The sequence below is a fragment of the Hyaena hyaena genome, unplaced genomic scaffold (genome assembly GCF_003009895.1).
Source record: "Hyaena hyaena isolate Hyena2069 unplaced genomic scaffold, ASM300989v1 scaffold_988, whole genome shotgun sequence".
NCBI classification, from domain to species: domain Eukaryota; kingdom Metazoa; phylum Chordata; class Mammalia; order Carnivora; family Hyaenidae; genus Hyaena; species Hyaena hyaena.
The window spans coordinates 9,764-147,870 of record NW_024081611.1 but is presented as its reverse complement, the minus strand read 5'-3'; the positions used below and the strand labels follow the sequence as shown (position 1 = coordinate 147,870).

Below are 138,107 nucleotides of genomic sequence, written 5' to 3'. Positions count from 1 at the left end.
TGACAAGCTGTTTTCAAAATACCCATGAGACCTATGTAAGGCAGGTGACCCCTCCGCGCCGCACACAGAGGAACAGGAATAGAAAAGAGATTGCTTCAGGTCGTGGTGAGTCAGCGCTGGCCAGGAGCGGGGCCCAGAACTGCCCTCAGCTTTTTCTGCATTTCCTTTCCTGTCATTACTGGTTGCTAGGTAACCAGAGTATTTTTCTGTAAACAGAAGCCTCTTCCCTTTGTGCCCGGGGCAGATCCATTCATCGGGCGTGATCCAGGCTGCTGCCCACTGGTCCCCCGTTGCCCCTCTCTCACACCCGGGAAGCCTAGGCAGAAGCTCCCCCTGCCGAGTGTCGCCGGCAGCGCCCCAGATCGGGTGTGCCTTCTCGGACCTGAGCCACAGAGGGGGCAGTTGCACCAAGGAGGCCTCACTTGCCCACTTCATTCCTCAAGCGTGGCTTCGTCTGGAACCAGATGACCAATGAAACGTGCTTGGCTTACAGACAACACACTGGGGTGTTTCTGAGCCAACCTCACCAGGCTAGGTGACGGCTCGTATTCGAGGCCTCTCTCCTTTTTATTGGCCATCTTGAGGCCCTCGGAACCCAGCGAAAGTGGCCACAGATGAGGAATCAGAGGAAGAGTGCTCAGGCCCCCGTCTTGGGCAGAGGAGCAGGAGGGCAGGCAAACGGAGCTGATGGAGCAAGTGGGGAAGACAGTAACTGAATGATGCCCGGTTCCTGAGGCAACGTGACATTCAGAGCAGAAGCACAGCCGCACACTCTTACCCACCAGAGCGTGTCCAGGGGTCCAGGGTGACTGCCAGGTGCCATTTCCCTGGGCCAGCCCCCGCCCTCCCCGTGCCGGCCCTGGTTCTGCCAGGTGGATGGGTCACTCAGATCCAGCCCCACACCTTCTAGAAGGACTCCCCCATCCCCTGCTCTCATCTCCAAGGGCTGCTGGCGTGGCAAACCAGCGCATGCAGAGAAAGGCAGTGACAAAATGTGCCTGCACATACCCTTTTGGGCTGACAGCTAATTGCTGGGTCAGTTTTCATTTCACTTTTTATCATAAAAAACTCAAACATCTACAAATCAACACACAACACACAGTGTAATGAACCTGGTGCAGCCATCACTCGGCTGCACCTTCCCGTGCACTAAAGCCCACACACCCCCAGCCTCCACTCCGTTACTTTACAGGGTTTTCTAGGTTAAAATCTACATGCTGTAAATGCACAAATCTTGACTGTCAACTCTTGACAAACAGTGTTCCATGTGATGCAAGCCCTGTTTTCCTGGAGAACGTGTCCATCCACCTCCCTGGAAGGTTCCTGTCTGTGCCTTGCCCATCAGTTCCTGCCCGCTACACTGATCTGATTTTTTTGTTTTTTAATGTTTATATATTTTTGAGAGAGAGGCAGAGTGTGAGCAGGGGAGGGGCAGACACACACACACACACAGAATCGGAAGCAGGCTCCAGGCTCTGAGCTGTCAGCACAGAGTCCAACACAGGGCCCAAACCCACAAACCGCAGTATCAGGACCTGAGCCAACATCAGACGTTTAACTGACTGAGCCACCCGAGTGCCCCTGATTTTTTGTTTTTTAAAAAACCTTAGATTAGTTTTGTCTGTCCTACCTCATGTACTCTTGGATACAGCTTCTTTCACTCAGCATAATGACTTTGAAATTCACCCAGTGGTTGTATGTTTCAGAGTTCAGCCTCTTAGATTAATCAGTAAGATCTCAGTGGTGTTCCCTATTAGCTTTTTAGCTACATCTTTTGTATGTTTTTTTAAGTGGTTGCTTCAGGGATTACAATCTGCATCTTTAATCCAGCACAGTCCACAGTTTTTCACCCATTCTCCTGATGATGGACGTTTGGGTTATTTCACTTTGGGGCTGTTGTGAATAAACTTGCTGGGAGCCTGTGTGTGCAGGGTCTCTTCTAGATGTGTTTCCATATTTCCTGGATGGTCACCTCGGAGGGGCATCCTGGGCTCAAGGGTGGGTTTAACTTCCTAGAAAACTGTCCAACCTTTTTTCCAACATGATTGTATCATTTTACGTTCCCACCAGTGTGTGAGAGTTACAATATCTCCCTGTGGTCCCAACATTGGTTGTTGTCGGAATTTATGTTAGCCATTCTAGTGTGTGTTTAGTGGTATCTCATTGTGGTTTTAATCTGCATTTCCCTGGTGACTAGCAATGTTGAGCACTATTTCATGTACTTTGTGGGCATCTGGGTATCTTTGTGAAGTGCCTTTTAAAGTCTTTTGCCCATTAGATTGTCTTCTTATCGTTGAATTATTGGAGCTTTTTACATATTATAGATAAAAGCCCTTTGTCAGATACATGTTTTGCAAAGATTTTCTCCCAGACTGTGGCTTACTGATTTGTGTTATTGCAGTCTTTTAATCAACAGGAGTTTTAAACTCTTACAAATCTTAGTTTTTCAGTTATACTTATTACTTTCTGCATTCTATCTAAAAAAATTTTGCCTATGCCCTTATGTTTTCTCTTAGAAGCTGTATAGTTTTGGCTTTTATGTATAAGTCTATGATCTAATTTAAAATCATTTTTGTGTGAGGTATTGGATAGGGATTGAAATTCACTTGTTTTATTCTTCCCATATGGATGTATAATTTGCTCAAACAACTTTCCTTTCTCTGTTGAACTGCTTTGTCACCTTTGTCAATAATAATTTGAGGAGGGAAGGAGCTAGAACTTCATTAGGAAAAAAAAAATTGAAAATGTATGTATGAGTTATTAGTTTCATATTGCTGGATTTTATGTATTAGTATTTTGTATGATTTTTCTGTATGTGTTCATGAGAGATATTGGTCTAAATACTTCTCTTGTAATGTCTTTATCAACTTTTGGTATCAGTTATCTTTTAATTTAAATTCATGTTAGTTAACATATAGTGTACTATATATTCTACTCGGTTTCAGGAGTAGAATTTAGTGATTCGTCACTTACACGTGATTCCCAGTGCTCATTACAAGTGCCCTCCTTAATGTCCATCCCCCATTCAGCCCATCCCCCCACCCACCTCATCAATATGAGGGTTTTGATGACCTCCTAAAATGAACAAAGTATTCCTTTCTTTATTTTCTGGTGGAATTGGTGTATTAAATTTTTTTCAGTGTTTTATAGCATTTAACAGTGAAACTCTCTGGGCCTGAAGTTTTCTTTGTAAGGAGGATTTCAATAACATATCCAGTCTCTTAGATATGACATTCACATTTTCTATTTCATCTTGTGTCAGTTTTGGTATGGTGTGTTTTTTAAAAACATATCATTTGATCTAAGTTGGTGAATTTATTGGCTGAAGTTGTTCATAATAGTTCCTTATCATTTTGGCTTCTATAAGATTTATAATGATATATCTCATTTTGCTTTTGATATTGGCAATTTGGGATTTTTTTTCCTTATCAATCTTTTATAGGGAGTTGGCAATCTTTTCTCTAAGACTTTATCTTTTTTAGGGCAGTTTTAGGTTCACAGCAAAACTGAGAGGAAGGTGCAGAGATCTCCCGTGTCCTCTCTGCCCTCACACACTTACAGCCTTTATCAGCACCCCCACCAGAGTGGTGTGTTTGTTGAGGAAACCGGCAGTGACACATCATTATCACCCAAAGTCCATGGCTGACATTAAGGTCACTCCTGATGTGCTACATCCTGTGGGTTTGGACAGATGTATGATGACAAGTGTCCACCATGGTAGCATCACATAGACTAGTTTCTCAGCCCCCAAAATCCTCTGTGCTCCCCTAATCATCCCTTCTTTCCCTTAAACCTGTGGCATCCACTGATCTTTTTACCATCTCCATAGTTTCTCCTTTTCCAGCATTGTCATCTAGTTGGAATCATACAGCACATATGTATTTACTTTCACTTAATAGCATGAATTTATGTTTCCGCCATGTCTTTTCATGGCTTTATAGCTCATTTCTTTTTGGGAGAAATTTCACTTTTGGAGAAATTGTGGTTCTGTTCAATTTCTCCGTGGTTTGCGGAGTTTTATTTCATTATTTTTGACTTTATTGTTTCCTTTTTTCTACTAAAGTTTGGTTTGCTTGTCTTTTTGTAGCTTCCTAAGGCCGGAAACTTAAATGATTGATTTTTAAACCATCCTTTCTAACTTAATTATAAACCATCCTTTCTAACTTAAGTTTATAAAGCTAAACATTTCACTTTAAGCACTGCTTTAAATGTATCCCACAAATGTTGATATGTGAAGCTTTCATTATCATTCAGTTCAAAATATTTTCTAATTTTTCTTATGGTTTATTCTTTAATCTGTGTGTTATTTTAGAGGTATATTTTAAAATTCCAAAATATTTAGCATTTTTCTAGATATCTTACTGAGCTCTAATTTATTCTCTTGTTGTCAAAATACATATATTTGCTTTATGGCCCAGAATATGACCTATCTCAGTGACTATTCCTTGTACATTTGAAAAGAATGTTCAGGTTTGCTTTGTTGTGTTATATAAATGTCAATTAGTTCCCTGTGGTTGATTGTGTCACCCAGATATTCTGTATCCTTACTGGTATTTTTGTTTGGTTTCTATCAAAAGAGACAGATATTTCCACTCCAGATCTCCACCATGACTATTTATATATTTTTTCATTGAAGTCTATTAATATTTTCTTTGTGTAGTTTGAAGCCATACTACTAACTGCATATATCTTTATAATGATTATGTCATCCTGATAAATTAGTTGATAATTTTATCAGGATGAAATGTTGCTCATTATCTCTAGTAATATTCCTTGTCTTGAAGTCAGTTTTGTCTCATTACAGCCACTCCAGCCCTCTTAAGATTAGAGTTTGCATGGTATGTCTTTTTCCATTTGATTACTTTCCACCTTTGTGTGCCTTTGTATTTAAAGAGGATTTCTTCTGGCAGTTCTGGGTGCTCAGTCAGTTAAGTATCCTGCCCTTGGTTTCCACTCAGGACATGATCTCACAGTTTATGCGTTTGTGCCCCACATCGGGCTCCACACTGTGAGTGTCAAGCCTCCTTGGGATTCTCGCTCTCTCCTTTTCTCTGCATTGCCCCCCCCCCAAAAAATAAATAAATAAACTTTAAAGAGGATTTGTTTGGGGTGCCTGGGTGGCTCGGTCGGTTAAGCATCCGACTTCGGCTCAGGTCATGATCTCACAGTTTGTGGGTTTGAGTCCTGCATTGGTCTCTGTGCTGACAGCTCAGAGCCTGGAGCCTGCTTCACATACTTTGTCCCCTTCTCTCTCTGCCCCTCCCCGTCTCATGCTTTGTCTTTCTCTCTCAAAAATAAACATTAAAAAAAATTAAAGCGGATTTCTTTTAAAAAGGCAACTTATCATGGGATCTTGTTTTTTTATCCAGGCTGACCATTTCTGTCTTTTCATTCAAGCATTTAATATATTTACATTTAATGTAATTATTAATATACCTGAATTTAGGAAAGCCATTTTGCTATTTATTTTATCTCCTTTTTGTTCCTGTGTTCTTCATTTTCTGTCTTCTTTGAGGACAAATATGTTTAGAATTTCATTTGCTTCTTCATTAGTTTTTAAGCTACATTTTTTGGAATTTTTTCAGAGATTACATTAGGGAATGGATGATGCATCTTTAATTTATCACAAACAAGATTACTACATGATGTAAAATACAAGAACCTTGCATGTCTAACTCCATTTACCCCTCCCCATTCCTCTGTGCTATTATTGTTGTATAGATTACCTCTACATATGTCATAAAAACACACAGTAGAGTGTTATAATATTTTTATTAAATAGATTTATTTTAATTTTTTTTAATGTTTTATTTATTTCTAGGAGAGAGGGAGAGAGAGACAGCGTGAGCAGGGGAGGGTCAGAGAGAGAGGGAGTCACAGACTCTGAAACAGGCTCTAGGCTCTGAGCTGGCAGTCAGCACAGAGCCCGATGCGGGGCTTGAACCCACGAACCGCGAGATCATGACCTAAGCGAAAGTCGGACGCTTAACCGACTAAGCCACCCAGGTGCCCCTAAATAGATTTATTTTAAAGAAATTAAGAGAAGAAGGGGTGCCTGGGTGGATCGGTCAGTTAAGCATTGGACTTCAGCTCAGGTCATGATCTCACAGTTCATGAGTTCAAGCCCTGCTTCGGGCTCTGTGCTGATAGCTCGGAGCCTGGAGCCTGCTTCCAATTTTGGGTCTCCTTCTCTCTCTTCCCCTCCCTAGCTCATGCTGTGTGTCTCTGTCTCTCTGTCTCTGTCTCTCTCTCTCTCAAAATTAAATAAACATCAAAAACTTAAAAAAAAGAAATTGAGAGAAATAAAGGAAAAAAATACATTCTCTTGTAATTGCCCACATATTTATAATTTCAAGTGATCTTTATTTATTGCAGATCCAAGTTTACCATCTGATGTTACTTTCTTTCATCCTGAAGAACTTGCTTTTGTGTTTCTCATAATGTAGGCAGCAAAATTTCTCAGGTTTTCTTTATCCTAAAATGTCTTTATTTCACCTTTCTTTTAAGAATAGTTTTGCTGGATATAGAATTCTAGGTTGGCAGGTTTTCCCCTCCACCTTAAATATGTCATCCCACTGTCTTCTGGTCACTGTTGTTACTAATGGGAATTTGCTTACTATCCACACTATTGTTACTTTTCATATCATGTGTAGTTTTTCTCTGACTGCCTTCAAGATTTTCATTTTCTTTTTTTCTTTTAGCAGTTCAACCATAACACATCTAAGTCAGTTTTCTTTGTATTTATGATTCTTGGGCTTTGTTGAGCTTCTTGGATCTATAAGTTGACATCTTTTTTAAAAAATTTTTAATGTTTATTTTGGAAAGAGAGAGACAGAGTGCAAGTGGTGGGAGGGGCAGAGAGAGAAGGAGACACAGAATCTGAAGCAGGCTCCACCTCCAAGCTGTCAGCACAGATCCCGACGCGGGGCTCAAACCCATGAGCCGTGAGATCATGACCTGAACCACAGTCAGTTGCTTATCTGACTGAGACACCCAGGTGCCCGTCTGTACGTTGATGCCTTGATATCTTTTACCAAATTTAAGAGATGTTTGGCCATTCTTCAAATACACACTTTTTTCTTCTCCCATTCTCTCCTTCTCTTCTGTGACTTCAGTCACATATATGTTGGACCACATGTTCTGTTCATTTTTCCTCAGTTGTTTTCTCTCTCGGTTCTTCAGACTGGGTTCCATTGATCTATCTTCCAGTTCACTGACTCTTCTGTCTGCCATTTCCAATCAGCTGTTAGGTTTATTCAGTGAAATTTCCATTTTAGTTATCATACTTTTCAGCTCCAGAATTTCTACTTTTTTTTTTTTTTATAGTTTTATAGTTTGCCTTTCTCCATGGAAATTCCTGTATGTTCATTTATTGTGCATATAACTTCCTTCAAGTTCTTGGCCATGTTTTTAGCAGCTACTTTGTCTGTATCACCTGGATTATTTTGATTTGGCTATAATTGACTCTTCCCTTTTTTTCTTGAGTCACAATTTCCTGTTTCTTCTCATAGCTCATGATCTTTATTGGGTCCTGAACCCCATGAATGCTATGTTGTAGAATTTCTGGATTCTGCTGTGTCCCCTTGCTAGTGTTTAACTTCGCTGGACTTGAACCCTGCCTCTCATGCAAATATATCTTTTTCAGCAGCTGAAATTTCCTCTTAGTTTGTCCATCTTTGAGCTGCTGGTTTTTCTCCAAAACCCCTGGTGTCTTTCCGACACAAGTGTGGTTTAGTCAATTCATCAAAGATTTGGGTAGGCTCTAGGCAGATCTGGGGACTCGGCCCTTTTGTGGCTCTCTGTCTTCCAGGATTTTCCCCTAACATTCTGAACTCTCTCCTCTGACACTTCCAGACAACCAGACAGCTGCTTTCTGCCACCAAACATTCATGGACTGGGGCGTGCCCCCGGCAAAACTCCAGAATCATGAGTCTGACTGTGGCAGAGGTCTTTCAAGGATGGGCTCCCCAGCAGTGTCTGCTTGCTTTGGTCACCCCCCTCCCAGTGCCTTTATAGAGAGTGTGTGTGTGTGTGTGTGTGTGTTGTGTGCATTGTATGTTTTAATATTCTGCCCAGATTTTGTAATTGTTTTCTGCAGGAGGCTCAGTCTAACTAAATCTGCTGCACCATTGCTGAAAGCCAGCACTGTCGCATGCCTTTTTGAAAATATTTTTTAAAAAACTTTAACTTTGACACGTTGAGAGCCCTTGAATAATGGACCTGAATTTTTTAAAAAGTTCAGGAAAGTGGATCAGCTTATATGCAATATACGACCTTGGCTATCTTAGACTGGGAAGGGAGGGTCTCATGCCATCTGCAAACAGGCATATTGTGTGTCACTATATTGGAGCAGCCAGGCTGACCCACATGGTGTCTGTCAGTCTGTCTGTCTGTCTAACACTAACATGAAGGGATGTGTTCACAGGGAGTAGAACGGTCAGTCCCCAAAGGTCATTACATTTCCCAGAATAGGCTACTCATCCTCAAAGCAACCAGGCAGATTGTGGGGGCGCCTGGGTGGCTCAGTCAGTTAAGCGTCCAACTTCAGCTCAGGTCATGATCTCATGGTTTGTGGGTTCAAGCCCCATGTCGGGCTCTGTGCTGACAGCTCAGAGCCTGCAGCCTGCTTCAGATTCTGTGTCTCCCTCTCTCTCTACCCCTCCCCCACTCATGCTCTGTCTCCATCTCTCTCTCAAAATATGAATGAACATTTAAAAAATTATAATATAAAACAACCAGGTAGATTGCAAATGTTCTGAAACTTTATGTAGGTGCTCCCTATATATAATTTTGTGCAGTTCAGTATGGGCTATAATAGTAAGGAGGCACTAAGGTCTTCATTCCCTGAGTTGTGCGTGGCACCGCCGACCTGCACAGAAGCCGTTCCTCAGAGGCTTTTGTCCCAGCTGTGCTCCTTGTCATCGTGCGGACCCTTGCATGAGTCTCCCGGGGCTGCCGTGCTAAGTACCGCAGACTGGGGGGCTTGAAACACCGGAGATTTATTGTTTCTGAGTCCTGGAGACCAGAAGGTGCCGGGGGGCTGTGCTCCCTCAGAGAGGACCCTTCCTGCCTCCTCTGGTCTCTGGTGGCCCCGGCCATCCTTGGCTTCCTAGGCTTGTGGCCGCATCCCTCCATCTCCACCTCCATCACCACGTGGCCTTCCTCCCTGTGTGACATATTCTGTCCATTATAAGAGCCTGTCCTTGGATTTCGGACCCACCCTCATCCAGCATGACCTCATCTTTTTTTTTTTTTTTAATATTTTTATTTATTTCTAGGAGAGAGAGAGAGAGAGACAGCGTGAGCAGGGGAGATACAGACTCTGAAATAGGCTCCAGGCTCTGAGCTGGCAGTAAGCACAGAGCCCAACGCGGGGCTCGAATCCACAAACTGCGAGATCATGACCTAAGCGAAAGTCGGACGCTTAACCGACTAAGCCACCCAGGCGCCCCCAGCATGACCTCATCTTGATCCTTACCTTGATTATGTCGCAGACACTGTTTCCATATAAGGTCACATTCAGAGGTCCTGAGTGGAGTCACTATCCAACCCACTACAATCTGTCCCTTATGCCCAAACTCCCCTCTCTCTCTTTTTTTAATGTTTATTTATTTTTGAGAGACAGAGCATGAGCTGGGAGGCACAGAGAGAGAGTGAGACACAGAATCTGAAGTAGCTCCAGGCTCTGAGCTGTCAGCACAGAGCCAGATGTGGGGCCCAAACTCATGACTGCGAGATCATGACCTGAGCTGGAGTCAGACACTCCACCGACTGAGCCACCCAGGCTCCTGTCCTTGTCTTAAGTTTTAAGGGCTGTACCTGGCTTCTGAGATTCCAGGCCTTGGTGATTTTATTTGTGACTTTATAAACTTCTGGAGCTCCATTGTCATTTCAGACCAGATAATATTGCCATCCGTCTTTAAATGCTGGCAGCTTCATCCTCCTAACAAGTTGGGTCATTTCCTATGGCCCCTCTAGTTCTGTCATGTTGATGAGCTGTGGCCACAGGACCTTTGCACTGGTTCCAGGGCCCAGGGCCTCAAGGCTCTGAATCCAGACAGTGTAATTTTTCTACCCACCTTCCAAAAGCACATCACTTCCTCAAACCTAAATGATACGAGCCAAGGACCAGCAACTATAGTTTACAGGCCATTCTGTAACGGCCTTTTATTCGTAAATGAAGTCTTCCTAGTACACAGCCAGGATCACTCGTGTGTGTGTTAGCAATGGCCGCTCCTGTGTCAAGACTGCAAAGAAGTTCCTAGAAGCTGGAACAGGAAAAACTGTGCCCAAAAGTCTCTGGTCCTTTGCAGAAAAAGTTTGGTGACCCTTGGCGTAAACACCATACGCTAAGCAGTATGACAAACAGCACATGGTAAATAGCGCGTTAAACCAGCAAACACATTGGTATGACAGCTTGGCGTGGTACTGAGTGACTTGCATTCTGGAGGCTGTGTTCTGGCCACAGGGAGCCTAGCATGGGCTCGCGGCTGACCTCACCTTCTCACGGACTCCCTGGGTTTTCATACGACTTAGACCTCCTGCCCGTGAACAGGGAGCTGGCCTGTGACTCCGCTTTCTCACTTTGTCGCTAGTGGGTTCTTCCCACCGAGAGCCCAGGTCCAATGACTTCCTGCTCCGACCACTGAAGCTACCCACTTCCTGGCTTCAGAGTGGAACGAAGGGGTGTGTGGCGTGCAGATGACTGATTCAGACTTTGGAGAAAACTGTAAATAAGACCTCAAGTATGCAACTTTCCACAGAATAATTCCGAAGGTCAGTTCTGTCAGGAAGGCAGAGAGTTGGAGACCCAGGAAGTACACGTTGGAAATTCTCACATCTCCTCCTCTGGAAGAGGAAAAGAAAGTAGGGGGTGCCACTCACCACGTGGCTCTGGGGACATCTAGTGGTAAGGACTGAGTCAGGGAAACAAGAAAACACCACAGGCATAGGCCACAGATAACGCTGATCCATCCAGTGACTCTCGTGGTTCCAACGACTTTGGGAGGGGGATGGGCCATGTCATACAATATTCCTCATCAACAAAGGTGGGGTCAGACCAACATTCAACAGCTTTAAAACACAGGCTGCTTACCCTCTTTCTTTAGGCAAATTCTACTAATCTGTTAACAGTTTTTCTATGTATTAAAAAAAAAAGACTTTTTCAACAAATTCTTCACTCGTTCTCAGAGTTGGGAGCCCTCGTGGTGATAGAAGTGTATGGAAAGTTCTGGCAGGTGCGTCCTGGGCACCATGCTGTGCACCCTGCTGCTCCAGCCCCCTCATGAGGCAGAAGTGGGGAGATACCCCCCACCGGGAGCTGTGGGGACGTGCTCAGGACAGGGGTGAGCCGGCCCACAAAGCACCTCCTCTCCGCAGTTTGCATACTTACCAGCTTCTCAGGTGCCGAAGGCAGCTGGTTCTTAAAAAGTGAAGACCATCTGACCTTGAGCATGTTCGTGGAATGATTTCTTTTGTGTGTCATCTGCCACTTTGTTCTGGTTTTAATTGAGTCGTTTTGTATGGAATTTTTTTGAATTTTGTAATGTTTTATTTAATTTTGAGAGAGAGAGAGACCGAGTACAAGTGGGGGAGAGGCAGAGAGAGGAGACAGAATCCAAAGCAGGCTCCAGGCTCTGAGCCATCAGCACAGAGCCCGATGTGGGGCTCCAACTCACGAACCTCGAGATCATGACCTGAGCCAAAGTCGGGCACTTAACCCACTGAGCCACCCAGGCGCCCCTTTGTGTGGAATTTTTAAACTACCTACTTGAAAGATGTATGCATCTGGGCTGCAAAGAAATACACTTTTATGCTCTTCTCGTGGGCGAGGATCTCCAGGAACAGAAGGCAGGACTTCTAGCGAGCCCAAGAGAAAACACTTCTTTCCTCCCACTGGGTATCGTCTTTTTCCTCCCTTGGACAATGTCTGAAGATATTTTGGGCAGGGCGGGGTGGGGAGAGGGCGCTCCTGGCATGTAATGAGTGGAGGTCAGGGATGCCTAGGTCGTGTGAAGGACGATCCGGCCCCAGTGTCCCCAGGTGCCGAGGGGGAGAAAACTTAGCCTAAGAGAACGCACTTGCAGTTTGGGGTACAGTAGCCGCCCCATCTGGCAAGCATCCATCAAGAGCTTGTGATTTGCTGGATGGATGAGTAAACACTTGTATGAGCCCTGGAGAAGACGGTCTGCAGGGCTAACTTTTGGTTTTCTGTTGGGAAAAAATGCTTCCTGCCATCCCCTCCCCACCCCCGCCGCCCTTTCTGTGAGCATTTGTGCCTCTGGTTTCCCTTTCTTCCTTCCCCAGTGTGGCCAGCCAACTTGCACGTGAATTCTGAAGACTGTGGGTAGTTACACTCAGGCCTCCGTGGTTGCAGCCCTGCCCCACTCAACCTCTCTCCGCCTTTCTTTAGAACTGAGCATGCAGAATTCAAAGGGTGGATCCGACTCGCCGGCTTCTGTGGCTCTGTGTCCATCGGCGGGAGCCCAGGCCCCTGTGGCCCAGCCTGTGCCAGCCTCCCCGCAGGTAACAGACCAGCCCGCCCACCGCTCGGGGCTTGGGCTGTTCCGGGAAAGCCAGTGTGGCCGGGGGGACGCATCTGCTTAGGTTTTGGCAAACACTTGAGGCAGCAGAGAGAGGCATCTGTATTTTCCTGAACTGACATTATCCAAGGCTGCTCCTGTTAAAATAGCCACGCCTTCGTTCTGTCCCCTCTGCCCCTCCACATCACGCTGGCTTTTTTGCTAGTTGTTGAAAAGGCCCCACCAAGGACTCAACGATACAAACTCAAAAAGAAACCCAGCTTGGTCTATTCCTAGCTTTTAATGGACGTTTCCTTGTACCTTGGAAATGCCCCTTTTAAACGGGGAGGCCTTATGGATAAGGCAAAAGATCGGTTAAAATTCTCACATTCGAATGGATGTATTCTTTAAAATGTGCGAGGAGAAAACTTCCACGTTAAGGCTCTTGCCTTCTGGATTTCTACCATGGATGGAAACACATCGTAGACCTAAACATAAAGTCAGTGATGTAAGGCCACGCCAAGCTGAAGGCCACGGAAGAGACCGGAAACCCGGAGGCAAGCCCGGAGGCCCGCTGTGGCCATGTGACACCTACCTACGAGTACGAATCCACAAGTCAGAAGTGTGACAGAATTGACGAAGGTAGAAAGGCCCCATCATGGGGCAAAAACTAAAGGGCAGACATTAAAGCAGTTCATTCACTCAGAAAGGACAATCAGACATTTTTAGTTTTCATTTCTTGCAAACAGGCAACCCCAGTGTGAGCCTTGGCAGCCCGCCTCGGGGCACCAAGGGGGTGTCATCAGATTCACTTGTCGCCTAATTGGTCCGTTTCCCTGCCCGCTTGAGCCTGACACAGCAGCCCTGCGCCGCAGACTCCGGCCCGGGCGCCCGCCTTTGTCTGTAGCAGCCACGGGCCCCGCCTCCAGGGTCCCGCCCTGGCCACCACGTCCCTCCCAAGTTCCAGGGCCTCGTCCTTGCCAGCGACGCATCCAGTCCCCGCAGCTACCTACGCGCCCTCCCCCGCCCCACCCCCCCCACCCCCCGCCGCAAGGTGCACTGTCTGCTCCCCACGCAGACTCCCTGCCTCTGAGTTGGGGGGCTCCCTCTCTGGAAAGTTTCAAGCGCTCACGCTCGCGGGCCGCCCTGCCTCCCGTCAACAGTGGGTGCCTCTCTCCTTGCCAGAGAGAGGAACTCCTGCTGCCTGAGCCTCCGCCACGTGCCCCTCACCCTCCGCCTTCCGGCCCGCCCCGTCCAGCACAACTTCCCACCGCGGCGGCACGTGCGGCCGCCAGCCCTGCGGTGCCACGGACGGGAAGGTGGTGTGGACGGCTGTCTGCAGGGTTCTTCCTGTCACCCAGCCTCTCAGACTGCTGTCAAGCACAGCCCACGCCGCCTGCAGACAGACCCCAGGGAGAGGGAGCTGCTGGGCGCAGGTGGAGGCGCGCGCGCGCCCGCGGGTGAATGAGTGTGCGTGTGTGCGCATGCGCGCCCCTCTCCTGTCACTCTCACGTTTCCGCAAGGTGATGGTGGAAGAGGTGGCGGTAGCTCTGGTTATAACCTGTATTTGCCTTAAGGACTAACCTCTGACAAGTCTAAATGTCCTTTTCTCCTTCCCTTTTAGAGAGTGTTGGTCCAGACAGCGGGCTCGGCTCCCAAAGGGGCCCAGATGCAGCCAATCTCCCTCCCCAGGGTCCAGCAGGTGCCACAGCAGGTAACCTCAGCACAGGGAACACGGGACACGGTAGCACATAGTGGTCTGGGGCGCTCTCTGGACGGTGCACCCTTTTCTGCTGCTGCTCTTTCTTTGTCTGATAACTTCAGCTCTGTACCAGAAGGTTCTTTTGGAAGCTATGTTAAAAAAAAAAAAAAATGTTTTCCTGCAGATAGCTTGCAACAAGCCAAGAAAGCTGATGATCTATCATTCATTCAGAAACGCAGCATTTGGGGTGCACTCCAGCACCCCAACAGAGCGCTGGGGTGCTGAGGTAGACGCGCAGACAGAGAGCCAAGTTTCGGGCTTGGAGGAACATGCAACCTCCTAGGGAGGCAATTTTCGTGTCCTCAGTCAAGTGCACGACGCCGGAACCACTTCTTGTGAAATGAGGTTACCTGGCAAATTAGCCTCAAGGCCCGGGCCCACCAGCCATGCACGGCCAGCGTGACCCGCGGTGGCGGAGGGCAGAGCTCTTCTGGAAAAGGCCAGATAGCACATTTTTTGGCCTACTGTCCCACGAAAGCAGCTGTCCGTGAGCCCTAGGGGTGTGGCTGTGTCGCAGTGAAACTTGATTTATGGATCTGGCTGGAGTTGGCTGACCTGTGCCCTGTAATATCCGGAATTAAAATTAGTGCACGTTCCTGCCTGAAAGGAACCATGAGCGTGATTTTGTGACCGCTGACACCAGAGAGCACACCTCTCTCCCCACTGGGCTCCGACTTGAATCTAAGCTGCTGTGTTTAGAGGCATTTGTCCAGCTGCTGCGTCGGTGACGACGGGGCAGGTTTTTGGGGTCATGGGAGAGAAGCGGGGGCTTCCAGCGGGCCCGGCAGGGAACCAGTGGCTGGGTCTCAGCTCCTTGAGGGACTGGAGACCAGGACCAGTGTCATGATTCCAGAAGCTTCCTGTCTGTGGGGCTGGGCCTGCTCCAGTCTTTCTCCCTGAGCAACTTGGACTTGCAGAGTGACTTCTGTGTTTCACCCAGTCCCCTGAGGCCTGGCCCGCCCAGCCTGTTAATCCCTGGAACCTTCTCGTGCTCTTTAACTCCAGCACCACACTGGCTTGTCCTGGGAGGTGGGAACCAGTCCCGTTCTGCCGCCCCAGACGAAGGCTCAGAGGTCACGGTAACACCCAGCCCCTGATTTTCTCACCCCAAAAGTAGGCTGGATTAGGCACCTGCTAAGGTTCCCTCTGTGGAGAGGTTTCCAGGGTCTGTGCACACAGCGCTCTGGGTCTCCGCCACCAGGGCCAGCGTCCCTGCCCGCGGAGGTGAGACCTGCCGTTGTCACAGATGAGGCTGCCCAGGGCCCCCTCTCCGTCCCCCATGCCAGGCATGTCTCTCCTGCCAAGGAGAGGTGGGGTGAGGGGTGTCTGAGGCCCCAAATTGGAAGCGTAGGAGTAAATGTTCACAAAGGGCCACAGGAGACACAGCCAGGCTGAACGGCAAGGGGACTGCTGTGTGTGACACGAGGTATCGCTGTTCATGTTCCAGGTCCAGCCCGTGCAGCACGTGTACCCCCCGCAGGTGCAGTACGTGGAAGGCGGAGACACGGTCTACACCAATGGAGCCTTGTACGTGGGTTTCCTCTCCCCTGGGAAGGGCCTGCCTGGAGGAGAAGCGTGGGCTGTGTCTGGAACCTTCTCTCATGACCACCCCACCTTTTTCCATTTGGGGCCTGCATGCGCCAGCTTCTCCTCCTCCTCCTTTGGGTGATGTCGGAACGGTTAGGACAGTCCGAGGGCATCAGAGCCCAGTGGAGATTTCAGAAATCACAGGCCTTCGTAGTTTTTACTGCCACAAAAGGCAGGCTTTCAACAAAACTGAAATGAAACAAAACCCTAATCCAGCTTTTAAGTCTAGAGATCCAGTCTTCACGATCCAGAAACCGTTTTTATCTCCGCCTTCTCATCCTTGCCTGCGTTCACCTCTGGCTCTGTATGGTGGTGATAAAACGTGATTTTCCATTTGTCAAGGACTTCTAGAATGTTCTGCCTTCCAACTAAGTGGCGCTTAGGGCAGAAAATGACACATTTCTCATGAAATGTGCTTAAAACACAAATTTGCCCATTTACTTTCCATCACCCCGTTTCAGAAGTCTAGGTGTCGGGCCTGAGGGCTGGCGGTTGTGATGGCTGGAGCTGTGTAAGTTTCTGTAGGTCCCCCAGTGTTCCTGGGCTTGACCCTGTGCTGCAGTTAGATAAGTTGTTGCCCAGGGTTGGGGCGGGGCCGGTCGGGGAGAGACTGGAGGGCACATTTCTGGGAGGCAGGCAGCGGGGCCTTGCTGCCCCACGTGGCGGGGGTCGGCAGCTCACGACACATCACTAAGCTTAGTCTCTAACTGGGGTCAGCTCTACACGGGCAATCAGACCTTAAAAATGTGGGCCTCCAGCCTCATGTTAATCATTTAATCCAGATGGTAAAGGAACATCAGGCAAAGCCTTGGTATCGCTTAGAAATTCTTTTAAGTGTGCAATTTCATTTTGCAAACCTTTTTGTTTTGAAAGAATCATAGGCTCTAAAGAAGTTGCAGAATTAGGACCTGGCCTCCCCCCACCCGGGGGTGGGGGTGGGGGGACATCTTCCGGGACTGTAGCACGATGCCAAGAGATTAACTTCGGGAAATACCGTCAGCTAGCTCGCGGCCGCGGTTGCATTTACCGGCCTCCACGCATGCGCACGGGTGTAGGCCATTTTATGCCACGTGTAGATTTCAAGTAACCACAGTAAAATACAGAATTGGTCCCTCTCCGCAAAGGAGCCCCTCCCGCAACCTCTTTATACACTTAGGATTTTTCAGCCATCGTTTTCGAGGAGTCATCCCGTGAACCTTAATATTTTCAGAACTGATCGCTTTGAACTTCGCTCTGTCCTGATCCTTCCCGTCCGAATTACCCCGCGTGCTCGGTGTCCTGGGGCTCCGCCTTAACGTGAAGTCCTCCCGGGCTCCCGCGAGGCTCAGGAGGCACCTCCTCTCTCCCTGACAGACGGACGGCCTACGCCTACAACCCCGAGCCTCAGATGTACGCCGCGAGCAGCACGGCCTCCTACTTCGAGGCCCCGGGCGGCGCCCAGGTGACCGTGGCCGGCTCCTCCCCGCCAGCGGTCCCCTCCCACAGCATGGTGGGCCTCCCCATGGATGTCGGGGGGAGCCCCATGGTCTCCAGCGCGGGAGCCTATCTCATCCACGGGGGGATGGACAGCACCAGACACTCCCTGGCCCACACTTCCCGGTCATCGCCGGCTACGGTATGTACGAGGCTCTCGGGGGCAGCAGGGCACACCCCGAATAGAGTCTCCTCAGCAGCGGGGATGGTGCGTGGAAGGCAGCCTGGGGCGCGGGAGCCCTGCTGCCCTAAGGGCGTGCGATCCGAGGCAAGTCTCCACCCCTTGGAACGGGGTGCCCCGTGGTGAACAGAGAGGGCAAAAGGCCCCTCCTAGGCGGCTGTGGAACTTGCATCCGGGTCCAGCAGCGCCGTGCAGGTGTGACCGCCACCCCTGTGACCGCCGGACTGACCGGCAGAGCAGCTCCCTTGGGAACTGCACCCCCTTGTTGCTGCCACAGTCCTGCCCCAGACTCTCCCAACCTGCTTTACAAACGTGTCTGCTCTCAAAGTCTATTTCCCATGCTTGCTTTTATTTTACTTCATTTGGAAAATTAACACAAAGTAAAACTGACCTTTTTGGGCACTCAGAGTGGTGCCTTCGAGACCCATTCACATTATCACATGAATCCGAACTTGCCACTTCTTTGCTACTGGGAAGGATTCCATTATACCACAGCTCACCTGTCCATTCACCATTTGGGGGTCATTTGGGCAGTTTCCAGTTTGGGGTGATTATGAATAACGCCTCTGTAAGTACTTATGTACAGGTTCTTGTCTGGACATACGTTTCCTTTCTCTGGGTAAATACTTACAAGCAAGATTGCTGGTTCACACGGTAAGTGTATGTTTAATGTGATCGGAAACCACAACAGTTTTCCCAAGTGGTTGTACCATTTTGCGTCCCCCTCCCCGCCGTGACGTATGAGTCCCCGTGCTCCACCTCGTCACCAGCACTTGGTATTGTCGACCATTTTTCATTTTCGACGTTCTCATAAGGTGTGTAGTGGTATCTCACTGTGGTTGTGATTTGCATTTTCTCAATCGCTAATGATGGTAAGCAGCTTTTTGTGTGATTGTTTGCCTTTCGTTATATGCTCTTTGGTGACCTAGCAGTTCATGTCATTTGCCTATTTTTTAGCTGGGTTGTTTGTTTTCTTACTGTTGAGTGTTGAGAGTTTTTTATATGTCCTGGATACAAGTCCCCTGTCAGAGATGTGATTTGCAAATATGTTCTCCCAGTCTTTAGAGTGTCTTTTCATTCCAGATTGGGTTGAGTATTTCCTCCCACTTCACTATTATGTTGGCTGTTTACATAAATTTAGAATTTTCTAAATAAATTTTAGGTCAGTCTGTCTATATCTACAAAAAATTCAGAGTGAGATTTTTATTGTAGATCAAGTTGGGGAGACTTGACGGCTTTACTGTGTTGGGTCTTCCCATCTATGAACATAGTATGTTTTTTCCATTTATTTAGATCTTCTTTGATTTCTTACATCAGCATTTTGTAATTTTTAGCATACAAATTCTGTACATATTTTGTTAGATTTATGCCTAAATAGTGTATGTTTTTGAAGTTATTATAAATGGTATTGATTTTTAATTTCAGTTTCCAACTGTTGGCCTTGCATCCTGCAGCCTCCCTGAACTCACTTGTAAGAGCTGCAAGCGTTTTTTTGTTGTCTGCAAATGGGAACAGTTTTGTTTCTCCCTTTCCCATCTGATGACTTGTACTCCTTTTCCTTGTCTTTTTGCACTAGCTAAGACTTCCAGTACAATGTTGAACACGAGTGGCAAGAGTGGACATCCTTGCTTTGTCCCCAGTCTTAGGGGGGAAATCTTCAGTCTTTGACTGCGAAGTGTGATGTTGGCTCTGGGTTTTCACAGATGCCCTTTTTCAGGTTGGGGAAATTCCCCTCCATCCCTAGTTTTCTGCAAGTCTTTATCATAAATGAATATTACTTTTGTCCAGTGCTTTTTCTTCATTGATAGGACCGTGAGTTTCTTCTTCTGTAGACTCTTCCTGTGACAGATTACGTTGGCTGATTGTCAATTAGAAAATAACTTCCTCTTTTGGTGTGGGGCTAACCTCCCAAAATAGAAAGTGACGTTCTTGCCTCATCCCTGTCCTTTTGGCCCTGATATCCTTTGGGGTCACGGACATCAGAGAGCACCCCCTCCTGAGTCCGTGTCCAGAGTGCTCCCCGGAACCCGGCTCTGTGGACAGGGAGAGAAGTCACTTGTTCCCTACAGGCCCATAGTGCTTGAGTGCTCCTGGTTCACCAGCTTACACCTCGCCTCACTCAGCCCCGTCAGCCCAGCAGGGCCTGGGCGGCCACTTGCAACCACACATGTTCTCCCTTGGAGGACTGGCTGCAGGGACGTGAGTTTGGAGCTGATATTGACAAGAACGCATTCCTCACGGACCACATTAACTGTCACAAACATGACAGGCTGGACGTCAGCAAATTGCATCAGTACATACTAGCAGCACATGCTAGGGTCGCCGGTCACAGACTTACTGAGCAACCATGGCGTCCTGTATGGGCCGCACTGTCCTGTTGCACATCTGTGTGCTGCGCAGACCCCAGGCCACCCGGCCACTGTGGTTCATCATCCGGTGGCTTCAGAAGAATCATGTCTTTAATCCAGTTGGGAATCCATGAATGGGCTGTTTTGACACCCCTCCCCATGCAAGCCCCAGGGAGTGATCATCCCAGAAGACGATTTGGTTCCTGACCCTGCCCGCCTGGTCGTTTATCAACCTGTTTTGGCAAGGGAACATCTCACACATCTGCAGCAGGGTGTGCCGGGCTTTCCAGGAGCCACAGAATTAAATTGAGGCTCTGCGTCCGGCCCTTGGCACCTGCCAGCTTTGTCCATTGGAGTTTGGGGACTTTGAGTTAATTCCAAAAACAGAGCATGGAGCCCTGCATGCCTTGAGAAGAGATTTCAGATTTTCTGTGGTGGATTTTCTTGAGTCTCGATTATTTCATCAGATCCTATAAAACTGACAAGTGAGTTGCCCAAATGGTGAGTTTTTGATGAAACCTTTTAGTACTGCACTTTCATTAACCACACGGGACAGAGGTTCTGCCCTGAGAGCCTTGCCCTGGCCATTTCAGCCCAGGGTTTGCCCTTTGGGTCATGTCAAGGGGAGGCTGGGGGCTCTCGGGCTGCACACAGTAGAGACCCTACCCCCACACCCCCGAACAGCTGCCCTCGGAGGCCCCTCCACCCGCAGGGCTCTCAGGCTGCGGGCAGCCAGGCTGTGCAAACGGGTGGCCCCCATGGGCCACACTATGGGGACTGAAGAAGACAAATGGTCCAGCCAATCTTTACAATAATAAAAATACAGCACTTCTGTCATGGGGGACCCTGCCATTGCAGTATTTCATGGGGGCCTAGGTCTGGCCTAATGAAGGACAAGCCAACCCAGTGGTCAGGTCCCACTTGACCCCATCTGAGTGGCGTCTTTGTGAACTCTTAGCTTCCAGGAGATCAGAGTCATAGCTCAGAGATAGTGGCAGCTCTGAGTACTCAGATCATCAGAGGTCGGATGGTGTGTGCCCTGGCGGCCCGGCTGGGGATTGCCACTCCAGGTCTTCCCGCACATGCTGCACTGAAGCCCGAAGGGTGAGAAGTGACGTCACCTTGGAGAACATGGTAGGTGAGCTCAGGCTGCATTCTGCCCCTGAAAGAGCCGCGTCAGCTTTGTGGCGCCTGCTGCAATTTCACATACACCTAAGACTGCGCCGTGGACCTCCTTCTCTGCCGTCAGAAGGAAACCCTCGAGCGTAGAGTGTGAGAAACCGGAGTGTCAGCAGCCCAGCCCCTTGGGACACTCTGAGTCGTCTTCAAAAGTCCTGAGATCTCGTTTCCAACATGAGAAATGGCAATGTTTAGGGTGCTGGACTAACAGATTCAAGCTCTACAAGGCACACCCCAGAGATGCCACTGGAAATCACAGCAGTTCCTTTACTGGCACTATTGGATACTCCACCCCGCTGTCAACGCCCAGGCGCCTCCCAGCCCCGACCACCAGCACGTGGTTCAGAGAAGCCGAACCCGTGTCTTCCCTCCAGCTCATGCGTGCTGACTGAGGCCCGGCGGATCAGCGAGCGGCGCGCCCATGGCTCCCGGGGCGTAGCCTGGCCTCCCGGCATCATGGCGACCCTTCCAAGTGGCCCACAGGGCTGGTGTGCCACCCACACAGTTGACAGCTCCCGGAGGGTCATCAACCACCAAGACGTCTTCTCTACAGGCGCCAGTGAAGATGCGGAATACCTTGCCGCACGACGACCTCACACACGTAGCAAGCGTTTGCTAGAAGCTTCCTCATCCTCATCATCTGCACATCAGAGCTTTTGTCCAACTGCCAGACCAAAAGCTTTGGGAGCAAGTGCACATTGTTTGATAAAGGGATTTAGCTGAGAGCGCATCCACTTTTTCCTCTGACTAAAAAAATATTTATCACTTTTTTTTCTTTAATAGACTCCTTTTTAAAAATTTTTTTTAATGTTTTAGGGGCGCCTGGGTGGCTCAGTTGGTTGAGCGTCTGACTTCGGCTCGGGTCGGGATCTCACTGTTCGTGGGTTCGACCCCCACATCAGGCTCTGTGCTGACAGCCCAGAGCTTGGAGCCTGTGTCTCCCTCTCTCTCTGACCCTCCCCCACTTATGCTTTGTCTTTCTTTCTCAAAAATAAATAAATATTAAAAAACTTAAAAATTTTTTATGTTTATTTTTACTTATTTATCTTTTTTTGAGAGAGAGACAGAGACAGAGCACGAGCAGGGGAAGGATAGAGAGAGAGACTGACATAGAATCGGAAGCAGCTCCAGGCTCTGAGCTGTCAGCACAGAGCCTGACGCGGGGCTCAAACCCACGAACCGCGAGATCATGACCTGAGCGGAAGTCTGATGCTTAACCAACTGAGCCCCCCAGGCACCTGACTCTTTTTTTTTTTTTTTTTTTTTTTTAAGGGCAGTCTTAGGCTTATAGAAAAATGGAGCGGGAAGTACAAGAATCTGTTAGCCCCACCCCCACCTCCACACACAGTTTCCCTTAGTAGCATTTCGGGTAAGTTTGGTACATTTGTTACCCTTGGCGAGCCCATCTTGACACAGTGTTATTATTAACTGAAGCTCCCGGCTGACATCACGGTTCACGCCTGGTGCTGTGTCTTCTGTGGGTTTAGACAAACATTCAAGGACATCACTTCTGAGTCTGGTTTTGCGCGTTTCCTCGTAAAGGCGCGAGCAGTCTGTGCATTTGCTCAGGAGCTCCGCTTTGAGGCGGATCTGAAGTTGTCGTCTCTGGTCTGCCTCCAGTGACAAAAGTAGACACTGTGAATGTCAGCCTAGAAAGCATTCGTCTGTGCTTATTCTGAAAAGCCTCAATTAATTTACCAGAGAACCCGCTGTTCCTGTGCAGAGTGACACAAACCCACTTGGAATGTCAAGGGCGACTGTGGACAAGTGGGTCGCTGATCTGAAACCCTCTTCCACTGCCCACCCATTTCTCATTTTTCCGGTATTTTCTCTCATGGCTGTATATGCAGAATGACCACAGCATGTGACTCTGGACTGGATCCCGGTCCAGAGAAGGACACGAGTGCAGTCACCGTCCCATTCTAGTGAGCTCTTTCGACTGGCTGAGTGCGGTGAGTGGGGCTTGACTTCTGGGTCTTGGTCCTTGTGCCCAGGTCACGTGAGACACTGACATTTCAGGAAAGGTCTGTGGGAATGTTGGCACTCGTTTTACAATATTTCTGTACGTCTGGGATTATTTCCAAATGAAAAGTTTAAATTTTTTTAAGTTTTTTTATAATGTTTATTTTTGAGAGAGAGATCAAGCACATGAGCAGGGGAGGGGCAGAGAGAGAGGGAGACACAGAATCGGAAGCAGCTCCAGGCTCTGAGCTGTCAGCACAGAGCCCGACGCGGGGCTGGAACCCACGAACCATGAGATCATGATCCGAGCGGAAGTCGGTCACTCAACCGACCTAACCAACCAGGCGCCCCTAAAGTTCATTTGTTTTTGAGAGAGAGTGAGAAGGAGAGCGCCAGCAGGGAAGGGGCAGAGAGAGGGAGGGAGAGAGAGAATCCCAAATGGGGCTCAAACACACAAACCATGAGATCACGACCTGAGCAGAAATCAAGAGTGGTATGCTTAATCGACTAAGCCATCCAGGTGTCCCTATCTTTTTTATTTTTATTTTTTAATGTTTTGTTAAGGTAAAATTTTTATCACATGAGATTAACCATTTAGAATATGGAATTCAGTGGCACTTAGTACACTCACAATACCACGCCACCATCACCTCTATACCCATATCGTTCATAAAAACAGTTTAACAGTAAGGTCTAAAACATCCATAATGTGTAATTCTTGGTAGAATTATGGGGTGGATGGAGCAGCAGACCACAGCCCCGCAGCCAAATCCAGCCAGCTGCCGGGTTTCCTCAATAAAGTTTTATTGGCACACAGCCACACCCATCCCTTCACTTGTCTGTGACTGCATTCCAACTTCCAGGACAGAGTTGAGTAGTTGCGGACAGGGCTGGCCCACAAAACCCAAAATAGTCACTCTCTGGCCCTTTATAGAAAAAGCTTGCCAGCCTTTGATGCATAAGAACTGGCTTAGAAAGGTAATCACAAAAGATTAAGTGATGAACGCAGGTAAGCAGAACTGAATACCTAACACAACCCCCACTGAGAAAAAGAGTCATTAAATGAAAAGTGAATCCGATAAAATGCACCTGAAAAGACCCACACCAGGCTATTAGTAAAGGCTTCTCCTCCCTCGTGGGGGAGTTGGGTGGGGCCAGGGGGAAGGTGAGGCAGGGCTAGATTGGGGTGGGCCAGGCCAGGTGCCCAGGGCACCAAATTCAAGGAGGCACTCACCCCCACGTGCCAGCCTTGCCCTGACACGATCTTGAGAACCAGCGGCTCCTTAAGCTTGTGCCCTGGGCACCCTGTGGCCCCACCGCAGTCCTGGCCCTGAGTAGAGACCGTCTCCGTCATAATCAGAGCATGTATAACATTACTTACAGAGTTTTAAAATGTTTAAGGAGATGGGGCACCTGTGTGGCTCAGTCAGTTAAGCGTCTGACTTCGGCTCAGGTCATGATCTCACAGTTCGTGGGTTCGAGCCCCGCATCGGGCTCTGGGCTGACAGCTCAGAGCCTGGAGCCTGCTTCAGATTCTGTGTCTCCCTCTCTCTCTGACCCTCCCATGCTCATGCTGTCTCTCTCTCTCTCAGAAATAAATTTTTAAAAAAATGTTTAAGGAGCAAAATAAAAATGGACAGATTCAAAATGCCATTTCCTCCAAGGCAGCCTCCCCCTCTCCCCAGGCGATGAGCCCCCAAATTCTCCTCGTGTTCCCACCTGGCCCTTGGCTATGGGCCCTATCCTTCCTGCAGGCAGAATTCTGTGCTTTATATCCCTGCCCTCAAAATTCCAGTGGTGTCTCTTTCTTTTAAACCACTCTCCATTTTCTTTAAAGATTCGAAAGGATTGCTCATAAAACATTTAAACTTTGATCTCCTCCATTCATGGTCACATAACTGGGCTACATTTGGGGATGCAGGGCTAACACATTTCTGCCCTGTCCCCACTCCTGCCCTCCCCGCCCACTTCGAGGGCCTGGAGGCGGGGTCCTGACGTCAGACTTTGGCAGACCCGCCGGCCGTTGCCGGTGTCAGGGGCGACCCCTATCCAGGCAGGTCTTCTTAATGAGATGATTCTGTTATAAGTGGAATGGCCACTTGGGCACCCACTCATGAACCCCCACCCTCCCTCAGGAGGCATGGATAGAGTCCTTAAATCATGTGCTAGGATTGCACATGAGAGGAGCAGAACTTTCTAAACAATTGGCTTATTTTAATATACTTGGGGGCTGTTAAAACTTGACCACTACCTGCTGTTACGTCAGGTTATTTTATCTTTGCTCGCAAATCCTTATGTATTTTCTGTCCTCTTTCCGAAGCATGATAGGTCCTTTCCCCCTGGCATCCTACTGACAATTCCCGTAGCAGAAAAAGATAATGTTAAGGGGCCAATCAAAAGGAGGATGTGATGCATTGCACCGAATCAGAAAGAAAAATTAAGTTGGGGCTCCTGGGTGCCTCAGTCGGTTAAGCGTCTGACTTCAGCTCAGGTCATGATCTCCGGTTCACAGGTTTGAGCCCCATGTCAAGCTCTGTGCTAACAGCTCAGAGCCCGGAGCCTGCTTAGGATTCTGTGTCTGTCTCTCTCTGCCCCTCCCCTGCTCTCTCTCGCTCGCTCGCTCTCAAAAATAAATGAACATTAAAATTTTTAAAAATAAAAATTAAGCTCCTGATGGGTCAAGAAATAGACGCATAAGCACATGCACAATACCAAGAGGGGAGGAAATTGATTTAGGGAAAGCTGCCTGGGCCTGGGGCCGGCGGCGCTCCACTGTGTCCATCCTCCGCCCCTCCTTACTGAAGATTAAACTCCAGTGAAACATAAAATTAGCTTCTATTTTAAGCATATTGAAAGATTAAACACTAACTTCTCCAGGCATTGAGAGGACCGAATAAGGCAATTGTACTTGTGCAGCGAGAGCCGCGCCGGCAGGTGTGCGGGGAGGACTCAACACTTCAAGAGCAGATGCTCCTTTTCCTCTGAAGCGGTCGCGCCCCCAGCGCCGGGCTGGGAGGTGGCGCCTCAGCGCCCTCTGCTGGACAAGCGTGCGCACTGCGCTCCAGTGCTGTGGGAGCTGGGGGTGCTTTCCTTTATCGCAGCCTTCTGATGTTTACCCGACGTCTTAATTTTATTTTTTAAAACTTTATTTACTAATTTTTGAGAGAGATCAGGAGAGAGCGCACGAACAGGGGAGGGGCAGAGAGCGAGGGAGAGAGAGAGAATGTCAAGCAGCCTCCAAGCTCAGCACCAAGCCTGATGCCGGCCTGGAGCCCACAACTCTCGGATCATGACCTGAGCCCAAAACAAGCTTCAGATGCTCAACGGACTGAGCCATCCAGACACCCCAACTGTCGTTTTAATTTCAAAATACAGTGAACACCTGGAAGTTCCTCTGTGCATTCAACTAATTCTCTGCATCCGTGGGCTTGACTGGACCCTATTAATAGCTATGGGTTCTTCAGGAAGGTCTGCAGCGTGCCTTCACTTGTGTTCTTTCCACAATACTCGTAGCTCTACAGTAAAAGCAGGCAGTCCTGAGTATGTGTGGCCCTCCTCTGGGCGTCCCCAAGACCGTCCCAGGGGCCCAGCAGGTCAGAACTGTTTTCATAATACTACGAAGCCCTCAGTCGGTCACTGCTTTCCCTGTGCTGACGTTTGCACTGATTGTTCAAAACCAACATCGATGAGCCCCCGGGGCACAAACGCAGGCACAGAGCAAGGCGGCTGCTCAGACCCCCCCAGATGCCACCCTGTTCTTCTTCTTTTTTTTTTTTTTTTTTACATTTATTTATTTTTGAGAGACAAAGTGAGACAGCCTGATCAGGGGGAGGGCCAGAGAGAGAAGGAGACACAGAATCCAAAACAGGCTCCAGGCTCCCAGCAAGCGTTCAGCACAGAGCCTGACACGGGGCTCGAACCCACGAACTGTGAGATCATGACCTGCGCCGAAGTCCGACGCTTACCCGACTGAGCCCCGCTGTTCTGCACTGCCCTGTGCTCACAGTGAAAACGAAAAGAGAAGCAGCGAATTCGGTGCTGCAGGTTCCTGTTAAGGTTCCCCTAAGGTCCTTGGCAAAGCAGTAAACAGTGATTGTATTAGATCCCAGTCCTTTCTAATATTCTGGGTGACAAAAGGCACTTCTGCTGCCAAAGTATGATGACTGTCCTCAGACTGTGGGCTGCTGGGCGGATGACTGTGAGCCAAACCAGCCCCTTTCGTCACGAAACACTGTGTGTGCTTGAAGGACTAACAGACAAACGATGATTTCTCAGACCTGGGGATTTGGCAGGCATTTTTCTGAAAAAGGAACAGCACAAGGCAGATGGATCCAGGGGGGAAAAACTAAAAACGACGGATTTGGTTGCCAATACATTTTCAACCAAAAAAAAAAATTAAAATTTTTCCTGCACCGGCTGCTGCGTGCTAACCACGTGTGCATCTTTCTGATGAGCTTGGTAATGACGATAACAAATGTGATTTTCAGTAGTGTGTGGTGAAGTGCATCAGCTTCTGGAACATTCATAAACTCGCTGAGCCAGTATCTGCCATGTGACCAGTGTGTGATGTCACAAAACCATACATGTGGCTAAAAGCTCCATTCAAATTGCAAGAGAATAGTAGTCTTTTAATCAGTTGTATTTTTTTAATCAAGGTAAAATTCACATAACATAAAATTCCTCTTTTTAACCATTTAAAAGTGTATGATTCAGGGGCGCCCGGGCGGCTCAGTCAGTTAGGCATCTGACTCTGGCTCAGATCGTGATTTCACAGTTCGTGGGTTCCAGCCCCACGTCGGGCTCTGTGCTGACAGCTCAGAGCCTGGAGCCTGCTTCCAATTCTGTGTCTCCCTCTCTCTCTGCCCCTCTCCTGGCTACACTCTGTCTCTCAAAAATATAAACGTTTTTTAAAATTTTCAAGTGTATGATTCAATGGCATTTAGTACATTCACAATGTTGTACAACTGTTAACCTTATCTAGTAGTTCCAGAACATTCTCATCACCCTAGAAAGAAACACCCTGGTAACCCTGACCAGTGGGCAGTCACCTCCTCCACCCTCCATTCCCTCCTCCTCCAGCCTCTGGCCACTACTCTGCCTTCCGTCCCTATGGATTTGCCTGTTCTAGAGATTTCATATAAATGGAATCATAGGCTACACGGTCTTTTGTGACCGGCCTCTCTCACTGAGAATCATGCTTTTGAGGTTCATCCGCATTGTAAACACGTATCACTACCTCATTCCTTTTTGCGGACGAGTAACATTCCATTGCATAGATGTACCTCAGTGGCTAGATCTATCCAGTCATCTGTGACCGACACTTGGAGTTTTCCTTTTTTTTTTTTTTTTTATTGCCATTATGAATGATGCCGCTATAAACATTTGTGTACCCAGGAGTGGACTTGCTGGGACATAATAGTTTAGCTGAGTTTATCTGTAACTCTTTGAGGATGTACCAGCCTGCTTTCCACAGCAGCTGTACCATTTTACATTCCACCAGCCACGTGTGAGAGTCCCAGTTTCTCCACATCCTCATCAACACTTGTTCTTTTTCTCTTTCCTTTCTTTCTTTCTTAGTAGCCATATCAGTACGAGTGAAGTGGTATCTCACTGGGGCCTGGGTTTGCATTTCCCTAATGACTAGTGGTGCTGAGCATATTTCCATGTGCTTTCTGCAGACATGGAAATGCTTGAGTCCTTTGCCCTTTTTTTAATTGAATCATTTGTCATTTTGTTGTTGGGTTCTGACAGTTCTTTATATATTCTGGGTACGAGACCCTTATCAGATAGATGGTTTGCACATATGTCTCCCATTCTGTGGGATAAAGTCCCAAAGTTACAAATCTTTGTAATGACTTTTTAAAAATCTTTTGCTTGTGCTTTTACTGTCATGTCTAAAAATCCATTGCCAAATCCAAGGTCATGAAGATAAGCTTATTGTACATGACTTATGTTTCCTCTAAGAGTTTTATAGTTGTATCTCTTACATTTAGTTCTTTGATTCATTTTTGAGTTGGTTTTTGTATATACTGTGAGGTAGGGGTCCAACTTCATTCATCTGCACGTGGAAACCCATATATCCTAGCCATTTGTTAGAAACCTTGCTCTTTCTCCATTCAGTGGTCTTGAACACCCTTGTCAAAAATCAGTTGACCATAGATATATGGGACTATTCCTAGATGTTTAATGCCATCCCATTGATCTATATATATCTATCTCTATGTCTCCCCTTATCCCAGTACTGCGCTGTTCTGGTTACTGTAACTTTGTAGTAAGTTTTGAAATGGGAAATGTGAGCCTTCCAACTTTGTTCTTCTTTTTCAAGATTGTTTGGGCTATTCAGGGTCCCTGGCAACCCCATATGAATTTTATGACCAACTGGTCCGTTTCTGAAAAAGCAGCTGGAAGTTTAATAGAGAATTCTGATAAGGATTTTGCTTTGAGTCTGTAGATCAACTTGGAGACTGTTGCCATCTCAATCTTAAGTCTTCCCATCCGTGAATATTCTTCCCGTCCATGAATATAGTATGTCTTCTGCTTCTTTAGGTCTTCTTTAATTTCATTCAACAATGTTTTACATTGTTACAAGTTTTCAATGTTATAAGTAATGTTACAAGTACTTTACCTTGTTGCGTTGGTTAATAAATTCATTCCTAGGTATTTTATTTTCTCTGATGCTACTGCAAATGGGATTGTTTATTTCATTTGCCTGTTGTTCATTGTTGAGAAATAGAACTGATTTTTGGGTGTTGATCTTGTAACCTGCAGCTCTGCTGGGTTTGTTTATCGGCAATAACAGATTTTTGGTGGGTCCTTCAGGATTTTCTATATTGAAGGTCATGTTTTCTGCATGTTACTTCTTCCTTTCCCATACGGGTGCCTTTGATTCCTCACTGCTGCCTGACTGCCCTGCGAGAACGTCAGCACAGTGCTGAGCAGCGGTGACGACAGTGGACACACACACGGCGGTCGAAAGAGGCGATGGGCAAAGCAGTGCCCCTCATTCCTGCACTCAGCCCCAGGAGCCCCATCCCGCTGCGCTTTCCGAAATACGTGTCCCCCCTGCTCTTGCACAAGCACCACTGAGGTCTGCCCTCACTGTGTGTTTGAGGACAGTCAGTGTATGAGGTCTCCTTCCGTCCGTTGCGCTCCTCTGCCTGTCGTCGGAGCGGCGGGGGGGGGGGGGCAGGCACACACAGGTCGCGTTCGGCACGGACCAATGCGGTGGGAGCCGCACACGGCTGGGGGTTTCCTCTGTGTATCGACCCTCTGCACCACCTCAGCTCCTTGCCTCCATGCGGTCCTTGGGACCCAACTCAGAAGCCCCTTCCCCCAGGAAGGCCTCCCTGTCAGCTGCACGTGACTTCCCCCGAGGCGCGTTCTCGTTCCCGTGTAACCCTCTTTGCCCGGCCCTCACTCGTCCACATCCCGGAGCTTATCCCTCGGACGCGTCTCCCCTTGGCAGGGCCACAGGGACTTTGGCCTGAGCTCTGTGACAGGGCAGGTGGGCCAGGAAGTCAGCGCCGCTGGCTCTCCTTGGGTGGACGGCTGATTGTCCCCAGCAACCGATGGCGGCTACGGGGGAGCAGCGGGCAATGACTCTGCTGGCTTTGCTTACACGTGACCTTCTGCCTCGGCCCAGCACCCCGTGCCCTGCATGCGCACACGCGGTTAGCACGCAGCCGCCTGCGCCGGCACTGCAGCGATAACGGAATGACACTCCCGGCCGCGGCCTGAACTCACGACCTAACCGTCTCCCCCACCTGCCTCAAGCCTGATCTTTATTTTGTAGGCGCTTAAATCATTATTTGGATATTAATAAAAACAAATCTTGGCTGATGCTAACCATCTGATTTCCTTTTTTTTTTTCCATTTTCTTTTGTTTTGTTTGTTTCTGCACACATTTTCTTTAGCTTGAAATGGCGATTGAAAACCTCCAAAAAAGCGAAGGGATCACTTCACACAAAAGCGGTTTACTCAACAGCCATGTAAGTGTGTGTCGATCTGGCGGTCTGCCCTGCCGCGCTCGTCACCCTCGTAGGCATCTTAAAAACCCGCGAGGACCGTGGCATGACACGAGAGATAGGGGCCACCAACCTAGAATTCCACATCGGGCAAAAATGCCTTTCCACAGCGTGAGGGAGAGGGGACCCGCTGCAGAGGTAGCTGCTGACGGCCCCCGCCCCTCCGGGTGGTGGTGGGACTGAAGTGCGTGATGTGCGTCACACAACTCCCCGAGCGCCCCGCAGGTGAGAGGCAGAATCAGTAAGGGACACGAAGAGAAGCCACGGCCACAACAGGAAAACCAGGAGCAGGGGCCCCGCCATGACTCTTAGCTGCGTTTCCTGTGATCAGCTCTTTGGTGGAAAAAACCCCAAAAGGCAATTTGAGGAAAGTGCAGACCACCAAATTGCTGCGGATTTTAACTGCACAGGGTCTTCCTCGCCTTCCTGCTGCGAAACCACGATGGCCGCTTCGGCGCCAGGAGGCGGCAAACTTCCCTGTCTGCGCAGCTGCGCGGGGCAGGACGGGACTGGCCGGGGTGACCAGCTGAGAGTCTCTGTCCCTAACCACAGCCCCATCCAGACTTGGGTCGTGGCCGACGTTCACACAGGGCACAAGGAAGGGCAGGGATTCTGGGCTGGAAGCCCAGCCCCGGAAGGTGCAGGAACTTCTAGGCTTCCAGATCGGCACAGGTGTGTTGTGCCACTCCGGGACACGTGACGGGGGCCTCGGAGGGCTGGCCTCTGGAAGGAAGAGCAGCCTCACGCCCACTGTCTTGAAGCAAAATAAGAGAGAGTCAGGACCCCACTGAGTGTCCCCCACCCCCAGGGCAGGTGGCTCATGGCCTTCCCGTCGCCGCTTCCCGCTGGACGGCTCGGCCCTACGGGCAGGTCGGGGGGAGGGAAAGGTCCGCAGAGCGCACTGGGGGAGAAGAGCCCTCGGTCTTCAACTCAGAAGGCAGCGTGGGCAGGGCTGCGGAATGGCACCCCCTGTTCAGTGGCCGTGACCTCGCCTGGCGGCCTAGGTGCCGGGTCAGGCAAAATACGGGGTGCAAGCCCTGGGCAGGCGGGGTTCCGCAGGAAATGTCTGGGGAGCTATGCACGAGCTCGTCTCTGGCTACGGGGCTGCTTCTGGCTGCTAACACCTCCCTTGGAAGGAGGCTGCTTTGACCGCTTCCCGGCAGGAAACCCGCCTGCGTCCCGTCTTCCTGGCCGCGCGTTGTTGAGTCTCGTTCTGGCATCAGGTGCTGATTTCTGGGCGACCTGGAATCAGAGAATAGAAATAAGGTCTTTCGTTCTGAAGAGTCAGCCCCACACCCCCGAGTGAGATCCACCTGCTGGAGCTCGTGAGAGCCGGGAGGGAGGGGACGCGTCCTGGCCCCTAGGCGGGGCTCACGAGGGTTGTCACCGCTGCCACCTGCAGCCAACGGTTGGCTAGTGTGGGGCGACGCTGGCCAGCCCAGCCCCAGGGCACAGGAGTCTGGTTGAGGGCTGGGCCCCCACGGACCCGTTTTCCTGGTGGCCTCCCAGCCGACCCTTGTTGGAAAGCCTGGGTTGCGCCATCCCATGCCCACCAGAGCTGTGTGGACTTGGGGAGCGGGAGTGACAAGGGTGCCTCGTCCAGGGAGCCGGGAACGGGAGCGCAGCGGGCAAGCAGGTGCGAGAAAGGGCACCCAGATCCCACCGAGTGTGCACAGAACCCCGCCGTGGAGGTTGAACTGGTTCCCGCGCTCTGCGGGGTTTGCTCTCGATGCGCGGCCGTGGCTGGGCCAGGCGGGAGACGCCCCGAGCCGGGGAGGCTGGACAGCGCCTTCCACACCCCGCCAGTGCCGGGCCGCCCTGAAGGGCCTGAGACCAGGGGCTGAGCAGGTGGAAGGAACTTCCCAACAGGGGTCGAAGGGCCCACAGGAGGAGGGGCGGGAGCTGTCTCTGAGCTGCGGGGGGTGGGGGGCAGGTCTGGTGGCAGGAAATGCAGCGTAGCTGTTTCTAAGGACGGAGGTGAGGCACAGGCCCTGGGAGGGGATCGCCCTCCCCACCCGAAGCCCGCGTGCCTGGCCCCAGGGAAGGAACTTGGGGTCAAGGTCCCCCGCCTTGAGCAGGGGAGGGGCCTGGGCTGCCCCTCAGCCAGATCTGCGCAGAACAACACCCCCCGACTCAGGGCCCCACCCCCACCGGTGGCTCACAGTCACTGTGACATGGCGGTGGCCATCGTCACTGCAGTAAACTCATTTCCAACCCCGGGAAGATGGCCTGCTCTTTGATTAGTGGTATTCGGATGATATGCCTTTTTTATTTTTTAATAGAGAAACAGCTTGTCCAAGATCCCTCGGCCATCAGTTGGTGGCCGGCCACAGGCCTGTGTGATGACCAGCGTCCCTCGCAGGCTGGGCTTGGGGCCTGGCTAGAATCGGCAGCTCCGTGGGGTGGGTCCCGTCTAGAAATGGCTCCAGGTGTTGTGGCAAATGCCCCTGACAGTTGTGGTGGTTGAGCTGCTGGATTCTCTCCCAAGTGAGGGCCCCCACTCCCTGCACCGGCTTGCTGGCCCCTCCCCAGCTCCACTGGGAAAGGCTGTTTCCCAGTGGGCATCACCCCCTGGCCTCTCCCGAAGGCCTGCCTCCTCCCTGCATGTCAGAAACTGAGCCCTGACTGCCCCCGATACCTGTGCCCCCGCCACGATCTCTTCTGCCTACCCTTGCTTCTCGCCCTCTCCCACCCCCCACCCCACCCCCACCGCCACCATCTCTCCCATGAAGTATCGCAGCCACCACCTAGCCAGCCCTCACCCTCGGCCCTCACCCAGCTGCCAGGCCCTCCTCACAGCAGCCGTGAGAATATCCTATGGAAACTGTATTCAGATCATGGCAGATCATCTCTGTTCAGAAGCCTTCAGGGCCCCTGTCACACTCCCCAGGAGAAGCCAGCATCATCGAAACAGCCTCTGGGGCCTGCCTGACCTGCCCTCTTCCCTGCCTCCCCTCCTCCCTCTCTCTCTGCAGCCACACAGGCCCTGCACCGTTCCTCCACTGCACCAGGCCCAATGCTGCCCCAGGGCCTTTGCACAGGCTGTTCCCACACTAGAATGCCTCCCCATGGCTCCCTCCCTCAGCTCCCTCAGGACTTGAGTCATTGGTCGCTTGAATCAGCTTCCCATTTGGTACCTACTCAATGCAAAAGAAATGAAAGTATAACCGATTGTTCTTTTGGGGGCTGCTAGTGAGGTCACTACTTTTTGGAGTTACTTCTACTTGGGAAGAACTTGTCAAGATGACCATGCATCATTGATGTCAATGTCAACATAACAACCCAAGTAAAGAGGGTCCACTTTTCATGTCACAACACTGGGCTGGGGGGGCGATGATGAGCCGAGGCAAGCATCCTTCCCCAGCACTTCGTACACGTGAGCCCCTGTGTCCCCGTACACGTGAGCCCCTGTGTCCTCATACATGTGAGCCACTCTGTGTCCTCAATACACGTGAGCCGCCCTGTGTCCCCGTACACGTGAGCCCCTGTGTCCTCGTACACATGAGCCGCCCTGTGTCCTCGTACATGTGAGCCACCCTGTGTCCTTGTACACGTGAACCTCTCTGTGTCCCCGTACATGTGAGCCAGCACCCCGTCCAGCCCATGGCCCTGAGTCTGGCCTAACCCTCCTCTCTGGCCCCAGAGGATTCCCTGAGAAGTGGCGCCCTGTGTTCCCCGAGCCTGGGGTGGCAGAGTAAAGTCTCCAGCCTCTGTACCCTAGCTTCCTGCACATGGGGACCCCTCTGTGCTTCGGGACCTCCTTCTTCTCTTGGTCTCTGTTTCTTGAGGCTCGTCAGGATCCGGGGGGTACACACGTGGACAGACCCGGCTCCATCTCTACCCACTGGGGCTTCTCATTCCCACGGGGGAGACAAGCATTAAATAAAATATACCTGCTGGCTCCAGAGGGGAAAGTTCTCTGAAGAAGACCTCAGGGTTCCAAGGACCCCCTCATACCCCCACACTTCCTCACCTGGAGCCTGAATGGGCCCCCCAGTCTCCCAGGGCCGTGGCGGGCAGGGGTGCTCGGGGCCGGGAGGAGCGTGCGCCCCGAGGTCAGAGGGCACTGCCACACTGGTGAGCTGCTACTCACTGACTTCGCAGCTATGGCTTCGGCGCCAGCACCGAGGGGAGAGAGGTGGGCACCAGAGTCTCCGCTGGGGCCTGACTTTCTGTGCGGCCGGTTCCTGCCCTTCTGACCCGAGGCTGAGCTCTGGGGGGGCAGCGACTTGCTGCAGATCCTCTCGGCCTGCCGTCTGGCCTGGGCACGGAACCCCACACACAAGCCTTTGCGGTATTGTGTTCCGTTCCCGTTTGCAGCCTCTCAGTCAGGGACGTGAGGATGTATCAGTCTGTCTGTGCGTCGTCCTGTGTTTTGTGTTGTTTTTATTTTCTCAGAAAGAAAAAAAAAAAGCTTTACTGAGAGAAAATACACAACCAATTCCAGAGTGTGTGGCTTTCAGGCCACTCCATCCCCCCACTGGCAGTAAGAACACAGACCCTTCAGTCGGCACACATCCCCTACCTCGGGGAGGAGGTGTAGCCACTAGCACCTGGCCTGAGAGCTCTAAGAAAGGGGCAGGACAGGAGATGCCACGGACCCCACCCTTGGGGAGGGGCCTCGCGGATGCCTCCTTAGCCGGAGCTTGGAACAGACTGGGCCAGCGCAGTGACTTCAATGGCCGCAGTGAGGTACCCACCATGGGAGCCTCATAACCCAGTTAAGAAAAGGAGCATCAGGAAGGAGTGTCTGGGAAATGGATCCTTTCATTCATCCCTTCCTTCTTGGCCTGTTCTAGTACAATCTGACCGCCCCAGGTTTCAGGAGTCCTGGTTGGGGCAAAGAAATAGCAGCCCAAGCCATAAGGCAAGAATTCAAGTAGAACTTTTATACTCAGTGACCAGGGGGTGAGACAGGAGGCCAAGCCCCAGCCACCTTCATCCTTAGAGTAATGATTTGTTCCTTAAGGGCAAGATGTCAAGAGGCGGATAGGCCATAAAGGCCAAGGTTGCCCTGTTAAATGTCAGGTGCTGTGCTGATGGGTTCCTCGAAGCTCTTCTCAATGCTCCTCTTTGTCTTGACGTTCCTGAAAGTTTAGGAGCCACTTGGCATCTAAATGATTATGAAGACACAACCCAATAGGTCTCAATCACATGCAGATTTTTAGAAATCAAGTCAAGGACCCTGAAAACCAGGTTGGAAATTGAAGGAACAAATACAGGCGTGGAGAGAAGCTCATAATAATAACGCACCCAGAATCTCTCAACCCCAAATCAGTGACTGTGGATGTGAATTTCCTCCCCACGTCAAGGGGGAGAACGTATGTGATCCTCATAATGGGTCCATGTTGGCATTTCGGGGACCTGGACCAACGTGAGCATGTCTGTCTTTATCCAGCTCCAGTGGCTGTTAGATAATTACGAAACCGCGGAGGGCGTGAGTCTCCCCAGAAGCTCTCTCTACAACCATTACCTGCGGCACTGCCAGGAGCACAAGCTGGACCCTGTGAACGCTGCCTCCTTCGGGAAGCTGATCCGCTCCGTTTTCATGGGGCTGCGGACGCGGCGGCTGGGCACCAGGTAGGTACCCGGGGATGCGGGGCAGGCCCACGCCCGCCCGTCCCCCTGCACCCTCTGTACAGACGTTGAGCTTTTGGAGGATGTGAGCTCCCTCGTGCCCGCGTGTCCTGCCCTGCGTGCCTCTGGGTGAACTTGGATTTGTTCTGAACTGGCGGCAGCATGGGCCTGGCCGGCCCCGGGTGTTGGCCGTGGGCCGTCTCTCTCCTGGTGACACAGGCTCGGCTTCACCACCCTCTCTTTGTTTAAAATTTTCCTTAATAAGGTTTTCTTAAAAAGCAGCCTCTGGATGACCTAGGAGAGTTGGATTTATCATTTCGTGGTGCTCTCCTCCATGCCTGCACCAACCCGCCAGCAGCCAGGGACTGTCATGCGCCATAAACTTTCCAGGCACCAGTCCGACACCCCTCCCGCTAGAAAACAGCGGCCGTACTCTGCTCAAAGGGGGCGGCCCAGAGCACACAGAAGGCTGCCTCCTGCGCGGCCCCTGTCTGTGAAATCACACGTGGGGCCGGGGGCACACGTGCACCCTCAGAAGCTGGCCTCCGGCCAAGAGAAGGTTCTCTGCCATCCTCTGACCCATAACAGAACATCCTGACGGAGCTTCAGTGGACGGAGGGGGCAGGAAGGGGAAGGGGAGCGACCCTGGTCTCTGGGGACACAGCCACCACCGCCCGTGGGGCCTCTCGAAGGCTCATGCAGGGCCTCCACCGTCAGTGTGTCCTGGACGCTTGGCCTCAGGACCCGGCTTTTCTCCCCCTGCTTCCCCCCCCCCCACCAGCTAAGCTCTGACGTCTTCTAGAAAGGGGCTCTCCTGGGGCGCAAGGGTGGCTTAGTCGGTTAAGCATCCAACTTTCGCTTAGGTCATGATCTCGCGGTTCGTGGGTTCGAGACCCGCGTCGGGCTCTGTGCTGACTGCCCGCTCAGAGCCTGGAGCCTGTTTCTGTCTGTGACTCCCTCTCTCTCTGACCCTCCCCTGCTCACGCTGTCTCTCTCTCTCTCCTAGAAATAAATAAAATATTAAAAAAAAAGAAGAAGAAGAAAGGGGCTCTCCTAAGGAGCCCCTCTGATCTGTCTTCTTAACCAAAATGGCTAAAGCTCTTGGATCATCATGGCTCCCATAATAAGCTCTGATAGTGTTTCCCACAACTGCACCTTTTCCAAATCATGTTGTTAGATGATGTGGGTGGGGGGAGGGGAGGTGGTGGTGGTGGTGGTGGGGATGGGGGTGATGGGAATGATGGAGATGATGGTGGGGGGGTGAAGGGGATGATGGTGGGGGATGATGGGGATGATGGAGATGATGGTGGGGGGGTGATGGGGATGATGGTGGGGGGGATGATGGAGATGCTGATTGTGGTGGTCACGGTGATAATGATGGTGGTGACGATGATGATGGTGGTGGTGATGGTGTTGCTGGTGGCGATGGTGGTGATGCCGGTGGTGGTGAGGATAGTGGTGATGGTGGCGATGGTGGTGACGATAGTGACGTGTGAGGGTGGCAGTGATGATGATGATGATGATGAGGCCATATTGGGTCAAACAAAGCTAGGCTGCTTTTCCCATTGCAGGACTTCTCAGAGCCATTATAATACTTAAATGCAAGAGGGGAACGTCCAGGAGGGGGGCAAGTATAGACCTTCCTAAACCCCTCCAATTGTGGAACAACCATTCCCATATGGTCCAGAGGACACTGAACCTGAGAACCCAAAGTGGAGGGCCGAGACCCGGCACCTGTCCCGTCACTCGGGCCATCTGCGAGGACCGCTGACCTTGAGTGCTTGGTTTCTAGGGGCAACTCCAAGTACCATTACTACGGGATCCGCCTGAAGCCGGACTCGCCCCTGAACCGGCTGCAGGAGGACACCCAGTACATGGCCATGCGGCAGCAGCCCGTGCACCAGAAGCCCAGGTGAGTGACGCGGCCACCGCCGGCCCAAGGCCGACTCGCTGCCCGCACAGGGCCAGGTCTGCTCCGCTTTGGGAACGGACAGAGAGGTGTTTCTCAGCATTGAGTGCACAGGTAGGAGGGGGCTCTCCGAACCGTGATGGAGAAAACAAATCCGTGTCAGCCTCTGGCTCCGGCGTCCCAGGAGAGCCAGGGCACAGGAGGCTGGGGACACAGCCTCGTCCAGCTCACAGCCTTCAGCCTTTCTCCTTTAAAAAAAAAAAAAATAGACATTATTTTTTAGAACAGTTTTAGGTTCACAACAAAATTGGGCAGAAAGTGCAGTGTTTTCCACATGACCCTGTCCTCAACGACATCTGTGAGCCTACACCACATCGGGCACATCGTTACCACCTCAAGGCCAGGCTCCACGCTGGGGCTCACCCTCGGGGCTCCCTTCTAAGGGGTTCGGACAGAGTAGTTTCCCCGCCCTCACAGTCCCCTGGGCCCCGCCTTCTGACCCCGCCCTCCCCTGAGGTTGCCATAGTTTGGCCTTTTCCAGAAGATCATAGAGCTGGGATCATAGATCTTTAATTGCCAACAACAGGGAAAAAAAGAGAGTGTGTTGAAAAAGGGCCCGAGAAGCCTGGAGAAAGAAGTCTATTACATACTTAAGTGGCTGCTTCTCCCGGACATTTTGATCCAATGGCTGGAAAGGCCTGGTCGTTTTCTGGAATGTTCTCATCTCTATCCATCATGTACCTACTCATCTTTTAAGGCAGGGGTCAGCACACTTTTCTGTAAAGGTGAGCTCTGCCGTCGTAGCATGAAACCCATAGACAAGTGGGCGTGGCCGTGTGCCAATAAAACTTTATTCACAGGCAGCTCCTTCCGCCCACGGGTCCGGGTGGGTCTCCAGTAAAACCACCTCATTTACCCGCCCCCCCCCCAAAAAAAAACACCTTTATTCACAAAACAAAGAGCACAATTGGCCCTCCACAGCTGTGATCCACAGACCCCTGGTTCAGGTGCTACTCACATGTCCCCTCCCTGGCAGCCTCGCAGTCGCCTCTCCTTCCCTGCTTCCCTCCACCCCCGGCTCCTCTCCGCAGCGTCCAGGCTCCTCCGGGGCAGGGACCGTGCCCCCTCACCTCCACGTGCATCATCATTCCTTAGCCAATCTGTGTGTGGCTAAAAACCTGCTTTAGCAGCTCCAAGGCCATCCCAGTGACCCCATCCCACATTGTTCGACTGTGGGAGTTGGAGAAGAGAATCTCTAGAACGTTCTCCAGGAGCCACCAGATAAAAGAGTGGAACCAGCAGTCCATCGTGTACCTGCTTGTCCACAGACATAGACTCCATCGCTTCTTCTTCCTGTTTGGCCTGGCACCTCAGACCCCTGGGACTCGCTACGCCAGGCAGTGTATGGTTTTAGGGCCTGCTCCGCGCCTCGTGCCCTTTACACGTGGAGCCACCGCGAGTCAGGTGGCCTGCACGGTCCTGGGGGCATTCTCCATCCTCACGGGAAGCTTGGCCCCTTCTCCCAGCCGGAGTGGCGTCCCCCACCCTTCCCGCCACATACTGTCACTACCCCACAGCGTCCCGCCGGGCTCAAGGGACACAGGGCCCTGGGGAGCCCAGTCTGCTGCCAGGACAGACTGGCCCCCGCTTTCTGGCTCAAGGCCAAAGGAAAGTCCCAGAATTTCCTTTGTGATTCTATTGAAAGAAGTTCACTTATCTTCTAAGAGAGAAGTATGGGGCAGGGGGGAAGATATGCGCGCGCACACACACACACACACACCCTGTGTACCCCTCAGCAGATGGGTGGACACGCAGATGTGTCCCTCCAGACCCTGTTGTTATTCAGCAGTAAGAAGGAAGGACGCCCTGACCCTGCTACAACATGGATGGACCGTGAGGACATTGTGCTCAGTGACAGAAGCCAGACACAAAAGGACAGATACTGTAGGGTTCCACCCACAGGGGGTCCCCAGAGGAGTCCCATCCAGAGACAGAGAGTAGGTGGTGGGACCCAGGGGCTGGGCAGGGGGCAAGAAGTCGGTGTTTCACAGGGACAGAGCCTCAGTTTGAGGAGATGGAAAGTTCTGGAGACGGATGGTAGGGGTTGACACCCCTGAACCGCGCACTTAGAGATGGTGAAGAGGATACACTTTAGGTTACGTGTATTTTAGCACAAGGTTTTAAAACTCATGCCCACACATCCATACACACGTCCCCAAACTGAATCCTGCTCAGCTCTCTGCTCCCTGGGCGCCTGCGGGCAGTGCTGCTGGGGCCTCATGGTGGCCCTGTGTCCCCTGTCCAGGTACCGGCCAGCTCAGAAGACGGACAGCCTCGGGGACGGTGGCTCGCACGGCGGCCTGCACAGCACCCCGGAGCAGGCCATGGCCGCCCAGAGCCAGCAGCACCAGCAGTACATAGGTGAGGGCCCCCCCGCCCAGCGCAGGGCCTTCCGGAAGCTCCGGTGTCCACTCAGCTCCTCGAGGTGCCCATGGGTTTCACCTGCAGGGTGCTTGAAACCGTTTTCTTGTATGATACCATTTTAATTACACGGAGGTGTTCTAGATCAACCTTTACAGCCTCCCCAAGATTTCAGAGTAATCAGCAGACGCCCCCCAAATTAGCATGCGAGGTGACTGTCAGAAGAATGAACACATGCTGAAATGCCCGTCATAAGGAAGACAGCATGTGTGTTCAAGCCTGTTGGCTCAGGACTTGGCTGCCGTCCTCAGTTCCCTTTGCTTCCCCAGAGCATTTAGGGGGCTTGGGGCTCCACCGGGCTGCCTGGCCCTCCCCTGGGAGACCCCCTTCCCCAGCGGCACCTCTGCTGCCCAGAAAGCACCTAACTCACAGCCCAGCCGGGGCGGGGGACTTGCTGAGGTCAGTGTCCAAGGCACCCACACTGAAGACAGCAGCGGCCTTCAGCGATTGTTAGTGTATTTTTGGAGCCCAGACAGAACCCTCTGGAAGTCACTAGGGACGGCCGGGGACGGCCGCCTCCTCAGGTCCACCGCCCCGGGTGGTCCCCAGGCTGGGGTGACAGGAGCACTCGCTGAGCGCCAGGCCCTGGGCTCAGCGCTTGCCTGTGTCAGCGTACTTGCTGTCGCTGGGAGAGGACAGTGCTGTCCCCTCTGTCCCTGAGAAAACCAAAGCTTAACAGCAGTGAGGCTCAGGGCTGAGGAGCGGCCACAGGCACGCGGGGCAGGCGTCTGCCAGCACCCGGGCCTCGTGCTGCTCCGCGAACCCCCTTTCCTCCCCTAGATGTGTCCCACGTCTTCCCGGAGTTTCCTGCGCCTGACCTGGGCAGCGCCCTGCTGCGGGGGAGCGTCACGCTGCACGACGTCAAGGCCCTGCAGCTGGTCTACCGGCGGCACTGTGAGGTGACCGCCCCACACCCGGCCCAGGACACAGACGGCCCCCACCCCATCCCACAGAGCTGCCAGACTCTCAGACACCACAGAGTGACCCGGGGTGACCCAGCGGGGCAAGAGCAGCCCCCCTGCTTCCTGTAGCCAGGAAGTAGATAGGATTTCCACTTTGTTTTTTTATATTTAATTTTTTTGAGAGAGAGAGAAAAACGAATGAGCGGGGGAGGGGCAGCGAGAGAGGGAGAGAGAGGACCCCAAGCAGGCTCCTCACTGTCAGCGCAGAGCCTGATGCAGGGCTCGACCCCACAAACCGTGAGATCATGACCTGAGCTGAAATCAGGTGTCGGGTGCTTAACCCACTGAGCCCCCAGGCGCCCCCCAGGTTTCTGAACCGTGACCTGTCCCTTCATTCTGTCCCTTCTTGTGGTCTCTCTGCATTTCCAGGGACCCCACTGCGGCTCCCAGCAGGCTGCCCGCTTGCCCGTCCCGACGACGGGGCCGGGTGCCCTTTCTCACGCGCGCGGCTGTGTGTCTGACCCGCCACGTTTATTCGCAGGCTACTCTGGACGTCGTGGTGAGCCTGCAGTTTCACTACATCGAGAAGCTGTGGCTGTCCTTCTGGAACTCGAAAGCCGCCTCTGGTGACGGCCCCGCCTCTCTCCCTGCCAGGTACCCCACTGTCCCTGCCCAAGCCTGGCCGCTCGTTTCCCAGGACCCCAGGCTTAACCTGCAGGCCGTGGACCCCTTTCCAGAACGGGTGCTTAGAGCCCCCTGTGTGTGTGTGTGTGTGGTTTTCACCCTGCGACCATGGCCCATGGTTGGTGTTGCCCCTTCCGCTAGTTCATGAGGGGCCGTAGGGGACCCTGAGAGGCCCAAGTCGCCCGGCCACAGGCAGGGAGGGGCAGTGCGGGCCCGCTGGGGACTTGGACGCGGGGCCCGGCGCAGTCCTGTGGCCTCCCGCCCCCCCCACAGGCCGCGGCTCACCCCGTCCCCCTCCCCCGCAGTGACGGAGAGCCCGAAGCCACTGTCCTCCCGAAGGACAAGCTGGTGTCACTGTGCAAGTGCGAGCCCATTCTCAAGTGGATGCGGAGCTGCGACCACATCCTGTACCAGGCCCTGGTGGAGGTCCTCATCCCCGACGTGCTGCGCCCGGTGCCCAGTAAGCCGCTCGCGGGCCGCGCGCTCGCCCTCCCGCCCCTCGTGCTTCCCCAGCTCAAGGCTCCGGGGACGCGCGCCTCCTTCGGGCCACCGCCTGCCGGCCCCCGGTGACACTCCAGCCAGAGGAGGTTCCCCAGAGGGCGGGGCCGAGGTCACAGGACAGACCTGCCCCAGTCTGCAGCTTTGCTAAAACCCCGCTGGGGCTGGGGGCCTTCCCAGGAGCCCTGCCCCCCCGCATGCGGCCAGGCCGCGGGGCGGGCATCCCGGCCCCCTCAGGCCCTCCCTGTGGGGCCCCCAGCGTCCTGAGGGAGGAGGAGGAGGAGGAGGAGGCAGGGCCCTGAGGCCTCGCTCCTGATGAAGGACCGCAGGGGGCACCACGGGTTACCTGGCGCGGACCTAGCAATACCTGTGCCTATCGGCCCAACGGAAAGTGTCTCTCTCAGTGAGCCGGCGCTGCTTTTGTGCCCAAAAATGGGGACAGCAGGACGATCGCCTTTCTCCCCCGGTCGCCTGCCCGAAACCGCTCGTTGTGGCCCGCGCTTAGTCTCCGTGTTAACGGTCGAGCTGCGGTGTATTTGTAGCGTTTTATTCTAACAGTCTTACGGGTTTCGCGTTGCAAGGCATCTCAGTAGCTTCAGAAGCGGGTAGAACATACGTACCTGTGCGTGTCCGAGGGCCTCTCCTCCGTGCTGCGGGCCGTCCGGGGCACTACGGGGGGCTGGGCCCGGCCCCCGCCCACTCGGTGCCAGGAGCTCCCCCAGCTGTGAGGACCACAGAGGTCTGCACACACCCCGTGTCCCCCGGGAGCAGAGTCGCCCTCGGTGAGAGCCGCGAGCACAGACAGGCAGGTGCCGAAGGTGAAGGCAGCGGGCGGCCCTCACTGCTGCCCAGCGCCGCCCGCGCGGAGCGCCCTGCCTTCCCCTGGTCCCTCGTCCCTGGAGCACTGCTGCCTCTTCTCCTGCGCTGCTCACTCTTCCAGGTTCCCTGCGCGCGTGTCTCTTCCTGAAGCTGGTCCTGACGGGCAGGCCTGCCTGTCTCACCGTGTCGCGGCTCGTGTCTCCCAGGTACCTTGACCCAGGCCATCCGTAATTTTGCCAAGAGCTTGGAAGGCTGGCTGACGAATGCCATGAGAGACTTCCCACAGCAGGTCATCCAGACCAAGGTAACCACTCCGCTGTGACTGTGACGGGAGCGGCTGGCGGGCGGGGGGGCTTCAGGGAGGGGCCCCTGTCCCCTGCCCCAGGGAAAGCAGGCCACCCCTGTGGGCCTGAGGCCCCTGAGTCCTCCCAGGAAGCCCTGAGGCTGCTGGCGAGGCAGGACCAGCGCTAGCAGGGAGGGGCACGACAGATGTCATTTGCTGGGATGCATTTGGGTCAGTTCGGAACAGATAGGATGATTCCAAGCCCATCATAGGAGGGAGGGTCCAATCTAGGCCACAGATCAGGACCTGAAATGCGCCGGCTTGGCCTCCATGCACAGAAGAGAGTGCCTGCCTGGCGCTCTCGCAAGCGGCCCTTAGAGACCTGCGTACGGAAGCCGTCAGGCCCCCAGCACCTGGCCTCCCTGACCCTGGAACTCTGTGAGACCAGCAGCTCCCGAACTTCAGGCTGCGTAGACTCGCAGGCCCCGCCCCACAGAGCCTGATCCCATGGCCCCCAGGAACCCGTCCCCCCAACCCCAGCCACTCCAGAGAGCCAGAGGAATTCTGGGGGCATAAGCCTGCTCAGTCCCGATACCTTGGCATCTTCTATAGAGGCCCAGACGCCTTGGTGAGGTTTCTGTCCTTCGTTCAGTCTCACTCTTCGGGTCCTTGAGACTGTCCGAAGCAGGGGTGGGGTGTCCCTCTCCCCTACTCCCTCCCCCTGCACTGACCCTGAGCCCAGTGCCCTCCCAGGAAAGGACAGCTTACCTTGCGGCTCCCTCGGCCACAGGTGGGCGTGGTCAGCGCCTTCGCACAGACCCTGCGCAGATACACGTCCCTCAATCACCTCGCTCAGGCCGCCCGGGCCGTGCTCCAGAACACTTCTCAGATCAACCAGATGCTCAGTGACCTCAACCGCGTGGACTTTGCCAACGTGCAGGTGACTCTCCGCTGTGACCCCCCCACCCCCACCCCCGCGGCCCGGGATGGGGCACGGAGCCCCGGCCGCAGATCGGCGACGCCGTGTGTGACTCTCTATCCCGCGGGCCCAGCCTTCCAGGCTCGAGAAAAATGCACAAAAGCACAAAATTCAACCCACAGCAAAACCCAGTGTGCGTGAGGACAGGCTCAGTGTGGAGGCCCCCCTGCAGCCCGCCAGCCCCCACTCCCTGATCCCACGGGCCCCCCACACCTCGGTTCATGCTCTGAGAATCTACCTCCCATTGCCGTTTTCGGGCTCTCTCCTCTGGGCTCCGAGCGGCACGGGCTGTGCGCCTGCGGGTCTGGCGCTGTCCCCGAGTCCCTCCACGACACACACAAACACGTTTGGGAAGGGGATCGCTTGAGAGTGAGACACCACAAAGACCCGGCCTGTCGTCTGACCCTCGGGCCCGGGAAGCATGGGTTTAAGCACTTAGGAGCCCGGGCAGCTTCCCTCTCTGGACGTCTGTCCGTCCGTGTCAGCCCCCATCCTGGGCGGCAGCGGGAGGGGCCCAGGGCTGGCGCCGCCGTGGGGGGCTGCCCTGACCCGCCGCCCGCGCCCCGCAGGAGCAGGCCTCGTGGGTGTGCCAGTGCGAGGAGAGCGTCGTGCAGCGCCTGCAGCAGGACTTCAAGCTGACGCTGCAGCAGCAGAGCTCCCTGGACCAGTGGGCGACCTGGCTGGACGGCGTGGTCACCCAGGTCCTGAAGCAGCATGCGGGCAGCCCCAGCTTCCCCAAGGCCGCCCGGCAGTTTCTTCTGAAATGGTCCTTTTACAGGTAAGCCCGGCTCGGCTTCTGGAAGAACTCGGGACGACAGGGCTGGGGGTCTGGAGCCGGAGCTGCCTGCCCGGCAGGGATGCCATGTTGATAGTCTCGGAGGTGAGCGGCCTGTGACCGTGCTTTCCAGACGTTTGCCCTCCTGTGGTTGTCGGGAGGCGCCAGGAAGAAGGCAGTGGGTGCAACATAAGCAGCTCACAGGGTGGGGAAGGGGGCCCACGGAGAGCCCACCAGGGACCCAAAAGCCCAGCTGTCCTGTTCACCTTGGGGGCTTGGCCGTACAGAGCCGAGAAGGTTCCGAGGAGAAAACGTCCCAGATCCCAAGCCAGCCCACTCTGTCCACTGACCCCACCTTTGCGTCCACAAACGTTCAAGCGACCTTTGCTTTCCACGCACCGATTTGGACACGGCAGTCAGCACGGGCTGACCCTTTGGCTGCCTTTGCTCAGTGGCCTCAGACCCACAGCCCACTGAGGCCACGAAAGGAAAAGCGTTAAGTAGAATCTGTCATCAGCTGCTGTCACTGACTCACTTGCACACCCCATCCTTCAGCCCGTTAAAAAATAAAGGGCCACGTTAAAATGTCCAGAAGTTGATTTGGACATTTCACATCGGGTAGCCCCAGCCCCAGGCGGTCGGTGAGCGAGGGGAGGGGTGTTTGCAGAGAATTTGCGGGAGCAAAGCGAGGACGTGAGGTGACTGACTGTAGCTTCAGGGCGGCGGCTCTGCTGTAATGAGAGCCCGGCATCCGTGGCGCCTTGTTGCCAAGGTTCACTCTCGGATTCCGGCCTGGACGCCGGCTTAGCTCTGGTTCGCTGGGGCCACGGGGCGTCAGAGCCCCTGCCGCGAAGGCCCCCTGTTTGATTACGGTCAGGGGTCCACACCCGTCTCCTCTCCTGCCTTGTCCTTTCCTGTTTCTTTGCGACACCAGCGCTGAGACGTAAGCTCTGAGGTGGGGCGTTTGGGGGCCGGGGCCAGAGGTTTGGGTCAGGTGCAAGTTGTCTAATTCCTTCAGATCAGGGGTCGCTTTTCTATAAAGGATCAGTAAGTATTTCCAGGAAATAAATCAGCTATTATTGGCACACGCCCTGTAACGAACACGCATGGCTACGTGGCAATAAAATGTTATTTACGGGCACTGAATTGTGAAATTTCAGGTACTTTTTCATGCGTCGTGAAATATAATGCTGCTTTTGACTTTGTTTCCAACCACTTAAAAATAGAAAAACCATTTTGAGTTCGCAGGCAGTACTCGACGGGCAGTGGGCTGTATCTGGTCCGGATTTGGGGCCCTTGTTTGCCAGCTCTTGCTGCGGCCCAAAGAGGCGGAAGCGCCCTGAAATTCTGTCTTGTTTTAGGCCCCAAACCCCTGACTGAGAAGAGAAGGGTGGATGGGAGGGAATCCCGGGAAGTGGAGGGAGGCCGCCGGCCGTGGGCGAGTCAGTGAGGGCGCCGCGGTGACCGCAGGCCGCGCCCTCCGGCTTGTGTCACACAGGGACACAGGGTCCTGTTGCCACGGTCTCTGGCTCCCGCCCGCTGGCACCCCCCCCCCCCCGCCACCGCCGGGTCACGCCGGACTCTGGGGTGGCCCAGGTGGCTGGCAGGCCCCTCGTGGGCCCACGGGCCCCCCGAAAAGCCTGGCTCGACTGCTTGCCCGCGACGCCCTGCTCCCAGAAGTTTCCCAGCCCCTGTGTGCCCATCCCTCAGCTCCATGGTGATCCGCGACCTCACACTGCGCAGCGCCGCCAGCTTCGGCTCCTTCCACCTGATCCGCCTGCTCTATGATGAGTATATGTTCTACCTGGTGGAGCACCGCGTGGCGGAGGCGACAGGGGAGACGCCCATCGCCGTGATGGGGGAGGTGAGCCCCCCCGACCCCCGCCTGGGGACCCTGGGAGGCCTGGGCGAGCAGACGCGCTTGCCTGGGCCGGTGGGTGGGAAAGAGCTCACGGGCTGGGCCCAGCTGACCCAGGTTCAGACCTGGCTCCTCTCGTCTCAAGTTCCCGCCTCTGAAGCGGGACCTCGAATACCCACCCGCGGGGTCTATGGTTGTAAAATGCATTTACCATTTACCATTCTAGCCAGTTTGGGTTTTTTTTTTAAGTTTATTTATTTATTTTGAGGGAGAGAAAGAGAGACAGCAGGTGAGGGGCAGAGAGGGGGGAAGAGAGAGAATCTCAAGCAGGCCTCATGCTGTCAGTGCAGAGCCCAACACGGGGCTCGAACCCATGAACCGTGAGATCATGACCTGAGCCGAAGTCGGCTGCTTAACCGACTGAGCCACCCAGGCGCCCCCACCATTCCAGCCATTTTAAAGTGAACACTTCAGTGACATTCAGTACATTAAGAGTTGTGCAAACACCACTTCTGCGTAATTCCGGAAAGCTCCGTCACCCCAAAGGCAAGCCCCATCCCCGTCGGCAGTCACCCCCGTCCCTCTGCCCAGAATCTGGCAACCAGTGCCCCCCTTTCTGCGAGGATTTGCCCGTTGTGGACGTTTCACACGCACAGATCACACACAATGTGGCCTTTTGTGTCCAGCACGTGTCCCCCAACACGATCTGTCTGCGGTGCAGCCCTGTTATGGCGGCTGTCATTGCTTCACTCCTCCTGTGGCCAAACGATGTCCCACCGTGTGGCTCTGCAGCGCTGCCCTTCACCCACCCCGCGTGTGAACACACGGGTCATTTACTGTGGGGCTGCTGTGAACGCTGGGTGCACCTTCTGGTTTGAATCCCTGTTTTCGCCTCGTTGGGGCACTTTCCTGGGAGCGGAGTGTGGGTCACTCAGGAAGTGGTGGCTCTTAGGAAGAAAGGCGGTGACGCTTACAGAGCTTTTAACACAGAAGCCTGTCACCACTCGGAGGCCACAGTCCCTGCCCCCTCGGTGGCCAGAGCAGTCAGCACCCCCTCAGCCCTCCAGCGGTGGCCAGGCCAGAGGGGACACACCCAGCATCAGGAGAGGACACGCAGCATCAAGAGGGGACACACAGCTTCAGGAGAGGACACCCCCAGCATCAGGAGGGGACATGCAGCATCAGGAGGGGACACGCAGCATCAGGAGGGGACACACAGCATCAGGAGAGGACACCCCCAGCATCAGGAGGGGACTGCAGCATCAGGAGAGGACACGCAGCATCAAGAGGGGACACACAGCATCAGGAGAGGACACCCCCAGCATCAGGAGGGGACTGCAGCATCAGGAGGGGACACGCAGCATCAGGAGGGGACACACCCAGCATCAGGAGGGGACACGCAGCATCAGGAAGGGACACCCCCAGCATCAGGGAGGGGACATGCAGCATCGGGGGGGACACCCCCAGCATCAGGAGGGGACACGCAGCATCAGTACCACCTCGTGTGGGAACCACTGTCATTTCCAAGCTAAAGCCTGTTTGAACTGTGGGAGGGGCGGTGGCTGACACTCACAGGACCAGGCCCCCCTGCGGAGGCCCCTGACCCCCCCTTCTCTCTTCCAGTTCAACGATCTCGCCTCCCTGTCGCTGACGCTGCTCGACAAAGGTGGGTGTGTCCGTGGCTTTTCCCTGCGGCTCTTCCTCCCACCCCTGCGCTAGCGAAATGGAGGCAGCCCCTGGGCCCTGGGGTGGGCTGGGGGCCTGTGAGCTGCCCCGGACAGGCAGGGGCAGTCTTGGCGGCAGCAGTGATGCTCAAGTGGCCCTGGCTACCCCCTCCCCCCACCGAGGCTGTGAGGAGCAGCCTCCCCCTCGCATGGGCACCTCGGGGCGACGTCTAGTCCCGTTCCCCAGGCACTTCCACATGGGGCCCCAGAGCAGGGCCACAGCCTCAGCCTCCGGCAGCCACTTGCCCCCACCCCACCCCATTCCCCGCCCCGCGGGGTGCGGACACCAGCGGCTGAGGGGACCTGCCAGGAATGTGACCCAGCAGTGACCGCCCGTCCCGGGGGCACTGCAGAGTGGGGGCCCTGGCCCAGCCGTGCCTGCGCACTTCTCTGAGAATGTGCCGCTCTCTCCCTCCCTGCTGCACCCCCACCCACATCCCTCATCCCCGACGCTCACCCTGCAGATGACCTCGGCGAGGACCGCGGCGGCGAGGCTGACCCCGACGCCCACAGCCTGGGCGAGCCGCTGGTGAAGCGGGAGCGCGGCGACCCGAACCACTCCCTGCAGGGCATCTAGCTGGACGGTGCCTTCCCTGGGCTCCAGACCGGGCCCCTCGGCTCCGCCGCCACAGTGCCTCTTAGGTGACGTGACCTGACCCCCCAGGGCACCGGCGCACCCTCATGGGACTCGCCGCTCCTCAAGAAAACCATTGGTAAACACGGCCGAAGGTGATGGCAGGCTCCCGAGTGCCCGAGCCGCTCACCTGGTCTCCCTGGGTCATCTTCTCCTGGACGCTCTCACTGTCTCCTCTGTTGACCGTGAGCTCTGGTCCTCCACGCACCCCCGCCTGAGGGCCGCACGCCTCGGCGCCTCCACCTTGGGCTTCTCTGTTCCGCCGGTTCCAATTTCCACCGTTATTTTTTAAAAGTCAGATCCCAGGAGGGAGGGGATGTCCTGCAGCTGCCGAGCCACCCTGAGCCCACCGGTGTCCACGGAGCCCCCGCCCTGGCGCCCGCTGGGGGGAAGGGACCATCTCAGCGCTGTGCCCGTGGCCGATTGCCGAGTCCCTGGGCCACTCACAGCCCACAGCCCCGTGCGTCTCCAAGAACAAGTCACGGAAACGGCCGGCTCATGCCGAGACACCGTGGTGTCTTTAAGAATCAAAACCATATGTTTTATCAGCCACTAGAAGGATTTGGGTTCTGTCCAAGTTCACAGCCAACATCAGGCCAAACTGCTGGGTCTGGAATGAGTTTGTTCCGAGGGGGCTGGGTGGTCGGTGTTTCTGTGGTGCCTTCAGAGGGCCAATCTGCCTGGCTCCCGCTCCACAGAATCTTCTGGAATGCCTGCCTTTGAACTATCAATCCTGGAGCACTTTGACCCCGGGCAAGTCCCATCTTGAACTTCTCAAAGTAGAAACTCTTCTTTGAGTTAAACGAATCCCCGAGGACTTGCACGTCCTTGAACTTTGAACACTCCGGATCTGTATCCGTCATAACACGTTGCACTTGGTTAGCTCCGTGCAGGAGTTCCGCCCCCAAACCAACCGCAAAGAAGAAAGACAAACCTCTGGTCTAGGAAGCGCCATCTTACAAAATGCAATAGTTTCTTCTTTGGGAAATACGTTTATATCAATAGTTTTGTGCTCTACTTGTTATTAGAACGTTTCTTATGAACATGTATATTGCAGTATATTCAGTCCCCAATATTTTTTTCTCACACAGAAGGTACTGATGTAAACTCACGTGGCCTTTAAAAACCTTCCTTCCTCGGCCCACGTCAGGTGTGCGGACAGGTGCGGAGGGGAAGACGAGAAAGACAGGCGCCTATTTTAGAAGCCGAAAAGTCCATGACGATCACAATGTTTGTCTGCTTTTACGGTTCAAGACTTAGATGGAATCAGACAGAAAGAATGTCTTTAAAATATATATCTTCTCTCCTGGGAGACATTTACGCTCCCGGTTCACGGACTGTGGTGGCTTTTCTTGCACATGCGCTAAGCGGTACAAACGGGGTTTCCGCCTCGGCTCCACGAGGAGCGACAGAGCTGACGGTAAAGACACGAGCCTTGCAAGCCCATTCTTGTTTCCCACTGCAGTGAACACACTGAGTCACGATCCGCACGATCCGCACACACGCCTGCCCTCCTACACACACACACACGCACACACACACTCCGGCATCCACACCCCTGCCCCTCCTACACACACACACACACACACACACACACTCCGGCATCCACACCCCTGCCCCTCCTACACACACACACACACACACACACACACACACACACACGGTGGTCCTAAAGGATAGGTCCCCTGCCTTAGATTGCCAGCCCAGCCAGGCTCATGCCCTGTGAGGCTCAGAGGAGAAGTAGTGGCCTCCAGCACCTTCTTCTTGGCTTGCTGGGGGGTGTTCCAGAAGGAGCAGTTTCCCTGAGCCTCATTTAGCAGGGCCAGCCCCGGGCCAAAGATAGCAAGGAAACAATTCCCAGCCCAGGATGGTCAGGACTATTTGCAAGCAGGCCCGACTCAGTCGGACACGGCAGCACAAAGCCCAGCTCCAGCTCCGACCAAACCGCCAGTCATCCTCGGGGCGTATCCAGTACCGTTGGGGGAGGAGGGGCCGAACTTGGGGATTCCCTAAGAATCACTGCATGAACTTACCCTACAGTGGCCAATCCTGGGCCCCATCCACAGAGGTGAGTTACCTGGTGAGTTGCCGTGAGGGCTGGAAAGCTGCGTTGTCTGGCCCACCCCTCTCGGGGACTCTGACACAGGGGACTGGGGGCCTGGGAGGAACCTCTGCAGAGGAGACTCACAGGGGCAGAAGCCAGGATGGAAAGACGTTCCAGAAGCGTGGACTTGGTTCCTGGTCAACCCCTAAAGTTGCTCCTCCGTGCCAGGCCAGTGTCCCCACCCCCTGTGCCCCGGAGATGCTCAGCCCAGGCCCCTCTGTCCCAGGTAGAGGCCCTGAGGCCCCCAGGTGACACTGAAATCGTCCACTACCTCCCTGGGCTGGGACCCCCACGGCCTGCAGCCAGCTCAGTGCTCTGCTGCCAGCATCTTGAAATTCTTAATAAGTTTTTGAACCAGGGGCCCACGCTTTCATTTTGCACTGGGCCCTGATGCAAATTTGGTGCCCAGCCGTGGGAACCCCCAGGACGCAGCCATGTGGCCTCCCCTGGAGCTGGTGGCCGGCCCGGCTCACCCCATGTTCACGGTCTCTGGCGCTCTCCAGCCTGACCAATAAACAGTCAGCAGGTGTCTTGTGTGTTACGCGTACCCCATACCATATTCGTAAAGAAGCTGGAGGAAAGAAAACGTAGCTAAGGAGATCACGAGGAAGAGGCAATCCATTTGCAGACTGTCCTGTATTTACCGCTGCACATCTGCATCTAAGTGGACGCACACAGCCCAAACCCACGTCGTGGTTGAAGGGCCCCATCCCCAGCCTCAGGGCATTGTGAGGTGTCAGTAAGTGAACACTTAAAAAGCGCTGGAGTAAACATTCTCAGCCTCGGCACCGGGCACACTCGGAACCAGATCACTGTCACTGGCAGGGCATCTGGGGCGCAGCAGCCCTGGCCTCGCCTGCTCTATGCCAGGGGCACCTTCCCTCCCCTGTTGTGACAACCACAGATGTCTCCAGACATTGCCTGGGGTCCCCTGGGGGAAGGATCCACCCCAAGTGAGGACCACTGGGTGAAAGCACAGCCTCTACAACCTGTTCTTGGGTCTTTTGAACCTTGAGAGCCACATCGCTGCTCACTTTTCTTTCTCTCCCCCTGCCTCGCACAAACGCTTACCCACTCAGTGCTCGGATTTCATGCACCTGGAACTCAGCCCACGTGCTCTTGGGGGCTTCTGAGCTTCACTGCACTTCCCATCTAACCACCACGCCCTCACACACACGCATCTGCCTCTTTAGTGCTTATCTTAATTGACACCTCCTCCAGGAAGTCTTCCTGGAAGCTCTCCTACCAGATTAGAATCCTTTATACCCCACATTTCCCATTAACGGTGGGGGAGTACCTCTTGTCTGCCTTGTTCAATACTGTGTTTCCCAAATCTACCACAGGTTATATGCATGCTCAGCAAACATTGAGTGAGTGGAGTGAGTGAGTGAGTGAGTGAGCGAAGAAGGCTTCTGGGAGAAGGTGCTATTCATGGTAATCACGGGAAGGGAGGGGAAGGACAGACAACACGTGGAAGAGCACTGAGGAGCGGCCAAAGGAAAGAAAACGCACTCAAACCTTGGATTGTGAGTAATGTGCTCTGCGAGTGTTCCGCAAGACGAGCAAACGTTTCTAATTAATCTTAACTTGATAAACCACCGATATCTTGCAATAATGAGTAGTACATGATGCCAAACGTCACATGATCCAACTGAGCCAATGATCTCTCTCTCTCTCTCTCTCTCTCTCTCTCTGTCTCTCTCCGCGGGATTGTGGGTGATCGTCTCCCAGGCTCTGATGCTCGGTCTCAGGCCACCGTGTTTGGCAGAAATCAGTGACTTTTCAGAATGTTGGAAGGTGCCCACCATGGGCTCTCGTGTATTTTTTAATCACTTCAGAGCACCTACAGACAGTTCTTGGCTTTTTCATACAAGAGTGAGCTTAGGAAGGCTTTGCTTCATTCTAGGTCAGGCTGCCTGCAGGTATAGACCCTTCCCTCTGCCGCCTTACTGCCAGTTACAATGAATACAGTATGATGAGAGTTTATTCATACTGTCCCGTAGTCGACATCCGTTACTGACAGTGTTGTCCTACACAATAACCTTCCTCTCCCTTGTCCCCCTCACACCAGCCTCGAAGGCTTTCAAAGGTAAGTGCAGATTAATATTTTTCTTTATATTTTCATTCTCTTTATTATTTTGTATAATACTGCAGTATTGTGATCATTTTTATATGAACACCTTTGGGTTGTGGAATGAATCATCTGAGTTTCCATTATTTCTTATGGGGAAATTCACTTTGATATACAAGTACTTTGGATTAAAGCATGTTCCTGGAACAAACTGTACTCGCAAACCAAGGTTTTACTGTAAATCCATTCAAGAGGCCACCACCAGAATTTCTTTTTAATTTTTTTAATGTTTTATTTATTTCTGAGAGAGAGAGACAGCATGAGCATGGGAAAGTCAGAGAGAGACGAAGACACAGAATCCAAAGCAGGCTCCAGGCTCTGAGCTAGCTGTCAGCACAGAGCCCAACGCGGGGCTCGAACCCACGAACCACGAGATCATGACCTGAGCCAAAGTCGGACGCTTAACCGACTGAGCCACCCAGGCACCCCCCACCAGAATTTTTTTTAATAATCGGAGCTGGGCTTTAGAAAGATTTATTCTGGCACGGTGGATTATACATAAACGGGAAGCAAGGACACCAGTTAGGTACCTGTTAAGATGGTACAAGCAAGTGGTTGGGGTATAATTGCAGTGAGGTAGTGGAGACAGCCAGGGAGGGGAGTGGGCGGAAGCGAGAGGTCCTCACAGCAGATCAAGTGGGTTATGAAATCAAGCTGGGGGTTACGACCAGGTTAGTTGTTTTTTATAACGGACCAGATAAAAGTAGAAAGCATGTGAAGTGTTGATGTAATCAAGATAGACACACTTTGTAAAGCCTTTGTTTTCTGTATAACGTGCGTATACATGCATAGATGGTATTGGGCTCCCATATACAGGGTAAAGTGTACCGTGTATTGGACACACGAAATGTATGACTAGACCTAAGTGTCAAAAGCCAGGAGTGCTAGCCAGTAATTTGCCACCTATTTTGAGGTCATGGGTCTCTCCTGCAATCCTCTGTGATAGACGTTTGTGGGGTTTTGCCAGCTGGCGTACATTCCACCTTCTTTTGCAATAACACCCCAATTCCCTTCTAAGGAACTTTTCTCCAATGGATTTATTTTTTTTTATTAAATGTTTTATTTATTTCTAGGAGAGAGAGAGAGACAGCGTGGGCAAGGGAGGGTCAGACAAAGAGGGAGACACAGACTGAAACAGGCTCCAGGCTCTGAGCTGGCAGTCAGCACAGAGCCCGATGCGGGGCTCGAACCCACGAACCGCGGGACCATGACCTAAGCGAAAGTCGGATGCTTAACCAACTAAGCCACCCAGGTGCCCCATGGATTTATTTTTTTTAATATATTTTTATTATTTCTAGGAGAGAGAGAGAGAGAGACAGCGTGAGCAGGGGAGGGTCAGAGAGAGAGGGAGACACAGACTCTGAAACAGGCTCCAGGCTCTGAGCTGGCAGTCAGCACNCTGAAACAGGCTCCAGGCTCTGAGCTGGCAGTCAGCACAGAGCCCGACGCGGGGCTCGAACCCACGAACCGCGAGATCATGACCTAAGCGAAAGTCGGACGCTTAACCGACTAAGCCACCCAGGCGCCCCCTCTCCAATGGATTTAAATACCACTTCTATGTGCGCGCCGGAGACAACGGGCTTGGCGTATGTGGGGAGCAGTGAGGAGGCCAGAATGGCTTGGTGCAGGGTGAGGGGGCGGCAGGGAGACAAGGAGGGCTTCCTAGATCCTAACCAGGACTCAGAGGTTCATTCCAGGAGTGAGGACCCATGACCTCACAATAATTGAGAGCCCCCCCCTCCATCAGCTCTTGGACGTATGACTGCCCACTGGATGCCTCCACTTGGACATCTCAAGTGGCAGATGGCATCTCAGACCAGCGGTCGGGCACCTAGAGGCATTTACTCGATAAATATTTGATGGAGGCACGAACTGGACAGTGGGGGAAAGCGGGGGGGAGGTGCAGGGACTAATAAGTGCCGCGCCATGCTGGATCCATCCAGCACTTTCTGCTGGGAGTCTGAATTGTGAGCTGAATGTAAGACTGAAAGCAACAGAAGTCCGGGAATTCTCGAGAGCTGCCCCTCCCGTTCCGCCAAACTGATCCCGCTGCCAAGGCCCCTGGAGCTACACGGTTTCTTCTCTTTTCCTTTTGATCTTCTGAGCATCTTCATAACTTTCCAGCAAAGTCTTCCTTTGCTTACGTTTGCCGGAAGTGTCTTTGGGTTCCGCAACCAGTCTCCAAATCGACACACCCTCGGTCCGCGTGAATTTTGCAGTCAGGTTCAGAAGGGATTTCCAGACCTCCCCGAAGTCCTCGTCCGAGACGGAGCGCCGGGTTCAGAGGCGGCGCATGCGCCGTGCTGGGAGCGTGCTCCACGGAGCAGCAGGCGCGGGGTGACCGAGACTTGCTCCGTCTTTCTGGGAGCAGCCGGCGCCTGCCTGACCTGATTCTGGAAGATGCCGGACCCCAGCTGATGCGTACATCGCCTTGGAGTCCCCGCAGGTTTAGTCACTTGGAAGGAGCTGGATGGCTTCCCAATCCTCTGCCGCCCCCCAGTGGTCACTGCGCGACACGGTCCCTTCCTTTCCCCCTGGCGTCGCACAGAGCTCGGATTTTGCCTAGAATGGAGGCAGTTTTATTTTGTAAATTGCAACAATGCATGATAGGAAAGACCACAGCAAGAGACTGAATGAGCTAGCTTCCTTCTTTCCCTCCTCTGCCTCCCCTTCTCCTACTTATTTACATAGACTCAGAGCATCTCCCCAGGGGATAGTAATTACAAGGAGGAAAGTAGTAACCTTGGCTGGACTCTATCTCAACCACGTGATCTCAGTGACCATCGCTAATGGTACAAATCGACGTCATGTGCGTCCTGACGGGGCCCGCTGAGATGGACACGCCACTCCTGCCAGAAATCAGTAACCTGAGTTTAATCATGAGGAAACACGAATCAAATCCAAAATTAAGGGGCATTCTTCCAATTAACTGGGAGTACTCATTACCATGTGACAGAAAAAAGAAAAAAAAAAGACTGAAGAACTGATCCAGACTGAAGGAGAAATGACATCTAACTGGGATTCTGGACCGGATCTTGGGACGGGGTAAAAGTTATTAGCGACGAAGAGTTGAAATTTGGGTCAGATTTGTATGTTAATGAATAGTATTGCATCAGTGTCAATTTCCAAGTTTTGATCGTTGTCCGGTGGCTGTGTAAGATGTTAATATTTGGAGAAGCTTGGTGAAGACTATGTGGAATTCTTTGTGCTATTTTTGCAACTGTTAAGTCAGAATTTATTTTAATAGGTTTTTTAAAACTACAACTGAAAAAAAAGTATTTCCTCCCAATTCCATACTATACTTAGCTGTTGCAGAATATAGGAGCGAGGAAGCTGATGCACCCAGCTTGGGTCAGACCCCCCCCCCCCCATCAGCAATTGGCCTTGGCCACACTGGACATCCTGTCTGGAACTCCACCTGTGGACTGAGGGAGGCCAGGGAAGGGTGCTGGGTGGAGGAGGCAACCCAGGATGGCTTCCCTTGCCCTCACCTGACTCGGAGCAAAGTGAGGGCAGGAACTGTAGTTGATTAACCTCTGGGGCCTCCTTCTCGGCGTGGGGCTGGGCCCAGAGCAAGTACTTCACACGCCAGCTTCCTGCCCATGACAGGAAGATGAGAACGTAACTGCTGCTGTGAAGGCCCTTTTAATGGAACCCCAAGTACAGAGGCCACTTACAACTTGGCCGTGGAGAAGGCAAGTTCACAGTTCTCAAGGCACAGCCAGGGCCCAGGGGGTCCTCAGACCTGTCTCCCGGTGAACCAAGGAGGAAGCAGGCGGCTGAGACGCCGATCAGCAGTTTAGGGTAAACCATCTGGATCCTTCCATTTCCCACTCCTGACCCTTGTGTATTAAAAACCTCCAAAGGGCACGTGGGTGGCTCCGTCGGTTAAGTGTCTGACTTCAGCTCAGGTCATGATCTCACGGTTCGTGGGTCCAAGCCCTGTGTCGGGCTCTGTGCTGACAGCTCAGTCTGGAGCTGCTTCCGAGTCTGTGTCTCCCTCTCTCTCTGCCCCTCCCCCGCTCATGCTCTGTCCCTCTCTCTCAAAAATAAACTTTTTTTTTTTTTTAAACCTCCAAACTCGTTGCTGTGACCAGCAGGGTCCAGGGTCCTACGTACCCCTGCCCTCTCCTCACTCTGCACTAGCCACACTGAACTCCTCACTGCCCCCCTGCTTCCCCAGCTGGCTCCTGCTTCGGGACCATTGCACTCCCTGTTCTCTCTAGAATGCTTCTACAGATCTTTTTATTAAGTGTCACCTTTTCAGAGGGGACACTTTCCTGACCAGCCAATATAAAGTATCCCCCTTTTCTACCACTCTGTCACAATATCCTGGCTTATTTTCTTTGTAGTACTAATCGCCATCTCGTATCACTTTACCTATCTTAAGTCTCCCACCAAAGAATGCAAAGGGCCTGTCTTGTCCAGCCTGGGCGCCAGCATGCAGAGCCGGGCCTGGTGAACAGTAGTGTGATGCATACAAACTGCGGCGTCTCCCAGACACCCGTCTCCCAGACTTCATGCCTTGTCACAGCAGCCATCATTTCATCTACCTCTCATGGTTTTTGTAAGGGACAGGAGCGGCTAGCTGGGAGTCCTCTCCGGGTTTTGCGATGTGGCTTCTATGCCTTGGCTTTCTCGCGACATGGCGGCCTCAGGGCCAGGGGACTGTTTACATAAAGACTGAAGGCTTTAAGAGCAACTGGTCCAGCAAAGCAGATGAAAGCTGCATCCTGTCCGTTATGCCGTGGCTTCATAGAGGAGTGTGTCATCATCACCCTATTCATCCACCACTAACATTTCCACCCTCATTCAAAGGAAAGGGACAGAGAGGCCTCACCTTTCGAGGGTCAAAGAATTTGGGACCGTATTTCCCAACTACCACCGGGTAAGTGATAAACAAATATTTACTTAATAAATATCCACTAAGTTAATTTGTTGGAGGAGATCAGATAAAGAAAGAGGAAAAACAAGCCTGGGGGCAAACGTGGGAAGCCACTGGCACTTTGAAGACCGTCGTGAAACCAGTGGGAATTTAGTTGGCTCATCAGGCTCATAGGGTTAGCGCCTCTCCATGTCCCTCGACAAACCACCACTGCGTTATATTTAGCAAGTGATGGCGTGTTGCTGAGTTGCCCAAAGTGTGGGCTGGATGTGGTGTGCACGAAATGACTTTAGGAGACATGTCGAGCTGGCATTAAATGACACCGAATCACATGATGTATAGTTACGCCATTATCAGTTCTCTTTCAGTACTTCTCATGTCAAGGGGAGTTTCTGTTAGTGATAATGTGCCTTTAATAGCCCTCTAATACTGTGCTAATTTCTCTTTACATCAAAAGAAAAGCAGGCTTGGGGGGCACCTGGGTGGCTCAGTCAGCTAAGCGTCCGACTTCAGCTCAGGTCGTGATCTCAGTTAGTGGGTTTGAGCCCCACTTGGGCTCTGTGCTGACAGCTCAGAGCCTGGAGCCTGTTTCAGATTCTGTATCTCCCTCTCTGTCTGACCCTCCCCTGCTCATGTTGTGTCTCTCTCTCTCACAAAAAAAAAAAAAAAAAAATAGCAGGCTTGGGGCTCAGCACCTTGGCACGCAACGGTATCTATCTAGAATTTAAAGCCTTTGTTTTGTTCTTATGGCTTACTTTTATGTTTATTTCCTATTCGTGGCTTGGTGGTTTTTTATTTTGGGTGCTGATAAACTCTAATGTAAATGTAAACCAGTAAAAAGGGCAGGCAAAGTATTAAGTTCATTAAGGATCACAGAGTCTAGACATACAGCAAAGGCCAAGACCTTTGAGCAAGAGCTCACAAATATATGAAAGGAGTATCATGAAACCAACAAACTAGAAATGAGAAAACCTAAGCCTACGTGCTGCTGGCGACCAGATGGACCTGATGACCTCCGGGGTCCCTTCCAGTGCTGACACTCTAGCCATTCCTACAGCATTTCTAACCCAGGGTCTGTGGCCTGTGCTTAGAGCCTGGCGGCAAAATCTAGGGTAGCAGAATCAAGGTGTCTACTAAATAAAGGTGGGGAAATTCTTCACTGTATTAACCATACCTCACCCCCAACAACGAATAAAAGTTCCATTTAAAAGATCCTGAACAGGGCATCTGGGCGGCCCAACCAGTTGAGCGTCTGTCTTTGCCTCAGGTCGTGATCTCATGGTTCGTGAGTTTGAGCCTTGAGCACCAAGTTCCACTCTGCGATAACAGAGTAGAGCCTGCTTGGGATTCCCTCTCCCCCCCACCCCGCCCCTACCCTGCTGGCACATGTGCGTACCCTCTCTCTCAAAATAAACAAACTTAATAAAAAATAAAAAAATTCTTAAACAGTGCTTCTCAAGATCAAACACGCATAGGAAGCCCCTGGGTATCTTGTTAGAATGTGGATTGTGATTCAGGTCTGGTTTGGGGCCTGGAATTCTGTATTTCTAAGAAGCTTCCGGGTGATGATGTTGTTGCTGATTTGGGGACCACACTGACAAAGATAAGCGCGCTCTAGAAACATAGTGTGTTTCCGACCATCTCTTCGTAGCTCTGCAGCTAGTAACAGTCACATTAGTAGTGTGAGTAGTCAGCCATGGTTTGAGTATTTACACCAAGAAAACCAGCACTACAAACCAGGGTTCATTCCATTGTTTTATTGTCTTCTATTAAGAAAGTGATAGGAAAATACAAGTAAAATTTACAATAAACTATAAACACACAGGGGTAGGACGCCTGGGGGGCTCAGTCGGTTAGGCATCTGACTTTGGCTCAGGTCACGATCTCACGGTTAGGGAGTTCAAGCCCCGCGTCGGGCTCTGTGCTGACAGCGAGCTCAGAGCCTAGAGCCTGTCTTTTGATTCTGTGTCTCCCTCTCTCTCTCTGACGCTCCCCTGCTCATGCGGTCTCTCTCTCAAATAGAAACGTTAAAAAAGATTTTTTTAATAAATAAACACAGAGGGGTGCCTGGGTGGCTCGGTGGGTTGAGTGTCCGATTCTTGATCTTGCCGTCGTTGAGTTCAAGTCGTGTGCTGGGCTCCCCGCTGGGCGGGAAGCCTACTTATAAAAAATAAAAAACTATGCACACAGGCACACACATAAATACATACCCAACACATCCTCCCCCCAGAGAAGCTGTTAAGGATCTGCCACAGCCCGCAGGTGGTCGGGCAGATCCGCACACGGCGACCACGCAGATCTCTCCTGTAAACACCCGAAAGGTCAGTACTTTAAGTTGCGTTGGCCAGTCTCTGTCAAAAGGCGTCCGCGCTGCTGCTCCAGCTTGAAAGCAACCGCAATGTGTAAATTAAGAAGCGGGACGATTTTCAAATAAAATATTCTTTGTGAACACGGAAAAACTTAAGCTCCATACAACTTTCACACGTCAGGAAATTGTATTTTGATTTTTCCCCCCAAACGCTGCAAACGTGAAGCCTTTCTTAGCTCACAAACCAGATGTAGCCAGCAGGCGGTAGGCCCTTCTTGTCTAGGTCACAATGGAAGCGGCGGGGCGCGGGGCTGGGACTCAAAGCAGATTAGGCACAAAGGGATCCAAAGGGATCTGCAGGTGCAACGACCCTGCGGCTGGAAGGGGCGTGGCCTGAGAGACCCACGTGGCCGCGCTGCGATGAGCGGAGGGGGGAGCCAGCGAGAAAGGCGCGGGCGGCCTCGGAAGCCTTCGGGGGGCATTTGGGATTCGTTCCGAATTCAGCAGGAAGCCCTTAGGCAGCGTTGAGGGAAGGTGGCCCGCGATCCAATTCGCATCTGCATCCTGTAACGAGTCGTCCGCGGGCCGCTCTGCGCGCACGGGGCCGGCGCGGCGTCCCTGGGGAGACTCGAGGCCGCGCGCGGGGAAGCAGAGCCGGGGATGTGTTCGGGGAGACTCCGCGAAGGTGAGTCGAGAAGGGGCCCCCGCGCCCGCGGGGCTGTTCGGCGCGGTTCGCAGGCGGGAGAACCTCGACGTCCCGCTCGGCGCCGGGCGAGCTCCGCGTCCCTCGAGCCGCGCCCCCCAGTCCGCACCCCTCTCTCCCCGACTGACCCCCTCCTCTGACCAGCCCGCCGCCCGCACCGCCCCGCGTGCCCTGAGGAAAACGCTGGTGCAAAGTACTGCGCCCTCAGAGGGGGAAACTGACGCCCCGCAGTCCCCCCGCCCCCGCCAAACACAGACCCAGGGTATCACCTCTGGGGAGGCCTCGGTCGTGGCTCCCTCGGCGGCTCACGCTCCCGCCGCGAGGAACCCTCCCCCCGGAAAACCAGCAGAAAGTCGGGGCGTCGAAACCGGTGCCTTCCGCGCTCGCCTCACAGAACCTTGGTTCCCGCGTCGCTGGGGACGCGCGCGAGGCTCGCGACGCACGCGCCCCGCCCCGCCCACGCCCCCTTGGCCGGCGGGAAGAGGCGGCGGGGGGCAGTTGGTGCGCAAGCGCGGGCTCGGAGCCTGGCTGGGCTCGGACCGCCAGCGGGAGCACGATTCCGCGCCGGGCTCAGCGCGCAGGCGCGAGCTGCTGGCCTCGCTCAGCGTCAGCTTGAGAAGTGCGCACGCGCGCGAGTTTCTGGCAGAAAGCAGGCGAGCCCGGGCCGGCGCGGGGCCTTGTGGGAGGGCTTAAGGAAGTAAAATGGCGGACCTGGCGAACGAAGGTAGGGGAGGCGCCGTCGGGGGCCAGCTGGCGGCCAGGGAACGGGCGGCGGGAGGCCCAGGGGCCACAAGCCCGAGGGGTGAGCACCCTGGAGTGTGGGGGACCTGTGTGCTCCGGAATAGCGGCCCAGCCGGCCTCACAGCCGCCCCCCATTGCGTCCCCTCAGGCTGGGCTCCCCGGCCCGGCCCATCACTCCCCGCCGACTCGGACCTGCCACTGTCCGGCCAGAGGCCCTGGGAAGCCGCTGGGGCCACGGCCCCGAGGTCCTTCTGCCTCCCGAGCCAGGTCGGGGCCTGAAGGGGGCGGGAGGCGCGGCTCCAGCGCCTTGGTCTCAAATGTAAATAGACCTCCGGGCCTGGTCGTCGTCCAGCGCGCCACGCTCCCTCCCGCACCCCTTCGGTCTCGGGGCCCGGGCTTGCCCCTTTCCCTGGCCTGGCGCCGAGCAGGCCCACCCGCGAATCCTGTGGGGTTCTCGTCCTACGCGGGCCTGCCCCACGCCGAGGACGGAGGACACCCGGTCGGCTCCCCCACTCCCCACCCCTGAACTCGGTCCCCCATTCCCGCCAGTTCCCCCAGATCCTTAGTGGCCACCTGAGCGTCACGCCTGGTCTCCCTGCATTCAGGCCTGGCCGCGGGATATGGACCGCTGAAAGCCCTGGCTGCTTTTTGGCCCTTTCCTGCTGCGCTGCCAGAGACAGAGGGAGGCAGAGACGGTGTGAATTCCCCCCTCTCTGGAGCGCTGACATCTCAGCCGAGCGTTTTTGACAAGGTTACCGTTCCCAGTCCCCCTGAGGAGGCACTCCATAAGCTGATGTCGGCTTAAGGCAATGGTGTTGCCATCGCGGTGGCTTCGGGACTTCCGAGGCCTGTTTTCAGCTCCCTTGGTTGATACAGGTGCACCACTGTAGTTCAGGCGGGCCGTGTACCTGCCTGATCCCGATTCCCCCAAGCGGTGCTCCCTGCTTCCGGAGGGTGTCCTTAGATTTCCATACCGAACCCTAAGAAGTCCTGAAAGAAAGAACTGCCCACCCTGGTGGGGCGTTGGGGATGGTTCCAATGCACCGTGCAGAGGCTTGAGTCCTGTTCTAATACTCACAAAAGATCCTTGAAGTAGGTACCGGTAGCCCGTTCTCTTGGTGAGGAAAGGGAGCTGGAGTGGTTAAGTTCCTGTCCAGGGCAGGTCACGATGCTCGCAAGGAGCAGAGGTGTGAGGCAGGTGGTCTTGCTTCAGAGCCCCTGCCCCCATGTACCCCTTGCCATTTTGTGCTTTGTCTCTCTTTGTGAGATGGAGTGGGCCATGGAGGGTGGAGGCATTCCAGTTCGTGAGATCCAGTTAAAGGCAGAAGAGGGAGTGGATAAAGGGGAATCACTGTGACATACTTTACATATTTCCGTATTTGGCCCGTTTGGTTTCTTGCACTTGTTAATCTTAAAAGCAATACCATTAGTTATTTAACTAGCAAGATGGGCTTCTTCAGGAATAACAGAGAATTGCAATTCTAAGAGGAGCAAGCTATGGCAAAACCACAGGCAAGTCAGCCAACAAAGGAGAGGACCGTTATTTTAGGAAGTAGGGGAGAGTTGGGAGACGTCGTTTTGAATTGAGAGTCTGCTGGGAAAAAGCAGTTCAGGATGATGACGGTGTCTCACTGGTGAAGTTGCAGGGGCAGTGGATTTCTTCTAGAAGATCCAGTGTACCTCTTCCGTCAGGGCGTGCGATTGATCATTCTTTCCTGCTGGTGTTTCTTCTCTTGGGGGCTGTAGTTGACAATTCTCCCTTTAATTTCCATTGAGTGGTAAGGTGCCCATTTTGGCCCCCTTTTCTAGTCCCACAAGGCCACTTCAGTGAGGTTTTTCCTGTTACTAATTTTCACAAACTCAAGACTCCCACATCCAACATCATGGTCGACATCTGCATTTAAGCACATCATGGACGCAGCGAACAAAATTCCCATCTTTCCCCCCACACCTCCCCAGCCCACAGTCTTCCTCCCGTGTGTAGGAAAGGCCAAAAACTTCAAAGTCACCCTTGACTTCTCTCTCTCTCCTATGCCACGGCAAATCCTGTCACTTACACCTTGGTATGTTTCCAGAAGGTGACCGCTTCTCCCCACCAACACTGGCTTCCACCATTGGGCCTCCCTTCCACCCCTCCCCATCTAACAACTCAACCCAGAGGCCGGAGTGGCCCCCTGATGCCTCCCTGTCCTCCTGTCGCCCCTCACTCCCCCTGACTTGTTCTGCTTGACCCACTCTGGTTTCCTCGTGTCCCTTGAATGGACTGTACTCTCCCTCCTTTATGCCTTTGGACCTACTGGTTCCCCTCCCTGAAACAGTCTCCCCCCAGATATCCCTGTGGCTCCCTCCTTCCCTCCTTCACAGCTTTACTCAAACATTCGTTTATTACAGGGAACTTCTCCGCTCGCCTCTTTTAAATTGGATCCGCATTCCCTGTCCCCTTTATCCCGCTTTATTTTACTCCACAGACTCACTGTTCTGAAACGCTAAGTTTACTTGTTTGTCTGACTCCTTACTCCTCCTCTAGAATATTAGCTCCTCGAGGACAAGGATTTCTTTCTGTCCTGATCACTGACGGATTCCCTACATCTAGAACAGTGCCTGGCGCAGCATAGGTGTCCGAGAAATGTTTGTGGAATGAATGAATGAATCCATCAGTGAGGACCCTGATTGTGAGGTATACTTCTGTGCATAAAGGGGGAAATTATGGATTCCCGTTTTCCAGGGATACAATTTCTAGCATATGTGCCGATATGAGCTACCGATTGCATAATTGAACAGTAAGTAGAAGCTAGGGGATTAGAATGTTTTGTACCTGAAGTTTGTGCCGGATAAATGTCACACTCACTTGGTGCTTTCCCTCTGACACTAGTTCTGGCGTGGTTGTCCTCAGGACATCAAATCTCAGTGGCTTTTTGGCTTGTACAGCCTGCTGGAAGGTGTAATTTATGATCTGCTGTGGAAACCAGGGCTTTCTTGCCTGTGCATTTTGAAGCTTCAGGGACTGCCTGAAGGACGTGTGCTTTTCCTCTGCTGTTTAATCTCTGGTCAGATGCCCTCTTAGCTTCTGTCTTTTCAGACTTGGTATTTCAAGCCGGCCCATCTTCACACCCTACCCTTCTGTCTCTCTTCCCTGGGCCATTGCCACCTCTTGTGAGTCTGAGGTCATGACTCTGCACCTGAGTCGGGCCACTGAGTCACTGGGGGAGCTTTCTTAAAACAACAAAGGCTCAATCCCCACACCCCACCCATTCCAGTTCCTTGAGATGCTGGGTGGGCCCTGAGCCTTCGCACCGTGAGAGAGCAGCATGGGTGATGCAGATGTGCAGCCAGGGTTGAGAACCATTGGCTCGGGTAGGACAGGTTAGGTGTGCTGTGCTAGTGCACAAAGAGACTTTTCCAATTGTGTATCTCATACAGCGTCGTGTTGGCTTTTGTTGCCATGGTGATCTCTTCAGGGATGGTGACAGCAACTCCCACAGCCCTTTCTTAGTACTCTAGTAGTCTGTGACTTTTAAAGTCCACTTGGAATGCTTTTCTAGGGGAGAGGGAGAATGTGTTTGTGTTTTACCCTTGTATCCACGGATATTCTATTCTCCTTGGCATTTTGCTATTGATGTATCCTGAGCTCATTAATCATCCTGTCCCTGGAGTTATTTTGCATCGTAGATGGATGTTAGGATTTGAAGACAGAATTTTGTCTCTGGTAAAGATAAAGAATGGGCAGGGATGAGTAAACTGTCTTTGAGCTGTAGGATATCTTGTGTTCCACATCCCAGTGTTAAAAGATACCGTATACATTAGAATCCTTGCTGGCCTCTGGACATGGGTGGTGGAAACCTGGGAGATGGTATAAAGCGGTGTTCTTAACTTTGGCCCTGTTGACATTTTGAGCCCAGTGATTCTGATGTGAGGGCTGTCCTGTGCACTGTAGGACGTTTAGCAGCATAGCCCTGTCCTTGACTCTACCCACTATTAGCCAGTAGCACACACCCTCCCCTGCACGCCTGCCCAGGGGTCATGATGACCAAAAATGTCCTTAGACATTGCAGAACATCCCGGGGCAGGGGGTGAGGAGAATCACCCTTGGTTGAAACCCACTGACATAAAGTGATGACAGGGCACAGGCTTTACCTTACAGAGAACTGGGTTTCTGTCTTGACTCTGCCGTGTACTCTCTGAGTGACTTTGAGCAAATATCTTAACCCCTTTGAGCCTCAGTTTTCTCACCTGTAAAATGAGAATCGTGATAATCATGTCTATTTCATGGTTGCTATGAGCACTGGATGAATTAATGCATATAAATTATTTAATACCTATCTCTGCACACAGTAATAAACAGTAAATGGTAGCTGTTTTTGACTACAGTAGACTCTGTTGTAGACAGGTTTGGCTTAAGTTCTCAGCAGAAAGAGAGCAAGGAGTGAGTGTGAATACTGCGAGGGAACCCAGCCCACTGAATGAGATGGACCCACGGTGAGCTGTGAGGGGGGCTGTCAGCCCCCCGGGGGTCGATGTTGCCTTCCATCCAGTCGTGTAGCCCCGGTTTCTCAGCCTCTGTAGACACTTGTGACCAGGTCATTCTTTGTCGTGGTGCTGCCCTGTGCCCTGTAGGATGTCGATCAGCTTCTCTGATCTCTTCTCTCACCCTCCTCCCTCCCCCAGACATGACAGACAAGAATGTCTGCAGACATTGCCCAGTGTCCCCTGGAGGGGTAGAGTTGCCCTCAGGTGAGGAGCTCAGATCTCGCCAGACCAGATGCCACCCTAGCGGTTTTCAAGGGTGGTTTGGCTTTTTTCAGTTTTCACCTTACTTGTTGACATAAAGCCTAACCCTTGAGAGAATGAGATACCAGTGAATTTTTATGGTGCGTCCAGAACTCCAAACAGTTAGAGTCCTCAGTTCACTAAATTCTCACCGTCCCCTTCCCCTGCCCTAAACTTAATTTTTAGGGTAAGTGAGAGACAGCTGTTTTGAAAGTGTCCATGAAGTTACGATAAACGTGGACTCTGGGGTTGGTCCTGAGACCAGAACGTGTGTGTTTGACTCTGTGCCGCCTACTCTGCCTGCAGATGGGCCCTGCGGTAGCTGAGTGCTGGGCTACCTCGGAGGCCGCTCAGTCCATAGACTTGGAAGAAAATTGAAGTTTTGGCTCCAGTGTATAGACAGGAAAGGTCGTAGTTCTGCAAAACTTTTGAACCGTGTCTTCAGCCTGCCTCTCCGTTGGCTGAGAATGGGATTACCCCAGCAGCAGGGCTGTTACCCTCGCAGTCTTTGGGCCCTTGGCCTACTCAGGGCCTGGTGTGTGTTAATACTGTGGAGGAACTGGCAATAGGAATGAAGTGAGGCCAGAGCAGGTGAGCTCAGAATGGCATTTGGAAGAGTGACTGCGTGGCAGTGGCAAAGGGGACCTTTTAGGTGCCGGTTGAATTCTGGCCTACGTAGTGAGTCCGTGCATGGGGAACAAGTCAGGGTGGAGTGGGAGATGAGGGCCATTTGAGGAATCTGAGAAGGGCCTTTCTCCTGTTAGGAGAACCCTGAGAAGGCAGGCTGCAGAGTACTGGCCCGGCCTCTGTAGCTCTCCATGGTACTTTGAAGCAGGTGAGTTTGCATCATTATTCAGGATCTCGTGGTGCTGATGAAGGTGGCCACAGGCAGCAGGGGTTCTTTGTTTTGTGTGGAGGGGGTTTGTTTTTGCCACCTGTGCACCTTACCCTTCCAGGGTCCCGTGGAGCCCTGTTTGGTATGACTTGGCACTACTTGGTAGAGCAGCAGATAGCATAGGGCCTCAGAAAAGCCCCTGCATGCCTACATTTTACTTCGTTCTTAGGCAATCTCAGCATAGCATTCAGGGTGCTACTGCCTAGTACTTGCCCTGAATCTTAACCCTGAGTGCACTTCACACTTTTTTAAGGAGCCTCTTGAGGCAAATAAAAACTGACGCCTGGGCTGCCCCATCAGCAGTGGTTGCAGGAGGTCCTAGGTGTCTGCAGCTTTAAAAAGCTCCACAGATGTTTTATGACATGATGCCAGAGTCAAAAACCACAGGCAGAAGTTGCAAACTTGCTTCGGGGGCAAGCAGACATGTTTCATTTGGCCCATTTAAAGGCGTTTGTTTGTTTGTTTTTAATTAGGGACCAACACTTAAGAATTCAGAGATTTCAGGGGGGAAATAATGCAGGTTTATGATTTCTCTTGACAAGCAGGAACCAGCCTCTTCCAGTGGCCCTGCACAGTACTGAGTGGCCAGAACTGGGGAGCAGCTGCCGCCCTTAAGGTAGATTGTGTGCCCTCGGGGACACCACAGTCCCCACCAAGTAGTCTGGGACCTGGCCCACCTTCTCCTTTTCCAGTGCCTGCCTGACCTTGGTTGGCATTGGAGTTTCAGCCCCATTGTACCACCTCTCAGGCGCAGCTGTCTCTGCACGTTAGCGTGGGATCTCCGCCTAAAGCTTTTGACGGGCCTGGAATGAATTCAGGTGTCCCTGTCCTCGGAATGCTAGGACCCAGAGCAGCTTGTGGCAGCGACTCTCCGAGATGGTCCAGAGGCCTCTTGGAGTCCCCAAGACCTTTTCAAGGGGACCGCAAGTTCAAAACAATTTTCATCACAGTACCAACAACGTTATCTGTCCTTTCCACTGCACCCTCTTGTGAGTGGACAGCGGGCACGGCAGCAGACGGACTGCAGAAACAGGTAGGGGCTGCTGTCTCCTCCTAAGGCGGACATTAAAGAGATTTGTCACAATGGAAAATAATGCCACTTTTCTCACTAATTTTCTTTTATTTTAAAAACTTACTTTTCCTAAACCTTTATGGACTTACTTCTTTAAATAAGTTAACGTTTGGTATTTTCTTAGTTTTAATTTCTTTAACACCGTAAGTATCAGCAGCTACAGGCAACATTTACAAAAGCTCTTGGAGAGCTTCAATAATTTACAAACGTGGAAAGCAGTCTCGAGATCAAGAAGTTTGAGCACTGCTGGTGTGTGATGGTGGGGCCTGCACTGAGATCGGCCTTGGTTTTTCCCTCGTCTCCAGCCTGGGGCGGCTTTAACCCGGGACTGCCTGGCAGGCTCTGGTTGACTACTCGTGGGCACATTGGAAATGCCTGCGTTGACTGTCCTTGGTTTGTGTCTGACCTCTGCCACTCACTTGCCCAGGGTCTTGGGCACTGTATTTGACCTCTGTTCTGCATCTTTAGAATGGGGATGACGCTAACCAAGCCTGAGGGTCATTGTTGAGAGAGAACGTGTGACGGGTAATTAGCCCTCTGGCATGTGGGGATATACTGCCAGTTACTACCAGATGTTATTCTTCTAGTTTGATGTCCAGTTTGATGTCCGGGTAGAGAGAAAGCTGCCTTTGGATTATAGCCATGTTTCTCCACCTCAGCGTAATTGACATCGGGGCTGGTGGGGACTGTCCTAAAAGGCATTGCCGGATGTTTAGCAGTATCCCTGGCCTTTATCTGTATGATGCCATTGACACCCCTACCCCCAGTCACAACAAGGAAAAGCATCTCCATACATTGACAGATGTCCCCTCGGGCAGAATCACCTGAATTTTAAGAACCCCTGGGTTAGGGGAGTCCATTGAGTTCCAAGAAACTACGTTCCCCAATTATCTGACCTTCTGGGGTCCTAGGATGCTGCACACGTTGGGGAGGGAGAGGAGAGGTGACTCACAGAAGCTAGGGAGCACCCCAGTTTGTCCTGTCTGACCCACTGGGAACTTATTTTGATGTATAATGTGAGTTAAGATCTAACTCAGTATTTTCGAAATAATTAATGCAAAGTTTCTCAACCTCCCCACGGTTAACATTTGGGGTTGGATTATTCTTTATGGTTTGGGGACCCTCCTGTGGATTGTAGGTACTGATCAGCATCCCTGGTCTCCTTCCGCTAGGTATCATTAGCAGCTCCCCCACATTGTGGTGACCAGAAATGTCTCCAGCCGTCGCCTGCTGTCCCCGAGGGGCACATCTCCCCTGGGTAAGAGGCACTGGGCTATGAAATGAAATAAAATTATCCAGGAATAGGTTGTTTGCCAACTGGAATTTAGGGCTCACACTCCCAACCTTCTTATTCCATTATGGCCTTTTGGCAGATTAGTGGGATCTTGTATTTCTTATCTCTGTTAAGGAGGAACCGTGACCTTTGACACTGTCTCAAGTTCAATGTAAGGACCTCCAGAGATGCTCTCGGTTCAGGCCATTCCATTTCACAGGGGCTGGAGCCAAAGGCCATGTAAGCAGGGAGAGTTGCTGGGACAGTGTGCCTCCCTCCAGCCATAGGGCTTAGGAGCCCATGGTCAGTCCTTTCTGGTGGGTCCGTAGCATTGACTTCATGGGCACGTGTTTTCTGGAAGACTGGCCTGTGTAGGGCATTGTGCATGGCTATACTTTTCAAAGAGAACTCGGTATTTGCAGAGACTGGAGTGGTTATTCCATGCACATGTTTAGAAGGCAGGCCTTGCTCTGTGCAGTAAGTTTAAAATGCCTTTGCTTTAGTTGAACTCCCCCAGGTTTGCCACACAGAATTTCGGGAATTTGCTGACCCAGAGGATGCCTGTGTCACATTTGTAATAGAGTGTGAATGGGGCACATGGTTTTTTCGAATTTGGCTTTCTCGGGTTGTAAGTGAGGACACAGGCTACCCTTTTCTCAGGATAAAGGATGTCTTGGAGCTTTGGTGGCAGTAGCCCCTGGGGATGTCAGAGTCCAGGGCCCGATCCATCATTATCAGCACCAGTGGAGCGCCCCCACCCCCTACTTGTAGGGTCTCATTGCCGCAGGAGCAAGGCTTGTTTCAGCTGACAGCATCTGCCCCTGAGTGAGCAGGATGTACTTTCACGGCCCCGTTACCATCCTCTGTCTTCCCACAGCCAAGGCACCAGCCGGCTCAGTCTCCAAAATCTGCCCAAATACCCACTTTGCCCTGTCTCCAAGGCCACAGGACTAGCCCGGGTTGCTGTTTGCACCACCGCTTGTCATCTAGATGACTCCCAAGGGCTCCTCACTGGTCCCCTCTCGTGTGCTGCCTCCATGAGACCTGTCCTCCTCACCACCTCCGGGGAGACCTTCCCTAGCATTTTATTACCAAACTTCTCACACACAAAAACGGGAAGAATTGTGTGAGGACACAGTGAGATCATTTAAAACTATAAACCAGGTCGGGGTGCCTGGGTGGTTCAGTCAGTTAAGCGTCCAACTATTTGATTTTGGCCCAGGTCATGATGTCATGATTCATGAGATTGAGCTCTGTGTTGGGCTCTGCCCTGACAGCACAGAGCCTGCTTGGGATTCTCTATCTCCCTCTCTCTGCTCCTCCCTCCCTCTGTCCTAGAATACATAAATGAACTTAAAAAAAAAAATACAGATATAAACCAGATCAACCTCCCCTGCTCAGACTCCTCTTCTGGCCTCCCTTTAAACTGGATAAATCCAGGGGCGCCTGGGGGGGCTCAGTCGATTAAGCATCCGACTTCGGCTCAGGTCATGATCTCACGATTTGTGGGTTCGAGCCCCACATTGGGCTCTGTGCTGACAGCTCAGCACATTTTCTTAACATTTTCTAAGAGCCACATTAGCCTCTATCCTTTGGACTCTCCTACTTGGGATGCTCTCTGCACAATACCCTCTGCCTTCACCTGCCTGTCTTCTTTAATGTCTGAGGTTCAAATGGCACCTTAGGGAGGCCATCCCCAACCACTCCCCCTCCAGTACCCTTCTCCCAGGACTCTTTCCCACCACCTTGCTGTCTCTTCCTCATAGCACCTCTTGTCTGGCGTTTATCCTGTCTCCAGGGCCAGACATGGTGTCCAGCCCATGGTAGAGGCCCAGTAAATGTTGTGGCTGCAAGCAGGGCGTAACTGGTTAGCCTTCCTTCAGGTCAGGGCTTGAGGGATTCTGAGCAACTGAGCATTTGAGTTGTCCTGGAATCTGGGCAGCCTCAGACAGGGCCACATTTTGAGACATTTATCATTGTTGGAGACCTGGAGGTTGGAGACAATCCTTGAATCCAAAACCCATGCTTTAAGGTGGCATCAATGTTCTTGCAGTTTTCTGAGCATAATTATAATGACAGTAATGCCAAGGTGGAATTCCTGCTGTGTGCCAGCCACTCCTGAAACACTTTGTGTGCATAATTTCATTTAATCCTCCCTGGAACTGCCTGGGGTGTAGTACCATCCCTGTTGGATGATCAGGGAACAGGGAAGGTAAGTTGTTTTGCCCAGGATCCCAGCCACAAGTGGTTGAGGCCGATTTGAATGCACACAAAAATCAGAGCCCACATTTCATCAGTTTTGGTCTGCTGCCTCAGCAGAAGTTCTGTAGTTCTTAGATTTCCTTCCGGGAGGAGGGGGTGATTTCTGCAGTCTTTCCTGAACTTTCCCCCAGCCTTCAGCCACTTTTATTTCACTTCAGCTCTGCCTGTGTCGTGCCGCCTAGTGGCAGAATAGAAACGTGTGGCAAAACTGGCTCCCTGAACTTCTTTCTTTTGGTGAAGTTGCTGACTTTGTATAAGTGTATGGGGTTTCTCTTGGATTCGAGGCACAGAGGTGCCCAAAGCCCAGGTTCTGTCACAGCCACTTACAGTCTAGGCGAGTGGGGCGGAGACGAAGGGGCAGGAGGGCTTGACTATAGGGCCTATCTGTGTAGAAGTAAAGGAGTCAGAGTGAGGCTTGGCCCCAGTGGGATCTCAGGGGACCCGAGGCATCCAGCTTGGAAGTCAGACTTAGGGTTCTGGTCCCAGCTCTACGACTTACCAGCTTTGTGACTTGGAGCAAAGCACTGTTTGTCTGAGGCCTCTCAGTCTTATCTCATGATTTGCAGATCAGCGACGATAAACAGGAATGTACATCACAGGAATGTGATGGCATTAAATGAGACTGGGTGTGTAAAGCACCTGCTGCTGGGTCTAGTAAAGACCATTCAGCAAACGTGAGTTGCGTGTTGTTCGCACTGTTGTTTGAAGTATGGGGACACAGCAGTTAGATGAAGCATTGAAAAGTGGCTCGGATTTCAGTGGGTAAAGGTAATGACAGGATGAAGAGCATTCCAGAAAGAAGTGCGTAAAATAAAAGATAGCATCATTTCCAAGACTGTGCCCTCTGTAATCTCTCTGAGGCCAGTTGAGAGTTGCTTGGGGGAAAACGTATTCTAGTACCAAAAAAGGAATTAAGGGGACCCCCCACCCTCTCCTAGCTGGGCTGTGTGGGACACCAAGACCAAGAGAGGCATCACCTAGCAACAGCATGTTTGAGATCATCTATTCTTCACCAGAGAATTAGTTGGCGAATAGAGTTGACACATCAGTGACAAATTCACCTTTATGTTGCTGCACAGAACTGTTTATAATAATTCCTGAGAAAAGAAATGACTTGAAGGGTTGAGATAGAAAGTGTTGTAGGATTAAAGCAGTTGTCACGTCTTAACATACTGTTATTTGTGTTGCCAAGATGCTTTCCATATTTTTTGCACAGATAAGAAGATTAAGACACATCAGTCCAGGATTAAAGCTCATTTTCCACAAGTACCTTGCTGACATTTTGGTCAAGAATTCCAAGTGGCTTTCCAGATGGTGGCTGTTTCCTGGCAGGTGTTTGAGTCATCATTTAGGAGGGAAATAAACAGAACAGGCAAAGATATTCCAGATTCCCTTCTCTTTGTTTTCCTGGGCCTACATATTTTCTTCTGTTTAGTTTAGCAGACAGTCCTGAGAGACAGAAGTTGGAGGCAGCCACTGGGGGTGTCAAAGCCTGTTGGGAGGGCAGGCCTGCACACAGTACCTGTGTACTGTGCTCTTTCCGCAGCGTGGGGAGAATGGGTTTTCGGCTTAGGTTCTGAATATGTTCTGCAAGGCATTATGTATATGGTCAAACCTTGGAAAGATGAAGGCAGTACATCTTGTTTCACTGTAGAGCGTCCACACCTTGGAGTGTGTCTTCGGTCTGTCCTTGACCATCCTAAAGATTTGCTGTTGGCATGATCGTACCCTTGTCTGAAGCAGATGGTCACCCTAAAACTCATCATTCACCCTCTATCTTCCTTTGTGTTTTTCTGGAATGTTAACTGGCCTCTGCTTTCTTCCTGATGTTATTTCTCAGGAGAAAAGAGTGGCTATTTCTTATCTCTAAGGCCCAGCCGAGCGGAAAATATGGAAGGACGCAAACTGAAGTCATAACTTCCCCCTTTGGCCCTTGTACGTGGGTGGCAGCGTAGCTCAGATGCAGTTGGAGACCAGCGAGACCTTGGGCAAGCCACTCGCCCTCTGAGTCTCCATTTCCTTTTCTGCAAAATAAAGATCTTGGTGTGACCTCCCTCCAAAAGTGGTTGCAACGATTCAGAGGGGCCAGGTGCCTGCCCAGCCCATAAATACACCACGCATGACACCATCCCAGGGTTTTGGGAAACCCCAGTTGGGAGTGTCCTTGCTGTGACTCCCATGACACTGGCTGGGAGAAGTCTAAAGATAGGATCCCAGGCCCAGGATATCTGTTATCCCAGAGGTGGAGAAGCATTGTCTTCTGTCCCGGGGCCACCTCTGGGGTCCAGGCCAGCTCCATGCTCTCCTTCCCGCGCTTGCAGCCGGGGCAGAGACTCCACCTCCTTTCCTCCTGTCTGGGCATTGCCATCACCCACCCTGCCCCCAAGGGGTGGTTCTTCCTTCTTACACAGGCTTCCATGCTAAACATTCTTGTGCCCCTTTCCTTCCTCCATCCCTGCTGCCTGTGAGATAGGTACATACATCATTTTCTTTTTAGGGTTTTGCCACCAGTCAGTTTCTGGATGGAAAAGACAGTAAAACTCTGAGTCCTGGTCCCTGGCCTACTTATAGGGGTAGTACCAGGAAGCCCACTGTCTTAATTCTCTCATGTATGGCACTTGTTTAAAACTGTCTCGTTTTGAGCCTCTTTACCATTGTTTGAGGAGGAATTCTATGGACCCTCTCCCTGACACAGACATCATACACTAGATTATGGACGTGGCTTTTGGGAAAGGCTTTTAGGACTTCCCACACCTGCGAACAAGGCATCTGAGGACTTTTCTATGCGCCGGGGCCACAGCTCAGTTCTGCTTTAGGAGAAGGGCCCGCCTTCTTGGACCCCCCCCCCCTTTTACCCAGAGTTATGCTCCCTGTAGGGAGAGTGGTCTGTGGTCCCCTGGGTCGGGAGTAGCCTGCATATCAGGGACCCCTGCCTTCTTTGGAGCCATCTTTAACTCCTGTCCTCAGGAAAGGAACTGCCTGAATGATTGGTGCTTACCTTCTGGAAACTTCTACACTAGACCTCGCAGATATAAATGTGCAGACCCGGGATCCGGTAGAGGCAGGGGCGCATTCTGCTCCTGTGGCCCTGGGCTGGTTGGTCTGTTTTCTGTCTGGCCTTGAGGGTGGGGAGTCAGCTGGCATGTTGCAAGCATTAGTAAAGTAGCAGGCACAGAGCAGACGCCACCTTGACCTTCTTTGAGTTTTTCCGGTGCTCCTCGCTTTCTCCTGCCTTCTTCATCCCTGTTTCTGGTCACCTGGTTAGATGCTACAGTCCTCCTACTTGGATGGCACCTCTCTAGAAGCCTTCCTGGATCCACTCCTTTTCCACAGCCTCACCAGGTTGGATGCCCCTGCTCCTCACTCTTGAGTCCCTTTTGTGCTTTACCTGTGTTGCAGCGTTCAACTGAAGTCTAATGTCAGCTCTTGGCAGGCAGGGGACACATCTCTCCTTGTCACCACCACACCCTAGAGGCCAGCATGAGGCCTGGCACACAGTGGGTGCTGGGATGTGTGGAGTTACTGAATGAATATTATGACTGAAGCTATGAATATAGCGAGATGCGCAGCACAGGAGTGGTTCCGGGCCCAGCTGGGTGGAGTAGAGTGTCTGTCAGTCAGGGCTATGTCAGCACTGCCTCCGGGAGCAGGGCCAGCCTGAGGACAGGTTACCAGCCGGGGGGGGGGGGGGGGGGGGGGGGGGGGGGACGTCCCAGACACCTGGCAGAGGCTTGACATGAGAGCAGAAACCTGCAGCCCGTCCATGAGTGGACTTGCTTGTCCGTGTTGTTACCAGGACTGCAAAGAACAGATGCAGGACAGTCCCCGTCCTCACGGATTACAGCTGAGCGGTCCCATTTTGCATCTGTGCCTCTCAGTTGTGTGGAGGGTGGCACAGGACCAGAGGGAGAGCAGACCCTGTGGGCCCACTGTCGTGGGGATTCGCTCCTTTCTGCCGCTGGCCAGCGTCCCTGCCCCTGCTGTTTGCCTGGGGGTTGGGAGGTTGGGGGACCTGCCCAGGGCCTCATCTGCATCTGAGATCACAGTTGGGCCCAGGCTAGGTGCCACCTGGACTGCGTGAGTTGAGCAGGGGTGTGTGGAGGAGGGTTGAGGGCGGGTTTGGATGTGGCAGCAACCACCTTGGACTTGGCACACAGCACCACGGAGAGCTTCAGGGAGGCCGGGGCACCTCCAACGTTCCCAGCTACTGGAGCCCACTGTAGTTTGAGGCCACTTGGGGGCTCCAGGTTGCACCCCACTTCACACACCAGGGTTGGCCACGATCATCCACAGAATACAGTTCTCATGCCTCATGTCAGGGAGGGGGTGAGGAAAGGGGTTCCCCAAGCATATAACTTTGGGGAACTTGTGGTTAGACATGTTTCTTTACTGTTGGTTTGCTTAACCCTTGCTGTGCTGTGCTGATGTGTTGAGCCGGTCCCCCAGGAGAGCTACTTTTCTCCAAACTCCTTTGATCAGAGAGTATTTCACAGGAGCAAAACAACCTGGTCGACAGAATCTGGATCAAATAGTTGGCATTTGATTAACATTTTCATATTTTAGGTCCTCATGGTGGCTTGGGTGTGTCTAGAAATCTCTGGTGGTGTCTGTTCCCTGCGCTTGTGACACACAGGCTGGGCTGGGAATTCAAGCAAGTCACAGAAGCCTCATTGCTCTGTGCCGCATTCATTCCCCGAACGTGGGCCTCAGCGCCTGGCGAAGGCTGCTTGTCCGGCGACATAACCAGGCACAGCTTGACGGGAGCCGGTTAAGAAAACAGTCTGTGGCTGCTGCGGTGGGTGTGGGGCGCTCCTCCCCGGAATGGGGTGCATCTGAGTTGTCCTTTTGTAACGTCAGCCCTAATTTGCAAACGTAATGGACATCGGTCCTCCTGGAGCCAAACAGAAATGAAGTCTGTGCGACTCTGGTGCTTTGTGTTGTTGGTGGAGAACTGGCCGAAGCTCGTGGCCACCTTTTGGTTTGTGTAGTGGTAGGGTTTGTTACGATCACCAAACCATCCATGATTGGGGTCCCAGAGGGCCTTGACCTCACCAGTCACCATCCTAGTGACATTTCGTTTTGAGGGCACAGCCATGAGCTCAACAGAGGCCCCGCTCTAGAGCGGCCGATCCAGGGGCAGATGCTGTGGAGGGGGGACAGACTCCCCCCGACAAGCTCCAGGCCGCGTATATAAACACACCTGTCCTTTTGCATCAGGTGTTTTACCCTGAGGCTTTCAGCCCCTGGCTTCCTGGTCCCCATTGTTCCCGTGGAGCCTTGCACAGCGTAAGGGCTCAGTAAATACTGATGTGGTTATACGCCAGCCAGTGTTATGTGTGTAAGGACGTGCACAGGGGATTTAGTTCAAACATTTATCAGCTGCGCCTTCATGGTGTGCACAGGCGGATGGGCTGGGGACGCCGTATCGTGGTCTCTCAGCCTCCCTGACAGGTGGCCTCAGCATTACCCGTGCTGGGTGTGAGCCTAGAGCATGCCCGGGCGCACAGGGGGCGAGATGTAGCTCATACTTGGAGCTTCCAGAAGGATATGGTGCCTGGGCCCAAGTGCGTGTAGGCCGCAGAAAAGAGGACGAGAAGGTGCTCCAAGCAGACGTCCAGAGTGTGACAGACACACAGGCCGTGTGGGGGGCAGCGGGGCCGTCAGTGTCGGGATAGTGGTCCGGTGGGGCAGCCTGTGTGAGGGGCCCGCCTCGTCGGGGAGGGCGGCGCTACTTTAAGTGTGCATGTTACACCAGCACTTCCAGCCGCTGGGCAGATGCTGGGCTTCAGGGCGTGAGAGCAGAGGTGGGGAAGGAACGAGGGTCTTCGCCACCACAGCAATGGCCTGCAGCAGGGCTGGACGACCCAGAGCCAGGAGTTGGTGAGGGAGTGTCTGCTAGGGTTCCAGTTCTTCCGGAAGCCGCCTTCACCGCTCCGCCCCCACCGCCCCTCCGTTGCCTCCCTCTGATCCCAGCTGAGCAGCGTGCTCAGTTGCGGTGCAGAGTTGGGCTTCCATCACACGGGACCTCTCCCTGCTAGTGCCTTGACCCTGCCCTGTGGCTTTGTCCTGTCCCAGGGACCCAGCTGGGAGTGGCCCAGCTCTCCCGTATTTGCCTAAATCACTGCAGCCCCTTCTGGGGCCTGCAGAGCAACCAACATAATTCCCAGCACCAGAAAACTCTTCGTCTGCCATCCAGATGGTTCTCTGTTCTAGTCCTCCCTCTGTGGCCTTCCATCTGTTTTCTCCAGCACCCCCTTCCCCTTACCCCTCCCTCCATCCAGTACTTGTTGATGCCAGGTGTTGATCTCAGACCAAGGGGGTAGCGGGGGAACAAGGCGGTCTCTGATCTTCTGGAATTGATGTCCTAGTAGGGGAGACGGAGCACAAACCCACATATACTTAGTGTATCTGCTGGTTGTTCCTCCTGTGAGAGAGAAAGAATCTGTGCTTCATGGAGAGACCATGCAAGCTTCCTTGTACAGAGTCATGTGTTATGTTAAGTCTGCGGTAACTAGGCCTTTCCTCTCAGGCTGGAGGCTGTTAGAGAAAGGGACAGAAACTGAGCTCAGCCTGGCTTAAGCAAAAATCTACATGTGTTGGCTTAACTGAAGAGTCCACAGGGGGTGAGGTTAGCTCTGGGCTGGGCTGGACCCACAGCTTCCAGCAGTTTCTCCAGGATTCAGTATCCTCCTCCATCTCCAACTCTGCTTCCCACTGGATTGACGCCAGTCCAGGGTCCCTTTTGGTGACGTGACACTGCTCACAACCCCAGGGTTTTCTCCCACCAGCTCTGCAGCCCCAGCAGAGACAGAGCACCCCCTTCCCCAGGAGCTCCAACGAAAGTCCTAGACCCATGTCTCATTCACTGTCAGTGGCCTGGCCTTAGTCACATGCCATGGTGTCTCCTAGGGGAACTTCCTCATCCTAGGACCTAGACCCAGGGGCGAGGGAGGGGTGGTTCGCTAAAGAAGTGGGGGGTGGGGGAGCTGGAGGGATGCTGGGCCAGCCCACACTCCCAGCTCCCTCCCGTGTGCCTTAGCTCCTTGCAGCAACGAACGCAGAAGTGAGGTCTAGGCCTGGACGTCCAGCCCTGGGTGCTGGGCTTGTGGGGTAAAAGGCAGGGCCCTAAGATCTCGGTTCCCCCGTAATGGAAATGATATGGATAAGTTCCTGCTGTCCCAGGGCCCCTACAGTCCTCCTCTGCTGGCGTTCATTGCCTGGCATAGACGCATTCTATCTCTCGTTCACCCGGGTTTGTCCAGCAGCACCAACCCCTGTGCCAGGCATGTGGCCGCTTGGGGGGTCGTGGAAGCTTCGTAGGCGACCCTTCCGCCCCGAGTCTCCTCTCTTACACTGCTTTGGTCTCATCCATGTCATCCACCCCAGGATTTGCTGTGGGTTGTGCGTGTTGAGGACGTCACAGTGGATCAGACTTGGGGACTCAGGTGCTGCGTGGAGCACAGCAGAGGGAATGGCCAACGGCAGTGGGCTGCTGCCCCCAAGTCAAGACCAGTGTCTGTTCTGCTTCTCCAAGGAGTGGAAATTCGGCGCAATGGGAGTGGGATGGCGTCCTTTTGATCTTCTCAGTCTTGTCCCTTTTCCTCCTCTGACCTCCTCTCCTCCCCATCTTTAGTGTGGGTGATCGGCCTTCCCTCCTAACTAGTGTCTCCGGATAGCCTCCTTCCCACACTGTTCTTTGAACCTGAACCCAACTCGTTTTATAGCACTTTCCTGTATCCTTAGTGGGGAGATCATCTGCCCCCAGGGCTCCCTGGGGCTCCCTGTCACTTTACAACCTGTATTTTCACACCTGCCCCTCTGGCCTCTTCTCTTTGGACCTCAGCACAGCCAGCTCTTTTCAGGGAAGTTCTCCTGACTCTAGACCAGCCGCTCTGACCGGCTCCCCACAGGAGTGCGCTCTCCAACCAGAGATTGTGTTCCCTCCCCCGTAGCCGTCCTGCTGGGTAAAGTGCTGGAAGTGCGGGTTCCTGGTTATCTTGGCTTCCCAGGAACGAGGGCTCCACAACAGCAGGGCTGTGCGATGCTCCCTCATATTCGTGATCCCCCTCGCTTCCCATTCACTGTCTGCTCTAGGGGCTTTGAATGCTGAAGGGGGCCCTGGGCGCTCCCGGAGCTGCCAAACCCAACCCCAGGCCAGGAGTCGGGCAGCATTCAGGCCTCGCCCCTGCGGAGGAGGGTGAAGGCCTTCCACATCCGCAGGATCTACAGTCCCCACCCAGCAGGCGGCAGGGACTCGAGCCGCCATCCACGCAAGCCCAGGTGCAGAGGGCTGCGGATTCAGCTGCGCCCAGATAGAGACTTGGCGCTGCCTGAGAACAACAGGTCTCACGCGTGTGAACATCCCCAAGGGTGTCGTCCTTCCTCAGCAACTGTGCAATGTGGGCTCCCGGGATTTTCGCAACTCCTTAAATTCTTTTTTCTTTAAATGGGCAGTCGCTTAGAGATCAGGTGGAATGTCAGACCACTCAACCAGGGTAAGCTCTCCCAGAGCCTGAGCTGTGTGGACAGAGGTTGCAGTCTGGTTATCCCCAGCCCCCACGGGCCTATAAATTAAAAAAAAAAAAAAAAAACTAAACTAGTCTTCAGCATTTGAAATTCAGGAGATGCCACGTAAAGATCGGACATCTCTGTGCCACGTTCCTGCAAGGTTGATGGCCCTGAACAGCAGGCAGCGCCTTCAGTACCCTGCCGCGTGCCACGCTCCCCACCACTCTCTCTCCATCACTGACGTGCCTGTTCTGAGGGGGTCGTGAAGCCTTTTTTTTTTTTTTTTTTTTTTTGCGTATAATATGCGCCCAGAGAAGTGCACGTACCCTAACATTAAGTGCTGGATTTTCACAAACAACACGCCCATGCAACTACTTCAAGAAACCGTTTTCTAAGTGATTTTGACGTTCTTTGGAGTTACTAGTTTTATATCGGGTTTGCTTTTTGCTTTTAACTTACTACAAACAAATGTAGCTTTGTTTACTGTATGAATATAGTGTTGGGGGGAAAAAAACCAATTTTTCTCTTTGCAGAAAAACCTGCCATTGCTCCGCCTGTCTTTGTGTTTCAGAAGGATAAAGGACAAAAGGTAAGGGGCCAAGGGGCCGGTATGTTCTCTCCCCACGTGATTACTCTGATTGGTTTTCTCCCAGAGGTCTCTCCCAGGTCACACGGCCAAGGGTGCTTCTGGCTTTTAAGCCTTCACATTGAGCTTGAAGGGAAAAGGTCCTGTGGCTTTAAGTTATCCTGGTGAGAGGTTCAGACGGGCATGTGTGGAAAGGGCTCAGAAACCTTGCTACAAATAGTGGTAGGAAGCTGCTTTCTAATTCTTAATGGTTCATTTTAGAAATGCTTCTGTACATTCAGAAGAGTAGGAGAGAAAAAGAAGGAAGGAGGAGGGGTGAGGAAAGGAGGAAGGAAGGAGAGAGAGTAATGGCGGTTCAAGGGGAAGACAAGACCTTTACAGATTTTAGGGAGATATTTGGGTCCCCACCCAACTTGGCAGAAATGCATTTAGAATGGTCAGCTGCTATGTGGCTTGCGTCATGTATTTACCACCCACCTTTGTTACTTGTGGCTTCCTGCTCTTGGGTTTCAAATGTGTTGGTTGCACTGATGTTGGAACTCCCTTACCTGCCCCAGCAATGAGGTAGCAGCTCGTTAAAGGCCTTATTGGTGGGGAGGTAGCGTTCCGATGTCGCATGCTGCTGTTTACCTAGAAGTCATTGATTTTATGTCTGTCCCTGACCAGTCAGTCTGGAAGGTTGGGGTTGTGTCCAGAGTTCTGTGGTGATGCTTCCCGAGCTTATATGAGGACTCTGCTTGGCCAAAAAAATGGTTGGTCCCTTCCACCCTCCTTTACCCCTAGGACAGCAGATGTAATTTAATACCCACTGCAAGATTTCAGAGTGACCAAAGTGCTGGATTTGGTGTGTTTTACATCTGTTTGCCTCTTTCTTTTATTTTTTTTTTTTTTAAGAGAGCGCAAAGCGCACCCAAGGGAGGGACAGGGGGAGAGAAAGAATCCCTAGCTGATTTCACGACATGGGGCTCCATCTCTTGACTATGAGATCATGACCTGAGCTGAAATCAACAGTTGGGCGCCCAACAGAGCCACCCTGACGCCCCAAATCCGTTTACGTCTTGTTGATAAGAACAGCATTTGAGAGGATCTCTCCCTCTGAAGGCCTGTGACCCACAGGCACGGTGGTCTGCCGGAAGCCCGGTCCCCGGCGGCGTGGCCAGCCCTGAAGTCCGGGACCGCTCCTGGTGATTTGGGACCCCACAGCCCAGCTACTGCTCCCAGCCCCTGTCCCTTGGGCTGAGATGAGAGGCCAGACTCCTGTGTGGCCCAGGTTTTCCTGGACCTTGTTCAAGTGCTGTGCGAGGAAGAGAATGTGTGCGCGCGCAGGGGGCAGGAGGGAGAAGTGTCCGCCCCAACCCCCCCTACGCCCCCTTGCAGGATACCTCCTTGCGAGCCGGGGCTCATGTGCTAGACTTGCTCTCATATTAAATTTTCTCATTGTTCATTCTTTTGCTAAGGAGAGAATCATAACACCAAGAAACATTCTTCCTGATTTGTCTCAGCTTTCCAGGTGCTATTTTCAAGACATATCGGCCTCTGGGGTCTCCTCCCCCTGGTCCTTGACCAGAACATGCAGCTTAAGTACATGTATTTCTACCATTTGTCTTTCTTGGAGGCTCACTCATGGAGAAGGGCAATGTGTGTGTTCAGTGTCTGTTTTAGATGTGAAAGTTGCTTCTCAGGCTTTCTCTAAAATGAGGGTCTTCTAGAATTTTGAATGTTACTGTGAGCTTTTGAACCACCTTGAAACCGGTCAGCAAACTAAGACCTGCCACCACCGCCTGTTTTTTGTAAATAAAGTTTTATTGGCACACAGCCATGCCCACCCTGTTACCAGTAGCCAAGGCTGCTTTCCAGCTGTGACAGCAGAGCGAGGCAATTTGGGCAGAGACATATGGCCCACAAAGTCCAAAATACTTAATAGCTGACCCTTTACAGAAAAAGTTGGCTGACCCCAGATTTAAAACATGTATTAGGAATTAATAATTTCAGCCTGAAGACTTGGGCAGCCAGCAGGAAGAAAGACTAAAATGTAATATTTGTCCGGCTGAATTTAACATATTTTTTAAATCGCTAACTCCCATTTCAGTACTGTTTTCACAGCCAAAGTGCTTCTTGCCTGTCGCCTTGTCATTCAGAGGCTAACTTCACGTACTACCCCCAGAAGGTCAGGGCGAGGTTGGATCAGAAGAGTAGCTAGGAAACTGTTCACCGTCATGTTAAAAATGTGCAAATGCAGTTCTTATCAAAACATTGACTCTGAGCCAACTCTAAATGGGCTTCTAAAAATAACCGCTCTCTGGCTCCTCCGAGCTCAGCCAGGCCCAGGGGATGCGGGACGCAGGACGTCTCGGCATGTTTACAAAAGAGGGGCTTCTGTAACCGTCCCAGAGGGCAGCTCTCTGCGCTGTCAGGTGGATAGTGGCCTGGTGGAGATGGAATCTTCCCTTCTTTCTCTGCTGCTCATGACGGCTCAGAAGCGGGGCAGAGCTGCAGGGAGCAGCCGTGGCCCTTCTGAGAGCTCAAGCCTCGTTTAGTTCCTGTCTCCCAGGCCGAGGTTCCGGCCCGGCTGTTCCCCATGCTGCCCACGCAGACCTGGGAACGGGCCGCACGGGCTGCTCTGGGTTTTGTCTCTTCTTTCCTGTCCACCTCCGTATTTTTAAAATATTCAGGTCCTCAGAAGAGTTAGAAGACTGGGACGCCAGGGTGTCCTTCGCCTGGCTTCCCCACGGACATCTTTGTTGTAAATGCCGGAAGCACTCAGCTCCAGGTGGTGCCCACCTGCTGTTGCCCCCCAAGCCCTCCTGCAGGCATCCCCTGGGAATGCGCCGGCCCTCTCCATGGTCCCAGTGCTGTGGTCACTCCTAAGAAAACGATGGTTATTTCAGATATAGCCTTCAATATATAGGCCACGTGTATGCTGTCCTAATCATCAGCAAAATGTCCCTTACATTTTGGAGCCATTTCTTGACCCACAAAGACCAAGAAGTCCCACCATCAAGTGGGGACCACTGACTTCCCTTTCAGTAAACCGTCCCAAAACCACCCAACCGGCTGCCCGCCCCTCAGAGAACTCGTGTGTCCCTCCCCGCTGCCCAGGAGAGCGCGCCACAGGCCTAGCTGTTCTCTGAATCATGATTGAGGCAAAAGATTTGAAATCAAAAAGAGAAGAAATGAAGTTGTGGCCCAGAAGGGTGTTTTGGTTTTGTCCAGTGGCAAAGCTGCGTGCGTCCTGTCGGTCCTGCCCACGATCTACGCTGCATGAACAGCGGGCTACGAACCAGTGGCGGTGGCTGCCAGTGGCATCGCCTGGTGTCCTCAAGGTTGTCGGGTCCCCCGTTGTTCCGTGTTAGAGAAAGTGCTTGACAGTTAGAACTCCTAAAGCCTAAAATCCAGCTGGACCCAGACCCAGAGCCCGACTGACAGCCCAGAATCTTCCCTCCTTCCTTCATGCTCCCATGCTTCCTCAAGAGGGCGCTCCTCGAGAACCGCTTGCCTTCACGCTTTTCTGTCTTTAGCAGCATTTCTGTTTCTTAACTGCCTTGAATGGAGACCAGTTTTTTTTTTCTTTTCGATGTGAAGAGATTTTTGAACCTCCTTAGAAGCAGTGTGTTTCATTGATTGTGACGACTGCTGTTTCTTTCAGACACTTTGTCTTCCAAGTGTGTTACTCTGCAGGGGTAAGGCTTTGCGGGGGTTGCACTCGACGGGAGGGCAACGTCTGCTTGGTGCAAAGACAGAGCAGTTGCAGAGATGCGGATGGGCAGGCAGGAAGGAGGGGCTCACTGAGAACGCCACCACAGTATGTTTAGACCCAGTTTCAAAGCATACTCTGCTGACGTAACAAGCTTCTCCTGTGCGTGCGCATGTGCATTTTGTTTTTTTGTCCGCCATGTTTATTTCAGGATGATGTCACAGGCTCCAAAAATCTTGATGCCTGAATTTCACAAATATGTTGAAAAACTGCAGGCCCTGCCTTGGTTCTCTAGAGCTCCCTTTTCCTGTCCAGCAAAAACACTCAGACCGAAGTAGAAAACACTAGAATGGCCTATGTGTTTCTTTTTGGTCCTCCAGCTTAGGCGTCATTCAAGTTCAGTGCCACAAGGGCATTTGAACATGTGTGCTCTAGAAACAGGGGTTAAAAAAAGAAAGTCCCAAGTGGTTCCAATTAGAGATAGGCCATTTCCCACAGAGCTCATGGCTTAATTTTCTCTTATCGGGTGTTTAATCTACAGTCGTAAAGTAGCAGCCAGCTGGTGCATGGACAGCCTCTGGGTCTTGAGTGGGCTTAGGAAACAGCTTGAGAAGAAAGGCCTTCGTGTCTGTGCTTCTCCCCTTTCTGGGAAGAATCGATTTTGCTGACTTGTTAGATTTATGGATGAGTTCACGTTGTGTTGCTTTTGCCTTACTCAGAATGTTCAAAAGTTCTCTTAAGTCCTCTTTATGGAGTTCCTTTGATCCAACAGACTCACATCTTAAGGAATAGCCCCCAGGCCCTATCTAAAGAGGTTTTAGTCCCTCAACACTCAGAAAAAGCGTGGCCAGGTCTGTGGAAGGACAGGATAGCCACTTAGTTCACAGAGTGAGAGAAACGGCTCCATGTTGGGGACAGTGCCAGGCGGGAGATTTGAGGACCAGAGCCCATCTGTTCTAGGGACACCGGCTTTGTAACCCATTCCTCCAGAAAGGATTCTTGGCCCCAGAGCTCCTGGTCCCTTGGAGCCCCTCCAGAATGCCAGGAACCACCTCGAAGGATGCCAGGGGTAATGTGCTTTGAAGGACAAAAATTTCCAGAACCAGCTTTCTCTTACCTTGGCTGTTTTCTAAATGCACCCTTGCCAAGGTGTTTAGGGTGAACGTGGGAGAATCCTAAGCCAAGGGTCTCCCTCCTCCAGCTGAACTCCGCCCATCTGATAGAAATGCAGCTCTCCGTGTCTCTGCCAGCTGGTTTGGTCACCCCACATCTGCACTCACAGAGGCGAGAAAGCCTCCTTTATCTCAGGTTTAAGCAGAACGAATTGAAAGGTGCTAGAAGCACTGTAGACCCTGTACACCCCAATTTGCAGGCTGTTCCAGGCCTGCCTCCCCCACTTTTCTTCATGGACAGAAATGGCGCTGAGGGCCATCTCCCCTCATCAGTGTCCTTGCAGAGGTGGGTCCTCGACCCCTAGGAACAGATTGACATAATTGCCCCCGTTCCCCTCCAGCAGAGGCCCTGCCCCCATCTTGGTCACCAGGATGTCATTCCTTACTCACAGCCCACAAGCATGGTAGCTCCAAGCTGCAGGTTTTGGAAATGGGAGCCCAGGCCTCCCGCAGTCCTCAAAGCTCCCCGCAAAGTTAAACAGCAGCCAAGTCCACGTTCATTTTCCATTCTTTCATTCTGGAGGGCCTCTTTCGTTGGGCAAAACACAATAGCATGTGCCAGGCTTCTTGTCTCACCCTCCCGGGCAGGGGCTGCTGAGGTCTGAACTCTCTAGCCCTTCGATCCCCTCCCACCCCTTGCCCTGTGTTGCAGCCTTTATTTACATTGAAGGAAAATTGTCTTTTTTGCTCCCAGTCCTCTGCAGAGCAAAAAGACTTGTCGGATTCGGGAGAGGAGCCTCGGGGGGAGGCTGAGGCCCCCCACCATGGCACGGGTCACCCCGAGTCAGCTGGTGAGCATGCCCTAGAGCCTCCTGCCCCCGCTAGCGCTTCAGCCAGCACTCCTGAAGCCCAGCTTCTTCCTTTCCCGCGAGAACTGGCAGGGGTAAGTCCGCCTCCACCCAGCACTCCACGGCCTGGGGGTCCCAGCCCAGACCGGCCCCTTTCCCTTTGGGTTCCTCAGATTAGACCCTAAACCACAAGCAGCTGATCGTAACTGAAAAGATGATCATGATCTCTGCAGCTCCCTTTAATTCTTGCTGCCAAAAAGTCAGGAAAGATTGAGACCCCTTTTCCGTTGAGACTTTCAAAATGGGGGAATATATATACACTCCTAGCAAGAAGCAAATCCTGTTTCCTGAAAGAGACATGAGGGGTCAAAAGAGGGATTGAGTAATGGGGTAGAACCTTCCAAATCAAATTCGACCCCCTCTCCGTCCTCCCGTTTTTTTCTCCTCTCCCTGAATGTGGGCATTCAAGATCAGGGTCTTAGAAACACCAGTAGCCCCAGCTTCCTTGATCTAGAGGAAGAGGAGGTATCTAAGGCAGACTGCTTTGCAAGACCGATTGTGTTTGGACTGTGGTTAGGCTGTGAACTGCTTGTCTTCAATCAAAGCAGGAAGAAGAAAAGACTCTTCCTTTGAATCCAGAGGGACCCCCTTGAGCCCTTTATCTTTGTATTGAGAAGGCTTTTGAAGATTATAGGTGGAGAAGATTGTGAACTTTCGAGAACAAGAAATGTCTTGAGTGTTTGGAGGTTGATAAAATGGGAAAGGTAAACATCACCCTACATTCAGGATTGAAAACTCCATGTGGGTACCTAAGCCCCCCATGCTCGTGGCAGAAGGAAACAAGGGGCCCTGCTGTGCACAACAAACACCAAGCAGCCTTCCAGGGTGTCACAGTCCCAGACTTTTAGCGATCCCTTGTGTCACCAGTGCTCTTAAGGAAATCATGCAAATTTGGTTACAGCCACCAAACCCTGGGACACACAGGACAAAGTGATGTTCAGCAAAGGTGAGGTTGGAGGCCGATTTGAACATTTTGGAGGCGTCAGTGTGTGGTGGAAAAAGAAGAGACTGTCTGCCTTGTGTCGGGCAGGAGTGGCGGGGGCAGTTCCTCACAGCGCACAAGTGGGTTTGGGCCCAGTAAAGACTCCATCCGGGAGGCACCCTCCCCGAAGTGTTCCAGGGGCGCAGCCCTCACAGGCGAGCACAGAGCTGACAGAGCAAGAATTAGGAGGTGATCACTTTTCCGGTTTGGGGCCCAGCAGCTCCTGGAACCTTCTCCTGAGCAGGTATTATGAGTTATTGTGCCTTTGGCCTTCGCAAGCACAGGAAATTATGTTCTTGGTTCCCTGAGAACAGATGACCTTCATGTGGATCTGCCCAAGAAGCTCTGGGGCCCTTTGCTGCTGCCTGGCTTGAACAGCATAGCTCACAGAGCTGCCTGTCACCTAAGGGGCTGAGGGTTTTCAGTTGAGAGTAGCAAACAGTTAGGTCACAGAGGTGGGGTCACAGCAGCTGTTCCTCCAGAGGCTCACAGGCTGGTGTGAGCCCTTATCTAATGCCCATCTGGTGAGACTAGGGGCGGGGGGCGGGGTGCTCACCTCCTGCCTGTGGCGGAGCCAGATGTGGATTTCTACAGCCTGGCCGATGGGACTGGACTTCTCAATTCTTGTGGACTTTGGGTCAGAGGCTCTAATCTCAAGAAATTCAAACCATCCCCAGCCTAGCCATGCATGGTCAAGTGTTAACAGTAGGAAACCTCAAGACAGGTTGTGGGTCACTGTGGGAGGAAGTCAGGACCAGGGGGAGCAGTAGATGAGCATAGCAGCGACGGCCATGCATATGACGCACACGTCTGCTGTGTGGCCTTAGCGTTTGTAACTGTGGGAGTCCCCGGTCCCCTCAGAAGTTCCTTCAGTGCCACCTTCACATCATTTGGTGATGGCTCTGAGCCCACCAGGGCTCACTCCTTTGGGTTCGCAGCACAGAAAACTCTGGCTTGTTGCCAGTGGTTCCCATTAACTGGCTTTCTCTAGTGACTGGGCATGTTCAAGGCAGAGTAAACTTTTTCTAGGTCAATTAGGGCATAAATCAAAGCAGATGGAACGGGATCCCAGCTTCCTCCCAGGCTGAGATGTCCCTCCGGTTAGCCAGGACTAGTTGCTCTGACATCGGAACAGATTTGGATCGTGCCCTGTACCACACTGGAATTCAGGAAAGCACCCACCCCGACCTAGCCCATCTCGTCCATCACGTTTAGTCTGTTCTTTATTGCATGATCTCTTGAGGAATTGTAAAGCAGAAAGTTCTTTATAATAAATAGCAGCTCACTAAATTGTTGCTTAGAAAGGGCCTGCTCATCTTTCAGTCTCCCCGGACTCTGGCCATCTAAGACTCAGTACCGGGAACAAGCCTCTATATATCAGACTTCCTGGCTCTCAGAAGACAGCTTGGAGAAGACCAAACCACATCCAGATTAGGTTCTCTGATCCAGAGAAAGCAGGCAGCTCTTAGTGCTGACCCTGAGTCTGGCGTAAGTCTCCTGGATTGACGCCGGAGCCAAGGCCCCACTGAGCCCGAAATGTGTTTATTAGACCCACCAGGAAGCTTAGGTCCTGGAACCAGACCCCTGGCTGGACAGCTTCTCTCCTCTTCCAGGTTCTACATGGGATTTGACCCTCATTCCACCCCCGCCCGACATTCAGACCTTGGGAGGCCACGGTTCTTTGTCTTTCTTCAGTGTCTGCCTTTTTGGTGAGAAGTTCTGAGCTGGGCACCCCAGGTGCAGAGTAAACAGCACTGGATCAGCCTGTAGGCCCTTTGACGACAAGGACTGTCAGCAGGCCCCTCCCTTGATTGATTTTTCATCCCGGGCGTCCATTTTCCTGCAGCCACAGCCAGCCAGGCTTTCTAAGCGATCAGTCCACACTGGAGTCGCTGAGGCCCAGGCAAGCCAAATGGTGTCTGGCATAGTCTTGTTTTCTGGCCTTTTCTGGGAAGTCAGGAGGCAGGGCTGTTCACTCCTGCTTCCTCTCCCTGTGTGTCAGCCTCTGAGACACAGCGGCCGCTCCATTCCTTCCCCTTGCACTGGCCTAGCACCTTTGTCCTTCTTGAGGCCACACCAGGCAGCCTCAGGAGGGCCATGTGTCTTTAGGGCCTGCTGGGGGGGGGGGGGGCGAAGGGGCGGACGGTCCTTGATAAACACAATGGTCATAAATCTTCCTTGTTTCATCCGTTACAAAGAACTGAAGCTTCCCGTATCTGTAGTCCAGGGTCCCAGTCCACCTGTTCTGTCCTTGCCGACAGGGACGTGCACACCTCACAGAATGAGCAGCTCCCCCGCAGGTTCCCATGGCTCTGAGAAGCGAGAGCTGCCACCCCTGTGACCCTTCCCACCGGTCCACAGCGGCTGCCTCCTCTGTAAGCCCGCTCTGCTTGTTCACACTTCCTGACACCAGGGAAACAAACTGAAGGATTCTCTTTGGGCTTCTTTCTTTTCTGCCTCCTCATGTAAGTGTTGATTTGGGATATGTCCGGCACGGTCTCCCACACAGACGCTGACCCCAGTGTCCCCTGAGTATCCTCCCGAAACCCACATCCTCACAGAGGTGGGTTGTGGTGTGGGAGGAGGCAGAGGAGGAAATGGGCCTTTCATACCTGCTGCTGCCCTGGCCCCTCCCCACAGATGATCCTGGGAGTCTGCTCTTAGTGTCCCCGTGGCCGTGGCTCCGTGACCTCTGGGGCCCAAGGAGCGGTAGCTATAAGACCCGACCCCGTTCGTGCCCCAGGCGTTGTTCTCAGCTGAGCCCGACCAGCCTCTCCTTTGGTTGGGGTGAGGGGTTGCCCCTGGCTGCCAGGCTGCTGTGTTGGTAAAAAGTGTACGTGGAGACTGCGTTGGCCCCATTTTGGGCCGAGGCTGGCTTGATGGGAAGATGCTTTGCTCCAGACCTTCCCTTGTTTGGGGAGAAGACAGCATGAGACAGCAGACAGCAAGAGCAGACCTGCAGCGCAGCTGCGGGGAGTGGGGGCAGGCATCAGGCTTCTCCTCACACGGGCAGCCGATGAGGATTTCTGGAAGAGTAGATGTATCCAAAGGCAAGGCGAAATTACTTCCTTATACATTGGCTTGTTTCTTCATGCTGGTTCCTACTGAGGAGAGTTGCTGGCAGCAGTTTCCTTACTGCTTCTGAGTTGGCTAGTTCAGATCCCATAGGAGGTTCCAGCAGCTTCTGGAAGGTTCTTCCTACTGGGGGAATCTCCTGTGTTGTCTTCCCCTGGCCTTGGCCTCGCAGCTTTTCCAAGACCAAGAGGCCAGTCACATGCCTCTTAGATTTGAGGTATGGGTTTGAGGGTCTAGACATATCTGAATCTTGTCTGGCCAGGCACCTTCTCTTCTCCAGGTCACCGAAGGGGCTGTGACGCACTCAGGTTCCATTTGTGCAACGAGTACACGCCGAGCGTCTTTTTTTTTTTTAATTTATTTCTGAGAGAGAGAGAGGGAGAGAGAGACAGCGTGAGCAGGGGAGGATCAGAGAGAGAGGGAGACATAGGATCCGAAGCAGGCTCCAGGCTCTGAGCTAGCTGAGAGCACAGAGCCCGACGTGGGGCTCGAACCCACAAACCATGAGATCATGACCTGAGCCGAAGTCAGACACTCAACTGACCGAGCCACCCAGGCGCCCCACGCCGAACATCTTTTGTGCACAGCATCCCGGGTGTTGGTGCTGAGCTGTGGGGAGAACAGCCAGACGGACACGTTAGATCCCTTCCAGTTAAGGCGCGACAGGCTGTGGGTGGGGTGGAGAGGAGCAGCTTCCGCTCGCTGGGCGGTGGGAGAGTGAGCGAGCTCGGCTTCCCCCGGAGGAGGGTTCCCCCTGGAGGAGGCCACGTTGAGCGAGCGGAGCTGCGGGAACTCGTCCCAGGCCTTGGGGGCGGCACACACAGAAGGATCCCTGAGGTGAGAACAGTATTGGCAGATAGAGAAAACGGGAAGGAGACTGGGAACCTGCAGTGTGATGGCAAGGAGGGGTTGTAGGGGGTGGTCAGATGGGGACCCGGAGGCCTCAGCACCTGGTCTGGGCACACTTCTGGGGGGTTCCTAGCACCCATCATGTTCTCCAATTCCTGAGAGGTTTGGGGTGTTTGTGGCATAGGTTAAAAAAAAAAAAAAAAATACACAAAGCAAAAACTGACAGAATTGAAGGGAGAATTCGATTCGGTCATGTTGGAGAGCCCGCACCCCAGCTGAGTAGCCCACGGGGCCCCGGGAGGGCTCAGACAGCACTCAACCTGGCTGGCCTGACAGGCTGCCTACCCCAGAGAACATTCCAGAAGGTGCTGTGCTCCAGAGTACCAGGATGCCCTCCGGGACAGACCACCTTGTTGTGCCAAAAACAAGGGTCGATAAGCTGGAGACGACTGAAATCACACAGTCTTCTAGCACGGTGGAGTGAAAGCAGAAATCTGTAGATTTCCGGAAATCCGCATGCGGGGAAATGAGACTAGCTAACTAGCGGGGCAGATGGAGGTGAGGTGCACAGGCCTCTGGGCCTTCAGCTGCTGGAGGAACACCCTTTGCAGCCACTGAGGAAACAGGAAGCTGGGGCGTGACAAGCCATCTGGACTGCTGACCAGGCCAGGGGCCACTCTTCTTTTTTTTTTTTTTTTTTTTTTTTTTTAATGTTTTATTTATTTCTGAATGAGAGAGAGGCAGCGCGAGCAGGGGAGGGTCAGAGAGAGAGACACAAAGTTTGAAACAAGCTCCAGGCTCTGAGCTAGCTGTCAGCACAGAGCCCAACGCAAGGCTCGAACCCATAAACCGTGAGATCATGACCTGAGCCGAAGTCAGACGCTCGACTGACTGAGCCACCCAGGCGCCCCCAGGGGCCACTCTTCTGCATATGACACAGGGGCCCATGCCATAGGGTCTTCTCTGGGACCCGCAGGCACCTGTGACTTGTGTCCCTTCACTGAACAGATGCCCAGTGAGCTCCTGCTATGTGCTGAGCGCCAGCGCCCTCCTGGGACTCAAGCTGGTGGGGACCCTGACACAGATGGCACAGTCAGCGTGAGAGGTGCAGAGGAGTGCGGGGGGCAGTGAGGCCGCAGGACCGGGGCAGGCATGAGGGGGCTGTCAGGTGAGGGGCCAGGGAGCAAGGCCAGAGTTTCCAGATCCCAGAAGTTGCTCTGTGGAAGTGACAGATCCCACAGGATCTGAGAGGCTGCCGCATGTGGGTCAGTCTAGCCAGGATGCTTAGCGAAGGACAGGAGAGAAGCGCCAGGAGCCACGGGACCAGACCTGGGAGTGGGCCAGCCGCTGCGAAGGGTAGGACAGAGGTGCCTGGAGTCTGCCCCTCAGTGATGTCACCCGAGGAAGGGGAGGGTCCCAGGAGAGAAGGCCCACTGTGCCGCGTTGTCACATGGCACCCCAGTGCTTCGTCCTGGGCCCCGGGGCCATCTTCTTAACTCCCCAACCCTGTCCCCCTCCCTGACCCCTCATTGGGCTGCCCCCGGGACATGACTTCACATCTGGACCTTTGTCACACAAGGGTATAACTTCCAGTGGAAGTGAGCCTGCTGGAGAGCCCACCTTGGCCGGGTGTCAGGTCAAGCTGAGTGCCACTTCACCCCTTCAGTCCCTTGCGGCGCCAGTCCTGGCGCCCCCGTCTGCCAAGCAAGGAAGCAGAAGCCTGGGCAAGTGGAACAGTTTGCCCGAGGTGTGCCTTTAGGAAGTGTCACAGCTGGGAGAAGGTCCATCCTGCGGGCCTTCCAGAGAGGTCGAGTACCTTCAGGCTCTGTTCTCATGCTCCTGCTGCCCGTTTGTGCCCCTCGGGAGCCCGCCGGACTCCTCCAGCATTCCATTCCGTTTGGGACCCTGTATTGCGCTCACAGCTGCCCTGCAGACTGTCGAGCCTGTTGTGTGATGAGGGGTTTGTTTACTAAGCACTCTGATGGGTGGCCTTCTCTGAGCCCTGCGCACGTGGGGACGGCGGTCATCCTGGCCCTTCACAGAGGCTCGCAGCCAGCACTTAGAAGTCCAGGCTTGCGTCTCTGACTCCAACCCATGTTGTGGGCTCACACAGGAGGACAGAGCACAGGCTGGGATCCTCTTCTCTCTCTGTCTCTTAGGATGGGGTCCACAAACTCCGGGCCTCCGTCTAAAAGCTAAGATGGCGGAATATACACATGGTGCAAGATGCTGAAAGTCCTTTGTGGCCCTTTACGGGGAATGTGGCGCCCAGGGCTCCAGCCAGTGCTCGCAGCCCATTATTTACGTAACTTAGGGCAGTTACTGTGTTTCCCTGCCCTGTGCGCAGAGCACTTTCCCAGGCATGCGTCATCTAATCCCTAACAGCTCCTCCAGGCAGGTGGTCTTCCTTTGGCTGAACTTGACCCCTAGGGGCTTTTCTGAAAATAAGAACATTGGCTCCTCTGCTCGCTCCCACGTTCAGTACCCCGGGAGGAGTGACATGTACTCATCAGCGTTTGCTTCTGGCTGCTGCTTTCGGAAGAGTCACACATCTGTGAGAAGGGCTATCCGCGAGGGGATGGAAATTATCTGGGGTTGGGAGCTCATCCCAAGGCTCCCGGATGGCTAGTTGTGAACATTCTAAGACTAAAGGTTGTTAAGGATGAAATTTTTCAGCCACTTTCTGTCCTCACTGGTGATTCTTTGGTAGGTTGTTCTGAACGTTCTGCATCGGGCTCAGGTCCCAGGCATCACAGTGCTCTGTCACTCTGGAAATAATAGCGCACCTTAAAACAGTGTTCCACACCATGCAGCAGGCCAGGGCGGGTAATGGGGGCTGCTGTGATCCCGTGTTAGGCGACCATTTTAACCAGTCCGGCGGCCCCAGAGTGGAGCAGGTCGCTTGCCAGCTCTTGGCAAAGTGAATTCAGCCACTGTGCTTGACTTGGAGGGTGGCATGCGCTTAGCTGTGACCTGTGGAGAGACAAACCGATCTTTGTGCAATAAACGTATTCTCAGCCGTTAGGAGGACCCCTTGGCCCATGGCCTGGTGAGGCACACACAGAAGGTTCTTGGCAGGATTTTTGAGCCTAACGTTAGGTTGAAAGTCAGTCAGTGACTTGGGTGCCTGAGCTCCGGGAGTTGGCCCTCAGCGCCATGTTTCAGGATGCGCTCACTGCGGGACTCCCAGGCCGCCGGGTGCAGGGCAGCCTGGCTCTCTCTGACTGCCCTGCCGTGTGCTCTCGTTTCAGAGGCCAACTGGAGGCTCCAGCCCCGAAGGTGGAGAAGGTGAGGAAATCTCTAGAACGTCTCATCCTCTTTGGTTCTAAAAGTGAAAGCAACCTGACTTTCTCCTCCCCCTGTTCCTCCTCCTCCTCCTCCTCCTCATTTTCTGTAGATTCCGACCGAGAAGATGGAAATTACTGCCCTCCTGTCAAGCGAGAAAGAACGTCCTCTTTAACCCAGTTCCCACCGTCACAGTCAGGTAACCGTTGCAGACCCTTCCTGAGCAGCAAGAGCGTCCCGGCTCCCCTCTGGCGTCTCCCGCACAGCCCACATCCACTGAGAATCCATCTGAGGCTCAGTGTCTGTCAGGAATGAGGCTGGAGGTGTCCCTACTCCGGAATCAGTGACACGGAGGCTTGTGACCTAGTGGGACTGAAAGAAGACACACCAAGAAATAGTCCCTCTAAAAGAGAGGGAAAGGGCCGTAGGTCCTGTCAGGGGCTACGTTAACCCCGACTAATAGTTAATTAACATTAATTGTAGTTATTACAGTTATTACAAAGGATCCTCCTGACCCTTTGCCATGTGCCTAGATCTTGGCAGTCTGGCCGAGAAGCCCAGACACACACACGGTACATAACGAACCAAGTGGCCCCAGAAGACACCTTGGTGATGGAATGCCATGAGCCCCCAAAGGAGGAGGGTTTGGTGGGCCCTTGAAGGGGGGGTCAGACCAGGACCCGGCACAGTGGTGGGTGGGCCCCAGGGCTTGTACGGGGACCGGTGCAAGAAAGAGGGCGTTCCCTAGGGTAGAGAGAGATGCTGGGGTGACCTGGTGGGAGGTTCTGTGAGCCTGGGGACAGCCCTGCAGATTCAAGGGTAAATGCAGTCTCCGGGCTGGCCCCTCCTCCCCCATCTTGACTTGTCCCCCTGGCGTCGTCATGTTCTCAGTCTTGATGCCCTGGTGCAGACGCAGAGATGCATGCGCTTTCAGAGACGACCTCCTGTTACGTAACTTGGCTTCCCTTCTTGGGAGGCCTGTGTAAAGCACTTGATGACTGTGACGCCTAAGGATGTCACGCTAAGAGAAAAGGACGCTCTGGAAGGTGGTGTCTGCCCACGGGACTAGCAGGCATTGCAGGAAGTGTGACGTAGGAGTGTCCTGTGAAGTTCCTCCCTGAAACACACTGGATTTCCTACCTGTTTCCCGTAACACACATATTGCGGACTTTGCCACACCCTTTCTCGTGAGTGCTCAAGGCCCCTGGACGGATGCACTGTCACTTCCTACCTAATAAGCAGGCCTTGGAAACCTTCCAGGCTTCTGTAGACCTCCTCGTCTCACTCGTTGCCTGGGCGCCCCCGTGCTTCCTGGCGCTCGATTGTATTCCTCGGCATTCACCGTGCACGGTGGAGCCATGCTCTGTGGCAGAAGGTGCGGCAGAGGAGAGGAGAGGAGAGGTGGTTTGTGCTGTGGCCATAGGCTGCAGGGACAAAAAGACAGCCAGATATCTCCCCTCTGCTCTGGCACAGGGGCGCAGCAAATAGCGCTCAGTTTCCGCGGGTGGTAACTTGGAAGGCGTTGTCGGTGCCCCGCGCTCTGATTCTGTAGCTATATTCCGTCCACCCAGATAGTCCTTGAGCTCTGAGGGCCATCGCATTGCTGCGCGGCCCACACTGCGGGTGGCAGTTGATAAACGTAAAGTCCGATCCTAAACAGGCGAGGGGACCAGGGCCGCAGCCAGCCAGCGCGCTCTGGCAGGTGACAGGGAGCAGGGCTGAGGCTTGGAGCATCCGGTTCATTCTGCTGCCCTCCTGGCTGCCCATGCGGGGGTCCAGGGTGCCAAGGAGAAGCCGGGGGCATGAGGCCAAGACGGGAGGCCGCAGCATCTCAAGGCCTGGTGCAGAACGCTGAGCACCCGCAGTGGGGCTTGGAGATGGAGCCTTCAGGTGGGAGAGGCGACCTGGTGCATGTGTTCCCCGCGTACTCACACTGTTTTTCCTCTCGTTCCCTTCCCTGCCCGCACCTCCTTGTCGACAGTATCAAAAAACAATGTTTTTATGCCATCAACCTTCTGCGAGCCGTCTGCAGGCAATTCTGACTCAGAACCAGGTGAGCCCTCGTGTCCCTTGCCTTTTACTGCCCGTCCCTGGGGGTTTTCCTGGGATGAAAAGCAGTTGATATTGTAAAATAAGATCTTAAACAGGAATGGGCAATTTGAAAACCGGATTCTTCTCCAGTTCTTAAATGTTTTCCCAAATCTTCAGCTCATAGATTTGGAATCCAGTGTGAGGCCAGCTTCCTAAGCCCTTACTTAATTTTTTTTGTTTCTGCAAGGAGGGTCTGGTCCCAAGGAGTCTTTAAAAGTTTTGTTTTTTGTTTTTGTTTTGTTTTTTCAAAAACAAAAAGCAGCTATAGATCAGCATATGACTCGTTTTTCAAGGTTTTTACCCAAATCATAATTCGTATCCTTTTTTTAATGCAAATGGGAAAGACAGAGTAAAAGAATCTGGCTGCCGCTCCCCTGTTCCCCACCCCAAGGTAACTGCTGTGAGTCTGATGGAATTTTCCAGACCCCTTTTCTGTGCATTAGACTCTCACACTAATCGGTGTGACTTAAACGTGTTCACATAGATATGTAAGCATTCTCAGTCACAGCTTTAGACCTTGAGCAGAGAGTCCACCCCCTCCAGACCAGCCCCCCCCCCCCGCGCCCCCCAGACCATGGAGCCTGCCTTTTTTGGTCTCTCGCTAGAGACTCAACTCCAGGATTTCCTGAATGTTCCTCCCACGTGGCTGAAATTCCTCATAAAAGATTTAATGAGCAAGTTCAACCACCCGAATTCTGTAACCCAACCTGCCTTATATAAATTCATTGCCGACTTCAAAAGCATTGCAAGAGGCGTCCCACTCTGGCATGAAGGCAGTGTATTTATAACTTAGAGGATTGATTCAATAGCACCATTTCACACAATTGAATTCGTTTTGGCTCGAAAAGCAGACTGTTTTGAGCTGACCCCTCACCAGCCTCTGAAGAGGAGTGTGGGTTTTAAGCGGCCTTGGGAATACCTGGAGTGCTTGCTTAGCAAGAGCGCTTGGTCGGGGCAGTGGTAGCCGCCACGAGCCTCCGCAGGTCCAGGGTTTCCGTCCCCGAAGCCACTTGTCTAAATCACCTGGCGCTAGCGATTTCCATTACCAACCTCAGTCCCTTCTGGGGCCTGTAAGTGATGGCCTCGCTGCCCTCTTTTCCCCACAAAACCTTCATTCCGCAGCATCGACAGCAGGGCTGCCCTGAGGAAAGGGGGCTCCCCGGCCTCCCGAAGGCCCTGCCGCGGCTTCGTGTCCTGGCACCTGACGCAGGGCGGCGGCCTACCCGACTTGCCCAGCGCCCCCTCTGTCCTCGCCTGCCTGCCTTTCTTTTGTTTTTTAGCTTTAATTGAGGGGGAGGGTGCAGATTTTAAACTCTGGAAGAATTTTATAAAGCACTTCTGTATCCCTTTGCCTGTTCGATTTTCCCCAGTCGCCCCAGTAATGTCCTTCATAGCAGAGGGGCGATCATGCACGTCTCTCTCTCCATCTGGAATACTTCCTCATTCTTCCCTTGACTTTTATGGCTGAGAAGATAACGGGCCCATTATGTTGGAGAAGTTTCTCTGTCCAGGTTCATCCAGGGATTCCTGGTGATTCCACCCGGTGGGGCTAGAACAGCACAGAAGCGAAGCTGTGTCCTACCCAGCGCATCACAGGCGTGCCCCCCCCCACCCTTCTGCCAGACAGACGCTCTGAGACCCTGGGAAGCCCACTTCTGTCACTTCCCCCCACCCCGGCGTCGGCACCCGCGTGTGTTCTCCCGCTCGGGTTAGTCCTTACTCCCATGACCGATCACCAGAGCGGGATTTTCCACCCTGGCTGTTGCTGGTAGGTTCAGGTGACGTTCTCCCGTGGGAGACGGCTGTCCCTTCTGCCCACTTAGCCCTTTGTTATTCTGTGTATCCAGGTGGGTGCATGGATTCCTCTTTTAGGCAGCAGGCTCCTTTCTGTCGTTCTGCCATTCTGTCGTTCTTAGTGCAGAATTTACTTTAACCATCCCAGACTGGACCAGCGGGGGTGCCGTCACACAGGCTCCTGTGTCCTTTTGTCATAGCTCGTTACTCTTTGAAGCACTTTCTTTCTGTCTGTTCTCAGAGGGGTTCTTAGTGGAGGGAGCGTGGCCTCTGGAAACCAAGATCTGGCTCTTAGCAGTCTCAGCGCCGCTGCCAACACTGCACCTGGGTCTCCTCGGTGCCCAGAGGCGGGGTCGCACGCCAGTACCTGCATGCATACACGTGTGTACACTTACACACATTTCTCTGTAGCTGTCCGCACGTGTGGGTAACCCTAGGCTCACGTGTATACTTCCAGTCCAACACCAACCGGGCTCATCTGAGCCCCCCTGCTTCAAAATTCTCCCTCTCTCTTTCTTTTTTTTCCCATTTATTTTGAGAGAGCATGTGAGCTGGGGAGGGGCAGAGACGGAGAGAAGGAATCCTAAGCAGGCTCTGCACTGTCTGTGTGGAGCCCCGATGTGGGGCTCAAACCCACAAACCATGAGCTCATGACCTGAGCCAAAACCAACAGTCGGACGCTTAACTGCCTGAGCCTCCCAGGCACTCCTCCCTCTTTCTGACCGCGAGAAACCTGCTCCCTTTACTGCAGTGCACGTCCTTGCTCCCCGCACATGCCTGCCCCCGTCCAGCCCCTGCCCGCCGGCCTCCTCTTAGAGTCTTCCTGGCCTCTGGCACGCGGCATGCTGAAGTTCCTCAGGGCCGAGCATTGCCTGCCTCAGGTGTCGCTGGGGGAGACGCCTGCTTGCCTTAGACGTGATCAGAGGAGGGGAGCGACCTCCCCACCCCAGGAGCTCTCAGAGTAACAGAGCACGCGGTCGCTCATACACGCCCCTGACCCTACCACATGTGCAAAGGCTCTGGCTCATCAGGCCACACCTCTTCGTTGTGTCCCAACTGTGTCGTGGGAAAAGGGAGTTTCTTGAAGCTGTGAGAAGAGAGCATGTCTGTTTTGGTGGAGACGGGACCTCCTAGCGGCCCTCAACCTAACCTCCCTGTGAGCACAGCTCCCTGTTGCCTTGGGCTGCTTGTGTCCCCGGTCCTCGGTTACCGTTACAGATGTGGTGTGTCTGGTCTGTCGTCCACTCGCTGCAGCATTCAGTGTGCTTGCTTGCGCGTCTGCAAGGCGGGCTGCGTGCAAGGCCCGGTGCTGGTAGAAGCTGAGTGATGGCGACCACCCGGACCTGTGCCCCCGCTGGCCGGCCTCGGCCTGCTGCGAGGGTCAGATGCTAGCGCCACTCTGCACACGGCAAAGAGGCAAGTTCTGGTCGGGGGCTGCAGTGGAAGCATTGCAGAGCCAGTGGTAAGGGCTTACAACTGTTACCTCGATTGTGACCTTCACCTTGATTTTCCTTCAACATTGGTAAATTGCCCATCTTCTGAATAACACTGAGCTTGGGGAATGTGTTTCAGTATTTCCCGCCTGAAAAGGAGCATCTGGCAGCATGCCTTCCCTGCATCTGGGGTGTCTGAATCTCGTGAGTGTGGCTTTTATGACCCCTTTCTTATGGGAGAGACCCCAACCCCACTAACCCAGGCTCTAGGAAGCCTGCCAGACTCAACTCCCCTGTACTAAGTAGCAGCGAGAGTTTCTGTGATCCTGCTTTTGCTCAAGGAGAGCAGTCTGGCTCACCCACGTGCGGCCAGCAGGAAGAAGGCTTTCCTGCTCCGTTCCGAATTCTGGTTTGACTGTTTTATGCCTGACGTTGGCCTGGTGAGGCACCTGCCGTTGTAGTGTGCGGTCGGTTGGTGTCTCGTACACCCACAGAGCTGCGCGGCCGTCATGTAATTAGTTTTAGATCATTCCATTGGCCCAAAAAGAAATCCTGACCCCCGTTAGCAGTCACTCACTACCCCCTCCCCCAGCCCCTGGCAACCAAGAATCCACTTTCTGTCTCCATGGATTTGCCTGTTCTGGACGTTTCATATAAATAGAATCACACACTACGTGACCTTTTAAGATCTCTTTCCATGTTTGTCTTTACTTTCCTCCAACAGTGTAGTGGGTTTTCATTTGGTAAAGCCATTCCCAAGTAGTATTCTCATGGTGCTGTTGTAAGTGGAATTGTTTTCTTAACTTTGTTCGCTGCTGGCAGATAGATACACACAACTGACGCTCGTTCCCTGCAACTTGACAAGGGTTCCTTCAGATGAGTTGGACCTTAGCACCCCCGGTGGCCCCGAATGCCACTGTCCCTGTGCTGCCGCAGGCACAGACCTTCATGCCGATCCTTCTGTCATGGCACATCACACTGCCCCCACTGCCCGCCCCTTAGGACACAGGCAGAGTCCACAGCACACACACATCGAGGGATTTGTGTGGACCAGTCCCCAGCTGAAACCGGGCTTTGAGCCATCTCCCTGCTTCCTTCCCCTTCCTTCTGGGCCTTCCAGCATCAGGAAGCGACGAGGTGAAGCTCTCTAGACACATCTGGAGAGGGAGCAAGCCTGCTGTCTGCCACCTTTGATCTTTCACCACAGAAAACGTGTCTCATTTCCCCGACATGTGCTGATGGTGCAGAGGCTTCTCCTTATTACAGAGGCTTTGTCTGCCAAAACGGAGACATAGCTCTAAGAAACAGGCCCCAGAGACCTTGCTGGAGTGGCTCCCTGACCTTCTCCAGGGCCTGTGAGCCCAGCACAGCTCCTGGCAAGTCGCCAGGTACAGTGGCCCAGGCGTGGACCAGCCTTGCCTGCACCGTCACTTTTGTCTCCACCTTCAACAGCCCGTGGTCGTTTGTTGGCAGCACGCGACCTGGAGCCAGCCCCCCTGCCTCCCCCTCCCCCCCCACCCCTGCCATCGTCCAGGCTGCTGCCTCATGACCTTGGCAGTTGGGCCGGGCGTCCACGTTTTTGTTTTAGCTCGGAAGCATTTCCCTTGTTCTCTAGCTCTGGCTGCTGACACCCAGACCACAGTCTTCCCCTGCCCTTGACCGTCTGTGCTTCACTGCCATCCCCAGCCCCTAAGCGGTCCTGCTTTTTACCTTTTGTCTTGTGCTTGTAGAGGAAAAGAGCAGTGGGTTCCGGTTGAAGCCACCAACATTGATCCACGGCCAGGCACCTAGCGCAGGTAGGTGCCCTCCTTTGAGGACCGTGGAGGCCTTCCCGCCTCTGTGCACCATCATCTGCACGGCTTCCTGAGACAGCCCCACTGGCGTGCTCCAGGCTCAGCCCGCGCTCTGGGTCGTCTAAGTTACCTTTTTTTTTTTTATGTTTTTTTTTTAATTTATTTCTGAGAGAGAGAGAGAAAGCATGAGCAAGGGAGGGTCAGAGAGAGAGGAAGGTACAGAAGCTGAAACAGGCTCCAGGCTCTGAGCTAGCTGTCAGCACAGAGCCCAACGCGGGGCTCTAACCCAGGAACTGAAATCATGACCTGAGCCGAAGTCGGATGCTCAACCAAATGAGCCACCCAGGCGCCCCACGTCTAAGTTACCTTTAAAGAGCCCATCAGAACAGGAGAGATTCTCGCACCTGGGAGCCCTCCGCCACCCTGAGGAGTGGGGGACGGTGAGGGAGCGGACTTGGCTGGGTGTGGGGCGCTGGGCTCTGCGCCCTGCGTGTGCTCTGTTGGTTCAGGCTGGGTCTGCAGAACGTCCCAGCCCCAGGTGCTGCAGAGGAACCCCGGTTAGCAGAGTGGGCCTGACCCAGAGGCTGCCGCTGGGGAACAGGGCCTGCCAGCGGTATGGACTTGGAAGCATGCTCTTGTGTTTCTTACCCAATTGATGTTTGCCAGAGGGGTTTTCTCAGTGTGGCATTTTGAAAAGCAGGTGCAAAGGGCATTTTTATGTGGCCTGAGCAGTCCTAAACCTTGAGTGCTGCTGCCACTCTCTGCTCCACTTCGCCATCTCTGCTTGACCCTTTAGCCCAGCACTTGAGGACAGTGGTCCCGTGCTTCCCCCATAACATTACTGTCCTCGCTGGACTAACTTCCTTAAAGCCCCCTGAGAGCCATTACAGGGGTGTGCATCTCTGCCCACGAGGACTGAGGGCCCCGGGCAAACCGGCCTCTCTTCTCAGGTCTGCCGAGCCAGAAGCCCAAGGAGCAGCAGCGGAGTGTACTTCGCCCGGCAGTGCTGCAGGCCCCGCAGCCGAAGGCACTGTCACAGACCGGTAAGGAGCAGCTGGCGCACATGGCGGGGTGTAGGGCGTTCCTGGAGCTGGCCAGGGGCAGCTGTGTCCTCACTGAGGGGACCTCAGCCACATGTGCTGAATGCACTCCGGAACAGAGAGAGGGCTGGGGAGACAATCCTTTAAATCCCTGGTGAGCACAGGGAAGACAGAGACATGCCGTCCCCCTGCGGCACCAGGCCACGGTGACAGCTGGTCACAATGCACTTTGTGCACGCTCTGGCCTCATACAAGCCGGCCCACTCCCGGGCTTCTGAGGTTCAGCCCCGTGTGTCTGAGGGACTCGTGTCGTCTTGGATATGTGTGCAGTGTCCTGACTTGCCAGCCGGAGCACCCAACTCATAAGCCACATTTCCACCATCTCCACACAGCGGCAGCTTGTGGTTAGCCCTTAATTTCTTAATATCAATGAGTTTTTCTTGTCTTTCTCTTGGTCTTTCCCTATAATTCAAAAATTCATCATCAGAAGCAATCCAGCATTCCCCGTGAGGGAAATAGTATTTCTGAAGAGTCTCCGTAGGAAGGCTTTTTCACGTGATGCCAAAGAATCAGCCAGGTTTAAAGCTGTGCGTGTCATACAATCTCAGCTGTTTCAAGGGCAAAGATGCAGAGAACAAAGGTGTTATGAGTAATACTTATGTTATAAAACTCGTAATTGTTCCTTAGACACCTCTTCTTTTTTTCTCTTTACCTTAGTGTTGCCTCTGAGTACACTGAAATTCATACGGGTTCTTTGTGGAATAAGCCGTAAGATGTTCTCAGTTCTGTGAAGCTTTAGTTCTGGATTGCTTGTTTTCCTGTAAGGATTGGTGATTTTCAGCGGTGACGCCAGATCCTGTTCTTTGCAAAGGAGAAGTGACACCATCGGTCTAAGAGGTGGAAGGGAGCGCGGAGGCGGCGCCGCCCTCCCTGACCCCCGCTGTCCTTCCCTCCCTCCCGCAGTCCCCAACAGTGGCACCAATGGGCTCAGCATCCCGGCGGACTGCATGGGGGCCACGACGGCCACCTCACCCGACACACCCGCACGGAGGAGTCCTGACGAGGCGCAAGCCCCTGAGGTGCGTGTGTGCCGGGCGGGGAGCTCCCCGTGCGTGTGGGCAGTTCCGCTCCAAGCAGCACCCGGGCTCAGGCTGCTCCTGGCTTCGCCCAGTGTGCCCGCAGTTGCTAGAACACCGAGGGCGGTCCTTACGCGGCTCCAGAGCCCGCCATCGCCCGGCCGGGGCTCCCTGCCACAGGTGGCAGGTGGGCCTCTGAAACGTCCCTGGAGCCAGAGGAACGGCCGTTATTGGTGAAGCCTCGTGCTCTTTTACATGGAGAGATGGCTCCCCTCCCTGATTCCACACCTGAACTGCCTGGGGATTCAGTACTCGGCCCCTTCTAAGTAGAAAAGTGCCTGGTGGGTCAGCTCAGAAATCATTCTTTTTTTTTTTTTAAACAGAGTCTGGGCTTCTGGGATTAGGTAGCCATAGCGAGTGCATGCGTTTTCCAGTAGCGTGTGTTGCGCGGTGGCTGGAGAATGAGGGCCCGTGATGAAGAGCCTGCGCTTTGGCTGGGGGCGGGGGGGGGAGGGCTCACAACCTGGCTGCAGTGGCTCATCATGCCCCCCGCACAAAGAGCCAGACAGCACGTGTGTGTCCGTTTTAGCAGCAAAGCTGCCGCCTGAGCTTCTCTACCCGCCACCCCGCACGTCCCCCTCCCGGGAGATGATGGAGCTCAGATGGCAAAAACCGTCGTCTGCAGTTCACGGTTACCCCTTTGGCCCCACCCTCCAGCCACAGTTTACAGAATTCGAATTAGGAACCAGGGTGGCCAACGCAGCGAGTCACCTGCAAGTCGCCTGTGAGCGGGAGGGGGACTGAGAGGTGGCCCGGGGACCCAGCCACGGAAGACACAGCAAGCGCGTGAGGCGGCCCACTTTGCTAACCAGGGCTCCTGTCGCTTCTCTTCGTTTGTCTCGTTTGTGCCTCTAGGAGAAGGAGCCCCAGAGAAGCGAGTTCGGCGGCACCGGTGAGGAGGACGGGGAGAAGGCAGAGCGGGCCCAGCAGGCATTTGTGTTCGGGCAGAACCTGAGGGACAGGGTCAAGGTGTGTGACCAGAGGCCCGCATGAGCCTCTGCTTTCCTGTCAGAAGGGCGGGGAGGTGGACACAGCGTGTCGTGTGGCTCAAGGTGTGTCTGGCGGCCCGTTTCTTTGCACGCCTTCCACACTGCGCATGCCCCTTGCTCTCCTGGGAGCAACGGACAAGAAGGCAGCCGAGCCCCCCATCCGAGAACCAACGCCTTCAGAGCCAAGGAGGACACGCGCTCCGATCCTTTCAGCGGCCCCGGAGAGGTCGTTGTCGCCTGCCTCGGGCACCTCTGTCTGGCACTTAGACCGCTTCGCTCTTTATTGCTGGAGGCCTGTCCTGGCACTCTGGGGTGTTGAGTGGCATCCCTGGTCCCTGCCCTCTAGGTGCCAGGGATATACCCCTCCCCCCAGGTTGTGGCAACCAAAAGTGTCCCCTGTGGGGTCAAGTCACCCCTAATTGAGAAGCATTACCTTATTCTTTTAAGGTAGGGCAGATGGAAGAGTAACTTTTCTCTCCCGTAGGAGGCAATAGTATCTGTCCCCTCCTGGCTGCCCCCAAGGCCTGTTGGTCTGGTCTGGGGACTCTGAATCGGGGTTGGGGAGTGGCCTGGACCCCATGCACCGGCTCTCTGGGAGCCCAGACCTGGGCAGCAGTACCTTTCCAGCCCCAGGGACAGAGTCCTGTGCCGGTTCCAGCAGCTCAGCAGCAGGAGCTCCATTAGAAGCCTGAGCGACCACGTCTGTGGCTGTGTCCGGGCACATCTGTGGTTGTCACAACTAGGGCGTGGTGTAGGTGCTGCTGCCGTCCAGTAGGTCCAGTAGGTGGAATCCAGAGATGCTGCAGCCCCTGACCCAAGCGCCAGGGCGCCTTCCCCACAGAGTGATCCCGCCCCGGTGTCGAGGACGGTGATGGGGAGAAGCCCTGAAATAAGGAAACCAGAGTCTCTGGCACGTAGAAGACATCAGTTTGTGCCATCTGCTTTCTCCTTTAGTGCTCACTGCCCAGCAGAAACCCAGATGCCCAGAGGGGAAGAGTAGGCGTTGCTGTCACACGGCTTGAGCCAAAATAACGAGTCCCTAGGGGTCGCTCACTCCAGGGAGGGGGAAACCGGAGAAGGAAGGGCCTGGGGACCCTCCTGTGCTGGGAGGCAGGGGTCTGGCCCGGGCCGTCAGCTTGAGTCTGTTCCTAGGGATCAGGGGGACGGCTGCCTTGAAATTGGGGCGGGGGCTATGTGTTCTGGAGGCCCGGGGCTCTTGTGATCTGCGGTCTCACAGTTAGATGCCAGCTTCTCAGTGGGGGTGACTTCTGGACACCCCGAGTCTCTGCCTTCTCAGTCAAAGAACAAGGCTGGGAGTCCCTGTCTCTCGGGTCCTGGGCGGGTCACATCCGACAAGCTGTGTAACAGAGGTGGCACGGCAGTTAGGCAAGTGGAGCCCTCGAGAAACGATGCTTTTGTTACATTCACGATAAACCTCTGAAGGCATCAGATTTGTAAGCCTACTTGGTCCCATTACAGAAGCTTTGGTGGAAATGCCACCAGGATGCCAGTTCAAGGGTTTGGTTTAAAAAAAAAAAAAAGGCAAGATAGAAAAGGCTCCCTCAGGCCTTATGAACTGTTTGTATATCTTAACCGTTAAAAGGAGAAATGTGGACGCTGATTACAGCCCCGCTCCCGGCGTATACGTACACACATGCACATGGTAGCACCTGTGTCTGCTGCTGTGCAGCCAGGCCGAGCTGGAGAGGCCAGAGCAGGCCGTCCTCGGAGCAGTAAGCGCGCCTCTGTTTTGCAGTTAATACACGAGAACACTGAAGTCGCTGACATGGAGAATGCCGGACACCCCAGTTCAGAAACGCCAACTGCGACCAACTATTTCCTTCAGTATATCAGCTCCAGGTGGGTGTCTCGGGCCTGTGCCCAGCTGCAGAGGGGCCCTGTGGTCCTCCATCACCCCAAGTGGGGACCCAGACAGGAGACAGCACGGGGACCAGGAGCCAACCCGGTCTTTCTGGGGGGCAAGAAGGAGGGAAGGGGGCAGGGTTTACCAGAATCCTGGACACACACTCCCAGCTCCTCCCTTTATTCCCGTGCTGGCCCTGGCTCTACAGGGGCCACTGTGCTTCAGCAGACACAGGAGGCAGGATCCAAGTTTTGCTTGGCCCTCAGAGGGGCCTCTGTCACCCAGATCTCAAGCCTGGAGTAGAACCCAGTAGGCCAGTGGCTGCTTGGCTGCCTCCTATACCCACCAGAGTCCAGCCTGTGGAACCTTCCACTGGATCAGAGCTCGCCGGTAGTTAACGCTGCCAGTAGCAGTGCTCACTGATGGCCTGGGTGCCCCACGGGTATTTCAGAAGGAAGTGTGTCCGTGCCTAGGAGACAGGCCAGCAGAGCAGATAGAACGTGGGCTTGGATGTTGGAGAGACCTGGCATGAATGGTGGTGACCTTGCCCTTGGCTGCCTGGACCCTGACGAGCATTTTAAAGATCCTGTTTGGGCCCTGCAGCATTTCCCAAATGGAGACGTGCTTACAGCTATGACGTCTTAAACTGGATAGAATGTGATGGTGATGGCAGCTCCAACAACATCCCATGTCACCTGCCACCCCGGGGGTGGGAGGTGTCACTCCTTTGTGCAGGCCAGGGGACAGGGCTCACGCAGCTGCAGTGACTCATGGGGGCGGCTGCTGCCAGGGATGGGCCCGTTCCTTCCGGGAAGTAGGTGGCGTGTTTACCGTTCGGCACAGCCCGGCCTGGAGGCTTGAGCCCTGCGCTATGGGCACATCCCCCACGGGGAAGGCCGATGGGGGCGCACGCCTGGCGTTCTCACCCACCCCTTCCGTGCTCGCGCGAGTGCGGCCTGCACCGGCGCACACCCGCCTGCCCCGCCCCGCTGGCTGCCTCACACCCACAGCACATCTTCTCTTCAGTTTAGACAACTCGACCAACAGTGCCGACACCGCCAGCAGCAAATTCGTGTTTGGCCAGAACATGAGCGAGCGCGTGCTGGTGAGTGGCCCCAGAGGGACCGTTCTTCCTGGGGCCCCGGGGCGAGGGACGTGTGAGTGCGGCTGACACCTTGTCCCCTGTGAAATGAGGATGTGTTCAGTCGCAGGAGAAAGGCCCCTGCCTTCCCTCCCTGCCACAGCTCGGCCCTGTCCTAAGGCAGGCTTCCCCTTAAGTCAGGGTTCATGCCGCTTCCTGGCGGCGGCTGGCTGCAGTGAGCACCGTCAGCCCAGAGCCCTTAGCCATGTGCTTCTGAGACCGCCCCCTGCCGCTGGAGCCGAGGGAGCTCAGGCCCCTCCCCGACCATGGGGCTGCAGCACGGGTGGCTCCAATGAGGTGGCCTTGGAGGGGCCCCCCGCAGTGCCCCAGGTGTCTGCTGCACACACCAGGGCCAAGGTGCTTGGGTGCTCTGTGGCTGTCTCCCCGTCCCAGAAGGCCTGGCCAGCTTGGGGTGCCGTTCCAGAATAGTTTACCTGCTTTCTTATTTTTGTTTCCTTTTCCTTCCTTCCCCACCGCATCCATCGTGAGTGTGTTGAGGGAGCTGTCTCTCCCACTTCGTCATTTCTGCCTCTGTCCCCGTTGTGTTGAGGAGCCTCCTGCTGCTCTTCTCGAGCATCACTACTGTCCTCTTTCTATTCACTATTCACTATTATAGTGAAATAGTCCAAGAGCTGCCTCACGCAGAGATGAGTGGCTCGAGCTAAGCCAAGGTGACCGTCAGCTGGTGGCGCACGTCTCCCTGACACATCAGGGGAGGCCTCGCTTGGGGACCAGCGTGTATGGTTCACCTGTAGCATCTGAGGGGGTGAGCCAAGCTGCTTGTGTCATGAGGGCACTTCCTACTAGGTTTTACCCAGGATGCTGGAGGATCGTTGTGTGGAGACCGGGCCCCAGGCTGGAACCCACCCCTGGGGAGGGGTTTGTCCAGTCTCGTCTCCCAGGTCTGGGTGGTTCCCCAAATCTGTGAAGGAGAAGCCATCCACAGAGCAAAGCCCTCTGCCTGGTAGGAAGGTGCCAAGAGCCGCCATCCGGCAGAGGGGCTTCCTGATCCATGGCAGCTGCCCCCCTGGAGCACACAGACACGCGCCCCCACCCGTGTGCTTTCGTTTGCCCTGCAGAGCCCCCCCAAGTTAAATGAAGTCAGTTCAGACGCCAACAGGGAAAATGCAGCTGCTGAATCCGGGTCCGAGTCCTCGTCCCAGGAGGCCACCCCCGAGAAAGGTATGCTGCAGGCCTGCCGCCCAATGAGAAGGGCACCGAGGGACGGGGGCATGGTCCGTCCAAGCCCCTGCCTGGGAGGGACGGGGCCCCCAGCTCGGTGCAGCAGTACTAGCCTCACATGAACCAGCCACTGGGACAGAGTCTAAAAGCCACGGTGTGGTGCTGGTTTTCAGTGAGCAGAGAGGGGACACGTTCATCTTGAAATAGCAAGGCTGTGGCCCTGCGTGGTGACTCTGGGGATAGGGCCTAGGAGGTGGTTGTCCACTTCTTTCTCCTTGCCCAGGGGCAGGGGCGTCTCCAGTGCTGTGGGGGGGAACCGGCAGTGGGAGGCCTGGAGCCGAGCTGGCAGCTGGCTCCACAGTGCTGTGTCTCGGAGGTCCACTCCAGGTCCCGGAGTCTCGACCTTTTGTTTTGTTTTGTCCCCCGTGAGGTATGCACACACGCGCCCCCTGGCAAATAGTCAATGTCGTTTAGCCAATAACGTTTCAGAGTCCCTGGCCGAGTCGGCAGCCGCCTACACCAAGGCAACAGCCCGGAAGTGTTTGCTGGAGAAAGTGGAAGTCATCACGGGGGAGGAGGCGGAGAGCAACGTGTTACAGGTGAGGCGGGCCTGGCAGGGGGCGTCTGGCTCTTCTGGGCCTCCTGGCCCTTAGGGGGTGGCATGAGGGGCCGTCCTAGCCCCCCGCTTCTCGGTGCATCTGACAGGCTGGACACGGGCCAGCCCCCTACCCTTAGGGCTCTTGGCAGAGCTTCTGAGAGCGTAGCAAGTGCTAAGGGCCTTGGGGTCCTGCTCTGGTGTTGAGCAGAAGGACCTGTTTTGAACATTCTTGGTGACTCGGGGCGCTCCAGGGACTGCTGTGACAGACACCCGAATGCATATCCAGGAGAGTCTTGTCGCACTGGCGCCCTCGTTTTTACCCAGACTGTGTGCCCGCCTCTCCCCTGTGCCCGTCCTCCTGTGCGTCCCGGGGCGGCATGGCCGCCTCTGTGTGTGCGCCTGTGAGCTGCGTCTACAGGGCCTCCGAGTGTTTAATGTGGGCTATTAGAATTCCTTTTTTTTTTTTTTAATTTTTTTAAATTTTTTTTGTTAACATTTGTTTACTTTTGAGAGAAACAGAGCGTGAGCAGGGGCAGGGCAGAGAGAGAGGGGGAGACACAGAATCCGAAGCAGGTTCCAGGCTCTGAGCTGTCAGCACAGAGCCTGACGTGGGGCTCGAGCGCACAAACTGTGAGATCGTGACCTGAGCTGCAGTCAGGCGCTAACCGAGCGGCCCCCGCCACCCGTGTGGGGCTGTGAGAGGCCCTGCTGTTCCTGCCCACTCAGCGTTGTTCCGGAGCCTACGCTTGTAAGGAGCGACTGCGCAGAAGACCTGCACACTTTCTGTGGAGGCCCAGGCACAGTCTCTGTGGGAGACTTTTCTTACGTCGATAGCAGCCTTATGGAGCTCGAACTCCTGTGCTATGGAATGCGCCCTTCTAGAGCGTGTGATTCCGTGGTTTTAGTATGTGCACAGTTGTGCAACTGCTACCACTATCAAAAGAGAACATTTTTTTCCCCAAAAATGTTAGTAGTCAGCACCCCCACCCCCTCCCCCAGCCCCCAGTCCCCATGACCCCCTTCCCCTGTGGAGGAGCCTGTTCTGGACGTTTCACACAATGCAGACTCACGCCCTGTGTGGCCTCTCATGTCTGAGCGTCGTGTGTTCAGGGCCCATCCACGGGGCGGCAGGTGGGGGCGCCTCACTCCTGCTCTCGGCCGAGGGACGTGCGTGTGCGTGGTGGACACACCTGAGGGGCGTGTATGGTGGACATTTAGGTAGTTTCTGCTTTTTAGCTGTTGCATATCATGCTACCGTGAATGTGTGTACAAGCTCACATGTGTAGGTACGTGTCATTTCTCTAGAACCCTGGCCCGTGCGATGGGGCCTTTAACATTTGGAGGGACCGTTTTCCGCAGTGGCCGTGCCATTTTCCATCGCACCAGCCGTGTGCGAGCCTCCTGGTTTCTCCCCACCCTCCCCAGTGCCCGCTGCTCCCTGTCTTGTACCCCCCTAGCAGGGCCGAAGTGGTTCCCCATTGTGGGTTTTATTTTTGATTCCTTAGTGGATTTTTTTTAGTTTATATTTATTCTTTGAGAGAAAGAGCATGAGTGGGGGGAGGGGCAGAGAGAGAATCCCAAGCAGGTTCCACGGTGTCAGCAGAGAGCCCGACACGGGGCTCCATCTCACAGACCACGATATCATAAGCTGACGAAATCAGGAGTCGGACGCTTAACCAAGCTACCCAGGTGCCCCAACCTTAGTGATTTCTTTTAATGTTGCTCTGAAAATTTAGACTTCATCTTCATTGGAGAGCAGGATAAAAAAAAAAACACTGGCCCGGGGCTACACGTGACCCGACCCCCGACCCCAGGCCAAGGTTTGGTGACCTCTGCCTGCTAGTTCACTCGGTAGATCGGAGCTGCCGGGAGGTCGCCCGCCCTGCGGGGCCCCTGCTCACCCAGAGGGCTGCCTTGTATTCCAGATCCAGTGTAAGCTGTTTGTCTTTGACAAGGCCTCACAGTCGTGGGTGGAAAGAGGCCGGGGGCTGCTCAGACTCAACGACATGGCGTCGACCGACGACGGGACGCTACAGTCCCGACTAGGTGAGCTGTGGCGCGGTCTGTGCGGAGAGAGCCTGCGACGGTGCCATGGTCCCAAGGTCCAGAAGGGCAGGATCCCAGCGCGCATCCCCATGGGAGAGCCCCTGGCGCCCACACCCCGTGGCCTGCAGGCCCAGGCCTGATCCCAAGGTTCTCGCAGCCAGCTCTTCCGTGACTCCCCTCGTTGTGGTGGGAAGGTAGATAAAAGTACTTGCGACTTTGGAACTTGTTTTCCAATGATAAAAGTGCCGGTTGCCTTGCGGTGGGAAGGAGAAATGGCCACCTCAGGCACCCTGACAGCGGTTGATCCTTATCGCAGACCTTCCCCAGCCCGTGCAGAGGTGGGCCTGTGGGCGCAGAGGGCTCGGGAGTGGACTTAGGGAAGGATGGTCATTTGGAGCCCGGGACACCCCCCCACACACCGGCCCTGAGTTGGCCAAGCCGCTCTGTGCAGCGCGGAGAGGTGGGCTGGCAGGAAGGCAGGCCGTCGCCACGTGCACATGGTCAGGGCACATGTGGGGAGGATGGGCTCTGATAGACCAGGCAGGCCGACAGTGGCCTTGGGCTGGTCCTTCCAGAGAAGGAAGGTCTATATCCTCTTTTGTCTTCACCATGTCACCCTGTGTCTTGTGGAAGCTCTGAGCAGCAGTTGGCCTCAACCTTTTTTCTCAGAAAGCCACAGGGTCGAGGCTGGGGCTGCCTGAGAGTGGGGCCCATCAGGGGTCCCACAAAAAAAGCACCTGTGCCCAGTCGGCAGTTGTCCCTGTTGGGCCCCCCTCCCCCAGCCCTCTCCTTCCCCGAGGGAGCCACCGTTCTGGCAGAATTCTCCACGCAGCAGATCTGGCCTCTTCCCCCACCCGTGGCCAATGGGGAGATCGGGGCTCCGGGGCTGGCCTGTCACGTGGGGGGCTACGGCTCGGCAGACAGGCGGCTGACACGGACCTGGAGAGATGTGGGATTTCACGCTGTGATGTTTTCATTCTGGGTGGTATCTGCGCTCCCGGCTGGCCGTGGGCGGGGGATCAGGGACCAGGGCTGAGTGGCCTTGTTGGTTGCAGTGATGCGGACCCAGGGCAGCTTGCGGCTGATCCTCAACACCAAGCTGTGGGCCCAGATGCAGATCGACAAGGCCAGCGAAAAGAGCATACGCATCACGGCCATGGACACCGAGGACCAGGGCGTGAAGGTCTTCCTGATCTCAGTGAGTAGCAGGGGTGGGGTGCTACTGCCGACTTCTTGGGGGAATGAACTGCCGGATGGCACCCTGGTTGAGGGCTGAGCACACCCATTCGGTGCACTGCGGGACCGCCCCTCCGTGGGGTGCCCTGGTGTCCAGGGGTGCCAGTAGGGCGGCCTCCAGGCCAGCCAGTGTACACCAGGCGCGGGTCGGGACAGACGGGTGGGAGAGAAATCAAGCAGCCCTGCAGCGCCTTAGTGCCAGCGCAGCCGCAAGCCGTGTGAGCCGTGGGGGGCGCGCCCTGGGGCAGCAGGCGCCTCCATCCACTGTCCCTGAGCGTGTCCTCCCCGGACACAGCCTGAGGATCTGGCGGCAGTTGCCCCACCCCGAGGCCTTACAGCCCACCGCTTCCCTGCGCCTCTCCCAGGCCAGTTCCAAGGACACAGGCCAGCTGTACGCAGCCCTGCACCACCGCATCCTGGCCCTGCGCAGCCGCATGGAGCAGGAGCAGGAAGCCAAGCTGCCTGCCCCCGAACCCGGGGCGGCCCCGTCCAACGAGGACGACAGTGACGAGGATGTTCTGGCTCCATCAGGGGCCACCGGAGGCGGTGAGCTGGGGGTCCCCACCCTGGCGGGTGTGGGGACCCTGACAGAGGGGGCTCCATCCAGGGTGGGGGCCTGATGGTGAGGCCACTGCTTCCCCACAGGTGCCGGCGACGAAGGGGACGGGCAGACGGCCGGGAGCACATAGCGCCGGGAGCCGGCTGCCCACGAGCCTGCTGCTTTGTCCGTCTGTCCGCCCGCCCGCCCGCCCCGCCAGCAGTGTTGAGGCGTGGGGCTCGGGAACCACACTCCCCGCTGGGTTGGCCACAGTTCGGATCCGCATGTCCCGTTCAGAAGCAGACTCGGGAACTGCCTGAATGTGGTTTGGGACACGAGACCTCATCATATTGATGAGCAAAACGAAAAAACATTTCTTCCCTCCCCTCCTTTGAATTGAAATGGCACATTGAGACTTGTCACGGCTTCTCACTGGGACTGGGACACCTTGTTTCTTCACCCCTCCCTCCTCGTGTCCCCGGCCTCTGCCGCCGCCGCCCAGGCTGCCGGGTCTGTGCACACAAGTATAAACACTGGGCCTGCTGGACGTTAACTACCATCTTTGTCTCCAGTTTCCCACATTCTGATTTGGGGCTTATATTTTTAGATCTTTTTTTCCCCGAGGCTTCGTGTTTGGTTTCTTGGGTTAAGACTCTCCTGGGCATCGATCGGGCACAGCTCTATCCTGGGCCACGTCCTCCCCCTCCCTGGGCTCCCGGCCTCTGTGCTGGGGTGTTGAGGGGTTGGGCCCCAGACCTGGAGAGAGGGGGTCACTGGACCTGGGAGGGTCCCCCACCCTCCTGCCTGTCCCCATCATGTCGGTCACCCATCTTCTGGCACCCAGGCGCAGGCCTGCTTCCTGCCACTGGTCATTCCTTGCCCGGCCCTGGACCTCACCGCCCCCAAGACCATCCAGGGCTGGGGGCCTCTGTGAGAGGCGGAGGAGGACCTTAGCAGAGCCTTCGAGGAGGAGGCAGGGGGCTGGTTCCTGGCAACCAGCCGCCCCCCACAGGAGCAGGCGCCGTGCCCCCCCCCCCCCGACCCTGGAGCACGGCCAAGAGCCAGCCAGGCGTCATGCACCTGGGAAAGCCGTGGGGACGGTCCCTGTGTCCCAGGCTCCGAGGGATTTCAGAGGAACCTGCCCAGCCCCTCCCCCAGAGGGGGAGAAGGGCTCCTTTCTGCAGCCTCGCCACCCGCACGGAGCCGGTTGTGTGCAGCCTGAGCCCGAGCCATGGGAAGACACCAAAGGCCCTCCCAGCAGATCCAGTCACACTTCTCTGCTTTAAGCCTTAGCCAACTAGTGACAAGTAAAACGAGATAATGCCCATGTGTTTTGGAACATTTATGTAAGATTGTCATATGAAATGTATTTGGGAACTACATTAAAACTTTTAACTAAAACCCTGGCCTCCTGCATGCCCCAGGGGCCTCAGGAAGCCAGACAGCCTGGCCAAGGACAGCCTCCGGCCCCCAGGGCAGCCTGGCCCCTGCCCGACTCTGCGTCTGGGCAGGTGACCACACTTGGCTGCCTTCCAAGACTGGCCGCCTCCATGCAGAGCTTTGCTTTGTCCCCGGCCGTCTGGCTTCCCGCGGTGGGGGCGGGGTGGGGGGCACGCGCAAGGGCAGCGGGCTGCTGGCAGGGCTGAGGGGTCACAGCAGAAACAGGAGGAAGCGGGGTGGGGGGCACCTGCAGGGGCTCTGTGAGACCTGAGTCCAGATGGCAGGAACAGGGACAGGGAGGGCCCTGTTCCTGGGGTTCTGAGCCAGTGACCCATCCTTGGAATCTTTGTCCTACTTGCACCTGATGGCCAAGCTGGGTCCTCTGAGACCTGGTCCGGCCGGTCCCACAGCCTCAATCTTCCCACGTTCCCCTGTAGCCCCCCACCCCGGGGGCTGCCCAGCTGGAAGCCCGGGCTCAGGGGTGCCAGGGTGGGGGTCCTACACCACAGTGGTGCTGGCTGAATATGCGTTGCGCTGCTCACAGCTGCCAGGCGCTGGTCATCATGGCCACAAACTCCTCGTCCGTGTCCATGGAGGCGCTCACGCCGCTTTAGTAGTCCTGGAATTCGGCCAGAGTGACCTGGGGGCAGATGCGCTGTAAGTGGGGACCAGAGACTGGGGTGAAGGCGGTTGGGGTATCTGTGGGCACCCACCTGCCCGTCCTTCTCGGAGGAGTCGAAGTTGTCCAGGAAGCGGCGGAGGACCTCCTCCTCGGTCCACTCCCCGCTCCGCACCTTGGGGTGGGCGCGGCCACTGTAGACCCCCCGGAGATCATCCACTGTCACCACACCGTCCCCGCTGCGGTCCAGCTTGGCGAACGCGGCTGCGATGACCGCCTCCCGGGCCTGGGACATGGGGGGCTGCAGAGGAAAAGGTAGTAACCGGGGGGCCCTCCACCCACCAGGGCTCTCGGGCATCCGGTGTCAGCGCTGACCCAGGCAAGCCCAGCACCGTCCAGGCCGCGGGGCCCAGGGCCTCACCCGCAGTGCCCTCAGGAACTCCTCCAGGTCCAGCGTCCCACTGCCGTCGCGGTCCCAGCGCCGGCACACACCCTCCGCCTCGGCCGCGTCCAGCACCAGCCCCAGCTCAGCCAGGCCCCGCTGCAGCTCCCCCGAGTCCATGGAGCGGCTCTTGTCCCGGTCCAGGCGGCGGAAAAACCTGAGGGGCAGGGGACGGAGCTAGACACTGGTCTCTGGAGCTGGGCGGGGAGAAGGCTGGGGGGACGGCTCACCTGGCCAGGCCCTGGATGCCTGAGGCCCCTCGGGACAGGCACTGTGCCCGGAGCTTCTCCACAGTGGCGTCCACGGCATCCATGCTGGGTCAGGGCCGTCTGGGTAGCTGGATGGGAGAGAGCTGGAGGAAGGGCTCCCACTCGGCCCGCCAAGCTGTGGTCAAGTGCCACAAGCCTGCCCTGGCCAACTACCCGCTCACCTGCCCCGCGTCCGTCCTGGAGGCCAGCCAGCCACTCCTCTGGCCCCGGCCTGCTTTGCCCAGCGCTGGCAACACGTCCCGCCCAGCAGGACTGTTGCTTAGGGATGGTGGCTCAGGAGACTGGGAGGGGCCCCAGCTGTAACCCTCGCTGTGCCGGTGCCTCGTAGCCCTGGGCACACCCTGTGGAGCCGAGGGGCCAGGCCAAGAGGGACAGGGCAGTGCCCTCGCTGGCACCACTGTCCAGCCTCTGTCCTCATTCCCAGCCTTGCAGTGCCCAGGTCTGGGGTGAAGCCAGACGCTGGTGGGGAGTGGGGATTCACCCTTCCTGGCTCCAAAAAGGAGGGGTGGCCCACAGCCCTACAAGGACCACTGTCCTGGATGGAGAGGGGCAAGGCCATGGCCGAGGAGGCTCAAGACCCAATTCCTGTGTGGCCTGGAGCAGGTTCCCTTCCCTCTCTGGGCTTCACCTGCCCCCTGCGTCTTTTCACAGGGCAGCAGCCAAAGCTGCTGAGGGATCCAAGTTCAAAAGGGTTTGAGGTGGCCCAGGCCCACCTCCAGGTTTTCGGATCAATGCGGCTGAGCCAGGACAGAGCAGCCTTACAGACACTACAGTGTTAGGTCAGACAAAGAAGTTCCTGCTAGTTATTTAGGGGCCACTTGTATTTTTTTGACATGGGTCTTTCGGCGGTCGGTTTTCAGTTCTCAGACATCACTTGGTGGTCTTGCTTGTGATAAGCTAGGGTAGCCAGGGGACTGTGGCACCAAACGAAGATGTGCACCTGCCCCCGCCCCCCGATGTCACCCAAGAAGAACCGAGGTCCCCATCACAGGAGGCCTTCGATAGAGACTGGACGCCTGTGCCGACTGAGGGCATTTCAACCCCACAGACGGGACTGAAAATGACTGGATTTCCTAGGACCGAAAACACGGGCCCCATCAGCTGCAGACGCCCAGAGGTCACCAGAGTCTTTTCAAAGCCTGGACTTAGACACAGCACAATGGTGGCGTTGGAAACCAATCCACAGAGAGCGTGCAGCCCTGCACCACCGTTCAGGCCCCCACTGATGTGATGCTGTTGTCACAGCAAAAATTCTGGCGCCCTGCCACAGTCTGTAACTGTCCGAGGAGGCAGAGAACGGCTCCATTGTGTTTTTCACGAGGGTTACAAAAATCACATTTTTTCCCCATAGAAAAATGTCAAATATCAACCACAGCCATTGTAACTCTGTTTTGGCATTGCCTCATCTTGAAGAGAATCAGAATCTCACCAATAACCTCTCCAGAAATTGGAAGTGGCCCAGGCCCTCCCGACCCCGAGGCCCACGCCAAGCCTCACTTTCCACATCTGGAAAATGGGACAAGCCTATGCCGCAAAGATGAGACACCAGCCCCCCGGGACTGTCACCTGTGTCTCCCCACCCGGCAAGACCTCCTCCCGACCCCGGAACAGCACCCGGCCCGCCTCTCCAGTCCCCACCCAGGAACGAGGAAGGACAACGGCCAAGAAATCATTCAATTTATTCTTGAGCTCCGACAGGCCTCAGCCTGCCTTTCCCTCATACGAGCAGCCCCCCCTTGGTCAGCCTTAGAAAATGGGGCCATTGTTCTTACACTGAGGGGTCACTGTTAGATGCCAGGCGGGGCAGGCCGCACCATCCTGAGGGCTGGAGATGGACACCGACCTTTCCAGGCCAAAATGGGCCCTTCCCCTTGGTTCCTGGTGTGACGATTTCCCTGAGTGAGGAGGCGGGGAAATGGCTACCATAGTACCAGATTGGGCGGAGAAAGGCACAGGATTCCCTGGTTTGATTTAAAAACAACAACAACAAAAAAACAGGCACCCTAAATGTCTCTGGCCAAGAAGGGACAGCAGGGAAATAAAGAGTTAAGAAAAAAAATTAAAAAGTAGATTCTCTAGAAAATATAAAAAGGAGCCAGCTGCTTGCTACCAAAGCTAGATTGGCCGGGGGCCTTGTCAGATGTGCTGGGGACCCTGGCTCCCTGCAGGGCCCACAAACCCATCCTGTTCCTACGGAGGTCCCACGGTGAGTCTGGTGACATGAAGTTCCGTAACGAGAACAGAATGATGGGAATCACTTCGGATAAGGCAGTCAGGGAAGAACCCTCTGAGGAGGTGATCTGAGCGACAAGGAACCGGTCCTGTGACCTCCGGGGGAAGAACTTTCTAGGCAGAGGGAAGAGCCAGTGCAAAGTCCCTCAGGAAGGACTCTATCGAGAAAAGACTGAGGGATGCCTGAGTTTTCCGGGGGCAGCGGAGCCTGGCTGCCAACATCTCACAATGTCTCACACGCACGCTCTGCCTTCTGGGTTAAAAGTTGACAGGACGGGGGGGGGGGAAATCTAGCATTAAAAATCTGTCTTCCTACAACCAGGGCAAAATGACACAAGTCATGCAGTTCCCAATTCTGGTCTGGGATGAAGGATAAGAAGCAGCTTTAGCCTGGGGTGAGGGATGCTTCGGAAGGAACAGAAATCAGGGCAGGGAGAAGAGAGAGAGAAAAACGTGATGCCGTCCGCCCCCACAAGTGACAGAGGTCTCAGATGGGGCAGGGGCCAGACATCTGGCCCTAAGGCGAGGGAGCCAACTGGACCTCACACTTTGGCTGAAGAGGGTATCCCGGGCTCAGAGCCAAGGAGGCATGACCAAGACTAAAGCCAGAAATCCAGATTTTTGTGTAAGCGTTGCCAATGTTTCAGTAAGTGGACTGATTTAAATTTGTTTTAAAACAAAACAAGACAAGGGGCACCTGACTGGCTCAGTGGGTAGAGCATGGGCCTCTTGATCTCGGAGTTGTGAGTTCCAGCCCCACACTGGGCGTGCAGATTATTTCAAATCTTTAAAAACGACAACAGCAAAACAAAACCAAAGCCTTCCGTCTGGGCTACACATCTGCCTTTGGCCCACAGGCTGCCTGTTTGAAACCTATGACTTTTTTGCAGGTTTTGATGCTTGGAAAGGTCTGTGGCTCTGCCACTGGGCCCCCTCTCAGACACAGAGGGGACACCCCAGCAGCGGAACTCCGTCTCCGTTGTGGAGTCTGTGCTCCAGGGCTCACACGGTGGTCCCAAACACTGCAGGCTGCAGGTGACCCCTGTCCTCCTCGTCCCCGGTGCTGTTGGCAAGGCGTGGACTGGGCTCACTGGGGGGTGGATGGCTGGGGTCTCCGGCCGGCAGGGGCCCCAGGCGTTCAGCTTGGGCCAGGGTGGCCAGCAGCCCGGCCAGGGGTGGCCGGTAACGGCAGATGTCCTGCAGCAGCTCGGCCCGGGGCTGCAGCTGCCCGATGAGCTCGTCCCTCTGGCGCAGGGCGGCCTGCAGGCTGTGGACAGTGGCCTCGGAGGTGAGCAGCTGCTGCTGGAGGGCGGCAATCTCACTGGCAGGAAGGCAAGACAGGGCAGCTGTGGTACCAAGGGGATCAGAGATTCTCCTCCTCCCTGCTCCCAACCTCGCAGGGCTCCCCATCGCCATCAGGATAAAGGCCATGCTCCTCACCACTGCTTCAAGGCCCCCCTTGGCATGGACTGAATGTTTGTGTCCCCTCGAAACTCTGGGGCTGAATCCCTGCCCCCCCCATATGATGTATTTGGACATGGAGCCTTTGGGATGCAAGTAAAATAAGATGAGCTCATCAGGGTGGGGCCCTCAGAGAATGAATGCCCCTGTAAAAAGAGACACCAGAGAGCTTGCTCTCTGCCCAAGAAGACAACCCACAAGCCAGGAAGACAATCTGTCGCCAGGAACTGAACCTATCAGTTGGACTTTCCAGCCCTTAGGGAAAAAAAAAAATCAGTTGCTTAAAGCCCCCAAGTCTCTGGTGTTCTGTAATGGCAGCCAGAGCAGACCACCCTCATTGCTCCCCTGCAGGTCCCTTTTCCCCTATATTTTTTCCTATTTGTTCAGCTTAGATGGCCCCCTCCTCCAGGAAGCCTTCCATCTCGGCCCCCTCAGAACCCTTTGTGCCCTTCATCACAACCCCAACCACTCCATTTTGTAAATGCTTAGTGATGTGTATGCCTAAGGTTGTGCTATGTAGGTCTCAGGGGCTCTGGTGCGCCGCACCTGCCTGGCGCATAGTAGTAGGTGCTCAGTAACGATGAACGAATGGATCCAACCAGGTCCCAGCCCTTGCCCAGCTGGGCTCCAGACCTCCCTCCCTCCTCCCTGGACGCTTGTCTCATCCCTTTCAATCCTCAGCGCCTCTTCAAAACTAGAGGGGCTCTTCAGAACTTCTGGTGTGATGCCAGCCTCCTCTGCTCGAGAACCCGCCATGGCTCCCAGTACCTAGGGGGAGGTCGGTGATCACCACACCACTCAGAAAGAGCCGATTTTGCCTTGTGGAAAAACGGGCCCTGTTGTAAGTTAGAAATCTACATTTGTGTGACACCTCTCGGCTTTGCTTGCTGGTGACCAGTTCGAGGTGTTTGGTGTTTATTTTCTCAATCGCACCAGTAGTCCAGCCTACTCGTGAATGTAATGTACACGGTTCCCGCGCCTCTCCTCCCTTTCCAGTCTCTGCTCTGCCTCCGCCCACGGCCTTCGAGAAGTCCACCTGGCCGGCCCCGGGCCTCACCAGTCCTTGGCGCGGCCCAGCTCCTCCAGAGCAGCACGCAGCCGCTGGTCGTGGCGGGCCAGGCGCTCGGCCTGGGCGCTCACTGTGCGCTCCGCCGCGTCCAGCCGCGCCTCCAGCTCCGCCGCGCGCCGGTGCACGGCCGCCAGGTGTGCGTTCGCCTCGCGGATCTGCAGCGGCTGCGGCGCCGACATGGCCCCGGCGCCGTCCCGGACGGCCCGGAACCGGGCCCAGGTCCCGCCCCGGCCACGCCCCCCAGCCCGGGTGGCCCACGCCCCTAGAGGCTCTCCCTGGACTTCAGCGCGATTGGCCACGGCCAGATGGGTCGCGCCCTCCTCAAACCCAAACACATTCAATGGTTCGGGCACCTCGAAACTCCGCCCTTGGGCCCGGCCTGACTCTAAGATTGGCCAACGTCCTGATAAACCACGCCCCTGCAAGCCTGGCCACGCCCAGGCTGCGACTCTCTTGGAGCCACCCGAACGGCCACGGCCACGCCCCCTAGGCGATCGCACAGCTGCGGATTGGCCAAATCTTCAAGCAGCGTCTCTCCCTGGCCACGCCCCCAAACTTAGCGTTACCTCCTCCGGGCCGAGGCTCGGCTAAACCAGCCGCAGGCTGGGCACACGTGCGGTCCCGCTAAAATCCTAGCCCCGGGATCGGTATCTTTCGCCGCCTGCGAGTCTGGCCACGCCTCAAAACAGTCGCACGCGGTTCAGACGCGTGTGGGGGACGGGCCCAGGTCGTGATCACGCCCCTACGCGGATTCTGGCGCTGAGAGTGGCCGCATTTCCTCTGTGTCCCGCCCCATAGTTACATCTTGCTCCTATAAAGTGGAGTTCCGCCCCGCGCCCGAACACCCGTCATGATCCCACCCGTGGATTAGGCCCTCACTCCGGGTCAAACCTTCCTAACTTAGGCCTTTCTGAGTCGGGGCTGGCGAGATCTGCCTTCACTGATTCTGGTTGACCTCAGCTTCTCCCTCCAGAAATCGGCTGGGGCTGCATGCGCGCTTCCTTTACACCAGTCCCGACTCGGCGCATGCGCGCCGCCCGTGTCTGTGTTCCCGGTGCTCAATAAAGTTGCACGTTTGTTGTCGGCCCCTGCGCCCGAAAGGTTGCGCGCGCCGCCGAGGAAGTCTCGCGAGTACGAGCGGCGGCTGCCCTTGGACGCTGGGAGCCGGCCGGGCGTGCGGTGTGGGGCCGGGGCTTCGCGGTCATGGTGCGGACGCTTCTTCAACAATACCTGGACATCCCCGATGGCACCGAGTGCCACCGCAAGACCTACGCCAGTACCACACTCAGTGGTGCCGCTGGTGAGCGCCGCCCGGGCCCCGGGGGCAGAGGGTGCAAGGAGGTCATAGTCGCTGGGGGCTGTCCGAGGGCGGCCTGGGGGGTTGGGGATCTCGCAGGTGGCGTATGGTTGTCACCGGGGTGTCTGCGGTGGCCCTGGGACGCTGAAGAGCTCTTGTATGAGAGAGATTTTGTAGGCGTGTCGGACTGATCCAGAGGCCGCAGCAAGGCAGCAGGGTCACTGGGAACTGTCCCAAGGGGCCGGGGGCTGGGTAGCTCACGGGGTGGCACGTGGGCGTCGTGGGGATGTCTGGGGGCGGCCATGAGGACCTCTTGTGTGGAGAGGGTCCGGCAGGGTTGGAGGGCACTGGGAAGTGGTGCATGTGACAGGCTCTGGGGTCGTCAGAAGTGGCCCCCGGGTGCTGAGATTTGGGGGTTATTGTTGAAGCGGTCACCGGGCTCCGAGGAAGTCGTTGAGTGGGAGAGGGCCATTATCGGGATCAAAGGAGCTGGGGATTCATGAGACTGAACAGGGTTAAGTTGAGGTTACTGGGGGAACGCTGGTCGTGGGTAATTATTCTGGAGGGAGATGAGGGTTTTTTGAGGGTCCAGGAGAGCGGGCTGGTTGGGGATATCTGAAGCTTTCATTGGGACCACAGAGGCGTGGTAGAGGTGCCGAGATCATAGACGAGGTGGGTCAGAGGCTTCTATAAGGGTAGCTTTGGGAGGGCATAAGGGGATTCACAGCCCTGGCACTCCCCTGCAGGGGAGACCCCAGCCTCTAGTCCCTTACAGTGTCCCTTTCATTCTTAGTCTCTTTGAGAAGCAGATAAGATCGTTTGGGCCACCTCCATATCTCCAGCTCCTGAAATGAGGCCTGGTAGAAGTTGAGTCTTCACCAGGCTGCCATTTTCTGCATGTTTAGTGAGATCAGTGCATCGTGCCCATTTCTCAGATGTGTACAGTGAAGGTTGGACAGGTGTATTAACTTCCCCACAGTCTTTTGGAGCCAGAGTGCAAATCCAGGTCTGCTGATCTGCTCCTGAGGGTGGCTGAGGCAAGGACTGTGCATGCAGGGTCCTCATGGGAGGGGTGGGGGCCGCTAAGGAGAAAGGGTGGAGGGGGAGTCCCTGCGGATGGGTTCTGCAGAGTCCGTTTGAGTGGCGAGTTGTTGGGACAGTGGAGGTGCCTGGTGGGGTCTTTAGGGGGCCCTGAGAGAGGACACTGGGGTTGGATCACTGCAGCTGCAGGGGGAAGTTATTCGGGCACATTCTTTTTTTTTTTTTTTTTTAATGTTTATTTATTTCTGAGAGAGAGAGACAGCGTGAGCAGGGGAGGGTCAGAGAGAGAGGGACACAGAATCCGAACCAGGCTCAGGCTCTGAGCTGTCAGCACAGAGCCCCACGTGGGGCTCGAACCCACGAAATGCAAGATCATGACCTGAGCTGAAGTCAGTTGTTCAACTGACTGAACCCCCCAGACGCCCCTCCGGGCACATTCTTAAGGGGCAATGCTGACATTGGGAGGTGCCTGGCAGAACTTGGTGGAGGCTCATGATTGTGTCTGAAAGAAACTTAAAGCAGGAGGGGGGCGCCTGAGGGACACGTGGGGCCTTCAAGGAGAACATGTCGGGGGGTTTGAACCTGAGAAAGTTATTAATGTTGGTGTTTGTGACTGGGAGTGCACGGGTTTGATCACAAATGCACAGGCCATGGGGGTGGACTGAAGTCTCCAGAGGCTTTTGGGGGAGACTGAGCACATTCCAGGAAGGTGGTGCTGATGAGTGAGTGAGGGGCCTCTGGGTGGGGCGATTGCTGGAGGGTCTTTTAGGCAGCATGGGTGGGAACCTTTGACAGAGGTACTAAGTCACACAGTCACTGATGATCTGTGGTGGTCACTGGCTGCCACAAGCCGTCCAAGGTGCCCAGGCGTCTTCTTCCAGGGTGTCCACTGTGCACACGTGCGCACATGTGTGTGTGCGTGCGTTACTCACGATGCCCACCTGCGTGTGTGTGTGTTGCTCATGATGCCCCCGTGTGTGTGTGTGTGTGTGTGTGTGTGTGTGTGTGTTGCTCACGACACACAACCTGCAGGACTTGGCTCCTGGACCCTTCCTTACCCTCCCCTCCCTCACTCCCTGCCTCCCCTCAGCCCTCAGGGAGAGAACATTCTTGTTTCCTGAGATGGTGAGTGAAAGAATGAATGAAGGCATCCACACTCTTGAATGGATGGATGGGTGGGTGGATGGATCAGGGCCCATAGTAACAGTGAATGAATGTATGACTGAATGAAGGTACAGAGGAACCAAATGAATGAATGAATGTGGGTGCACTGTGTCTGGAGATCACTGCTGGAGGCTGAGAGCCAGGAGCCAGTGGGGGGTCAGGAGGGGCCCTTCTGTGGGGTGCTGGGGGGCCGTGGAAACAGATCCTCGCGTGTTGGGGGATCACAGGATCCGGGAAAGACTGGGCTGTGGCAGGTCACCCGCCATATTGGATGATTGCTAGCAGGGAGTTGAGTGGGGCAGTCTTTGTCCCTGGGATATTCGGGGACAACTGGGTCATCCGCTCCTAGTTCTAGGTCTTCTGAGGGGGGGAGGGAGCACTGTTTGTGTGTGGCGTGGAACGTGAGCTGGAGACAGCAGTTCTCGTGGGCCGGGCCGGGCCAGGCGGGCCCTGGGAGGGCCCTGTGGCAACTGGGCCAGGCTGGGGATCTGAAGGGAGAGGAGAGGTGTGCTGTGTGCCCTGGGCAGGGTCAGCTGGAGATTGGAGAGTGCCGTGCTGGGCTGCTTCTGGTGACTCGAGCCAGCCAGTGGGCCTTGGTCCGCCAGCCCCTGCGGAGGGCCTGGTGAGAGCAGCTGCCACAGGGCTTGCCTTGGCCTCCGCCCAGACCCACACGCCGGCCCAGGCCGGTGTTTGCTCAGGACGCCCAAGGACATAGCCTCTGTCCTCACCGCCCACCCACCACTGGGCTCCAGGCCCGGCCCCCGGCGGGCCCCTCATACTTAGAAGCCAATGTCGGGCAGGGAGGCCGGGGCGACAGCAGACATGGAAAAGCTGACCAGGTGCTGAGGCCAGGTGGGCGTGAGCGGCTGCCCAGCCAACCAGGTGTGAGGGATGGCCCTGCGCCCAAGCTGCTAGAGGGGAGGGGACCCCAGGGTGACGAGCGACGGGCCCAGGAGCCAGGTCTCTGCCAAGGAGGATCAGCCCAGAGCCCCACAGGAGAGCACAGCCTTGGACAGGAGTGGGGCACAGGGCATGTGGGGCGCAGCTGTGGTGCCTGCTGACCCTGGAAGCCGGGGAGCCTCCCAGGCCTGGGAGGGTGCGTCATGGAGGGCAAAGGGGCCCCGGGGCAGGCCTGGCAGAGGGAGGCCTGGGGTACAGGCAGGGCTGGACACCCAGGTTCTGGAGCAGCAGACAGGCCTGGAGTCCCGCCTCAGCTGCTCTGAGGCCCTGGGTGAACCCCAGAGCCCAGAAGAGTCCCTTCCTGGGTGCGGGGGTGCTAGGAGCCTCCTTGAGGGTGCTGTGGCGGCACAGGGACAGAGGCTTTGTCTGGTAGCGGAGAGGCCTGCCCCGGCCATGCTGCGCCTCGCCTCGGTGCCCAGGCCCTGGTGCTTCATGCCTCGCCCTCTCTGGTCCCGCAGGCCTGATCTTCTCCGCCTACAGCGTCACGCTCCGGCCGCCAGACTCCTTCCTAGAGGGAGTGGCGAGGACAGGGCGATACACGTTTACTGCAGGTGAGCGACCTTGGCTTCTCCTGGGGGACCCTCCAGGCACTGGCCCCTGGGCCCTGACTCAGCCACGCCCCCACTGTCCGCCTAACAGCCGCCATCGGCGCCATATTTGGCCTCACCTCCTGCATCAGCGCCCAGGTCCGAGAGAAGCCCGACGACCCCCTGAACTACTTCATTGGAGGCTGTGCCGGAGGCCTGACCCTGGGAGCGCGCAGTGAGTGACCGCCCCGACCTCCGCTGACCACCACCCGCTGTTCTGTCCTGGACCAGGGGCCAGGCGTGTGGGCTGCTCTTGAGGGGGCGTGGGTGGCCCGAGGTCACCTGGGAACCGGCAGAGGTGCCTCCCGAGTGGGAAGGCAGGCCAGGCCCCATGCCAGCCTGGCACAGTGGGGCCGCCCAGGACAGGAAGCAGGCCGCGCTCTGTCCACCGCCCACAGCCCTGGCCCACCAGCCTGCCAGTGCTTGGTGGAATGTTCCAGTCAGGCAGAGGGAGGGCATTGGAAGGGAGGCCCTTGCATCCCAGCCTTTGCTTTAAGACCTCACGTCTGGGTTTGACGTGCACCCCCAGCCTGCCATGGGGGGGCGCCCCACATACAGCAAGCAGACCTCCATCCACTGCAGCGGCTCTCAGGCAGCCAGGGACATTCTGTGCACTTCCATTCACGGTCCGCGGAGCAGCTAGTGGGCCTGGCGCCTGCGGCCGGGCCACAGGCTGAGACTTGACCACCCGCCGTCCCCTCCGCAGCTCGGGTGCCCCACCCCCGGGCCCGGCAGCCTAGACCCCTTCTTGCTCTGGGTTCCGGGTTTCCGCACACGTCTTCCAAGTCCAGGGGTCCCGTGTCTTAACCCTCAAGGAGCCCTCAGCCTCAAGGGAAGGATGCGCTCTCGGGCCCCCGGGTGGCTGCGGGGGAGCCCCACGTGCGCCTGACACCGCCCCCTCCCCCCGACTCCGGCAGCCCACAGCTACGGGATCGGAGCCGCCGCCTGCGCATACATGGGCACGATCGCCGCGCTGGTCAAGATGGGCCAGCTGGAGGGCTGGAAGGTGTTCGCAGCGCCCAAGGTGTGAGCCCTGCCACCTCCCGTGTCCCCGGACAGGTTGAAATGCGACTAAAAATAAACTCTGCGTATACTTGTGTGTGAGTCTCCCACCCCTCCTCCCCTGGTGTCTGGGACGCAGCCCCATCCCAGGAGGGCTGGGCAACACTGACGCGCCAGCCGCCAGGCCCTAAACACAGGGCATCTGCGGGGGGGAAGCTGGGCACCGCCACCCACAGCCCTCCCTGTGCCGCCCTCCCCCCACCCGCACAGGTCACAGGCCGTCCCCTCTCTGGGCACCCCCCCAAAGCCAACAGCCTGTGGAGAACACACCCAGGGCCCACGCACGGCCTGACTCCAAATTCCTGGGCATTGGAGCGGAGCACCCCAGACGGTCTGGGCCAGGAGCCTTGTCTCTCTGTGACAGGTGGGTGACAGGCCACCGGGAGCCTGCGAAGCAGCAGGGATGAGGGAAGAGAATCCTGATCCTCGCCCGCCGCCACCGCCTGTCAGGCCCCATGATTGAGGCAGCTGCGGAATGCTGGCACGGCCCCGGCCCCCCGCTTTCCGCAGGCCTGGCTCCGGCCCCGTGTTTGCTGGCAGCTGGAAAGGGAGGCTTGCTCCAGCGTGCCAAGGTGGGCCATAAATTAGGGCTCTCGGAGCCCTACCCTGGGGAGTGGGGTTGCGCGTGGCCAGCAACTGGGGCCTGGCAGGGTCTGGGCACCAGAGGCGGCGGGAGCTGAGCCGACTCCCCCTCCTCGTGCATATCTGGCCTCATTGCTCCTCCTTTCTCTGCAGCCCACCCTGGTGCCCGCATGGTCAGAAGCCAGACTCAGGGCCTGGCTTTCCTCTGTCTGCTGCTGGTCCCTCATCACCCTGCAGCCACTCCGGGTCTCCCACCAGAGTGGGACCAGGTGCCAGCTCGGGGTCGCATCCGGGCCTGAGAAAGGCTGGAGATTCCCCCCACCCCTGGGGGCCAGGAGTGGGGTGGGCGCCTGCCAGGCCCTGAGAGGACTCTGGGATCCCAGACCCGCGTCAGAGTCCCAGCCCGCAGCTCTTTACTGGCTCTGTCCTCAACAGCAAGCGGGGACCACAGGGTCCCTCCCTCAGCAGTGTTCAGGAGGAGGGAAGCGCGCCTTCCGTGCCTTCCGCGGGGCACTAGCCCCAGTGTCCCTGCTGCGGCCAGCCCTCAGGCCACCTTCCTGTGCCTCCCCATTCATCCCGCCCACCACAGCCATCAGCACAGGGGCGATGCAGTAAGAGTAGTGGCCCTGGTGCTGCAGGCAGGGCCTGTGGTCACTGAGGGCCAGACCGAGGGAACCTGGTCAAGGCTGTACCTTTGGTGACTTCTCAGCCAGATCCGCCCAGGCCTCCCCTCCCTGTACATCCTGGCCCAGTCCCCTGGCTCTTTGTGAAGCCAGGCCTCCAAGGAAAAGGAAAGACTCCTAGCCCGCCAGTCCCTTCCTTCCTCCTAGCCTCAGTTTCCCCTTACAGTGAGCTCCGAGCAGGGCTGTGCTCGGCACCTACTCAGCCCTCTCTGGGCTGACCGCCAGCTTTGGAGCGGGCCTGCCAGGCCCCCCAGAACGGGGCAGGAGAGAGTGGCTGCCTGCTGGGCTCCAGGGAGCCCCCAAACCCAGACCCCCTTGCCCGTAAACATTTATGAGGCTGCAAGGGACTGACTTCATCCTGCCCCCCACACAGAGCCCACGGGGATGGCCCTTGTTTATAGCATCCAGACACCCCCCCACCCACCCACCTTTGCCTGGGACACCGCCTCCTGCCCCAGCAGCCCCCTGCTTGGGGCAGTGAAGGACCTTTCCAGAAAATGGCCCCCGCCCCCACCCTCACCCCCATCCTGAGCTTGATGAAGCCATTTTCAGCCCTGAGCAGTCTGGTCTGAAACCAGGAAGAACTCAGAAAGGGCCTGGGGGTGAGGGGGCGGAGGGAGGGTGTAAAGATCTAAAGATGAAGAGGTCTCTCTTGATATGAGCAAGAGGGAAGGGCGTCCAGCCTGACCTGCGGGACAGGGCGCGGCCAGTGACTGATCAGGGAGGGGGTCACGTTCCCCCCACAGCAGACCTCTGGGGCAGTGGGGCACACGCTCCCCAAAGACCCCGTCCCTAGGGACACACTGCCCAGTGGGGACAAGTCAGCAAGGGCTGCAGGCTCAGCTGGGGTCTGGGCGGGGGCGGGGTGGGGGGCAGTTGTAAGCCAAGAAGATGTGAGCAAGTAAAATGAGACCGAGTGCGGGAGCTTCTCCCAGCCGCCAGGAAGGCTCCCTTGTTGCTGGCAGCGGCCCTTGGAGGGGGCTGCTCTCGCTGGTCCTGTCTTACAGATGAGGAAACTGAGGCCCAGGGAGCAGGCACATGGCATTAGTTCTCTGGTTATTACTGAGCTATTGTTGGTCAGTGTGTCTCGGAAAGACTTCCCAAGCGGTCGTGGCTGGAAAGCAGTCTGGTGGGACAAGGCCAAGCCATCTCTAAAGCACCCCTCCCCCCACGGATTCCTTTAAAAAGCTATGTTGGATGCAGGCTGGGGGTGCCTTTTGGTCCAGGGTGGGACACACCAGGCTATCGAGAGGGGTCCGAGGGGCTCATCCTTGCTCCCTCTCACCCCTTTGTGAGTCCGTGGTCTTTTTTTTTTTTTTTTTTATCTTTTTTAATATATATTTATTTGTGGGGAGAGCCAGAGAGAGCAGGCTCTGCGCGGATGGGCTGACAGCAGTGAGCCCCATGCAGGGCTCGAACTCACAGACCAAGAGATCATGACCCGAGTTGAAGTCTGATGCCCAATCGACTGAGCCACCAGGTGCCCGAGTCTGAAGTCTTGAGATCTGCCCTGGATCTCCAGGGCCCCAAGCAGGGGCCAGCTCCCAACGCCGCCCTCGAGCGAGAGCGCAGTCTCCTACCCCCCACCCCCTGCAATCTGTCTTCCCGGAAGCAGCCACCAGAGGGTACCCGTGAGCATCTGGGTTCTGCCCTCTGTCCGCAGTCCTCCAGGGCTCCCCCTTCTCCCCCCTCTCTACCCCTCACTCGCTCTGCTCACATTCCTTCAACACGCCAGGCCCAGTGCTACCCCAGGGCCCTTGCACTGCTGTGTCGTCCGCCTGGAACACTCTTCCCCCTCATGTCCCCACAGCCACCCCTCGCCTCCTTCAGTTCTCAGCTCAAACGTTACCTCCTCGCTGAGGCCTCCCCAAATCCCCACACACACTTTACCCTGGTCTAGTTTTTGCCCACAGCACTTTGCAGCTTCTCGTCCCCACGTCGCCACCAGCATTGCATGATTGTTTCATGGACCATGTGTCCCCTGGAGGGAATCACCTGGCTGTCATGCCCTTGGGTCAACAACCAGCCTAGGAACACAGCAGGGCTCCCTGAGTATGTGGCCCAGCCCCCACTTCCTGAGTGCCAGCCCTGGGCAGGGTCCCGATCCCGACATCCCCGGCTGATGGCGGCCGGGGGAGGGGAGGGAAGAGAAACCATCCCCAAACCTCAAGTCAAGACTCGGAATTCACTTGCAAGTATTGACAGAGAACCTACATGTGCCAGGCAGGGTCTCAGGCCTGGGGAGTACGGGGGTCACATCAGCCAACAAGACCAACGATTCACTCTCTGCCAGGGCCCAAAGTCTGATCTTAAAGGGAAAAATAGTAAAACAGCAGTTTTTTTAAATGAGCAAATAGGTAAACAGACAAGAACATTGTACCTAGAACTGTGCTCCAGAGAGAAAACATGCTGACCCAAAAGATGGGATGGGGGTTCTCTTAGCTGGAAGGGGTGCTCAGGGAGCTCCCAGAAGACAGCAGCCTTGGGGTGCTGTGGAGGAAGGGTGTTCCAGGCAGAGGGAACAGAGAGGATGAAGGTCCTGAGGCTGGGCCCAGTCTGGTGCACCGCCCCAGTAACAGCGAGGAGGCCACGTGGTGGGGCGGGGGCCACCCTGGGATCACTGTGAAGGAGGGCAGGGGCCAAGGTCAGGTCACGTCTCCCAGGTGTTCACAGCAAGTCAGGGAAGAGTTTGCGTCCGGGGGTGCTGCCTGTTGGGGTGCCAGGAAATCCATCCTAGCACTTCCCGTGTCCTGGCAAAGACTCCCAGAGCCCCCACTCCGCCCATCTGAACACCCCCAAAAGGGCTGCCCTGGGAGGGAGCCTGACCCCTGAAGGCTGTGCCCACCAGGGCCCTCATCATGGAGGGGCAGGTGGGGATCTTCTGGCCGGGTTCTGGTGGGGAGCCTCAGCCCAGTGTCTGAAGCCAGATCAGTCCCCTCACTTAAGGGGTTTGGAAGTGAGGGGCAGAGCTTGGTCTCCCCAAACCCCTGTCTGGCTTGACATCCAGAGCTTGGAACACAGGAGAGCCCCCAGTTCTGTGGATACAAGGCAGCTGCAGCCAAATGGCTTTGCCAGTTGGGAAACTGAGGCACGGAATAGTCACCGCCCCCCGGGACCTCTGGTAGTTCTGCAGTTACCCCTCACCCTTTAGCTTGGTCCTCCTTGGATCTGGGCGGCCCCCAGCCCCATGTGGGGTCCCTCCTCAGAGCCAGCCAAGCCACCTGGGGGCTTCACAGAAGGCTGGGTGGTCGGCCCCAGCCCAGCCCCTCTCTCCCCTCCAGGAGCCCCCGCTGGGCTCTGAGCACTCTCTGAACCAGAGCAGGCAAGGTGTGAGCCAGGGCAAGGGCAAGGCTCCGGGGACCCGAGAGGCAGGCGGGAGGGGAGAGACCCCATGGCCTGGCCTAAAATTCTCCCTCCTTTCTGAAAAACCCATCCAAATGCTTTTATTTTACCATTCCCCTCCCCCCCTCCACAAACACACACGACAGCCTTGCTAAAACATATTTTACAGTTTCTTTTTTTCAATAGGTGAAACCGACACAGACCACAGAATTTACAGTATGCCAAAGGGTGTTCCAAAAAAATACCTCTCTCCCCAGCCACCCCCCCACCCTGCAGCGCTCCCCAGAGGCCGCAAGCCCCGTGTCTGGTTTCTCCTTCCAGCAATGTTCCAGGCCGAGGCAAACACATCTGTATATTTTCTTTTCCTCCCCCATAAAGTATATCGCACTGCCCCCGCTGCTTCATAGTCCTGAGTGTGGATTCCTGGCAACAAACACCACACCGTGGACTTCTTCCTGCACAGTAAAGACTCGGGTCTCTTGCTTTTAACGGCTGCATAATATTCCATCCTGTGGCTCCATGGTCATCCCCATGAAAGCACGTTTCTTCCCAGTCTTTTGCTTCTAGCAATAGAGCAGAGATGGAGAGCCTGTTATAAATGTCATTTTGCGTGTTGGTGCCTTCAGCCGCACGCTGCCTGAACTGTTTTAAATGAACAAGCTTTATTTTCTACAGCAGATTTAAGTTCACAGAAGATTCGAGTGGAGTAGGGAGTTCCTCTATACCAACTCCCCACACACACACACTCCTCCGCCCCTTTTATAACAGCTTGCGTTACTGGGATACCTTTGTTACAATTGATACAATTGTTACAATTACTTGGGTCGATACATTGTTACAAGCCAAAGTTCAGAGTTGACTTGATGCAAGTTCACTGCTGGTGATGTACCTTCATCCACTGGGTTTGGACAAACGGTTCATGGCAGGTACCTGCCTTTACGGGATCACACAGAGTCGTCCCACTGGCCCCCAAAAGCCTCTGGGCTCTGCCCCTTCGTCCCTTGCCACCCCCCACCGCCGCCGCCGCAGCCACCGGTCTTTATACTGTGTCCACAGCTTTGCTTTTCCAGAATGTCAGAGTTGGAATCACAGTGTGCACCCTTTTCGGATCGGCTTCTTTCTAGTGATCTGCATTGATGGTTCCCCTGTGTCTCTTTGTGGCCCGAAGGCTCCTTTCCTTTCAGCGCTGAATAACATTCCATTGTCTGGATGTCTCACAGTTCACCCATTCACCGACTGAAGAACGCCTGGGTTGCTTCCAAGTTTTGACAATTATGACTAAGGCTGCCATCAACATCCGTGTGCAGGTTTGCACGCGGACGTAAGCTTTCAACTCCTTCGGGTAAATCCCAGGGGGTGGAACGGCTGGAGGCGGTGGGAGGAACACGTTCAGTTTTGTAAGAAACGTCCAAAAAGGCCTTCCAACGTGGCTGCACCATTTTGCATCCCCACCAGCAGCGAATGAGGAGAGTCCTGTTGCTCGCCGTCCTCGCCAGCATCTGGTGTCAGGGCTCTAGGGCTTGGCCGCTCCAGTGGGTGTGTCGCATGGTGTCTGTGGTGGCTTTGTCTAAATGTTTAAGTAACCATTTGCTGGGGCGCCTGGGTGGCTCCGTCAGTTAAGCGTCCAACTTTGGCTCAGGTCGTGATCTCACGGGTGGTGAATTTGAGCCGTGCGTCGAGCTCTGTGCTGGAGCCTGCTTCGAATTCCCTCTCTCCCTCTCTCTCTCCCCCTCCCCTGCTCACGCTCTCTCTCTCAAAAATGAATAAACATTTAAAAACAATTTTTTAATAAATAAATAGCCATTTGCTGATCCTCCTCCTGGGAGCCAGGCATGGTCCCGATATCTTTAACCTGATTTCTTTGCAAGTCAGCCGAGGAAGGATGTGCAGATGGAGAGACCAAGGCTCAGAGAGGGATAGGCACTTGCCCAGGGCCATACAGCAAATGAGGGTGGAGCCAGGGCCTGTGACTGATTCCAGAGCCCTTCTGCCTGCGGTGTCCCGGGCCCTGCACTGGGCGCTGGGGACACAGTAGTGACCAAGGCAGTCGGTCTATTGGGTCTGGACCCTGCCGAGGCTCATAGTCTAGTGGGGGAGACAGACATGTGACCAGGCAGTTCTGGCTCAGGCTGACTGGGACTGTAATGGGGTTGTACAGGCAGAGGGCGACCCAGAGGACCCACCTGGCCTGGGTGCCCAGGGAGGCTTCCTGGAGGAGGGGGTGCTGATGCATGCCTAGGAGCTTCCCAGCAGAAGGGGAAAAGAGCCACCCAGGCAGGAGGAACGGCATGGAGGATGGCTCAGAAGAAAGGGCTGTAAGCTCCGGCACAGGAGAGCCCTGGTTTCCTATCCCGCTGGTAGCCAGTCAGCCCCTTCTCTGGGCCTCAGTTTCCACTCTTCCCAGCATGGCTATGGGATTCAGTACACTCCCATGGTAGCACACTCAGCTGGGGCTGGTATGGGGGTGGGGGGGAGCAGAGGGTGGGAGGAAGCCAGGAGAGCCAGAGCAGCCCTCTACCCCTGACCCAGGAGGACCCCCCCCCCGGGGAGAGGGGCTCGGGGGGCCAGGGGGATGGAAGAGAGAAAAGCCTCAGAGATGCAGCCCTGGGTTTCCCATCTCCTCGTGAAAGGAAACGGCAGGGTGGGGGTAGGAGTCAGCTTCCTGCCCCCAGTTACCCCCCCGGGTGGGCCAGGACCGCCACCCCTTGCCCCCACTCACTCTCTGGCTCCCATTAGTGAGGCCACCTGCTGCGGGGGCCTCAGTCCCAGGCATTCCCCTGCCCACACTCTGCCCCGGTGACCATTAAACACAAATAATGAGCCGAGAGCCCCCCTCACCCCGGCCCCTCTCCATCTCGCTCGCTCCCACCCTCCACTCCAGCCCCTGGGAAACTCATCAGGGGTCCCCTTGTCCAGAGGCCACCCAAGCCCCTTCTGTGGCTTGTTCGACCTCCTCGTCCCCTGCCTGCCGCCCCGGACGCCCGCTCCCCCACCGGCTAAAGCAAACAAGAGTACAGATGGCCGGTTAGGTTTGCACCTCAGGTAAACAGTGAACCCCATTTCAGTGTATGTTAGCACCCGGCTGTGGGACACCCGGCACTGGAACACGGTCCGCTGCTTCTCTGAAGTTCAGATTCTGCGGGATCCTATCTGGCATCCCTTCCTGATCCCATCTGGATGGATAATGGGCCTCAGTTGTCCATCCTGCATTATGGGTGAGTGCCCACTGACCAGTCAGAGGGACTCTATCCCCCAGGAAATGCTGGGGGGGGGCTCACGTCAGGTGGGTCCCCCCCTTATATGCTGGACTTGGGGCTGCCGGGGGGGCCAGTAGGAGAGGTTGAGGCCACGGCTACCTGTCAATGGCAATGGAGGTATTATAATTTGGGTGCTGGAAGTGTCGCTCAGGAGAGGTCCCTGGGGGAGAGGAAAGGAGGGGCCACATGCCGCCCCCCGCGAGGGCCACCGAGTGAAGTCTGTTATCTCCCTGGCCTCCCGCACAGCCCGGATGCTGAGGGAACAGTCCCCGAATCCCAGCTCCGCCCCCTGCAAGTCCTGGGACTTGGAGCCAGGCACTCTCTCTGTGCCTCAGTCTCCTCGCCTGCGATATGGGCATATTGCTACTGCTGCTACTACCTCTCCTAGGACCCTCCCGTCGGGGCCGTGAGAGGGTGAGATGCATTCATATACCCGAGCTTGGCCTGGCACCACGCTGACCCTCACTTAAGTGATGGCCGGTTCTGGCTTCTCTCCCGGTCCCACAGGGAGGGACTGAGCGGGAATCAGAGGCTAAGTTTAGCTCTGATGACACCCCCTGGCCACCTGCCTCGTCCAAACATCCTCAGCCAAGCGTGAGGTTCAGAGCATCCCTCCCCAGCCTCTGACATCCAAGGAGCCTGTTTATTCATTCCTGTTGCCAGAGCGGTCCCTGCCTGCCTGCGCCTGCCGTCCGGGCTCCGCCCCCACGTCACCCCCCCACCCATGCCACCCAGGGTCAGGAACATCTCACCTGCAGGCCGCCTGGATGCGGCCAGGGGCAGGGCAGTCAGGGTGGGGGGCAAGAAAGGGGATGGGTGAGGGCCACTCCTGCCCCAAGGTCCCGAGTCCCCCCTAGAGGCTCCGTTTATCACTTCCCAAGTAAGATCCCAAACTTCTGTCTGTGTTGACTCACAGATGCTGTCATTCATCCAGGGCCTGCTTCCTGAGTGCCTACTGTGTGCCAGGTCCTACTGGGGACCCAGGGCTGTCCCACAGGGCTCCCAGTCTTGGGCAGGGAGGCAAGCCAGGAAACAGGAGAATTTTCCAGTGGTGCTTAGTACTTTCCATTCATTTGTTCGTTCATTGGTTCATTCATTCATTCATTCATTGATCCAAGACACGTTTGTTGAGGTCCTTCTGTGAGTCAGCCACCGTTCAAGGTGCCCAGACTCAGCAGGAAGGAAACAAAGCAGACCTGGATCTCTTGTGGAGCTGACATTCTGGAGGGAGAGAGGCAGGAGCAAATGACATAAATAAGCCAAATGCATGGTCTAGTGAAATGGGGGTAATTGTTGTGGAAGAAAATTAAGCAAGAGAGGGGTTGGGGGCATGCTGGCGGGGGCAGATGGAAAGACAGGGATTCAAGGGAGCCATATTTGAGGAAGCCATGTGGGCATCGGGGAAGGAGTTCCAAGCTG

At 54.7% G+C, this 138,107-nt stretch overlaps 5 protein-coding genes across 13 annotated transcripts in view; 3 read left to right on the top strand and 2 right to left on the bottom strand.

The window, feature by feature from the left end:
* The window catches only part of RFX2 (regulatory factor X2), a 92,143-nt gene extending 40,646 nt beyond the window's left edge, over positions 1 to 51,497 (top strand). Inside the window, exons 2-18 of one of the 3 annotated variants that reach the window (XM_039221337.1) lie at positions 12,413 to 12,525; positions 14,146 to 14,235; positions 15,731 to 15,810; positions 17,224 to 17,485; positions 30,927 to 31,001; positions 36,436 to 36,617; positions 38,407 to 38,526; positions 40,829 to 40,944; positions 41,785 to 41,903; positions 42,448 to 42,560; positions 42,896 to 43,050; positions 44,114 to 44,211; positions 44,981 to 45,130; positions 45,739 to 45,947; positions 47,655 to 47,808; positions 49,426 to 49,468; positions 49,991 to 51,497. In XM_039221337.1, coding sequence (XP_039077268.1) covers positions 12,421 to 12,525; positions 14,146 to 14,235; positions 15,731 to 15,810; positions 17,224 to 17,485; positions 30,927 to 31,001; positions 36,436 to 36,617; positions 38,407 to 38,526; positions 40,829 to 40,944; positions 41,785 to 41,903; positions 42,448 to 42,560; positions 42,896 to 43,050; positions 44,114 to 44,211; positions 44,981 to 45,130; positions 45,739 to 45,947; positions 47,655 to 47,808; positions 49,426 to 49,468; positions 49,991 to 50,103 — 2,184 coding nt within the window. In that variant the 5' untranslated portion in view covers positions 12,413 to 12,420 and the 3' untranslated portion in view covers positions 50,104 to 51,497. The remainder of the gene's footprint in view (positions 1 to 12,412; positions 12,526 to 14,145; positions 14,236 to 15,730; positions 15,811 to 17,223; positions 17,486 to 30,926; positions 31,002 to 36,435; positions 36,618 to 38,406; positions 38,527 to 40,828; positions 40,945 to 41,784; positions 41,904 to 42,447; positions 42,561 to 42,895; positions 43,051 to 44,113; positions 44,212 to 44,980; positions 45,131 to 45,738; positions 45,948 to 47,654; positions 47,809 to 49,425; positions 49,469 to 49,990) is intronic. The other 2 variants (XM_039221339.1, XM_039221338.1) reach the window with 2 other exon arrangements.
* A 10,665-nt stretch (positions 51,498 to 62,162) lies between these two features.
* On the top strand, positions 62,163 to 115,740 carry RANBP3 (RAN binding protein 3). Of its 7 annotated transcripts, none has more exons than XM_039221324.1 (18): positions 62,163 to 62,273; positions 82,343 to 82,398; positions 87,956 to 88,144; positions 96,267 to 96,303; positions 96,413 to 96,499; positions 98,282 to 98,353; positions 103,349 to 103,414; positions 104,362 to 104,454; positions 105,415 to 105,530; positions 106,443 to 106,556; positions 108,333 to 108,436; positions 109,467 to 109,545; positions 110,661 to 110,763; positions 111,238 to 111,362; positions 113,287 to 113,407; positions 114,463 to 114,605; positions 115,009 to 115,189; positions 115,289 to 115,740. In XM_039221324.1, the coding sequence occupies exons 1-18, from the start codon at positions 62,249 to 62,251 to the stop codon at positions 115,330 to 115,332; spliced, it is 1,755 nt and encodes a 584-aa protein (XP_039077255.1). In that variant the 5' UTR covers positions 62,163 to 62,248; the 3' UTR covers positions 115,333 to 115,740. The 7 variants fall into 7 exon arrangements, with proteins under 7 accessions (XP_039077255.1, XP_039077258.1, XP_039077257.1 ...); XM_039221325.1 differs by lacking the exon at positions 62,163 to 62,273 and adding an exon at positions 62,944 to 63,015; XM_039221327.1 differs by lacking the exon at positions 98,282 to 98,353 and having other exon boundaries at positions 111,253 to 111,362.
* Positions 115,741 to 116,508: 768 nt separating this feature from the next.
* On the bottom strand, positions 116,509 to 118,863 carry CAPS (calcyphosine). Its single transcript, XM_039221331.1, has 5 exons — positions 118,113 to 118,863; positions 117,913 to 118,034; positions 117,662 to 117,839; positions 117,335 to 117,541; positions 116,509 to 117,261 (listed from the first exon to the last, which is right to left on the bottom strand). Exons 2-5 carry the CDS (start codon positions 117,993 to 117,995, stop codon positions 117,232 to 117,234), a joined length of 498 nt encoding a protein of 165 aa, XP_039077262.1. The 5' UTR covers positions 117,996 to 118,034; positions 118,113 to 118,863; the 3' UTR covers positions 116,509 to 117,231.
* A 2,063-nt stretch (positions 118,864 to 120,926) lies between these two features.
* On the bottom strand, positions 120,927 to 122,931 carry VMAC (vimentin type intermediate filament associated coiled-coil protein). The gene is made up of 2 exons (XM_039221358.1): positions 122,702 to 122,931; positions 120,927 to 121,504 (listed from the first exon to the last, which is right to left on the bottom strand). Exons 1-2 carry the CDS (start codon positions 122,890 to 122,892, stop codon positions 121,186 to 121,188), a joined length of 510 nt encoding a protein of 169 aa, XP_039077289.1. The 5' UTR covers positions 122,893 to 122,931; the 3' UTR covers positions 120,927 to 121,185.
* Positions 122,932 to 123,833: 902 nt separating this feature from the next.
* NDUFA11 (NADH:ubiquinone oxidoreductase subunit A11) lies at positions 123,834 to 128,861 on the top strand. The gene is made up of 4 exons (XM_039221359.1): positions 123,834 to 124,013; positions 127,634 to 127,726; positions 127,815 to 127,937; positions 128,680 to 128,861. Exons 1-4 carry the CDS (start codon positions 123,917 to 123,919, stop codon positions 128,790 to 128,792), a joined length of 426 nt encoding a protein of 141 aa, XP_039077290.1. The 5' UTR covers positions 123,834 to 123,916; the 3' UTR covers positions 128,793 to 128,861.
* The last annotated feature ends 9,246 nt before the right edge of the window (positions 128,862 to 138,107 follow it).

Coding starts and splice junctions, on each gene's coding strand:
- RANBP3 (XM_039221324.1), top strand. CDS start 62,249: ATGTGTTCGGGGAGACTCCGCGAAG. Junction 62,274..82,342: donor TTCGGGGAGACTCCGCGAAG/GTGAGTCGAGAA, acceptor TTCTCTTTGCAG/AAAAACCTGCCATTGCTCCG. Junction 115,190..115,288: donor ATCAGGGGCCACCGGAGGCG/GTGAGCTGGGGG, acceptor GCTTCCCCACAG/GTGCCGGCGACGAAGGGGAC.
- CAPS (XM_039221331.1), bottom strand. CDS start 117,995: ATGGATGCCGTGGACGCCACTGTGGAGAAGCTCCGGGCACAGTGCCTG. Junction 117,542..117,661: donor AGTTCCTGAGGGCACTGCGG/GTGAGGCCCTGG, acceptor TTTCCTCTGCAG/CCCCCCATGTCCCAGGCCCG. Junction 117,262..117,334: donor CCTCCGAGAAGGACGGGCAG/GTGGGTGCCCAC, acceptor ATCTGCCCCCAG/GTCACTCTGGCCGAATTCCA.
- VMAC (XM_039221358.1), bottom strand. CDS start 122,892: ATGTCGGCGCCGCAGCCGCTGCAGATCCGCGAGGCGAACGCACACCTG. Junction 121,505..122,701: donor CTGGGCCGCGCCAAGGACTG/GTGAGGCCCGGG, acceptor CCTTCCTGCCAG/TGAGATTGCCGCCCTCCAGC.
- NDUFA11 (XM_039221359.1), top strand. CDS start 123,917: ATGGTGCGGACGCTTCTTCAACAATACCTGGACATCCCCGATGGCACC. Junction 127,727..127,814: donor GCGATACACGTTTACTGCAG/GTGAGCGACCTT, acceptor TCCGCCTAACAG/CCGCCATCGGCGCCATATTT. Junction 127,938..128,679: donor CCTGACCCTGGGAGCGCGCA/GTGAGTGACCGC, acceptor CGACTCCGGCAG/CCCACAGCTACGGGATCGGA.